Here is a 121,896-nt window from a genome sequence, read left to right as displayed (position 1 = left end):
ATCCAAAAGAAGATAAGAAGAAGAAAGGAGCAAAGGTGGAACAAACAGAAAACAAATAGCAAGACTTACATTTTACCACACCTATAGGCATATTAAATGTGAATGAGCTAAACACTCCAATCAAGAAATAGAGATTGTGGAGTTCCCATCGTGGCTCAGTGGTTAACGAATCCGACTAGGAACCACGAGGTTGTGGGTTTAGTCCCTGGCCTTGCTCAGTGGGTTAGGGATCAGGCGTTGCCTTAAGCTGTGGTATAGGTCACAGACACAGCTTGGATCCTGTGTTTTTGTGGCTCTGGCGTAGGCCTGAGGCTACAGCTCCAATTAGACCCCTAGCTTGGGAACCTCCATTTGCCATAGGCCGCAGGTGCAGCCCTAGAAAAGACAAAAAAAAAAAAAAAAAGAGAGAGAGAGAGAGAGAATTTGTTAAACTAGTAAAATGAAAAAGCAAGATTCAGTTATATACTATCTCTTTAAGTTGACATAGATGATTCTAGAAGTAGATATGCCAATATAGATGCTATTCATAAGAAAGGTAAAATAGCTATATAAAATCAAAAGCTTCAGAAACCAAAACTTTACTATCCATTAAGGAGGACATGCAATAATAATTAAAAGTTCAATTCATCAAGAAGACAATAATCTTAAATGCTTATGCCACTAAACAGAGCTTCAAAAAATATGGGGGAAAAAAAAACCACACAACAACCCTGATAGGTCAGGAAAAATAGTCAAATATACACTTTTTGTTGTAAATTTCCACAATTTTCTCTGTATAATTAGACAAAATTGATATGGTTATTTCAACCAATTTGACCTAGTTGACATTTGTAAAACACCAGCAACAGTGAAATATTTTTCACTGTTTTTTCAAGTGCACATGGAATAATCATGAAGATACACGACATGCTAGGCCAAAAGTAAGGCAAGCTGATCGTTCTGGAACTCGAGGAATTCAAAACTCTATTGACACATGACCAGTGTTTTCACAAAAAAAGTTACCTCTGCAAAGGCTTTAGTGTACCTGTGCACCCAGCAGGTGAGAGCAGGTAAGAGCAGATTTACTTCTAAGCACAAGGGGCGAGGGGCGGAGACAGGATGGCGGCGGGCAGCCTGAAAAAGGTAAGAGGAAGAGCTGCTGGCCGGAAAACTGAACTAGGATGTTGTGAAGCGTGCTGGACACTTTACTGGACTGGTCTTTCAATTGTCTCCATTGGAATCTCCAATGGAGATCCTCGCCACGTTAACTCTTGGCTGCGGTGCGCCCACTTTGGGAGGCCCGGCCTGGAAGCCTGAGTGCGGACTCGAGGCAGGCGCGAAACCAGGGGACCAGCTGCTGGGCTGCCTTCCTTCTCCGGGAATACAGCTCCAAAGTCCCGGGGTGCAGGCCTGCCGAGACTGTGACCATGAAAGATGCCCTAAGGCACTCCGCCTTAGGGTGCACAGGGCTACAGAGAACGCGGGCGGCGGGCACGGAGAGAACCCCAGGTAGCCCGCGAGTCCGCACCTTCCACAATCTGGGTCCCTCCGCCAGCAGAGGAAGCACAACACCGCGCCGCTTGCTAAGGTCCCACCTGGATGCCTCCGCGCGGCCGGAGGGGGGCGCAGGGCAGGAGGGCAGGTGGGCGGGGTCAGGTGCCCGGACGGGGCGGGGCCGGACGGCAGCTGGGCGGGCCGACCCCGAGGCCCAGGGCTGCTGCACCGCCCCGGCCGCAGAGGCCGCAGAGCGGGCTGCCCAGCCCGCCCCTCCGCGCCATGGCCTTGCGCGCCTGGCGGCGCCGCCAGCTGCCCGCGCTGCTTGCGCTCTGCGCGCTGCTCTGCCGGCTGCAGGTAAGGAGGCCACCCGCTCCCCTTGCCGCCCCGCGGGCGCCTTCCCCGCCGGTTGCAGAGCTCCGCGGAGGGCCGTCCGGGCTCCCGCTTCCCGCGCACCCTGTCCTGTGCCCGATGCTTTCGCAGGAGCTGAGGAAGGACGGGGCGCGGCGGCGGCCAAGAGGTCCTGAGACCTGGACCGAGCAGCAAGAACTGAGGATTTGGGGGCGGAGAGGGTGGAAAGCTGCGCTACTGCGGATTGAACGGTGGAAGGAGGCAACGGGCGAGTGGAAGGGTATTGAGGTGCAGAATGGGGAGTTACGGGACCCTGGCACCCAGACAGTGGCGCTTCCAAAAGTCCCACTTAGTGGTAGGCGATGGTGATGTTGTTTATTCCCCAAGCATTTCTAGAGCGCCTTCTAGGTGCCCGCGCAGAGTAGGTGCTGTGGAGACCGCGACGTTGACACAGACACTAACCCCGCAAACAAAATAAGCGAGGGAAAAATTCAGAGCCGCAGACAGTTCCCACATAAGTAACCATCCTAAATATGATTTCAACTTTCTTGCCATTTTGAGCCCCCCCTGGAAGCTCCATCCCTCTAACTGGGCTTCGCACCCTCTCCCCTCCTAAGATTCGAGCGGTCCTCTAGAGCTCCTAGTGAAACAGAATACTGCAGTTTCTTCAGAAAAAACTGACCTCAGATTTCTTTTTTATGCTCCCCTCGTTAAGACTCCCTTCCCTTCCCACTCCCCCCTACAGTTCAAGGTCCACCGGCATAGGCTCTGGCCCTTTGAGTAACATAGAATCACTTGTCTTCAGAAACCCTGTGATGATGTTCGAACAAAATGGTGTTTGCAACTGGAGAAACCAAGGTACCTGGGATGCTTCAAGCCCGTAGGGGAGCAGAAACAGGCTTGTCCTTCAAGAGTTCATCCCGGGCTGGGCCAGGCTCCGTGAGTCTGGCGTGGCCAGGCCCTTCTGGGGCTCCCCAGCCTGGGATGCACCCGGGGCCCCCCCCCTGTGGCTTTCCCTCCCCCCACAGGGCTGATAAACAGCTTCAGCTTGAAGGGGGGTAGGGGTGCCTGAAAGTGAGCATCTTCCCAGATCCTTGTTGCCCTTACGGCATCCACAAGTCCTCTGGAAGAAATTGCTTTACTAGATGGACAATACAGTTACCAAGTAAATGAAACCAATTACAGGTTTTCTGTCCTGGAGAAGCGCTCTAGTATGGGAAACCCAGCATGGCAAACACTGTAAAAGTTGACTTGGAAGTACCTCCGAGGGAAGGGTAAATGGTGGTGGGTTTTTGGGGTTTCAGCAGTTTCAGATTTCCCTTCTCTCAAAATTGGCTTAGGCTGTTGTTCACATCCTTGGGCAGAACAGCACAGACCCCCGAGGAAACTGGGCAGGAGCACTTGTAGAACCGTGTTGGGGGTGAGGAGAGAGAGGGAAGACAGCCTGGGACTGCAGCCTTGACAAAAATAACAGGAATGTGCTGTCGGCTGGGGCAGAAAATTCTCAGGAAGAGTCCATCTATTTTGTTTTTATTTGTAGGAGTCTCTAGGAATGGTTGAGGGTAAAGAAGGCGGAAAGGCCTGATGGAATTTTTCATTTTAAGCACTTCAGGTGTTGCTTAATTAAGTGTTCAACAGGTTGGACAGGGTGCTACCTTAATTGAACTAAAGGACAGAGTTCCAGTGAACTCCTAGCTACCTGAGAAAAACCTGCTCACTCCACAGGTTAAAAAAAGGCATCTCACATTGTTATTGCAAAAACTACATGTGTGCATATACATATATAAGGCAGTAGGTTCTAATACTAACAGCAAATGCTTTCAAAACATTTATTTTTCAGAACTACCTTTCAGCTAGTGTCATCTCCCCTCCCTTTCCTTTTTGGCTATTTGAATTATGGGGTTTTGTTTGTTTGTTTGTTTGCTTTTAAGGGCTGAACACGTGGCATATGGAAGTTCCCAGGCTAGGGGTCTAATCAGAGCCACAGCTACTGGCCTATGCCACAGCCACAGCAACTCGGATCCAAGCCGTGTCTGAGACCCATACCACAGCTCACGGCAATCCTGGAACCTCAACCCACTGAGCAAGGACAGGGATCGAACCCAAATCCTCCTGGATACTAGTCAGGCTGAGCCACAACAGGATCTCCGAATTATGTGGATTTTTAAACAGGAAACAATCAAATGAAATTAGGATAGCTCTAATCAAATGATTGAAGTTTGTGCCCAGTCCCCCCCAGTGGAATTCCATTAATTCTGAAAGGTGGAGGTAGGTGTTGCAGTATTGTGGTTACAAGGTACTGTGGTTACAAGCACTCATGTACAGTTACTGCTCTTTTGGCCAACCTGTTCTATTAGTTCAAAAAAAGGAATTGCATTAGCCATCCATGGCTGTGGATGCATTAGCCATGCATTACACACTGGAATTGCATTAGCCATCCATTACACACTGGGCAAGGCCTAAGGCTGTTTAATGTGGGGGTAGGGGAGGTACTGGTTTTGCAGTATTGATTCTAGAAAGTGCTTTATCTGTATTTAGTTTCATTTACATTATATTACATTGCCTTAAATTTACCTGGAGGGCTGTAAGTTTTGCATTTTAAAACATCTCTAATTATATCTCTGTACCTGTATAAGTGAGGGAATCTGCATTGAGACATACATAGAGTGCTTACCAAAAAAAATAAAATAAAATTTTATGTTTGTAGTCCTGTTGTTTATTCCAAGTAAGAAACAATTTATAGGAGTAGGCTGTTTTCATTAAGGTATTTGATCACACAGTCACGTTTATTTCCAGTTATCCAAGACCTAAGGGCAGATTCACTCATACCTAAGCCAGCAAACATATTTGTTTGTGGTTTGTTTGTGTTTTTTTTTTTCTTCTTCTTTTACGACCGCACCTACGGATCCTTAACCTACTGAGCACAGCCAAGGAGTGAACCTGCATCCTCACAGAGACTGTGTCAGGTTATTAACCCGCTGAGCTGTGAAGGGAACTCCCAGCAAACATATTGGGGATGTAAAACCTTGTGCGGGTGAGAAATGAGGCAAAGACACAGCTGGGTCTTCACAGGTCACAGTCTCATGAAAAGGATGAGACAAGTGAAGCTGTGATAATAATAATAATAATGAGAAGCGCAGAGAGAGAGCGCGCGGGTGTAGCCAGGGCAATCACGGAGGACTTTCGCAGTAGGGGCTTCAGAAGTGATCTTTGGAGGATAGGTAGGGAATCAAGAGTCAGAAAGAATGATTCCAAGAGATGGCTGGGGAAGAAAGTGTTCTATTGGAGAGGGTGCCGTGAGTGGTTTAAGCCTAAAGGAATTTTGCCTCCCAAAAAAGAAGAAAAAAAAAACATTTTTTTTTATCACTTCGCAGATAGCACAAACCTAGCTATATCTGTAAAACTAGCTTAATTCAAGAAACCCCGCTATAAACAGGGCATTAAACATTTATAGTTTTTGAGATAACACTTTTATGGCTCATGTTGAGGTGGTAAGGTAGACTAATCAGAAACAGGCTGCCCAGCCCTGGAAAGGCCGGTGGGGAGACCCGAAGAGGAAATCCCCTGGGTGGGGCTCAGGGTGTTAGATAGGCGGGTGCCCGCACCTGCCCAGGCTGTCTTCCTCCCCACCAGCCCATCCTAGGGGGAAGGCTTGGCCGAACGTTACTACTATGGACAATCTACAGAGTCGGGGGTCCGTGTCCTTTTCGTTCATTTTGTTGATAACCAATATTTCAAAGGCCTCTCCTGTTATTTCCTTCCCACCACTTCCCCCGAAAATAGCCCATCTGTACCACGAACATGTTCTCTGTGTTGATAAGGAAATATGAGCTTGCTTTTTCAGTTATCTACCAGAAATTCTTACACCAGGAAAACTGAAACAATAAAGGTGTATCTCTTAAGGTCAGTAAATCAGTGTTTTATGAGGCCATGAAAAGGGGAGTTCCAAACCAGGGCGTCCTTTGCAGAGAGTGTTGTTTGAAGAAGGTGCTGTGTGAACTTTCTCTGCCAGATCAGTAGTAAAATTCCCCCCATGCTGTTTTCCCATTTTGGAAGCTCATGGAAAAAGATCTTAGCATTTCTCCCTGCCCTGTGGTGTGTCCAGAGGATGAGAGATGCTGTCCAGGCTGGTTGTGCAGTGGATGTGGGTCTGCAAGTGAGTCCCTCCCCAGCACATCTGCCATCTCGCTGCCAGGACAACCCCTGGCCTGCCTGCTGTCTCCCTGCTGCATCTGACTCCAGCCCTGGAGGGAAACACACTGACCCCACCTCCAGGCACCTTCCCCGAGTAGCTGGGATTCTACCCAGCAGGTGATTTTCCCACCAAGGACCTGGATGGTCTCCACCTGGTTTGGAGACAGGCAGGCCCCTGCACCGTGTGTGTGTCCCACCGGCTTCCACCTGTGGGCTTTCTGTAGGACCCACTGCTAGAACAGTGAGTTTAAGCTCAACTCGCCGTTTCTACGCCAAATAAAGCCCTGAGCCTGAAGAAGCCAAGAGTGAGACAGGGCACTTCTGCAAAATACAAGACCGAGTCGGTCTGAAGTTCTCGGTGAGCTTTGAGGTTTGACACTGAGTGGGCGGCGGGCAGATCCGCGAAGCCTGGTATCTCTGTCCTCATTCCGGAGGCGCTGTCAGGCTGTCTGTCAGTCTGTTTCCTGCAGGCACCCCCCCACCCTCGCCTTGTCTGGGAGGAGGTGGGGGGGGGGAGCGGTCAGCTCTCTTCTCCATCTGCATAGACCTGTGCTAACTTTCTGTCTTTGTTTTGTGGACCACCTGTGACTTCCAGCCTCAGATTCTGTGGGCTGCCACATTCAGGGCAGAGCTGTTGCCAGCATTTGAGTTGACCGTGTTCATTTAGTTTCAACAAAGCGAGAGCGCCTCCTCCAGGTCGGACACCCTGCAGTAGACTAAGGAGACAGCAGGGGCAGCGCAGTGGTCTTCAGGAAGCGCCCAGTCTAGACACGTGCAGGCAGTAGGGCACTTGTGTCACTGGTGAGCTTTCCAGGTGTAGTGGGCACCCAGGACAAGAGTGTCTTAACCAGCCTGAAAGTGTTGGGGAGAACATCCCCTTCTTCCTTACCCAGCAATTGTCTAAAGCACAGAAAAGGGGTGAGGGGCAGCATTTGGGCTCAGGGTTCAAGGCTGGCTCATGCTGGCTGGTGGTAGGCATGGCGGGAGGCCTGACAGTGCAGTGTTTGCTGGCCCCTCTAAAGACAGCGTTCTGGACTCCAAGGGCAGGTAGAGAGAGGGAGGCAGAGCCAGCACTCAGGGCCTTGTGGGCAAGCAAAGTAGTTTAGATTTTTATCTCCATGTATTGTGGGCTGGGGAGGGACATGATCTGGTGTGTGTGTGTGTGCGCATGTGTTATGGGAAAGAGTGCCCAGGGGTGGGTCCATGGGGCAGTAAGGAGGCCACAGTCTCTGCTTTGGGGAAGAGATGGTAAAGTCCTGAATTGGGTCAGGGCAGTGGTGAGAAAAAGAAGCCAAGTGCAGGAGTGATTTCAGAAACAGCTGTGCTAGATGCCAAAGACACGGGGCAAAGGCTGTGGTTGGACCTATGATTTTTTAAAAAACTGTAGTTGATGTCAGAACAAAACAGCTGATCATTTGGACTGCATTTTTTCATAGTTTATTAAGGAAATTTCTGTCTTAGTCCAAATCAAAATCAATTGATTCAGGTTCAGGTTCAAATAAAGAAGGATCTCCCCACCTCCAAAAAAACACAAACAGTAAAGAAGGATGCAGTTTAGGATATGGAATCCCATTTGCTTTGGATTATCTTATTGGAGGTAAAAGTTCCTTAGACCACCCCCCACCCCACCCCACCCCACCCCGAGGCAAAAACAAGCTAAGAGTCCCAAGGCTTTGGGATCTGCAGGAAATTTCTATGCTCTGGAATTCAGAGCCATTTCCTGACCTAAAGGTGTCTTTGAATCAGAAGTTCAGGATGTAGGCAGAGTTTTAAAACTCAGGACTAAAGAGATAAGCAGCCAATGATTCCCAGAGGGTCCAGCGTTGGCCCTGACCCTCAGTCTTCCCACACTGGCCTCAGATTGGTCGCCTGCCCACAGCAGAAGCGATGTTTACCTTGGACCCATAGCTCAGCAAAAGCTCTTCACTCGCACGAAACACCTTTTCCTGGTGGATTTTAGCACCTCAGATGAGTGTTTCTCTTCCTCTCTACCCAACCCCTGTGCCTCCCCCATCCGAAAAAGTCCTGGCCTAGCAGGTGACATGACACAAGCAAAGTCAGAGAGCTGCCAGGTTTCCAAGTGGCAGGAAAAACCGACTGCAAAAGCTACCCTTTGGGTTCATCAGAATAATAATAACTCATGACATTTCCTGTTCAGTGTTGAGAGTACAAGAGTCATTTCCTCCAGCCACCAGAAATTTGAAGACTTTCCTTTAAAAACGAGGAAGAAAAACTCTTAACTTTGGGGGAATGTGATGGTTAGACCTGGCAAGCGAGTTTTGTGTGATGTCACATGAACACCACAGCAGCATTTGCTGGCCTGGGTTTGCATCACCTCCCCCCCTCAATGGGAAGTGAGCCACTTTTCGAAAGTTCTGATTTTTGAAAAATATTTGTTCCTCTTTGGAATGTAGTTAGCAACTCACTTAAAAGCATATCCTTAAGTAGCACAAACGGCTGTCCACTGTATACCCAGTTGAAGAAAACCTGTCAAGGGCTCTCAATTTTGTACCCAAGGTAGAAAAACAGGATAATGTCCAAAACGCTCATGGTAATGGGGAATCCGTTCCATTTTTCAAGCCTGATAAAATTATTCACACCCACCCTTGCTAATCCAGTGCATTGTTTAACAAGTTCCCAGAGGCAACTTCCCTAGAGCAGACCTAAATCTAATACTGTGTCACAATTCGTCCCCATTTCCTCAAACTTGTTCTTTCACGGGGGTAGAGATCAGTTGGTCAATGTCTCTTTTATTTCACATTTCTTCTGTTGGAGATTGGCAGGCCACTACTTCCCCTTGCTCAGGTTATTCATTCTACTTCCTTAAACCTCCCTGTCAGCCTTTTTCCTTTCAGTTCTCTGCACCCTGCTTTTGCACTTCCTTAAGACACCCTGGAATACAGCAGACTTACCCTGAGCCCTGAAAAGCTCCCCATCTAGTAGCACAGACAAGACTGCACAGTCCTCATTCCTTGCAGTTAAGTGGGTCTAAACCTGCCAAGAGGAACAAGCAAGGTTCCGTGGGGGCGCAGAGTGGGACAGGATTGCAATGGAGAGCTGGGCTGGTGGTGCTGGGCTGGGCCTGGAAGAATGGACACAATTCTGAGGGCAGAGAGAGCAGGGGAAGGGGCAGAGGTGGGGACAAACAGAGCTAGCCCTGAGCTGGTCAGAAACCAGGAAAGGCCACGGCCAAGTGGGGACAGGAGAGGGTGCTGGTTAGTCATGAAGGGCCATGTGATTCTGCACTGTGGAGAGAGTGGCCCCTGGACCAGGCCCAGTGTCTGCAGTACCTGGGAACTTGTTAGAAATGCATGTTCGCAGGCCCCACACTCTCTGGGAATGAGGCCCAGCAATCTGATTTAACCACCTCCGCGGGGAATTCTCATGTATGTTCAAGTTTGAGAACTGCTGCTGTAGACATAGGATTCCATAAAAAGATTCTTGAGCTCAGATCTAATAGTACATGATTAGTGTATTAAAATCATCTGCCACTTGTCAAATCCCTCCGGTGTCCCAGGCATGTGCTAAGGGCTTTACATAGATTTTCTGTAATCTTCACCTTGTCAGGAAGATGAGAAAACCAAGGCACAGAGAGGTCCAGTTTGCCAAGCTCCTAAGTGGCAGAGCTGGAACCCCCAGTGGCCTGACCTTAGTCCCTCAGGGAGACTGCTTGTACCAATGTCTATATGATGGGGTAGGGAGCAGAGAAAGAGACCTCTAGGGCTAGGGGGACATTTGGGGAAATAGCATAACCAGTCTGCATTTTGCAGGAATCTGCTCACGGATGTACACTTCATTGAGGGCTTTCTATTATCAACTATCAGTAAGCAGAAAAAACTGCTGTAACTGAGTTTAAACAAGCACCCTGAGCATTCTCAGCACAGGGTCCATGTGCCAGTTGATCCCTGACTCAGGAGGAAAAGAAATGTGACATATTGAATCATCTCTGCCACTTCCTGAAGGAAAGGCATCTCTGACTCCTCTGCGCAACCCCCTCCCCCTCAGAAATAAATTGTACAACCCCTGCCACTTGCTCTGGCCCTGCTGCTGCTCCTGTCAAGACAGTTCAGGGCTGTGTTTATCCCATCTCTGTACTAGAATTGGGGATGTGGGGAGGGGGTGGAGCAAGGCTTCCACCCCTAGGGCAGTGAGAGGTTAAATGTAGTTCTATTATATTTTTAAAGGTTCTGTCGTAGTATTACTATAACTACAGTGAATTTGGGACACCTCTCTTGGTCTAAGTGACCTGTGCTGTCTCTATCATGGCACAAATTTAAATCATTTCTATTACTGACATTTTTTTCAGTTCCCTGAAAGGCACTCACTCCCCCATATCATAGGAGAAAAGCTGGGCTAAGAAAAAGAGTCAGAACGTATCCAGCTTCTGGATCACTGTCAGGTCTGGGGATTTTCTTGAGTGAATTTTAGAGCCATCAGCAGGGTTTGGGTGGACGGTACATTGGGTCACTAGCACACGGCAGCATGAAATCTAGAAACAGGCCCCCAGACCTATGACACTGGGGTGTATGGTACAAGGACAGTTAAATTCAGTGGGAACACAACTGGAGTTAGGGTCTTAAAACTTTAAATAACTCACTAATTTTTAATGGCAACAAAGGAAAAAATGAACAAATGAAACCATGAAAAAGTGCCTCCTTCTGATAGGCTTAGGTTTTCCTTGCCGCAGTTGGGGTCCCTGTGACCAGGCCATTGAGGTCCTGCTTATGTGTAAAATTACAGGTGACCAAGGCACTAGAATGTGCAACCAGTCATCAGAACTGTGCCGAGCAGTCTTCACAGGCGAGGGGCTGCAGGAGTGACGGGCACCTGGCAACTCTGTGCCTAGACAGCAAGTCCAGGGTGGCCCCATGAAAGGGGCCTTATTCGGGGAAGAGGTGCTCCTTTCCTCACATGAGTGACAGCATAAGAGCCTGGAGCAGCTGCATTGTGTGTTAAGCCGGCAGGCCTGTGTTCTCTCCTTAGTAGAAAAGAGAATTTGAGCCCAGGAAGAGATTTCTGATCTTGATTTTGCAACCCCTTTGCCCCAGGGTGTCTCTAATTTTACCCCTAGTGGGTGGAAGCCTTTCCAAGCTTGGAAGTTTGAATTGATTCAGAACTAGTAGGAAACTATTATAGTCTTCCGTAAAGGGAAGTTATAAGATCACCGTGGTCCTTCAGGAAAAATTATCCATTAATTTACTGAGAATTTGAGTGTCTGGCACAGTGCCAGTCAGTTTACCACTAACTGAGCAGGAAGATAAGGAAGGCAAACCTCAGGCATAGTGCCTGGCTCACAGCTGGTGTTCTGTAAGTGCCCATTCTTCCTTGTCTCCCGCTCAGGATAAATGGTGTCTGTATCCAGTGATGGGAGAGATGGTTCTCAATGCCCGTGACAGAGATGGAGATAACTCTACAGAGTTTAGGGGCATGAGAGAGTTCTGGCTTTCGGTCTTTAACAGAATCTCTGACCTTACTACTCAAAGACCAGGAGCATCAGCATCACCTGGGAACTTGTTAGAAAATCTGCATTTTAATAAGATTTCCAGGTGATGCTTTTGCACAGGAAGGATTGAGAAGCACTGGTCTGTGAACATAGCAGTGGAGAAGAGTCACATTCCCTTACATAACACAGCGCTCAAAGGCACTGAATGATATTGGGTGGTTGAGTCTATTTTTTTAAAAAGTGTAGGTCAGGGAGTTCCTGCTGTGGCACAATGGGATTGGCAGCATCTTGGGAGCACTGGGTCACAGGTTTGATCCCCTGCCCCGCACAGTGGGTTAAGGATCCGGTGTTGCTGCAGCTGTGGCTTAGGTGCAGCTCCGATCTGATCCCTGGCCCAGGAGCTGTATGTGCCACAGGGTAGCCATTAAAAAAAAAAAAAAAAAAGTGTAGGTCAGTTATGGCTGAGACTAGAGAATTTGAAGCTTAACTGTGTTCATAAAATTAAAATGAAAGAAGAGGGACAAGTTCAAACAACTCCAGGGCTAGTACTGGATGTGGGGCCTAAGGTCTTGAAAAGCAAGATGGGAAAGGATGCTGAGCATGGTAATTATTCCAGAGGCCAGAGCAGTGCTATCTGGTGCCCCCACCCCAAGGGGAGGTCTCCCCACTGCATTTTCCACCCAGGTCCAGTGTCCTGTGTGCTCTTGTTCAGTAGCCAGCACTGGCTCAGTCCTTTGGGGAACTTCAAATCTAGGTGAAGTCCTTGGGTGTGGTCACATGAGGGCATTGAAGGATGTGAGATGCGGAATACATGAAAAGCTTGCGGGTGACAGGAAGTGTGGAGGGTGTCTTGGGCATAGTCCCCAGACAGGGCTCCTCAGGAAAGGCTAGCCATGCACCAAGCCAGGAGGGTGGGCTGGCACTTGGATTGGTGATAAAGGCAGGAGGACTGAGCAAAGCACAAGGTCAGGATTAAGCAGGTGTGGCTAATAGACTGATGTATGAGCAAAGGGTGATCAGCAGGCACGGGTGACACAGAACCAGGTTGGGGGCTTGGAATGGCAGTGGCTATAGAGTTAACTGAGGATACTGGGCAGGGGGATGGCCCTAAAAAGAAATGTAGGGACATCTGTCAACAAATGTTGGGGATGGGTGAGCAGGGGATGGGGATGGGTGAGCAGGGGAAGGTGAGTGGTGTGCTGAGGGCCTAGTTGCAAGCTCACAGTCTACCAGGAAGACCAAACACAGAGAAAAGCAACCGTAGAACATCAAAGGGATGGAGACAGAAGAAGGTCTGGGTGGACTGCAGACTATCTAGCACTAGGGTCTGACACGTTAGGCCTGAGGTCTTAGGTTAAACCAGAATGGCCAGTATCAGCAAGTTCATGTGTCAGCCTAGTTGACCTGGCTCAAGGGTCGGGTAGGGCCATACCAGAGTTGGCTGGAAGGAATGGAGGCGGGGCACAGGAGGAGTGGGTGGAGATGAGACTGAGCAGATGTGCAGCCTGGGGGAGCCTTGTTGAGGAGCCAGACTTCATCTTGGTCTCAAATGAATCTTTGACCTTGCCACCCAGTGACCAGCAGTATCAGCACCACCTGAGAGCTTGTTAGACATGCAGATTCTCAGCATCCTTCCCTACCTATCAGTGAGACTCTGTCTTTTAATTAGATTTCCAGGTGGTTCTGTGCACATTTAAGAAGCACTGGACTTTGTTCACTCTGAGGGCCGGGGCAGTCTAGTTCCTTCCCTGGCTGTTTTGGAGGCTAATGGGCCTTATTAGCTTGGTGCCCCCCGCCATGGAAGCATAGGAGGAAGTTAACATTTACTGCAGGAAAGAAGAGAAAGCTGTTCACATCTCAGATGAATAAAAAAGTTCAAAAAAGAATCAAGAATGGCAAAAAAAAAAAAAAACCCTTCATGCTGGGAGAATAAAGGGGCATTCACTGGAGCCTGTGGGGGTGACTATGTGAGGACAAGTCAAATCCATCCTAACTACTATGTTTAGGAAACAAACCTTCCTTGCGCCCCATTTCAGGTAGCCCACAGCTGCAGACATTTTTTCATCCTTTATCTCTAAGGAAGACAAAGAAACTTGCAATTAAAGTTTTGAAATGCAAGGCTATTTCTTCATTTTCCCTTGCGCCATATGTTTTCTTTTCCAGGAGCAGAGATAATAAATGCATTGTGAGGAAAGGAAGAGAGTTGAGCAAAAATCAATAGACCTTTGATATGCTCCTGTCTGAATAAGTGCAGACTCTTTTTTTCTTAAAGGCACTTATCTAGAATCTAGGTGGTCAGGGAAAAAATGTTGATGACAGCTTATGAAGTCAATTGTAATGTTTGCTAAATCAAAATGATGAATATGCCAAGACTTCCAATAAGACACAATTACTCTACATTTCTAAGGTTTGTTGTTGTTTTTTTTAAAATCAAACCTGACCCGAGTCAGATTTTTTTCCCTGTGTATAATATCTATTTTTTTTAATCCTGTGGCAAAATGGTTAAGCTAGTACATTTTGAGTATTTTATCACAAATTAAAAATTAAAAAAAGAATCTAATGGCAAATGTATTTCCTGCCTGGTGATAAAAATAGAATGAAATGTTGATTATGTAAAATGTTACGGGGTAATGGTAATATCCAACATGAACCTAAACTCAGTAGCTGGAGTCCTGGAACTCCAGGTGCATATTAACTCACAATCTGGATAAATTATGTCATCAGTTGTGTGAGTTTATAAACCAGCCTCTCCTCACTTGCTACTCACACAGCCCTTACTGCTGTTCCTGGCCAAGCCAGGCACATTCCCTCTGGAATTTGCAAACACTATTTTGTCCACCTGGAAGACTCCACCTCCTAACACGCACTGTTAATTTTGCTTGTTCCCTCACTTAAGGCAGGTCTCCACTCAAAAGCTGTCTGATCAGGAGGCGCCCCGATAATCCCACCAACCTGACTTATCCTGTTTTATTTCATCACAGTCATTACCATCAGATTCCATTGTATGTTTGCTTATTGTCATTCTTCTCCCCTGGATTAGAAGCAAGGACTCTCTGTCTAGCATCCTCTACCACAGAACCTAAAATTGTCTCTGGCACATAGGATGTGTTCAGTTAACATCTGAGAAGTAAATCAATGCATGGTTAATTTGCCCCACTTTCAGGCTGCAAACTCACTGGGCATGACTTACTTCAATACTAAACCTCCTAGATTATTTTCTAGAGAACCACAAAGTGATGCTGCTTAGATTGGGAGAGTTTTTTCTTAAAAAGGAAAATCAAAGATTTCTTTCAATGGGAGTTCCCTTGGTGGCTCAGCAGTTAAGGAACCTGACTAGGATCCATGAGGATGTAGGTTCAATCCCTGGTCTCGCTTGGTGGGTTAGGGATCTGGCATTGCCACAAGCTGTGGTATAGGTCACAGACTCAGATCCCGTGTTGCTGTGGCTGTGGTGTAGGTTGGCAGCTGTAGCTCTGATTCGACCCCTAGCCTGGGAACTTCCATATGCCGTGGGTGCAGCCCTAGAAAAAAAAGGAAAAAAAAAAGATTTATTTCAAGATGGTGAAAATGAACCCAGGGGTCCTACAGCCCTCTGATACCATTCCTGTCCTGTGTAATCAGGCAGTGCTGTTGACAGCTAAATCAAGTCCTGTGAACAGGTCCAGGCAAAATTAACTTACTCCATAAAGATGGGCAAAGGATTTGAACAGACATTTCTTCAAAGAAGATATACAGGTGGCCAATAGGAACATAAAAAGATGTTTGGTGTCATTAGTCATTACAGAAATGCAAGTCAAAACTGCCCTGAGAGATCACTTCACACCCCTCCCACAAAGAAAAGGAAAATAACAAGTGTTGGCGAGGATGTGGAAAAATGGAACCCTCACGCATTGCTGTTGGCAATGTATTAAAACAGTACAGCAACTGTGGAAAACAGTTTGGTGGGTCCTCAAAAGCTCAAAGTAGAATCAAAAACAAGGAGTCAAGCAAATATTTGTGTGCCAGTGTTCACTGCAGCACTATTCATAAGAGGGAAATGTGGAAACAACCATCGACAACAGATGAATGGATAAACAGTGTGATATATTTGTACAGTAGAACATTATTCTGCCATAAAAAGGAATGAAATTTTGATACATGCTACAGTAGGGATGGATCTTAAAGACCATGCCAAATGAAATAAGCCAGACACAAAAAGACAAATACTATATGAATCCATTTATATGGGGTACCTAGAATAGTCAGATTCACAGAGACAGTACCAGAGGCTGGAGAAAATGGGAGTTATTCTTTAACTCCAGGATTCCCAGGTGGAGGGGAAAATGGGGACTTACTGTGTCATAGTTAAGAGTTTCTGTTTGGGGTGATGGAAATGTTCTGAAAACAGATGGTGGTGATGGTTACACACACTGTGAATCTAATTAATGCCACTAAATTGTATACTGAAAAATGGTTTAAATGGTGAATTTTGTTACATATATATATTGTTTTTACCCCAATAAAAACATTTTTAATTAAAGTACCCCAAGGTTTCAAAAATGGGCATTCAAAGGACTGACATAAAAAGAGCCAAAGTCAACATTCACAATGGAGACAGCGCTTTCTCCTTTCCTTGAAACAAGCCACTTCCTTGGCTCCTCCTGCAAGATCCAGACTCCCTGCTTTGTTCACTCCAGCTCTTTACATGGTTGTCCCTTCCCTAAGACACTAGTCATTCTCTCCAGAAGACACTATTCATTGTCAAAAGGAGTTTGTACCTCTTAATGGCTCTTCTTCTACCCCTTTGCCGTATGTTCCATGACACTGCTAAAAGAACCCCCCCCCTTCTACCGCTGCCTCACTCCTCTTCCTCAGGGTCCCACCCCCAGGCCTCTCCACCCACCCCAAGGCAGCACCTCCCCAGGTCTTCCACTGCTCTTCCTACTTCTCTCCACCTGCCCAAGCCCCATCCTTCCCTCCTCTGCCCTCCTGGCTTTGTGCATCTCCCTCTGTGATTTCTTCCTATGCATCCTAGGCGGAGTTCTTCTCCTTCCCTATATGCGGCCAATGAGAGTTCAATCCAGGGACTTAGTGGAACTTGAGCTTTCAAGTGCTCCACATCTTGCATTGCTGCGCGGGTCTCTATCTGTTAGTTTTCCTTCCTCTCTGTCTGCCTGTGCTGTCAGGTGCTAGACTCTTTGAGAGGGGAGGGATGGGCTCATTTCTTCATCCCTGCCAATCCCTGCAGTGTCTGAGAGCTCAGTAAAAATGATTTTGAAGGTATGATGATGACAGAGCATTTTGAGAGGTTGATGCTTTCTATTATTAAGCCATAGACTAGGCTAAAATGTGTTCTCTGGTTGTAATCATGTGAAAAGTCATTTTACAAGATAAGGCAAATGACTCAGGCAAAGAAATGACTGGCTTAGGTACTCTGCTGTCTGCACAGTAAGAAAATCAGCTCACAACCCCTTTATGGGGGGTGGTCTGTGTGTGAGGAGGGGGTCAGTTCATATTAGTGGTTTTCAACAAGACCAGTCAACACTGACCAGCTGTGATGAATGCCTTTCAATTGAAGTTTTGAATACTCATCGCTGGAAACGAGTTCATAAAATGCATTTTAGAATGACCAGGTCCCTTAGTACCTGTGACAGTCAGCATTTTCTTCCCTTTCTTCTCAAACAGACTAGACACATCTTTTCATATTATACCAATCCAAGGATAGTTGAGCCTCACTTTAACAGCAGGACTTCTTTTTCAAGAACTCTGTGTAAAATATATTTCTGTAAAATGAATTGTATTTTACACGTTCAGGGAGTTTTCTGTTTAAACCCTCTGATTCTTAGTGTCCACTTCTGTTATGACTTAGAACCCATGCCTGGCTGGTATAACTTGGGGTCTTCACATTTTTAACATGTCACTGTTCAGTGGTCTCCCAAGAAGTGTGCAGGGTGATCTGTAGGGGTGCACGGGAGCCCTCCGGAGCTGCTTCTTAATGCTCTGTCTCTAACTGATAACATACTATCTGCCTGTGTAATGTTGTTCTGAAGTGTGAGATGTGAAGCTTTGGTTTGATGTTTTCTCTGTAAATCTATAAGCCTGAAATTATATCCATCAAGTTTTTTTTTTAAACGAAAATCTCTAGAAGGGCAGTTGATCATAACTGGATTCTGCTGAAATCACTCACAGAATCTATCAGTCATTTTATCAGCAGAAGCTTTGAGTAAGTTCTCTCCCCTCCCCAAGCCCAGCTTCCATCACTGACTGAAGCCCCAAACAGAAAACCACTGCCATGACTCAGGCCACCTACCACGATTTCAGTTCCATGAGAAAGCACTTTTTTATGTGAAGTCAAACATGATTTTAAAACAATAAGCCTCTTGGATTAAAAGCATATTTTTCCAACCACCCAGCTGAAACTCTGTCCTCAGCTTTTGTCACCATAGCCAGGTTAAAACTAAACAGGGATGATGGGCTCAGGAAAATTGCCAGGCTCTTTTCTACCCTCTTTCCTCTTTCTGGCGACACTCTTTGCCCTCCACCCCTCAGAGAATGAGCTGATAAAAAAGGTAAGTCACGCTCACCAATCCTGCTCAGGTGTGCACAGTAGCTATCCCCACAAATGACTGCCAGTCCCACAAATGTGCGCCTGGTGCTGAGTGAATGACACTATTACCACCCTACATCATCTCCAGCAGCCTGCTAGGAGGGTGCTTCACTTCGAAGGAAGCAGAGCCTTCATTTTTTCTGAGCACTGCCATTCGTCATTGCTGCATAATTTCCACAAATTACCCCATCCCATCCTCAGTGCGGTGGGATGGGCATAATTGTTAGCTCCAATTTCACAGGTGAGGAGACTAAGGCTTAGAATTGACTTCTCTGCCCCTTGCCCTCAAGTTATAGAAATGCAAACAGCTTTATTAAAGAAATGTCAGGCAGGAGTTCCTGTCATGGTGCAGTGGTTAATGAATCCGACTAGCAACCATGAGGTTATGGGTTCGATCCCTGGCCTTGCTCAGTGGGTTAAGGATCCAGCGTTGCTGTGTCTGTGGTGTAGGCCGGCAGCTACAGCTCCAATTGGACCCCTAGCCTGGGAACCTCCATATGCCGTGAGAGTGTCCCAAGAAATGGCAAAAAAAAGAAAGAAAAAAAGAAAGAAAGAAAGAAATGTCAGGCATTCTTCTATCCAGGCCAGTCTGGAAGCTCAATTCTGAGAGCTGCCCTGAGTAGAAGACTCCTACCCAAACTAACCAGTGGAGCCACCTGGCCAGGTAGCCTCCTCCCTCTTCACCAGCGCTGGTGCCACTGGGCTCCCTTCTTCCCATGTTCTCCTGGCCCTGGCCTGGCCTCTGCTCTGCTCCATCCCTGAATTCTGGCTTGTCAGACTCTATGTCGGGTAGTGCCTATTTTTCTGTGTCCTGTAGAAACCTGTCTTATCTGATTGGCAAGCTACAAATGACTCCTCTCTGATGTTCACTTCCAGTTCGAAACTTTTAACTGAGAAGTGTGACAGTGGACTGCCCTCTTTCCAGTAACAGACATAGGACGGTGCCATGTTAGGGACTGGCCTCTGGAAGCTTCTGGAGAGGTGGAGATGAGAAAAGGGGCCCAGCTGAACAGGTTCACCCGGAACATCTCAGTTTAAAGGGTCTGTGTGTGGACTAATTGAAATGTTTTGAAGGGAAAAACTTAGGCCAGTGGAGAAAAAAGACATTCAAAGAAATGGGCAAGAATGGGCAGCATTTGTTTAGCGGTTCCTCTGATCTAGGACTGCAAACTTTTGTTTGTTGTTTATTTTTTTTTCTTTTGTCTTTTTAGGGCCACACCTGCAGCATATGGAGGTTCCCAGGCTAGGAGCTGAATTGGAGCCGTAGCTGCCTGCCTACTCCACAGCCCCAGCAACTCGGGATCCAAGCCTCGTCTTCCACCTACACCACAGCTCACAACACCACCGGATCCTTAACCCACTGAGCAAAGCCAGAGATCGAACCTGCATCCTCGTTGATGCTAGTCAGATTCATTTCCACTGAGCCATGATGGGAACTCCCTATTGTTTATTCTAAAAACAAAAGGCTTCAGAAAGAAACAATTTCCTGGTGTGAGACTGTCATAGTAAAGCCACTTTCTTGATGCTCTGGGGAACACAGGTCACTAGTCACTGATTTCTGTTCTATTCTGAGTTAGAGCACTTTCATCTATGACTTTCTTTAAGGATGTTTTTTTCAAGGGCAGCAGGACCATTAGGTGATGTTTTCACATTCAATAGTTTCTCTCTTAAGAAAAACCACATCTTTCAGTTTGACTATAGAATTCAGAAATTTGATACCATCTTTACTTAATTTATGGATAATTTCTCTACCAGAGTCACGGATGATATTTTATAAAATAAAATCTATGGAAAATCCCTCATTTGTTCTGGGTTGGGTTCTTTTCCCCTTGATTTGACAGAGGCAACTAAGCTTCTTTCTGTTTTGTTATATGTAAGCATGAATTTTCAGCAGAGCAGGAAGCTAATTTTAGTATTTATAATGATTTTCACTACAATTGGGTTGATTAGCAGCACAAAAAATAAATATTTAAGTCAGCCTTCCCTCCAGGATTCCACATACAGATTCTTTAGTCTCTGTGGCTCCTCCAGCAGAAACATTTTGTTTCTTCAGCTTGGGGTTTTGCAGGATTAGACTCATCATAGCATTGCATCAGAAAATAAATCCACGGAGTTTTATAAAGACAATTTTGACTTACAATTTATTATCTCCTTCCTGCCTCTCAAAGCCTTGCAGAGACTGTGGGCCTGCTTCTTCCAGAAGAGTTTGTCAGCTGTTAAAATTAAATACCAACCTCTGTGCCCTGAAACAAATATACACATGACACAAAACACACAAGAAAGTAGGCAATGGATGGCCAATAAACTAGATATGTTGTCTTGCCACTTTAACTGCTTTTTTAGACTTTCTAAGAAATTCATATGGGGGCAGGAGCAGGGAGATGTAAAGGATATTTGCTTTAAACAGAACTTAGTATTTCTTATAATTTCAGGGGAAGTCTGTTAAGAAAACAGAAGTTAGTCGATATCAACTATGTGAGTCACCTTTTTTTTGTAGTTTGTTGATTAGGAATTGTAGTAGGATGCTGTCAGTACATGGCCGTTTTTTCTACAAGTCTTCTAAGTACCATAAGTTAAATTGTATTTCCTAAAACACAAGTGCTGTAACAGACTTGATCCCTGCTGTCCTCCGAGGCAGCGGTTCTGTAGAATAGTCTCTGGAAAGGATCACAGATCAGTTCTTTACACCTCCGAGAGGATGCACAAGAAAATAGTCACTTTGGTCACCTGTGGAGCAGTGGCTGGGAGAGGGTGAGAAGAAGCTTCCCCCCATAGCCTGCTGCACCCTTTGAATTATGTATTCTTTATTCAGCAGACATTTTAGAAGCGGTTCTGCTTATTTGCTTAATGAAAACAATGATGGCTCAAAAGCTCTATTGTTTTAAAGGGAAACAAGTCAATCTTGAAGGCAAACTAGAAAAAAAGTGTAGATACCTAAAGTTTGTACATCTCTACTCAGTTACCAAAGGCCTCCTGTTGCTACATCTGGGGCAAAGACAGACAAAATCACCCCATTTACTGAAAATCTGCAGCTTTATGCTAAATTCCCTCATTCTCTAGGAGGTTACTCGCAAAACCCCTAAGCAGGAACACTTTTTTTTTTTTTTTTATCAGAACACTGTCTTATTAGGGCTACTACCAATAATAAGAGCTACCACCTCACAGCCATTGGGAGCTTGGTCTGGGGACATGGCATCAGACCCAGATTTGGAGCAGTCGGGCGGGAAGGGCCAGAGGACCAGGAGGGGATTGGGGGCCTGGGGGCTCTCCCAGCTACTGGTGAGATGGGAGACCTCAGAACTAGAATCTGTAGGAAAAAGGAGGGGTCAGGCTGGGAGGCGCTGAAAGGCATCCGTTCATCCACACCCAAAAACGCCATTCTGAGGTTGAACTTGGCACACCATCCAAGTGTCAAGGAGGTCTGGCACAGGCTAACTGGAAACCAAGCCCAGAACAGTGGGACTGAAGGATGTGGGATCTGGGAGGCAGGCAGGCAGAGCCAGTCTGGCCTGCACGCTCTAGGGACAAGTCCCCAGGGGATCAGCAAAAGGTGGCATGCCAGGGTGTCCAAGATCTAGATTTCCTAATAGTTATCAACTTGGGGACTGCAGTGCAGAGAGAAAACTGTGGGGTTCCTGGACGTGGTGCTCAGGATCAGAGTGAGAGCAGCACAGAATGAGCTTTATAATTGTGTGAAGTCCAGGGAGCTGTCAATCCTTGAATAAGAGGATTCATCCTGGAGCTGCAACTCTGCATGTGGAGGAAATGAAGCAGAGAGCTTCTTGGAAGCAGAGAGCCAGGAGAAGAGAAAAAAAAACAAAAACAAAAACAAGGCACATCTTGCCTTCTCCTGAAGGTGCAGGCATCCTAAAGAGAGTTTTCCAGATTCTTTTTATTTACCCCCAAACCACATTTCCTTAACCATATCTATGTGTGTATATTGCCTTTTAAGTTGTATATTTATTGCCATTTTGAGGGTTTGAAGGTGTCCTGCAAAGTGTATGAACTCAAGCACAAAGTAGGGTTTAGCTTCAGCTGTACCTTAGATTAATACCATAATTTTCTGCCTTGCCACAGCAAATATTCCCAGTAGCAGAATTGCTGACGCAGCTTAAAAGATCTAGAATCCTACATGTCTGTCAAGCAGACATGTCAGTTTGGGGGTGATAAAAATGTCTGAGAGTAGACAGCAATGGTAGTTGCAATACAAAAAAACCACTGAATTGTGCCCTTTGAAAGGGTGAATTTAATGGTAGCTGAATTAGATCTCAATTTTTTAAAAAAGAAGGCACATCCAGGTGTAAAGTCACAGCTTAGGAAACAGATTCTAAGGAATAATCTGGGACTTCCAATTGTGGCTCAGTGGGTTAGGAAAACCAACTAGTATCCATGAGGATGTGGGTTCGATCCCTGGCCTTGCTCAGTGGGTTAAGGATCTGGCATTACAGTGAGCTGTGGTATAGGTCGCAGGCGGTTTGGATCCTGGTTGCTGTGGCTGTGGCGTAGACCGGCAGCTGTATGATTCAACCCCTAGCCTGGGAACTTCCATATGCCACAGGTGTGGCCCTAAAAAAGGAATAATCTGGAGTTCCTGTCATGGCTCAGTGGTTAACGAATCCGACTAGAAACCATGAGGTTTGGGGTTCGATCCCTGGCCTAGCTCAGTGGGTTAAGGATCCGGTGTTGCCGTGAGCTGTGGTGTAGGTCGCAGACGCAGCTTGGATCCCGCGTTGCTGTGGCTCTGGCGTAGGCTGGCAGCTACAGCTCCGATTAGACCCCTAGCCTGGGAACCTCCATATGCCGTGAGAGTGGCCCAAGAAATGGCAAAAAGACAAAAAGACAAAAAAAAAAAAAGGAATAATCTGTGAAAATCTATTTAAGAGCCAGGACATTCAGTCACCCCTGGAATTAATGACTTCCTTGTTTTTGCCAGGAGATGTTAAGCTTCTGGGTTAGAGCTGGAGGGTTTGAATGGTCATAGCCACACTCCTAAGTGCATAAACACATTGTCCAGTTTTCTGGTAGATGATGCTGGCCAGGTGCCAGGGATGGAGCCCAGGGCACAGCCAGTAGCCCTGACAGAGCTCCTAAATCGCTGCTTTAAAAGGAGCCCTTTTACCAAATTCCCCTAAAAAGAACCTGTGTATGTAATGCAAAGTGTGGGCTTATCTTACAGAGACTTGTGGCTTTCTTATGGGTAAGAAGTGATCAATAACCTTTATCATCTGAAATACGGCCCAACCACACATTTCTCTGGTTTGCCTTTGTCATCGGCATGTCAGCGCTCACATGTCATCAGGCTCAGACAGATCCTCTTTGTGAGTCAAAATGTGCTTCGACCACATTCAGGTTCACTGTCTTTCCTCTGTGCAGCTTTCTTCGAGTGCACACGTTACTCTGCCAGACACAGAGAAACAGATTCCCATAAGAGCAAAAAGAAAAAGAGACCAGGAAGGAGAAGTGGAGTGATTTCTGTTACATCATTCTTCCTCCTGCCCACGGGCTCACTGCCCTGCCCTTAAGACCCTGTCTTGAGCTCAGTGCACAGGGAACATCAATCCATTTTATCCAAGGTCCACAGAGAGTGTTAAACGGGTCTGGGAAGCAAGTTCAAATACAACTGACCCAGCACCCTTGGCTCCATAAACACATCTGACATTTTCATTGGCCTCAGAGTCACTGTCCTTGCCTCCATCCTGGAAGCCCTTTGCCTGGCTAGGGTGAGGTCAGGAGATCCACACTGGCTGCATCCCCCACACCCTATTAGCTAGCCCGGGATTTTCTGGGTGTGGTGCTCTCTCTATAAAACTTCTATAACATAGAGGTATTCAGATGATGCATGGCTTCTGCCAAGCCATGTTCTTTCTATACCTTCCATCCAAGCTCTTTATTTTTCTTTTTTCTTTTTGGGGCCTCATCTATGGCATATGGAAGTTCCCAGGCTAGGGGCTGAATCAGAGCTGCAGCTGCCAGCCTATGCCACAGCCACAGCAATGCCGGATCCGAGCCACTGTCTTTGGCAACACAGTTTCCTTAACCCACTGAGCGAGGCCAGGAATCGAACCCACATCCTTATGCATACTAGTTAGGTTCTTAACCCACTGAGCCACCACGGGAACCGCCAGGCTCTTTAATATGCAGGTGAAGCCCACTGATTGCTCTGACCACCCTTGGTCTTGTCTCCCAGGACCTCCTGATGGTCTCCATTGCCACCGCCACCCCATCTTACCCCATGTGTCACTTCAGACCTTAGTGTCACCGAACATTTCACTCCGCTGAAGAAGTCTCCTCGGACTTCTTCCACCTGCCAGCAACCCGATCTGGCCTCATCCAGCCAATTTCTTTTTATCCTGTATGATTGTGCTACTTGTCACCTATCTTTGGACACCTCCCCTGGCCCTCAGCTGAGGGAGGGGCTCACCACTTCCTTCAGTACACACCCTGGCGTGTGGTAGCCCCTTGAGGGCAGAGTTCGTAACTCTGGGTCCTGGGACCCAACAGGACCTTGACGCTTGGTATGTGCACAATGTGAAGTCTGTTCAGCTGAACCCAGCTCTTCCTTTTCGCTTTTCGGTTTCTAACACCACTGTCTGTCAAGAGGAGTGTGTGGTGTTGTTTTCTGACACTGAGAAAGCTGAAAAGGAAAAGAGCTTTTCTGCGGCAAACTGATAAGAATCTGAGTGATTATAGAGGACTTCGCTTTTTGTTCTGTTTTGCTTAGATGAGCAGATTTGGAAATTAATATTGGTATTAGAATCATACAGAAAGGAGGCAGAGGTTCAACAGTGCAGCAGCTTATCGGGGATCCCTCAGCAGGTGGGTGGTCAGGACTCCTGACTCCAAGCCCACACGCTTTCTATAACCCCTTGCTGTCCCACTTTTTAAAACTCTCTGCATGTTTAAAAAATTTAAAGGTAAGCAGTATTAAGCATTTTTAAAATTAGAGATAGCTTGTAAGACCACATTTGGCCTCCCCTAGTATAATACACATATTAAGGGGCCTTACTCAGTCTTATGACCAAAGGTACAGTTTTATGACCAAAGGTACTGAACATACTGTCTGCTATGGGACTGATTTTGTATGTGGCTTGGGTAAAGCGGTCCTTAATGTTCTGTGTACCATGTGTAAATTTCCCTTTAATCCATTCTATCCCCGTGAGCATAACTGAAATATTTTTAAATGCTTAAGTGAACTTCGATGCTAGTGTCATTGGTTTTGCACATTGTGGGGGAAAATGGGATAGAATAGGAAAGTGACTTTTTTGGGGGGGTGATATTATGCAGAGTAGTTTGGGGACTGTTTATGGTGGTTTCTTATACTTTTCAGTGAGTCAGTAATTCACTTTTTCTTTTCTCCAGAAAGCGCTTATGCCCAATCTCTGCCTGACATGCATTTTCTCTTTAGGACACTCTTCAGATCACCCCTCTGTGTGCCAGTGAGAGGCATTACAAGCATCTTGGACGGTGCTGTAACAAATGTGAACCGGGTTTGTACTTCTAAACCTCCTTTCATTGTCTTTCAAAAGTGGGTGGGGCTTTTTTTTTTTTTTTTTTATTCTGAGAATGATTTCCATCCTGCCAGATGAATAAAGAACTTTGATAGGCTTTTTTTTTTTTTAATTTTTTGGTCACCCCATGGCACATGGAGTTCCTGGGCCAGGGATCAAATCCATGCCACAGTTACAACAAGGCCGGATCCATTAACTCACTGAGCTGGGGCAGGGATCGAACCTGTGTCCTGGTACTGCAGAGATGCTGCCAGTCCCCTTGCGCCACAGTGGGAACTCCTGGATCCGCTTTTTGTGGCAATGACAGGTAGTAATGTCTGTCACTCTGAAGACAAAAACCTTTCTCTAATAGATAAATCACTTAAAAATCAAAAGCAATTTCAGAAACTAGTACTTGAATTAAGTACATGCTGGGACATGAATTAAGTACCAGTTTTCCAAAACACTGTTTCTTGAGAAAGCAAGATTTTTTTTTTTTTTGGCCGCACCCATGGCTTGTGGAAGTTCCCAGGCTAGGGATTGAACCTGTGCCACCATAGTGACAATGCCAGACCCTTAACTTGCTGAGCCACCAGGGAACTATGGCAAGATGGTTTTTAAAACTCTGTTTTAGAAGTTTATGATTCAGTCTCTCAAGATACGAAATGTAACTCCTACTTAAGAGTATTATTCTCAGGAGTTCCATCTGTGGCACAATAGGATCAGTGTTATCTCTGCAGCACCAGGATGCCAGGTCAATCCCTGACTGGCACAGAGGGTTAAAGCATCTGGCATTACTGTGGCTCAGATGTGATCCTTGGCCCAGGAACTCCATATGCCACTGAGCAGTCAAAAAAGAAAAAAAAAAGTTTAAAAAATTAAATAAAAGTATTATTTTCATAGAAATTTAGAGGGGGATGACTAATCGGGAATTGCTGCTGCTAAAAATTGCCTGAGCCCATTATAAATTCTCCCCACAATACCTGTTGAAGGGTTGAGGTGGACGGGTCACCGCTTTCCCAAAGTTCTTCTGCCAGAAGGTGGCCAAGTATTTCTGTGGCCTCAGTGAATAAAACCCCAAATCCAGCGGGTCCTCCCTCACCCACTGTTCTGGGGAAGGGGACTTTGAGGAGTAGGTGCTTACAAAGATCCTTTAGATATTTCAGCTACAAATATTCCTTAGATGTGAAGAACGAAGATCTAGTGATTTTCATGCCTGCATGTGTGTGTGTGTGTGTGTGTGTGTACACACTGATCAAACTAAGTTAACTGTTAGCCCACAGTGTGCGAAGGGCAAGAGAAGTGAACTAATCAGATTGACAGTTGAGGGGAGTTGAAGATGGGGGGAAGGGTGTGAAATGAAGTTCCTCTTGCTTAGCCTCCAGGGAACCCCTCAAGTTCTGCAGGCACCAGTTTGAAAAATTATAGTTCTTTGCTTTAGAGGTTTGTGGTGGAAAGGCTGATATTTTACTTAGAAGAACTGAAAGACTGATGTGACCACAGGCACAGCAAACCCAGATGGGAAGCCTGAGAAGCTGTGAGACATGCCTCATCTCATGCATCATTTTATTTTAGGGGATATCATGGGATCATGGTCATGTAAGGGATCCAGTAAATTGGTGCATTTTTATTGATTTCTTGGTTTGGGGGGAAGAGGGAATATTTTTGATTGGTGCATTTTTTTCCCTTTCTAACTTAAGGAAAATACATGTTTTCTAAATGCACCGCTACCTCGGAAAGCATCTGTCTGCCCTGCGGCCCAGACGAATACCTGGACACCTGGAATGAAGAAGAGAAATGTTTGCTACATAAAGTTTGCGATACAGGTGAGTCGGTCATGTCAGGGTGGGGGAGTGTGGATAAATGATATTTTTAGATATAGCAATGCTGTCTCTTTTGGGGGGCATGGGAAGAAGTTTTGACTATAGATCCCCAGAAGGATGTGCTTTAGATCCCAGAAGCATTGGGTCAAAATTCTCCATGTAGAACTTCTGTTCTGGAATATTTCTGCGTTTAGTCCTGGAACATAACTTACAGTGGACAAAAGGTTTCCACAATGTTTCCATGTTATGTTGTGTTAACTTAATCCTCACCAAAACCTGCAAGGGAGCCATGATTATCTCATTGGAAAGATGGAGAACTGAGACTAGGAGAGAGTGAATGACTGTCCAAGGTTGCAAGGGAGAAGCAGGACTCAAAACCAGACCTTCATGCTCAGGTCTTTTTCCTCAATCATCCATGACCCTTCGCAGTCTGCTATAGGGCTTTTGGCCTCAAATGTTTTTTTTAATTATAGCTTGTTTGTAAGAAAAGGATCAACATGGAGTTCCCGTCGTGGCTCAGTGGTTAACAAATCCGACTAGGAACCATGAGGTTGCAGGTTCCATCCCTGGTCTTGCTCAGTGGGTTAAGGATCCGGCGTTTCAGTGAGCTGTGGTGTAGGTCGCAGACGCGGCTCGGATCCCACATTGCTGTGGCTCTGGCCTAGGCCGGTGGCTATGGCTCCGAATGGACCCCTGGCCTGGGACCCTCCATATGCCGCAAGAGTGGCCCAAGAAATGGCAAAAAGACCAAAAAAAAAAAAAAAAGGAAAAAGAAAAGGATCAACATATGTGTCTAAAGTCTCACCAGGGATGCTCCTTTTCCTCTCTTTTTTCCTCTTTTCATTCAGTTTATCTGTCGAGGAGGCCATGTCATTAATCCTGTGGGGTTCCCACAGTCTGAGCTTTTCTGGTTCCACTCCCTTGGTCTCATTGAACATACTCTTCTGTCTCCTTTATTTCCTGTAAAGAGGTTATGAGATCTAGAAGGCTGATCAGAATCTCGTTTGGGTTTTTCTACTTTGCATTTGGCAAAGCTCCTTCATGAGGGTGGTTATGTCAGGGCCCACAAAGTAGCTGCTTTCTCTTGTCCGGTGACATCAGCAGCTGTTGGTGATGATGGCCTAGCTCCCGTTTCACGTGGGGTGGCAGAAAGGTGATGTTCTAATGCCATCACCCTTTCTTCAGTTATTGGCTGGAATGCTTTATAAAGAGAAACTTCCCTCATCAACTGGTTGTTATCCTGAAGTACAGTATACACGGGAACAACAGAATGACTGCCTGTAGCTTTATTTATCACTTTTCAAAATAATGAAACTCCATCATCCAGTTTTCTCTGAGGAATCTGTATGAATATGAACTCATGTGTTCACATAAGAGGTGTTTTAACCTATTGCAGTTACTTGTTTTACTGGTGTTTGGATTGTCTCCTCTCTTCCAGGTGGCCCCCACGTCTGTTTTTTCTTTTTTTGTGTTTTTAGGGCCACATCCGTAGCATATAGAGGTTCCCAGGCTAGGGGTCCAGTCAGAGCTACAGCTGCTGGCCTCCACCACAGCCACAGCAACACGGGATCTGAGCTGCGTCTGTGACCTACACCACAGCTCGTGACAACGCCAGATCCTTAACCCACTGAGTGAGGCCAGGAATCGAACCGCAACCTCATTGTTCCTAGTCAGGATTTGTTTCTGCTGTGCCACAACGGGAACTCCCCCCCCCCCCACCACCAAGCCTTTTCATGTGGCTCTGGGTGTTTTTAAGAGCTGTCTTCCTTCCAGGCTTATCTTGGACATTTCCTGCCCTGAGACTGGAATGGGACATTTCTCCAAGGATTGCCCATTGCTTTCAGCAGCACATCTTATTTAGTGACTTCAGTCTGGGTGCTAGGGAGGCTCATTGCTGCTGGATTGATCTTTGTATATAAGGGTTTTTTTCCTTTCTTTAGTAGACAGAACTAGGAAATAGGCATTTTTAAAAACATTATAATTTTTCTAAAGTGTTAGAGACAGCTGGCAGATTTTGGCCGGAGACGGTAACATGGAAACTCCACTGAGCAGAAGCATCTGATCAAGTCTTCTTTCTTTCCCACTGCTTAGTAATGAGCTTGACTCATCGCTGTCTCTTGGAAAGAAAGATTCACTCTGTCTACTGCCAAAATTGATTAAAGCCCCAAAACTGGTGCAATAAGATATTTAAAAACATGTCAAAATCATTCATCACCACACAGGCTTACATGCACTTACATTTGAGTGGGCAACTGGAATTAGAAGTTTCCAAGGACATGACACTTGTCCATGTGTGTTCCAGACATTATGTCCAGGCTCATGCATATTGGCCTTGGTGTTTCAGTGCTGACCTGGGCCTCGCAGAGTGGACACAGAAGGGAGTGGAGATTTCTCAGGCTCACCAAGCTATGGTGTGAAAAGAATGGGAGTAAGAAACATCCCCTCCCTGCTGGTTATAACTTGAGATGGTGAAGGAGGGAATGGTTTCTGGTTTGTTCTCTTTTGGAATCCCGTCCTAGACAGTTCAGGCTGCTCTAACAGAATACCACAAACTGAGTAGCCTAAACAATAAATATATATTCCTCACAGTTCTGGAGGCTAGAAGTCTGAGATTGGGGCGCCAGCATGATTGGGGCGCCAGCATGGGTTCTTGGTGAGGGCCCTAGTCTTGGTTTCCCGGTTTCAAGACAGCCGATTTCTTGTTGTATCCTCACATGGTGGAAAACAGAGAGAGAGGAAGCAAGTTTTCTGCTATTTCTTATTTTAAGGGCACTAATCCCATTCATGAGGGCTCCACTCTCATGGCCTAATCACCTCCCAGTACCAAAGCCCCCACCATCATCACTTTGGGGGTTAAGATTTCAACATATGAATTTTGAGGGGACACAAACATCAGTCCATAACAAATGCTGATAAATATTCAGGAATATAAAGTACAAAGGCCATTTAGACAATTCAGATGAGATGGGGTCGTATGGGGGAGGAAGTCTGTTTTACATAAATGTGTTGTTTCCTATGTGTGTGAATGTGTGTATGTGCAGTTGATTCTTATTATTGATGGTAGCTATGTTCTATAAAGTCGTCACAAACTCTAAGCTAGTAAATCCTGACCCACTGCCCCTAGAGGAGATACAGGCTTAGGTTCCTGGGATTGTCTGGTCATAATGTTTTCATCAACCAGTTAACACATAACCTTGTTTTGTATGTGTTTCTGTTTTAAGACACGTTGTTTAAGAAATATTTTGAGGAGTTCCTGTCGTGGCGCAGTGGTTAACGAATCCGACTAGGAACCATGAGGTTGCGGGTTCGGTCCCTGCCCTTGCTCAGTGGGTTAACGATCCGGCGTTGCCGTGAGCTGTGGTGTAGGTTGCAGACGCGGCTCGGATCCCGCGTTACTGTGGCTCTGGCACAGGCCGGTGGCTACAGCTCCGATTCAACCCCTAGCCTGGGAACCTCCATATGCCGCGGGAGCGGCCCAAGAAATAGCAACATACAACAACAACAATAACAACAACAACAACAACAAAAGAAATATTTTGACTTATTAACAATGAACTCACAATAAAAAGCATTGTAACTCATATCTGAACAGAGTGGATCTAAACCATGGATTTTCTCCAGAAGACACATCATCACACAGCCTTCTTGGGCTTAGAAACACTTGACAGCACTTCAGCCCTGTGTCTGGGGACCATTTTAAATAGGGAAATTTAAACAACAAAAATGCCCCAAATCAGACACTAAAAATACCCCCAAAAGGATACTGGTTTCCAATGTGAGAGCTGAAACTAGAAGGCAGAGTGTCACCTCATTTGCCCTTGGCTGGGAACATGCATATCCAGCCAGTGGCTCAAAAATTTTGCTGTTCCAAGTGTGTCTGAGAATGAGAGCAAAAGTGCCAGGAGTCTCTATGTGGGGGTTATGATTAAATTTTAATGAGTAGGTGAAACTGCAAATATGAACCAGAGAATACTGAGTATCAACTGTGTGTGTGAGCATTTACCTCTATTCCACAAAAGCCGGAAAGGGCCAGAAGCTTTGGTATGAGGAGAGAGCGCTTTGCTGTGTGTTGTGAGATAAGAGACAACAAACATGTTATCCTAAGTTTGGAGGAGAGATGAATTTCCAAGTGTGTTGCCAGGCCCAGCTCATTTCACACGAGGTTGCCCACTTACCTCATTTCACAGCACCTCCTGTTTTCAGAACTGAATAATCCTGAGGCCCTGCAGGATCCCAAAGTGACTCCCCAGTCTCCAGAAACGCTATTCTCTCAGGTCCCGATTTAGCATTGGTCTTAAGAATGCTTATCACCTTTGGATTTAAAAATCAAATTGTGAAGTCAACTATTTCACATTCGTCAAAAGAGTCAATGATGATAAGGATCCCTAGTCCGTAGTCTTCCTACTAACATGAAAATTGACTTTAAAAAACCACAGAACTCCTAATTATTGAGAAATAACTAAGACCCCAGATAAAACTCTGGGATGTTTCAGTGCCAGCACAGGAAGTGTGAGGGGGAACTTGGATGTTCCTGAATCCCCGTGTCCTAAGTGATTCATCTGTCTGCGTGGAGCCAGCGGGGCGGGCGCTGTGTCGGGTGGTTTGGGGCTGGTGATGTTGGAGCATTCGCGGCACGAGGTGGAAGATGTGCATCCAGCTTACCCACTGCCTAGCTGCCCTTCTTTCTCTCCCGCAGGCAAGGCCCTGGTAGCCGTGGAGCCGGGCAACCGGACGGCCCCGCGGCGCTGCGCCTGCACAGCCGGGTACCACTGGAGCGAGGACTGTCACTGCTGCCGCCGCAATGCCGAGTGCGCGCCGGGCTTTGGCGCCCAGCACCCGGGTATGGGCGCATTCCCGCATCTGCTGGCTCTCCGAAGCCTTGCGTGTACCCCCAGGCCCAAGCGGCCTCTCTGAAGCCTCCTTGCGTGTCTCGCCCACCGCCGCCCCGCCTCCCTGGGCTGGGTGCTGGAGGGGCCTCAGGGTCTCCGGGGAAGGTGCTCCCAGAGGAATGTGAGGGCTTGCTCGGTCCGCGTGCCCTTCTCTAGGCTCCTCCTTCTGTGAAGCCTTCACAACCCCCACCTGGGGGGGGGAACCCAGTCATTCAGGGGTCCCCCGTTTTTTTTTTTTTTGAACTTATGTACTCCCTTAGATGAATTTTGGAAAACGGTGCACATCCTGTCATATTTTTAAGTTGACATCTAAAGCTTTTTTTATTGCAAATTGAAAGAGTTGCTAAGGACTTAGTTTCCAGGGAATCTGAACACTTGCTAAAATATTCAGTGGAATCTATACCATAGCAATTTGATACCCATCATCATCCATTTAAAAATGCACTTACCTTCTTTTACTATTGGAAACTTTCATAGAGTTCTTTTCTCTCTTTTGATTTGTATCCATTTCAACTTCCCTACAGAGTTTTACCCTAATGCATTTCAAGCCTAAATAAATGCATTAGGGTAATCACATTTTCATACTTTAACACAAAAAAAGTACCTTTTTGAGACTTTAACTCTTTTAAAAATTTCCTATGACTCAAGATTCTAAAGGTTAAAACCATTTATTCTGAATAAAATTTGTTAACTATAGTTATTATTCATTAGTTGAAAATGAATGTTATATTTTGCTATATTATAAAAGCCAAACACAGGGTTGGGAAAATTAAAATATTGTTCATTTAATTTCATATTGAGAAAAATGTCCATCGCAGAGTCTAACTGACACAGTCAGCCCTTATCATCAACTTATCAACTAAATAGATGTTCTTTCTCTTGGAAAAAGTCTGACTTGATTTAATTACTAAAATAAATCTCCCTGTGACAGCCTACTCTCTTCTGGATTCTGATTCTAAGATACAGGCACGATCCAGAAAGATATAGGAAAGACCGATCTACAGGCAAGACCTTTTGGAAAGTTTGTTAACTGCATGAAAAAAGGTGCTGGCCCCTTTCTGCTTTTTTTTTTTTTTTTTTTTCCTGGTCAGGTCCTCTCTCCTTTGCCCCTTTGGGGTTGGTATGTCCTTCAGCAATAGGTGGAGGGTAGAGGAGGTGATGTGTAGATGAATGAAAATTTCACCCCTGCCTGACCTTGCAGTGCATTTGAACTCAGAACAACTCTACCTGATTCCAAATACCCCATCTGTGATGTCACACCCTTGTCCTTCATAGATAGATAGGGAAAGACAGAAGCTGTACTGAGGTGCTCTGAACACAGAGCTTTCCATCACCAATATTTTAACTTGTTGCTCTGTTTGGCATCTCAGAAATTTGGCACCATGGTAGGGTTTGGAGCGGTCAGAAGTATGCCTTCTTTTCTAAAGTGGGAGTAGTGTGATTGTGAAAGGGGAAAAGAGAAAGGACACCATGCTGGATGTCCCCAGAAGGTCAGTGTTACAAAGAGCAGATGTGAAAGTCAGGCATGTGTGTATGGAAATTGATGCCCTTTAAGCTCATGGCACTTTGAAAGCCCCTTAGGAAATCTCTGTTTTTAAGGGCTACTCTTCCAGAGTGTGTTTATCTTTCTAAAAGCTGTTTGAATTAACATAAGTGGCTAGGTGTTAACTGCACCTTTGTTAATATCATTGCAAGGCAAATCAAATTACTAGAATTGGGGGGGGGAGGGCAACCTATGTACTAAGCCAATTGCAGAAATCAAGAATGTACTTCCCACTTGATTTTGGACAAAGAAATGTAATTCCTTGTTTTGGTGTTTTATTTATGAAAATAAACTACAGAAGTGCTATTAATTTCAAGAGTAATTTGTGGTTTTGGCACAAGCCAGTTGCCTGATTATGATATCACATGGTAGCCAATGTCCTTCTTTATTGGAATTACCAAAGGATCATCATGTGTCAGTTGCAGTAGAGGTAATAGACATAGGAAATCTGAGACATTTCCTATTTTGATAATGTAGCTTATGCGGAATATGAGAGAGTTGATGTCTTACTAAACTAGGATCAATTGCTGCTTTCAGTGCTATGGCTTAAGGCAGGAGTGCAAAATCCATCCTACTACTTATGTTCATATAAATAGAGTTTTATTGGAACACACCCACATTTTTTTTTACACATTGTGTGAGACTGCCTTCATGCTCAGACAATTTGCAGAGACCAGAAGGCCTGCAAAACCTAAGATATTTACTGTATGGCCCTTAATAGAAAACTTTTAATACCAGCCTTTGGTTTGAGAGAAAGAGACCTATAGTGTAAGATGATTTTTTTTTTAAGGGAACTTTGTTGAACTCTAATACTTCAGCTGGTGAGATTATTGATCAGAGAGGTCAGGACAAGCCGTTTCCTTTAAAAGCAGTAAATAGGCTTCCATTCTCTTACCTGAAGGCTGGTGCAAGCCCCAAAGGGGAAACAGGGGAGAAGAGACAGGTGCTTGGCTAAAGCAAATCAGACCGCAGGCTCCCTGGCCAGGAAACAGTATCAGCAGCTAGGATGGTGGCTCTGACCAGCAGAGGGTCCAGACCGGAGAGCTGGACCTAGCTCAGATCTGTTGATTATGCCCTGAAATTGGGCTAGTTACCCTTCTGGACACAGTGCTGTCACCTGCTGTGGGATCTTGGACCCTCTGAAGCCATCAGCCACAGATGGCAGGGTTGAGACTGGGGAGGTCAGGACTGGGGGACAGCTCCTGATCTCTAGTCCTCTGGGCCATCATCCTGGCTGATCTCTAAGTGTTGTTTGTTTTGTGTTCTTTTGTCCATTGGTCTTTTTGACAGTGCAGCTCAATAAGGACACGGTGTGCAAGCCCTGTCTGGCAGGCTACTTCTCCAATACCTCTTCCTCCACAGAAAAATGCAAACCCTGGACCAAGTAAGTGACATTAAAAGAACGAGATAATTTGTTGAGTTTAAACAATTCAACCCCTGCTGTCTCCTCTGCGTTCAAAACAGACTGATTCAGCTTGGTGAGGCTTCCTCTGGTAGCCACGTTCATGACAGAAAAAGCCTGTCAATTGAGCCTGAGGAAAATAAACCAGTCCAACCGGTCTTCAACCTGATGTGTGACAGGAGCTGTATATTACTTGTTAGATTCACTTTGACCAAAGCTTTGACTTATAGTTGCAACTGCTTTTCCCCTTTTTCTCACCTTATTTAGTTGCAGGTTATTTATGATGTTTATAAATATGATGTTATTTATGATGTCACTCACTGTTTCCACTCCTCCCAGCATCACTGGCTGATTTGTCCAAAGATATGTGTTGTGTATGTGCATATAGACACCCTCTGTTTAAATAAATATTTACATACTTGGCTTTTTTCATATAATATATCCTGAAGGAAGCACATTTCACATTATTCCACTTAGATCTTTATGGCGTTGTATAGCAACCTGGTATGCCTTCAAAAGATGTACCGTAATTTATTTAATAAGTACCTAATTGATAGTCATTTAAGTTTTTTCCAGTCTTGCAGTAATGAATCATTTTGCAATGAATCATCTCATCTATTTACTCTCTCACACATATGTGAGTATATCCATAGTGAATTTCCTGGGTCCTTTTATAGCATGTTCAGTGTTGAATACTCATAATCAATGTCATGATTCCTTCAGTTCCCAATAAACTAATTCTCACTCAATGTTTATTTTCTTATCCATTTATTTAAGTTTTATTTTGAAAAGATTTTCTGTGGTTTCAGCTTCAAACAAGTGTTCATCCAGAGTTTATCACTTAGCCATGATGATTGAATTTGGAATCTTCACTAAATCTTCTTCACCAAATCTTCTTCACCAATCTACTCTCTTCTGGACCATGTCCTCACAGTTATTCTTGGAGAACATGGACAGTAGTTACCTCTCTTTGTTTGTTCATCTTCATGGCGTGTGGATAGGCACTGGGGATTCAAACATCCAGGAAGACCTGGGTTCTTCTCCTGAAGAAGCTACCAGTCTAATGGGGTAGAGCCTTTCATTGCTTTTTAAAAAAATATAAGAATATAAAACCAAAGCATTCACCTCCCTTTCCCCTCACAGCTGTACCATTCTTGGAGAGACGGAAGCACGTCATGGGACTGATAAATCAGATGTGGTTTGTAGCTCTTCTCTGCCATCTACAAAACCACCAAATGGTATGTTTAATGCAGCAGGTTGGTTGGGTAGATGTACCCCAGTCTAGTCAGCTCTTCTAGATTTCTCCCAAATCACATTGCTGTATCTGGAGGGGTCCATCTCTCCCTTTCATTTCATCCTCTCCCTGGTCAGCTCAGTGTTTCATTTTTAGCAGTATTTCAATTCCAGATGTGTTGTTTACATGATAATTTTCTACTCTGGAATGGATAACTAATAATTTATTAATATATACCAAAAAAAAGAAAATTGAGGTGCAAACATAAATTAAAATGCCCAAATGTGGTAGGATGGCGGTAGTCACAACAGGGTATCTATGGGAGATTTTGGTCACCAGCTGGAGTCAGCAACTTGTTAGAATATAGTTATCATTATTTATGGAGCATTTTGTAGATCAGATTAATTTAAGTACAGTTGCAAGACTGACAGAAAGTTGACAGTTAACAGTGGATACCGGTTCTCTAGGTGAGTGAGATGCACTGGAGTTAGGTCCAGATATCACAGTGCAGGAGGAGGAATCAGTGGCCGTAAGACCTTTATAATGAGGCATGAGAACCTGGGCCATGGAATAATGGGGTTCATGAACTTGGGCTTGAAAAATCAAAGGTTTAGCTTTGACATTTTAGCAAAGTGGGGGAACATCCAAGAGTTCTGGATAATGAATCACACAGTCAGAGCATCATTTTTGAAAGACCATTCTGTAGAGAACATTAAAAATGACTGAGGGATTAAAAAATTGTTTAAAAAAAGATGGAAGGAGAGGAAAGGAAAGTCTGGAAACCAATTCACATAAACCAAGAGTTTACAATATAAAGGTACTAGCATTTAAGTGATCAAGAAGGATGAAAAACATGGTTGAGCCCACATTGTGTTGTGGATGAAATACCTGAAATACTTTGCAGCATGGCTGTGGTTCTGTTCTCCTAACCAGCAAAACCCTGGTGCTATGTTATTTGGAAAGAGGTATGATAAGGCCCTCTTTTTGTCTCAGAGCCCATCCACCTTGAGAAGTTGAAGTGTTCCATAGGTAAGCAAAGATGGACCTGGATGGTGGTCAACTCCATTAGAGCTGTTTTAAAATAGAAGTGTTTAAAGATGGTCCTGGACTTGCCCCCCTCAGAGTGGTGCCAGCTGGCAGGACTGGGCTGGGTTGCTGACTTCACCCATCCGAACGGAAGTGCTCTCTGACAAACCTGCAGCCAGGGTCGGGGACCTTCATACTTCTCTCTCTCTACACCAACATCCTTGGTTCTGGAGTTTGATTGAAAGGGTTTTGATTTTAAATTTATAGACAAAAAAGTGAACAACGTTTAATGCTGTTTTTCTCATTTTCTTCCAACACAGAACCCCAGACTTACTTGCCCAGTTTAATTATTCTGTTTCTCTTCATATCTGTGGCATTGGTTGCTGCCGTCATCTTTGGTGTTTACTATAGGAAAAAAGGGAAAGCACTAACAGGTATTGTGTCTATGGTTGTTTTTGAAAATGAATCTCAAAGAAAGTGTATGCTTTGAAGATACCTATATTGCCCTCTGACTGCCCCCTGGTGATCTGTTTAAACTAAGATGAAGTTTTATGCCCGCTTTATGCCTAATTCATTGTTCTCTGGCAAAACAAACAAAAATCCATTGTGGGAGTTCTGGTTGTGGCTCAGCAGAAATGAATCTGACTTGCATCCATGAGGACACAGGTTCTATCACTGGCCTTGCTCAGTGGGTTAAGGATCCAGCATTGCCGTGAGCTGTGGTGTAGGTTGCAGATGCAGCTCCAATCCTGATCCCACGTTGCTGTGGCTATGGCGTAGGCTGGCAGCTACAGTTCTGATTTGACATCTAGTCTGGGAACCTCCCTATGCTGCAGGTGCAGCCCTAAAAAGACAAAAAAGAAAATCCGTTGTGCCTGTTTATGTATGATTGGAAATATTTTAGGTGCAGGCATCCAATGGCTGTTGTATAGATTATGTGGTGTCAGATATACGGAGTCGCATTTATCCTAGAATACAAACATTCATTAATTACTTACTACTTAAATTAATTGCTTAGACAAAATGCTCAGGGAAATGGCAGATGGAAAGTTTTTACTGGGGTGTTGCCTTAATATGTGACTTCTAAATTCTGAAAATAAGTTGTCTTATATTCAGTAACATTTAGGTGCTCCTTCTTAGCATGAATAGTCAAGTGTCCTCTTGTTTGTTGGGAATGGTTTTTCCACACACACAAAAATTGTTTGATAGTGTCTTTTAACATCATATCCTGTTTGACTTTTATACTACAAAGCTAAAAAGGTGTAATTTTAAAGAAAGGGTTCAAGACTTCATGAGGTTCCCTAAAGTTGTTTCTTAGTACACATCATTCTCTTTTGAAGCATGTGTGGTCTTCCCCATCCATTCCCACTTTCAGTTGCTCACTTGTTTATCTTGTCCACCTCTGCTTTGCTGTGATTCCATCAGTTCTCCAGCCATGGCATCCATGAACTTCACAAATCCCTGCAGACTTTCTATTTCCATTAACATTTCATTACCTAGGAGTTCCCGTAGTGGCTCAATGGCTAACAAATCTGACTAGGAGCCGTGAGGTTGCGGGTTCGATCCCTGGCCTTGCTCAGTGGGTTAAGGACCCGGTGTTGCCGTGAGCTGTGGTGTAGATTGCAGACGTGGCTCGGATCTGGCGTTGCTGTGTCTGTGGTGTAGGCCGCAGCTACAGCTCTGATGGGACCCCCTGGCCTGGGAACCTCCATATGCTGTGGGTGTGGCCCTAGAAAAGACAAAAAGACAAAAACAAACAAACAAACAAAAAACATTCCATTATCTAATGTAGCACTGGACAGTCAAAAGAAGGAAGATTGTTAAGCAGAGAGTATTTGAAGAGGAAAAGTTGGAATTAACTTTATTTAAAAGTCTATTCATTATTGAATATTATTATTTAATGCAGCTTCTCTTTCCCGACAATACCTGGGGATTGGAGTAAGGTATGTTCAGAGATGTGGATGGATTGCTTGCATAGTCATGTTTACATGAGAAAACAGACTTCGGATGTTTTGTTCTTCAGCTTTTGTCTGTGTAATTATCTCTTAGGCCACATTTTACCAATGTCAAAGGCAATGGGCCTGCCAGTCACTGAGTTGGGATGTAAGACTATTGGCTTTCTCTTTATCCCTTCCTTCAACATGTGTTTCTTGGCCACCAGGGACCGGACAGGCCCTAGGACACTACGCACAAACCAGAGCCATTGCCCCCCTGGAGGAAGTGTCTCTGTGAGCAGGGCAGGTGCTGGGCCCGCAGAGTGAAGCTGAGTGTGGAAAGGGAGGAGCAGAGCTCCAGGTGACCGAGTTGTCCGCCCAGCCTGGGGTCAGCGAGGGCCTCCCCGGGTAGAGGCAGGAGGGATGAAATCTGAAGGACAAGTTGGAATCAACTAGCCCAAGCGGAGCCAAGGAGAACCAAAAGCACTCCTTGTGGGGAGAACCGAGTGATTGGTGGGGGCAGGGCAAGCAGGGGGATTGAAAGGTCAAGTGCAGCTGGAGCAGAAAGTCAGAACCAGTGTAGGATGGAACTGGAAAGAGGGGCACGGCCAGGCAGCGCAGTCCTGCCGGCTTTGCTAAGGAAGGTGCTCCCAACCTTAGCAGAAGGAAGCACAAATGGCCCTCTGGTTTTAGTATTTGGGTATTTTAGTAATTAAAATAAATTTGGGCAGTAAGAGTGGACGCAAACCCACTGGTAAGGAAGGTTTTTGCCATCAAACAGGAGAGACATTATCATAGTAGGTATGACCTCTGTATACAAATGTCATTTTTAGTACCATGTGTAATTGTTTAGTCCTGATCCCTACAAGGAAAGAGCTGCAACTTTCCCTCTAATTTGAAGTATCTTCGTTTTTATATAATTTTAAAATTATAGAATATAAGCATGACTAATAATGATGATAGTAACCGACATATATTAAATATTTATGATGTGCCAACACTGCTATAATATGCCTTTTACACGTACTAAGTCTCCACAACAGCACTATGACTGAGGCAGTATTAATTACCCCACTTTATGATGCAGAAACTGAGGCTCAGAGAAGTTAAACAGACCAAAGTCATGTAATAGGTATCATTACTTTTATTATGACCTGATTATCTTCCAATGGAGAATGCACAACCTCTTGGCTTTAGTTTTTATAGTAAATTCAACATCAAATATTCAACAGAGGTGGGATACAGTTTTGTCTCTTTGTATTATAGACTTTCATAGATTTTTTAAAATTCATGCATTTGACCTTTTAAGTTTCAACACTTCTGTTTTAAAAAGTTAATGAAGATACCCTTTGCATATGCCACCAAACATATTCTTCTGAGAAGCACCAGGTAGAATGGAAAAGGATTTGGAGCCTGCTGGAACTCAGTGGAGTCTAACATAGCTTTTCCTTTTATTGCACATGTATATGTCCTAGTTTACTTCCAGAAAGGTGGTCTCCTAGACCTATGTCACTTTTGTTCCCCCACAACACCCAGCCAAGTCCCTCATGATCAGAGAAAAATTGCTAAGGGAATGAGAATGTCTGTGGTCAAAACAGCAGCTCTGACAGCTTCCAATGGGTCTCAAGATATTCGATGGAACACTAGGGGATCTTACATGGCTTTACATAGATCTGAAAGTTCTGGTTTTGATTGGAGGAGGAAGATGATTTCATCCTCTTTAAATTGGTTGATTTTCTTTTTTCTTTTTTTTTTAACCAGCTGCAATTGTTTATATTTTCACATTGCTTTATGGAAGTTCCCAGGCTAGGGGGTGAATTGGAGCTGCAACTGCTGGCTTATGCCACAGCCACAGCAACACCAGATCCGAGCTGCATCTACAACTTATGCCTCACCTCCTGGCAATGCCAGATCCTTAAACCACTGAGCAAGATGAGGGATGGAACCTAAGTCCTCATGGGTACTAGTCGGGTTCTTAACGTGCTGAGCCACAGTGGGAACTCCTAGTTGATTTTCTTTTAAATGTTTTCCCCTCAGGAACTTTCACTCAGGGGTTTGCAGATGATTGTGGTTAAAGATAATCTCAAACTGACATAGTGGTCAATAATACTGAATCCGAAATAGGAAATAATAATGTGAAGCCCTTATCCTTTGTTTTTCTAGCTAACTTGTGGCACTGGGTCAATGAAGCTTGCGGCCGCCTAAGTGGAAATAAGGTAAATTTTAAAGTCTTATGTGCCTCCTTTAAGTACTGTTAACAATTCGGCTGATGTAGCTAGTATTAGTCAAATATTGAGCTCCATTGTGAATGGGTCCTTCCTTGGCGGGGTGGAACCTCAAATTCCAGGGTCGATCTCTCCAGAGTACCTCAAAGCCCAAGTCAGTGCTGTTTTCTTTGTATTTCATTCCATCTCTGTGATCCTTGTGTCCATGTATTATTTATATTATTGTTTTAGTGCCAATCTCAATTGCCTAGGACAGATTGCTAGGAGGAAAGAGTTGCCACAGTTCTCTGTAGTTATGTTGCTGGCTTTTAATTTTGGTATAATCTCAAAATTGTAGGAAAGCAGTGGGAATAGTACCAGAAACTCCCACATGCCCTATACCCAGATCCACCAATTGTTTATATTTTCACATTGCTTTATTATTTGCTCTCTGTGTATGTGTATAATATGCATGTCTGTATTTGATAATAAAATTTCATTAATTATCCTGTTATATCCTTTAGATCTATTTTGTCAGGCATAAAGATATATACATTTTAAACCCTGAACTCGTAATGATTTCTCCAGATGCAGTCCCAAAACTACAAGATTCCTTCTAGTTTTTCCTTATCTGTATGTGAATCTTCCCTACTCCCACAGCAAGAAAGCTGGCTCCTGCTATTCTCAATACATTTACTCATTTACTCAATTCCAGAATATGCAGAAAGTGGTTTCAGAATCACTAAGCCATCCCATAGCAGAAAACAAAGCTACTAACTAGAGTTCAACATTTGTTCATGGATTGTTGGTTTTTTCATTATTATTATTAATTTGGGTTGAGTATGGAGTCAGAATCCTGTGTCCTGAAGTTATTTGGGCTGGCACTCCCCTTTGCTTTGGCATCAACACACTATTCATTTGAAATGCAGTTAGAGTCATCTGTTTCTGGTTGTACTCTATTTGAGGGTTCTACCCCCTCAATCTTAAATAACCCAAATAAAGTGCCAGAGTGGATATTCCATCTGTACTTGATATGGTGGAAATAATTACTTTACATACCATTTTCAGGCATGTCTAGCAGAACCATGTTCTAGCAACGCTGGTGCTAATGCTGTGCCTTCTGGATTTAAATCAGCAGGAGTCCTCAGGCAATAATTTTAGCTGCACTCGGATGGAAGCGTCTAGTCAGCGTGAAGTTGGTGAGGGTGTCTTACTGCTGACTCTGGAAGAGAAGGTGTTTTCTGAAGATATGTGCTGTCCAGACGGTGGTGGTGCCTGTGGGGGTGCATGTGCTGGTGGTGGTCTCAGCGCCCAGGGACAAGACGCCAGGGTGCTCACCTTGGTCAGCGAGATCACGGGGGATCCCTTCAGGCAGATCCCCACAGAAGACGAATATGTGGACAGGGCCCCCCAGACCCCAGACTCTATACTATTCCTCACTCAGCCTGGCAGCACATCTACACCCCCTTTCCCTGAACCCCTGGAGGTGGGGGAGAATGACAGTTTAAGCCAGTGCTTCACTGGGACAGAGAGCTTGGTGGACTCCGAAAGCTGCCACTTCGCGGAGCCCGCGTTCAGGACTGATTGGGTTCCCACGTCCTCTGAAAAGTACTTGCTAGAAGAAGTGGAGGGTGGCAACGGCCCCCACTTGGCAGCCAGCCCTAGCTCCACAGATGGCTGTGCAGGCTGCAGAAGCCCTGCTGGGGAGGACTGGGAACCCCCAGTGGGTTCCCCTCAAAGCGGACCCTTGCCCCAGTGCGCCTATGGCATGGGCCTTCCACCTGAAGCAGCTGACAGGGCCGAGGCAGGAGGCCAGCCTTTGGATGGGGCTGAGGTAAAGCTGCCCAGCTCCATGAGGGGAGGCCCTGGGTCCGGAGGCCCCTCCAATGACCAGCCACCTGCATCAGGTAAGTGGTCTCTCCCTTCTGAACAAAGAGGCCTGGTCTTTATGCAATGTCTGGGGCAGGTGTCACATGCCATTCAGGGAAAGGGAAGCTGACATGGGAAAAATTCAGCTTGAGCATTTTCTCCTCATAACCCTCTTTATGGGATGGAGTTTTTTTTGTTTGTTTGTTTCTTTTTAGGGTTGCATCTGTGCGGCATGTAAGTTCCCAGGTTAGGGGTTGAATCAGAGTTGAATCTATGACCTACACCACAGCTTGTGGCAATGCCAGATCCTTAACCCACTGAGTGAGGCCAGGGATCCAACCCACATCCTCATGGATACTAGTTGGGTTCTTAACCCACTGAGCCACAGTAGGAACTCCTATGGATGGTTTTTGATTCAGTCCACATGTTGGGTTTATGGATTATACCCCTGGGGCTCTCTCTTCATTGATACATGTCCCAGGCCCTTTTGCATTTGGGCTTCTCACAATAGGGTTAGACCTTACCAGCACTGACCCCTAATATTGACAGCATCAACACAGACCACTGGACTGGCTGGTGTCAAAGTGTTCCCTCAGATTTCTGGGTTTTGTTTTTTGTTTGGAAGCAATCTAGGCCTCAAATCTCTCCCCACCCCAGAATCTCTTATAAATTTCAGAAGAACAGAGTTGTTCAGTTAATCCTTGATTAATGACTAGTTATTGAGAGGAGCTTGTTGAATCTAAATTAATGATACAGTAGCTATCCTTTGATGCTTTCTCTGAGAAGCCCCTTTTATAACCACTGCATATGATATATTTATGGAACCAGGAGGATAATTTTACAATTTAAAATCATTATAGAGATTTATCGCTGTACCACTGCTTGAGCATGAATAACCCCCCGGTTGTAATATTATAACTTTTTTCTGTGAAGGTAAAACACACTCTGTTTTACTATGTGGTTACAAGGAGCGTTGCTGCTGACTGAGGGCTTCTTCTGGCTCTGGGGATTATTTGTTTGCTATATTGTGAGAAGCCTGAGGGTCGGGGATCTTTTCGAGAATTTTCTGAAAGGTATAAACATTCTCTCCAGAAAAATGAATATATGCATATATAGTATTTAAGGGGCTTCAAAGAATCCTGCCTGCTCTCCAAAAACACAAAGCCTATTCATGGACCACCTTTATCCTGTGATGCTGCTTCTTTTTCTCTCCTGCCTCTTTACTTAGACTGCAGGTGGGTCTAGCAGCTGGCTTTGAACTAGTTTATAATCTGAGGTAGCTGGATCGAGCCCTAAATGGAGACCGTTTTGTCCTCTGTTGCTGATGGCTTCTGGCTTATTTGGTAGAACAATGAATTTGAATTTGTTTTCCAAGCTTTGTGGTTTTGCTGCAACTCCACAGATTCACTGATGTGTAAATTCTCTATTAATTCTCAGTCATACTGAAAGGAGGAGAGAGGCTTGGGGATATTTTTTGAAGAAACATTTGTGTTTTTCCTTCAGAAGACCTCATTTTTTTTTTTAAGATTTTAAGGAATTTCTATATCTGAAAGTTTGGCTCTGTTGTTTGTTTGTATTGCTCTATTTCTTTTCTAGAGGTCCTTTTCTTCCCATCGATCACAGACACGCACAGAACACTAGTGTTTGGGGCTGTGGGGAGTGGAGATGAGGAAGCTCAGTGTGGCAGTTGCCACACCTTGTGATACTGCCAGGGGACAGACTGGTTCAGTTGCTGACATCAGGAAGGTGACACTTACCACTGTGTAAAAATCAGCAGTAGTTCTTGGAAGAACAGCTTTGGCCAAATTGAAAGAGATAATTTTTGTTCTTAGTGTCATGAAGCCAAAGAGGCCAATCTGAGCTCGCCTCGGAGGAGTTAAAACAGTGCCCATCTCTGCTTTTCTTTATCTTTCATTTCTCCAGCATTAAACATGTAGGCATGGAGAAAAGAAAAAAAAAGCATATCATCAACTAAATGGTGTTAATTTGCAAAAAGTTTACACTGCTTTTTCTGTCTTCATCTGGAGCTCAGCCACAGAAAACATCCGTCGAGAGTCGGGCCTGTGGACGGATGCCAGCAAGTGGGCCAAATTCCTTTTTGCCTGGGGAGAAGCAGCAACCGGATTGATTTGTGAGGCTATGCTGTTCTCTCCATAATTACTGCTACACGAACAGGCCTTCTGGTTCCTGATCAAAATAGCACTTTCTCATTATTGCTTTCTTTTTTAAATTGCCATAATTTATGTTCTACAAAATGTGTGAAAGAGGACGGAGCCTGGGTGAAAGTTAAGGGTGAGGCTAATCCTCTGTGATCTCCTAAAAGCCACTGCGCTCTCAGGACTTGAGGGAGGTGGCCTTTTTATCGGCTTTGGGATTTTTACGTGGGAGTATTTAAAAAGGAAAATGCTTCCAAGCAAATCAGCGGTTTCTGCAGAAATGACAGGGTTGGGCACTTCCTCGGTGTGGGGAAAAGTATCTCCTTTGCCCTTGACTTCCTTTTGAAGAGAATGCTAGTTCTTCAAACAGCACCACAAGTGTATCTTTCAAAAATAAAAGCTGATGGTAAGTCTATTTTAGCAGTGTTACAGCTCTCAAAGAACAGGGAGGATTCTTAGCAAAAACCAACAGCAGGGGAAGACATACTTGTGGTTTTGTCTTGCGTAACCATGTCTTCTTAATTTAAGTTTTAAGTTATCCTGGTGACATGCTGCTGCTTACTGCGGTTACGAGCGCTTTCACCTGGAGTTTGGAGAATTCTATGTCTAGAAAGTTATTTCATGGGAAAGAAAGAACAACTTATGATGATGAATATGTCACTGGCTGGCCACTATCTTGCTTCTGCTCCCGAGATCACTTAATTGATTCAGACACGTCTGAGCTGGAGAGAGTCGTTTATTTACAGGGCCTATGACAGTTTTTTGGTGTTTTTTTTTTTTTTTTGTCTTTTTGCCATTTGTTGGGCTGCTCCCATAGCATATGGAGGTTCCCAGGCTAGGAGTCTAATCAGAGCTGTAGCCACCGGCCTACGCCAGAGCCGCAGCAACTCGGGATCCTAGCCGTGACTGTGACCTACACCACAGCTCACGGCAACACCGGATCCTTAACCCACTGAGCGAGGCCGGAGATCGAACTCGCAACCTCATGGTTCCTAGTCGGATTCGTTAACCACTGCGCCATGACGGGAACTCCCCATGACAGTTCTTAACAAGCATCAGCTACATATGTTTCTATCAAATCTTTGAGAGTCCGCTGAGACATGGAGACTTGGAAGAGCCTGGGAAACAAGCAGGGATTGGTACCAAGGAATGGACAACACAAAAAGAATCAATAATTTGAGAAAGGAAGGCCTTCCATGGCCCCACCTGCCCCCTCTAACCTGCACCCTGTTGGTCCCCTTCACCTGCTCACCCACTTAAGTTTGGCCAACACCAGCCCCAGCTCTCACTTTCCTGCTTCTGCACTGTAATGGGCTTCCCTTAGTGTGGGCCACCCTGTCCCCACACTGTCCCCTTTTCCAGAGTGCCCAGTCCCTCCTGACCTTCCAGTCCCAGTCAAATGCTACTTCCCAAACCAGGGATGCAGGTCGGCTGCCTATGTGGCCACTGTCCCCTTCCATACCCTTAGCAGCCCCTGGGATTTGTCTTGGCCTCTTTCTCATCAAGCCCAGCACACTCACACCTTTAGCAACAACTGTCTCTAGGCAGCCATGGCCAGTTGGTAGGAATTCCTATGAACTTCGCCACATCTGATGTTTCTGAAACCAAGGCAGCAGTTATAAGCTCATTCATTCATCCAGTTGTAAATAACTAGAGGCATAAGAACCACAGCTTCCTGTTTGTCCCCCAACTCACTCTCGTCCTCCCATCTCTCCCGTCTCTCCTGGGAGCAGGAGGCCAAGCAGCAGAAGGAAGCACCCCCCCTAGCTGTCCAACAGACACAGGGGTCCAGAGTAGAGGAGGCAGAGATGGCAGAAGTCAGGATGAGCTGTCACATCCAAGTGGCACAGACACACCCTGGCCAGTGACTGGGAGCCGAGGGTACCTGAAGAGGAGGTCATGGGCTTGACTCCCTCGTTGTCCCATCCTCAGACTCCCAGCCCTGGGTGCCACCCATCCTGAGCTGATTCTTCTTGACCATCCATTTCCATCCTGAAAGACAGATAAAGGTTTTCTTACCCCAGTCTTCTTCCCATGCCCTCAAGCCATGGACACTCCTCTGTTCTAACTTTCTTCTCTCTCCTGTTGAAATAACATCCATTCACTTGTGTTTGACTTTCAGTTAAGTCTTGTAAGGGCAGGCATTAATTAGCTCACTGATTCTCTAGGTTAAAAATTATTTTATAATTCAGTTCTTTGGTAAAAACATTCAGCATTTGTTGCTACTAAAAGGCAATGCATTATTTCAGAATGTATGAAAAATGTGTTCACTATATGCTTTAATTTAACCCTACTTGCCTTCTTGCTGTTCTCACGGGGCTCATTTTTGAAGGGTTTCATTCGTAAGCCATTCTAAGTACTTTTCAAGCGTGAATCAGAATGGAACTATTAAATACTGCTTCCCTTCCCATATCATCATAGACCCAATTTCTTCCAAATGCCTAAAACGGAGCTTGCATTTCCATAAAAAGGAAAATCACATGAGGAGCATATGGGTTAAATATAAAATAAATTTTTAAAAAATTCCAAAAGAACCCAATATAGCCTGGATAATTTGAGTGTATTTGTGTATATTTTTAGTTCTTTTCCTTGGAAGAAAATCTACATGACAATTGGATGATATTATTTGCTATAGCTCTTGTGATTTAATATTCATACATTATGCATTTTAAACAACATAATAAGCCTTTGAGAAGAGAAGTGTGCATTACCTTGCTTAAAAATGTAAATTCTGTCAGGGATTGAGTTCTTAAAAGGAAGCTTGTTCTCTCTGACTGAGAAATTGCGATTCCACAGAGCCTGCTATGCAAAGCAGGGACTTAGCAAAGTATAAACATCTTTCCTGTCATGAAGGGGCATTTCATTTGTTCATTGTTTCTGTTGACCTAAAATGCTATTTTTAACTCTCTCAAGTGACCTGAAAATTTTTCTAGCTAAGCCACGTTAAATATTAATGTTAAGCCAACAAACCCATTTTAAATGTGAGAAACTCTGCAGATTTTCTCATTTAATAAAAATACTCATGTCATGCTGGTCCTCAAATCATACTTTGGAGTAAGCTTTCAAAGAGAAGTCTGTCAATAGCCTTGTGTTGAGAGATGCATTAAAACTGTTCTGGGAGTTCCCGTCGTGGCTCAACAGAAATGCATCCGACTAGGAACCATGAGGTTGAGGGTTTGATCCCTGGCCTCACTCAGTGGGTTAAGGATCTGGCGTTGTCGTGAGCTGTGGTGTAGGTCACAGACACGGCTCGGATCCCACATTGCTGTGGCTGTGGCTAGGCCAGCAGCTACAGCTCCGATTAGACCCCTAGCCTGGGAACCTCCATATGCCGCTGGTGCAGCCCTAAAAGGACAAAAGATAAAAACAAAAAAAACTGTTCTGCTATCCTAAAGGGTGCATTTCTATCAGCAACATCATAGGTATTAGTTATCAGGTGCTGGCTAAGTGCTTCATGTATGAATTATCTTCCTGCTTCTGCATGGAAATCCTGTGGGCAGGTTCCTTGCCCAAGACCACAGAGCTTGTCAGCTACTCAATATCTGATGCAAGTATCAAATATCTGACTCAAATATCTGATTATGAAGGCTGGGCCTTAAAGCATGGCACTGTCTCCTCACCAGTAGGTACCAATGATACTGATTTCATTCGTTTACCATACACTGGAGACTCCTCAGTACAGCATAAAATAAGGGCAAACTCAGGCTGTAAACATTGGCTACTCTGGCTGAGTGCAGGGCAGTGGCCAGGCCAGGCCCAGAAGGTTCCATGGGAAGGGATGCTAGCATCTGTGCAGGAGGTGATGGTTACCTTGGCCTCTGAGTTTCCTCTCTGCTACCAGTTGTCTCAGGACGGTACTGTTTTCATCATCCCTTATTCTTTTGTGAGGAAAGCTCCTTCTTCTGCATACTTCCAACTCCATCTCTTTTTTTCTAAGTAAAATAAAGTTAAAATAAATGCCGGGGCGGGGGGAGTTCTCGTTGTGGCTCTGTGGAAACGAATCCAACTAGTATCCATGAGGATACAGGTTCAATCCCTGGCCTCGCTCAGTGGGTTCAGGATCCAGTGTTGCCGTGAGCTGTGGCATAGGTCATAGACATGGCTCAGATCCCATGTTGCTGTGCTGTGGTGTGGGCTGGCAGCTGTAGCTCTGATTTGCAGGTGTGGCCATAAAAAGAAAAAAAAAAAAATGCCAGGAGCAGCTTTGCTGGAGAAAGCTGGTAGAAAGACAGGTTGGGAGAGAAAGGAAGAGAGTGATGGGCCAGAAGTCTGTGGACTAATGAGACCTGTAAAAGCCTCAAGTCTTCTTAAGGCATCTTGGACAATCCTCCTGCACCCCATCCCTCCCTGTTTCACATTCCGCTTTTACCAGCCACCAGCAAGGGAGAGGTCTCCCTGACATCAGAGCATCCTGAGGCTCCCTTGGCTCTCAGAGGAAAGAGCTACTCTTTCAGGGGTAGAAATCACAGCAACGATGCAGATAAGGGGGACCTGAAGTACCAAGCTTACTGACATGGTGTCTTACTGACTCGCCAGCCTAGGGCCTTGCCCCCTCAGGTCTGTTCACACAACCATGTCAAGCCCTCTGAAGGGTAGGAAGCAAATTGTAAGGAATGGTTGTTTGTAAGCCAGGACAATGCAGGGCTGAGGTGTATAATAGGATAAGGATAGTACCAGCTCATTCAAAACCTGGACCTACCCTAGTGCTGCCTTCAACTCACAGGAGACTTGCATGATGAGAAATGAGACAGTGGCTGTTTTGTGTAGAATTACATAGGTGAGAGTTCCAACCAGAGACAGGAAGAGTGATGGGTTATTCCAGCAAAGACAACAAAAGTTGGTTAGATTTCTAGAGATAAGTGCCCCTTCAGTCTTCGAGATACTTTGAAATCCTTCAACCAGACAGGGATGGAAAGAGAACTTTACTGCTCCCAGTCTTTCCCAAATCTCTGGTTTCCTTGGGAATTCTCAGAGCGCAGATACTACATTCTGGAAGTAGTAATGCCATCATTGCACCTTGTGAGAAATTCTTTGCTGTTTTCCAAGTGTTTTCAAATCCATCATCTCATTTGACCTCTATATGGGGCCATCCTGCTAGGTATTCACGAATCCCTTTTTTCAATCATTTAACATTTGTCACAGCTGCAAATGTTCAGGGCAGCTGCACCCTGCCAGGCTGGCAGGACTGGAAAATGGATGCTCGTTTCATAAATGAGCAGCCTGAGTTGTTAGATGGTTTGTCCAACTTCCAGAGCTAGTAGGGCCCAAGCCAGGCCAGGAGCAGAGCTTCCAGTGCTGAGTTCAGTGTGAGTTCTGGAATGGGGCTAACACTATTACTATTGTAATGGATGTTCTCTTAATCTCCCTTTACTGAACCACAGATTAGCCTGCTCTGGGCTCTGTAGAGGGAGCTGACGGAAGTCTATGGCACACTGATTACTCACAACTAAGGGGTCACCCAAGAACACCTAGGACCTTCTGCTCCCGCCCTGTGAATGGCCACACTTACTAAAATCCGCAGGGGTTTCTGGTCCCCTGAGTATGAGCTGATCCCACTGTAACTTAAAACTTTAACTGTTACATTAACTGGGGGAGGGGGGAAGAAGTTGATGAGCATGAGAATTATTTGTATAAAAATTATTAAGTGCTTCAGGGCAATTCAGAGAATGATCTGCTAAAAATTTTTTTGCCATTGAAGTTGGGATGGGCGAGACTATGAAAGATTGAGGGAATAAAACTCTAGAAGGATTCTGCACCTAGATTGCCTGGCAGCTGACTTAATTCTCATTTCACTTTAAAGAAACCAAAACGAGATTGGAGGCAAAGCTTTACAGGTGTAATTGATCAGCAGACCTTTTCTCGAAGGGATAAGCCTCCATTTTCTATCAGAAAGTGGGTATTCAAAGTTTTCCAGCAAGTGACAATTGGCTTGAATACCAGGGAAGCATAGAGTCCATCCATATTTAAGGAGCACCAGTGGGTAACCTCTGCAACTCAGGGTTTTCCCCAACATTGAGGTTTGTTTTTTTTTTTAATCAATAGAGAAAATTAGATCGGTAAACTCATCTGCAATATTGAAACATGTCTAACTTTTACCTTCCCTTCTAAAAAAGCGACACTAAATTATAGCATCAGTAAGGAAGGAAACACAGAGCAGCACTCCTAAGAGCTGCCTGCTACTGGCTACAGAGCTTCCAGAGCCCAGTGTAAAGTGAAATTATGAAGACCCCCTGTGTAAAAATTAATAAAAATTTCAAGATGATGACACGGAACATTAAAAAAGCTTGGGGCCTTCTGAGCATAGGTCACACGAACGTGAAGACAGCTCTGCTGCTGCTTACTGTTATTGGCAAGTTAGGTAGAGCTTCCTAAAGAAGAAGAACTGGTCTGTACCAGTTTTCTACTCATAAAAGTCAGTGTGAATGAAAGAGACTTGGATTGATCGAAGATGGTTCTTGTCATTAATTGCACTTTTGATGAAGAAACGTGATGAATAAAACTGAAAATCTCATACCCTTTATAGGTAACTTTTCTTTACATCCTAATCATCAGAAAATTAAAGCCCTTCTTTTTCTCCTCTCCCCCCCAAATAATATTCTTGATTCAGTCTATTGATCAAAGAATTCTGAAATGTTTAAATATATCTCTTTAGGCAAAAGTGTTTGAGTTCCATTTCACACACACACACAAAAAATAGGGAATAAGAATATAGATCCTATAGGATATTTCAAAGATATATTGTTGGCTATGAGGCAAAGGCATGGAATAAAATTCTTAAGACAAATTTAACACAGAATCTTGATGTGTGAGACAGTGGTTAAAAAAAAAACTATGGGTTTTTACCCAAGTTCAAACAAATTGAAGATTCTGACAAGGAAGAAGCTAAACAATGGATACATGATGATAATTTGATGGAAAATAAAATTTTAAATGATGGAGAAATTATATGCATTATGACATAAACAGGTAAATTAGTATGAAGAGGATGGGAGTTCTCTAGTGGTGCAGCAGGTTAAAGCGATCCAGTGTTGTCACTGCTGTGGCTTGGGTTTGATCCCTGGCCCAGGAGCTTCCACATACTGTGTGTATGGCCAAAAAAAAAAAAAAAAGAATGTGAAGAGGAGGAAGAAGATATTAAATTCAATACCATAAGTCAATCACTCGCATGACACTGAAAAACAAAAAGAACTAGCAGTTGATGTTATGTTAAAAAGGAAGAGGAATTATACCAAGAAAAAAATCATACTTTAAAGCAAATTACAATTTCTGCTTTTATTAAACATGGCATATTTTAAATTGGAATAGAATTGCAATATACATGTATTATTTTGATTTCACACTGATTTATTTTGTTAACTAGTGATCCCTCAACTAGGAGGACTCCTGCTGTATTACTAGGCTCACTCTTTCTGCTGCTGCTATGATAGAAGCCCTTGTATCAGTTCTTGGTTAGTAGTTGTTGAGTTACTTGAAAAAGTCATTTACAAGTTCATAGCTTAAACATATTTTTAAGCTTAAAACATAACTTCACACATTGATTATTTTTTTAGCATAGGGACATATGTGATGGCCAATTATAGGTTCCTGAGCCTTTTTCACATTAACCACACTATCTTAATTTCCAGTTTCTGTTTCTTTAGTGTGGAATGAGAAGTTATAGACCTTTGCAGAACAAATGTGAGTGCAAACTCCTACAATTTTAAAGTCTCTTTTTCTTTTCTTTTTTCTTTCAACAGTGGCTTTGCCCATACCACCACAAACCATTTCAGCAGCTTGTTGATATCTTTTGTCTTGCCTTCAGTGGCTCACATATATTTGGGTGTCCTTGAAAGCATTCACTTTAGTTTTCTTGGAAATAGTTTCCTTTTTCCCCCACTTACATTTCACAACTTTACATAAAGATACTGAAAGATCTTGGAGATACTGCAGGTTCGGTTGCAGACCACTGCAATAAATTGAACATCACAATAAAGTGAGTCACATGAATTTTTTGTTTTTCCAGTGCTTATAAAGTTATATTTACACTATACTGTAGTCTATTAGGTGTGCAAATCATGTCTAAAAATAATGTACATACTTTCATTTTAAAATATTTTATTGCTAAAAAATGCTAACCATAATGGGACAATGCAGGATTGCCACAAACCTGCAACTTGTAAAAAAAAAAAAAAAAAAAAAAAAGGCAGTATTTTCAAAGTGCAGTAAACCCAAGCACAAGTATGCCTGTATCTAGAGTTCCTAATGAGTACAGTTAGTTAAAAGCAGACTGGAGGAGTTGGCCTAGCATGTTAAGGATCCCTGGTCAGGGAACTTCTGCATGCCGTGTGTGCATGGCTAACAAACAAACAAACAAACCAGACTCGAGAACTAAGCGGATAACTGGTGGGAACAGAAAGACATAGGCATACGAAAGAATAGACCCCTAGCTTAAAATACAGTAGATGTTATGAGCACCTGTCTATTTTATTTTTTGCTTTTTAGGGCCGCACCTGGGGCACGTGGAGGTTCCCAGGTTAGGGGTCAAATCAGAGCTACAGCTGCCAGCCCACACCACAGTCACATCAGATCCAAGCCTCGTCTACAACCTACACCACAGCTCATGGCAACACCAGATCCTTAACCCACTGAGCAAGGCCAGGGCTTGAATGCGAAACCTCACGGTTCCTAGTCGGATTTGTTTCCACTGCGCCACGACAGGAACTCCAAGCACCTGTATATTTTAGAGGGAATGGAGAACATGGGTCAGTCTGGATAGTTGGTGAATGGAATACTACCTGGTCTTGCCCAAGTTGCTTGGGGAGTTAATAGATTAATCCCCACCAATACCAATCTAGGAATACTACTGTCTGCGGGAGAAACAGTGCGATTCACAAATCTTCCCTTGTGACTTCCAGTTTGTTGCTTGTATTTGAAATCTATTTTCTTTGACATCCTTGTATTTTCGAGGGCCACTGTGCCTGTCTTAGCATCTCCACAGGTATGTTGAGGATGGAGGCAAGTCATCTGGAATTTCCTGGATGCTGTTGGTATTTTAGAAGACCCAAAATATGCCTTCTACATTTGGGAGAAATCTCTTCATGGAGAGTGGTGACAGAAACAATTTTGTGTAAATATTACTAAGCTTTGTCACAAGAGAGAACAAGAAAGATGAGAAAGTTAATAGTGAGGAACTCTTTTGATATTCACCTTCCCTTGTCAGATTGAAAGATTCTGTTTGGGATGCTGAGTGTTGGGCTTTTCTGCATCTTCTTGGTTTGTGGCACTCATTTTTGCCTGGGTCATTTCTAGAGCATGTCTTTAAAACAGAAGAATAAGAGGGAATAGGTTTCCTAACGTTTGTTCAACTTTGTTTTTCAAAAGGACCACTAATTAAAGACACTAAACCTAGTCACCCACAAAATGTAATGACAGAACTCCCTAGATGCAAAATACCCTTCAGGGTTCAGCAGGAAAGAGTGATCTGTAAGATTGCTTTTGTTTGGTTGGGTTTTTTTGTTTGTTTGTTTGCTTAACCTATTTTAGTCTTCTTAATCTTTTTCTGGGAGTTTTTTGTTTGTTTTTAAATATTAAGTTAATTGATTGAGTTTTGCTAAATACTGAGCCCAGGGGGCATCATGGCCCCCCAGGGCTGAGCTTAGGGACCTCTCCAGGGAGGGTGAAAAGATATGCAAGAGTCAAGTCAGAGAGGAGGCTGGACTGAGGTGGGCTCCAGAGTCCTATCAAGCAACAGCTTTCCCTCCAGCCTTCACTTCCCTTCCTGACACGTTTGATCATTGCTGCGCCATTAGCTGTTTACTGTGTATTCATCGCTGCCGGCACAGCCTTTTGCACATCTGCATCTCATCTGTGATTCTGCAATCCGATGTGCTCTTCTGGTCCATGTGGCCAACAACAAAACTTGAGAATGGCGCACTGTCTTGCTTCTCTTCCTTGGTGTTCTTTCTCGGGGAGATGACAAGGGAAGGAACTACTGAGGCCTTTAGGACACTGTGGGTGAGGAAGGGGCGCCTGTTGAGAGGACTGGGGCGCCAGCGCCCCTCCATTCACTGGGAAACTTTCCTCTCACAAGACCAAGTTCTCGCCCAGAATTGATGACTCACCCTCTGCGTGTTCTCTCTTCCTCTCCCTTGTAGGAAATGTGACTGGAAACAGTAACTCCACGTTTATTTCCAGCGGGCAGGTGATGAATTTCAAGGGTGACATCATCGTGGTCTACGTCAGTCAGAACTCGCAGGAGGGCCCGGCGGGGACAGGCGGTGGCGCCGGGGAGCCAGTGGGCCGCCCGGTACAGGAAGAGAGCCCGCCGTGCTGCGACTCGTTCGCCGGCCTCGGGCCGCGCTTCCCGGACACGTGCGCCGGCCTCGAAGTGGGGCCGGCGCTGCAGAAGCGCGGCACCCCGGGACACGACAAGGCCTCGCGGCCGGTGCAGGAGCAGGGGGAGGCCAAGGCCCGCGCTTCCGAGACGCGGCGCTGAGCGGCCAGGGACCCGCTGCGATTCACTGCGCCCTTCGCAACGGCGATGCTGCGGGGCGGGCGCCGACCTGGGGGCCTTCTGCGCCGCACACGTTGGAAGCCGCATCCCTACCTGGCTGCACTGTCCGCGCACCTGCTCCTGGGTGTGGCTGAGGGCGGAGCCTGGCTGGGGGCGGGGCGGCGGTCAATCTGCGCCTTTAGGCCCCTCCATTCGGTACACCTGAGTCAAATGACCTGCAGTCTCAATCCACTTTGCTCTAAATAGAATCGAGGACTTTTAAAAAGCGTACATGTGTTACTACTACTTACATCCACAGTCACGTATCAACTAATTGCACAGGTACACGTTTCTCTGGTTGCTCCACTTTCTAACCTCTTTTAATAGTTTTTCTCCTTCGCCTTTCACCTATTACTGTTTCATCAGCAGTGTGTTTCTATGACATCTGTTTTATGCCTGTCGGTTCTGTTAGTCTGTATTTCCAGCCCCCATATTTGATATTTGTTTTTCACTGTCTCTCATAATGTTTTATTGATACTGCCCCCCTTTTCTTTTTACCATTTAATGCCTTTCTTGAAAATTCTTTTAAGGGTGACGGTCTTCTCATATTTTCTTTTGCACCCCTTCTCACAAGTAGTGAGAAGCCTATGTTTTGGTGATGGCTTGGAGTGGGGGAAGCAAGGAGTCTTACTAAGCACTTTTGGAAAAAGGCTAGAAATGCACGTCTGGAGGGAGGCTCTGGGAACAAGAGGAGGGACTTTTAGCTTTCAAACATTTTCTGAGTTCTCATTTTTCTAAAGGGAGAAAAAGGGAAAACCCCTTCCCCCTCCCCCCCAAATGTTTTTAAGTTTGTGTCAATCTCTAGGCAGCACTAAGTGGAGATTTATGTCGTCCTCCTTAATGCCTCTCAGAATAGCTCACCCCCCGCCCAGGTGAATGTATGTAGTACCCATTCCAGCAGAGGCAGTCAGGTACCTGAGTCACTAAATCTCTAAAAATCCACGTTGCTGCACCCGACATTCTTTATTCTTGATGTCTTCCTGGAAAAGATGTGGAAAATGAATAGGACATGGGGATAGCCTGCACATGCAGTGAAAAGAAGATGCCAGGGAAGTTCAAAAAAGAAAGAACAAAGCTGAAATGTTAAGATACATGTGTATCTTTCTGGGTAGGAATAGCATTAATGTGTTTAAGCAGTAGGCCCCATTTTCCTTCTAAATAATTGTGCATCTGTAATTTAACCTTGCAGAAGTGGAACGCATTCCTGTTTTCCATGTATTTAAATTAAAAACCAAATCCTTATATTGTGAACTTAGCATTTGTCCTAGAGGTGCTTTTCTCTTAGCATCAGTGTTCTTATGAGGAAACATACAATGTGAGTCAGGTTGAAAGGAATTACCTGGGATGTTCTATCTATTGTGGTCAGTGAGCACTTGTTCTCAAATACTAGAGAAAAGTTACCATGCCTAAGCATATTGAAATTAATGTTGCCGACCCGGTAGGTTTTTAGAGTGCTGAAAGTGGTCACTCTCCAGACTTTAATGGCCACAAATCAGCTGAAGGGAATGATTGTTGATCACTGGTTTCTCTCTTTTGGTTGCCGGTCTCTTAGAAATGCTAAAATAGTAGCAGTCAATTATGAGTTTTAATGGAGAAGCAGAAGTGCCTGTATAATTTATAGAGCCTTGGTTGACATGAAAAACTGCAGGAAATAACCGCATTGTGAGGACTATTCGTTGGTAGGAATTTACTGTCTGTGCTGCCCTTTTAGTTCACATCCATCCAAAGAGAGATGTTATAAAAATGGAAGAAACCATTATACCTTTTAATATGGAATATATTAAAGTATAGTTCCTAAAGGGGAAGGCTGAGCTAAAGACCCACATTTCTACTGTGACTGTCATCATCTCACTGATATTACTGTACCTTTCTATGCTTTCTTTTTTCTATAAAAAAGCACTAATGACCATTTTTGACACTTTCCCTACCTAGAGATAAAAAAGATACTACAGTGATTGTTAAAATACCTTCAGCTCCTTAAATAAAAGGTGCTAAATTGAATACATAAGAATCTCCTTTTTGAAAAAGGTAGTGTTTCTTTCCCACACTGATCCCTACTAATTCCATATTGATCCACAGACAATCAAATGATAGGAAATATATAGCAAATACAGGTCCGTGTGTGTATTATTAAGATGTATATGACAAATGTAAACAGAATGAAATGAAGACAATAGTGGAAAACTGGGGTATGTGATGAAGAGATTATTAAACATATTTGATGGTAAAAAATGTTTTCATGGCCTGCTTAAACTAAGCTTTTTTGAAGCAATAATCTGACTTCTTTTTGATCTCTGGGGTGTGCTGTGGTATCAAATGTCAATTATATTGTGACATTGGTGAAACCCCAACAAGAGTTGGGACAGCAAGTGTCTTGTTTGAATGATATATCTGTTGATCTCATAAGAAAATTCTTTGAAATACAGTTTGGCTAGGCAATGAAAGAGTTGAAAGGGAGTGTTTTCTACTCATATTTAATTCAACTATCAGGAGAAGGAAGAGTAATTTCCTACCTATAAGCACAAAGAGCAGTTTGTGAGGTATTGGAAGCTTCATCTGTGTAACAAGCTACCCCAAAACTTTGTGGTTTAAAACGACCGCCATTTATTTAGCTCCCAGCCTTGAGGGTTGGCTCAGCTTGGTTGGTTCTTTAGGCTGGACAAGCCCAGCTGGGCATGCTTGACCCACCTGCAGCCTGCAGGCTGGGGCTTGGCTGTCTAGGCTGAGCAGTCTCCACGCGGTCCCTCATCCCCCCAGCAGACTGGCCTGATCTCCTTCTCATGGTAGTGGCTGGATTCCCAGAAAGCAAGCAAAACCTGTACCATGCTTTTTGAGACTAGGCTTAATCTGGCGTGCTGTCACTCTGCCACATTCTATTGGCCAAGGCAAGACACGGGACAGCCCAGATTCAGGGTGGGGACACAGAGTGGCAGGGTGACACTGGAGAGAGTGGGATATATGAGGAGGGGAGAATGGGGCCCTTTGCCATCCCTTTAGCACAGGGACACTGTTGATAATAAATGGTGCAGGGCAGATTGTGTCTGGGAGCAGGAGAGGAGGGTTTCCTAGCCTCGTGCTTAGACAGCATCTCTCTCCTCCATTCCTTTTAATAAAACAGGCATGCATGAATACTTTCCAAAGAATCTTCATTTAAAATGAAACTGACCAATAGAATAAATGTTAAAATGCCACATTCCAGGTCTGTTCCAGAAACTTCATTTTACTACAAGGGGCTGGTGAAGTTACCCTCCCCCCACCCTCAGCCCCACCCCAACGTGATGGAACAAACAAGGTTTGCAGTCAGACCTGGAGTCAAAACTCCACCCCACCAAATACTGACCTACCTCGTGCAGCTGCTTCATTGCCCGGCTTTATCTTCAGGTTCCACGTGGGTAACCTGAAGATGATGTTAGTTTGTAGGACTGGTGTAAAGATGAAGAGGGATGAGGTGCAGCCAAGCACTGGCAGAGTTCCTGGAAGGTCCCAGTAGCAGAGACCCCACTGTTGTTTGTCACTCTCCTCCTCTGTCTCTGACACCCATCCCTTCCTGGACACGGAAGCAGTCTCAGATCTCATGTTCTCTCCCTGAGTCAGATCACATAGCTATAAGCTAACTGCCACCCACCCTGGAAACCTTCCCACTCTTTGAAACTAGGTCTGAAGGGTGTGACTTTTTCAGTCAGTTGACAAGCCCATGGTTGATCCAAAGTTGTCGCCATCTGCATCACACACTGGGAGAAGTAGGCTTATGCCTTCAAAATACACTGACTGCCACAATGGGACAGTATAAGTAGAATGTGTAAGGCTTTCACCCGTAGCCCCTGACATTTGGGATGTGTAGGTTGAAATGCTGTGTTTCCTTTTCACCTAGTGTCCTGGATGTCTCTCCTAGTTTGGAGAGGATAATAAATTGGCCACCAACTCAGAAGAGGTGGTGGTATTGGCCTAAACCCCTTTGGGAAGGGGCTGGAGCCCAGGAAAATCTTTCACTGTGACCCAGGTTCTTGATTTCTCATGAACAGCTGTAGCCCTGGAAACAAGACCACATAGACTGTAACATCATGAGGAAAAATGACATTCTTATAAGACTCTTATGAGTTGCCTTAATTTAGCAGAGGCAGTAAAACATCCTACACTAAAAGAGAAAAGAAAATTCATTTTTTATTGGCTTTTATGGCCTCTCTATTTCAATGGCAAAGGAACCATGAAAAGAGACGCATATTTAAAGCTCTTAGGAAAAATTTTTTAAAATACCTACTGTATTAGTGAAAAAGTGAAAAAGTCTTTTGACATCAGTTTTATTGAGTTTGTGATTTATGCACACTACAATTCATTCTTTAGATATACAGTTGTATGAGTTTTGACAAAAATATATAGTTGTATAACCACCACCGCAATCAAGATCTATACTATATTTAGTACCCCCCAGTTTCCCATTTCCCTTTGTAGCCAGTTCCTTCCTCACTACCCCCATACCCTGGAGGAAACTGGCTACAAAGGGAAATGGTAAACATATCTGTTCTATGTTTCTAGAGTTTTGTCTTTTCCAGAATGTCATATAAATGGAATCATACAATAGGGAGCCATTTGAGTCTTCTTTCAGCATCATACCCTTGAGATCCATCTAAGTTATTGGGTACACCAGCAGTTAGTTCCTTTTTTATTGCTGAGTAGTATTCTGTTATAGGGATGTAGCACCGTTTACTCACCCACACTTGGATTCTTTCCAACTAGGGGCAATTACAAATAAAGCTACTATAATAATCTCTGTGTACATGTGTTTTCATTTATCTTGTGTAAATACCAGGTGTAGGATTGTGGGATCATATGGTAAATGTATATTTAACTCTATAAGAAACTGAAATTGTTTTCCAAAGTACCCGTACAATTTTGCATTTTCATCAGCATGGAGGAGAGTTCCAGTTGCTCCACATACTTACCAGCATTTGACAGTGTCAGTTTGTTTGTTTGTTTTAATTTCAGCCATTCTACTAGATATCACTGTGGCTTTCATTTCATTTACATTTGCAGTCCCTGACTGAGCATCTTTTCATATGCTTATTTGACCACATTTGTCTCTTATTTGGTGAAATGTGTATTCAAATCTTTTGCCTATTTTTTAACTGAGTTATTTATTTATTTACTGTGTTTTCAAAGTTCTTTGTGTTTCCTGGATGTGAGAATATAGATTTTTAGGGCCTTTTATTTCAACAATGAAGAAACCATGGAAAAATACATATGTAAAGTTTTAGAGCATTCTTATTTAATTCTACTAGTAAAAAAATAAAGCTGTCAAAATTTTCATTTTTTAAAAAAATTAAGTTTCAGGATCTGTATACCAGTAACATGTATTCAGAGTAAATGTTTCCACAATAAAACCTCTTTTCACAGTGGGACTCCCAATGTCAGGGCCGCTTGCCCAGGGGGATGCTCTGTCTATAAGGCTTCATGGAACACAGCAGTCATGCTTGTAGGGAGCATGCTCATCCATGGAAACTGTGAGTTTTGTGTTTTACATGCTGGTATGAATGTCTTTATTTGGTTAGAGACATGGAATGCTTTTCCGTTGATATTTTCTGGTGTCATTATTATTATTTCTCTTTTTAGGGTCATACCCACACATATGGAGTTTCCCAGGCTAGGGGTCGAATTGGAGCTGTAGCCGCTGGCCAACACCACAGCCACAGCAATGTCAGATCTGAACTGAGTCTGTGACCTATATCACAGCTCATGGCATGGCAATGCCAGATTCTTAACCCACTGAGCGAGGCCAGCAATTGAACCTGCATCTGCATGTATACTAGTCAGATTCATTTCCACTGAGCCACAACGGTAACTCCATTATTTTATATATTACTAATAATGTAATGAGGAGATGCCGGGAGAGGGAAAAATGTAAAAACAGACTCCAAATGCCAGCATCTTCTCTGTGTGGAAATGAGGGAATTGGTGGCCTTGGGATAGAGTTTGTTACCCTGGGCAAGGTTGTTTGCTCTCATGGATATGAGACCAGGGGATGTCTGTCACGCCCTGACGCAAGTGCTGCACGGTTGCTCTTGGTCTGCAGAGCTAGTGCTAGGGGACAAGGAGGGCAGGACTGCGCAGAGGGCCGGCAGCCTCCTGAAACAGTCCACACTCAGCAGCCTCGTAAAGAATCAGGGGCATCCAAGTGAGGTCCTCTGGGGGAACAGGCACCAAGGGTTCCAACAGGCACTGGGCTGGTGGTGAAGAGTTGGGGCTGGACAGGTGGAGGCTCCTGCCCCTCAGCCAATTCCAAGTCATTGCACGCAAACATCTGTATGTGTGGGACAGTGCTTCACAGTGACCAAGAGGCTGTGACAGGCCATGACTGAGCTCGCTAGCCTTTCTCATCCTCTCTGGGGTATTTGGAAGGAAAACATTTCCTCTTTGGACCCAATAAGACCTTGGGGTTCCAGGATGCCTGAGGGGGAGGCTTTCCAGGTGAGCTTTTTGACATATAAGAGCTCCAGCAATTAATAGGGAAAAGAAAAGAGGTACAGCTGTATTTATACTTGTAGTTGGTGAAACAGACCTGGCCAGAGATGGACAGATGATGGAAAGAAGGATTCAGGGCATTATGAATTTGACCACAACTATCCTCCCCAAAAGACTAAAGTCTCTCACATAGATTCCAGTGCCCCCAGCCCTCTAGGCTCATCTCATACCACCTACCCTCCATTCCAGCTGCACTGGTCTCCCCAGTGCATGCACTGCAGTATGCTGCAGTCAGAAGAAGCAGCATATGCAAAGGCCCTGAGGTTGGATGTGTGTTTCCTCTGGTCCTGGCTTCTTCCCTCTGAGATAGATTGGGGTGGTATTGGTAGCTCTTCTTCTATTTTTTTTTTTGTCTTTTTGCCATTTCTTGGGCCACTCCCGCAGCATATGGAGGTTCCCAGGCTAGGGGCCTAATCGGAGCTGTACGCGCCAGCCTATGCCAGAGCCACAGCAACTCCAGATCCAAGCCACGTCTGCAACCTACACCACAGCTCACGGCAACACTGGATCCTCAACCCACTGAGTAAGGCCAGGGATCAAACCCGCAACCTCATGGTTCCTAGTCGGATTTGTTAACCACTGCGCCATGACAGCTAACTCCTGGTAGCTCTTCTTTTAACCAGTCAGAAAACAAGGACAGTCTAGATGTGGAGCGGCCATGACACGTAGCAGGAGTCACTGATGAGGAGGACATGTCAGAACCAAGAAGTCTTGTCTCTCTGTATGTCTGCCCCCCACACCCCATCCTCCTCCACTCTTTCTCTCTGGCTTCCTTGACCTCTTCTCTGTTCCCTAATTCTGGGTCCCTTTCTCTCTCTTTTCCTGTTGCTCAAGCCGTCCTCCGCCACCCTGCTTCTTCTGTCAGGCATTTGGTCTACTTCCCCTTCCCACGCTTCCATGTGGGTCCTACATTCTTTATTGTTCCCTCAGCACCTCCTCTGTCCCTTCCAGGCCCTCAGAGCCTCCCTGCCCAGTCTCCTCATGTCCTGTGTCCAGTCCCAGCTCTGGTCCCCTCTGCCAGGTCGTCCATTTCCCTACCCCTCCCAAGGGCCCGGGCTGCAGAGGGTGCTATGGTGAGGTCTTCTTGCTGGAGCTTGGCTTTTTCTTGGAAATTACCATTAATTCCTCCTGCTCCAGTAGGCCTATTGCTTTCCTGTCACAGCAAAGTTTAGAGCCCATCTTCTTAGGAAGGACCCTTCAGATACAAAGCTGGTGTTTGGACTCAAATCTCACCATTTCAGCCTCTGGCGTGTGTATGCATCTGTAGCATTGTGATTCAGAAGGCTTTTTAACCCCCTCAACCCTGCTAAGTTATAAGAGGAATAAATTCTAGATATCTAATGTACAGTGTGCTCTCCACAGTTAACAATATTGTATTAAATACTTGAAAGTTGCTAGGTCATTAAAACCAACAGCTCTTTCTGACTGCTGCCTCAAAGTCAAGCCTGCACCAAGGAACCCACTCTGGTGAAACTAGGTTAGTTCAGGGAGAAATCTCAGAAAAACAGAGGAAAGTGAACCTCAGATGTAGGACGGGCAGAACGTGGCAGCTCCGGAGGCTGCCCTCTGATCTTGCTCCCTCGTGACCCTCCTCAGGCTCAGTTTCTCCATCTCCCCTCGACCTTTGCTGTGCATGTTACATATGAGGGCTGCTCTCTTCCCAAATCTTCAGCTCTCAAATCCTTTCATTTCCACTACCTACTGGCCATATGCCCTGGCGCATATATGTATAGGTGTACAGCTATAGATAAACTTTATGGATATGAACCCTACCCAGTTTATGTATGACAATTCCAAATCCCAAGAGATAGACTGGTTATCTCAACATAACTTTCCAACTAGAATACCATTCATAGGGCCACTGACATAAGACATAAAACAAGGCCACTTGGGACAGTGAGACCTGTGGGCAGAAATGTGTCCAGAGGAGGATGGAGGAGGCCAGACCTCTGAGCCATGAGTGGCCCCAGACTGCTGAACTCTGATACCAAGTGAGAACACAGTGAGGACAAGATCATTACAGGACTTTTGTTTCCACTTCCAATTTCTGTTCTATGGGTAATGACTCAAGAAAAGATACATCTTTCTAGATGGAAGACGCAATTTAAGGTTTTGCTCTTTAAGGTGATGGAAAAGTGGAACTATTTAGATAAGAGTTCTTGTGTGCCTTCTTTTTTAAAATAGGCATTTTTATTAAGCCAGAGCTGGCTATGGTTCAGAAGGTAAAGGAAGGATAGAGCAGCAATTCCTGACAGCCATAAAAAAGAGGGAAATTCTGCCATTTGCAACAACATGGATGGACCTTGAGGGCACTGGGCTAAGTGAACTAAGTCAGACACAGGAAGACAAATACTGTGTGATCTTACTGGCATGCAGAATCTAAAAAAGCCCAATTTATCGATACAGAGAGCATAATGGCGATTGCCAGGGGCTGGAGATGGGAAGATGGGGAGATGCTGGTCAAAGGTACAAACTCTTAGTTACAAGAGAAATAAATTCTATAGACCTAATGAACAGCGTAGTGTCAATAGTTAACAATACCGTATTAAATACTTGAAAGTTGCTAGGAAAGTAAATCTGAAATGGTCTCACCACAAAAAAAAAGTAATGTGAGGTGATGGAGGTTTATCTAAGCTTATTGTAGTGATCAGTTCACAAGATATACATGTATCAAATTTGATACATGAATCACATTAGCGCTTTATATACCTTAAACTCACACAATGTTGTGTATCACTTCTACCTCAATAAATCTGGGAAAAAAATAATACCTGAAGATAAAAGAAACAAACCTTAGGCCCAACAAAAGTTCACTTGTCAAGACTAAGGTGTGATGTGGCAGCAGAGCCAGGGGCCCGAAACTCTGACCAGGGTCCTTGCCCAATGCTGAGTTGTCATTTGTCCCTGGGCCCAGACCTCTCCCACTGACAGCAGCCTCTGCTCTTGACCTTCAATTCCTGCTGTAAATAAATCCACTTGTGGCTGCCTCTGGGGCAGGAGCAACAGCAGTGATCACTACCAGTCCTGTCATAGGAGACAAGAATGTGAGTTTGACTCAGGATAAAGAGGGAGCTTCACTCACATGGGTTACAGGTAACACTGGGGCAAATGACAGCTGTTTGTTGATGCAGCCTGAAGAGTTCTTCAGATATATATTATCCCCTTTAATCATCACAGCAAATCCATGAAACGACCATTGTCATCTGTACAGAAGAGGGAATAGAGTCAGTGAGGTTAATGGACTTCCACAAGGTTACAAAGCTGGTGTGTGGGTTTGGCACCCAAGCCCCAGGGCTTACATTCCTGCCCACTGTTACATGACTTTGTGGATTGTGGTCATGTTTATATACACTCTGTTTTGCTTCCTCTAAAGTGTTGTGTTTTCAGCTATGGCAAATGATGTACACTACAGTTGAACGGATGTGAGTGGAAGAAGTCAGTGATGGGACTATTTTTTTAAAAAAATCTAAACCCAGAGTTCCCATTGTGGCTCAGTAGGTTAAGAACCCAACTAGTATTCATGAGGATGTGGGTTCAATCCCTGGCCTTACTCAGTGGGTAAAGGATCTGGAGCTGTGGTGTAGATCACAGATGCAGCTTGGATCCCAAGTGGCAGTGGCTGTGGTGTAGGCTGGCAGCTGCAACTCTAATTTGACCTCTAGCCTGGGAATTTCTGTATGCTCTGGGTGTGGCCCCAAATTCAATAGTGAGGCCTAAAACTTTGCATTAGACACTTTATATGCTAACCATACAGTCTCTTGGCTCTATGCCCGCAAAGAGATTCTAGCTCTGTGAATAAGATGATACTAGCTATCCTATTTTAGCACCTAGAGCAAATATATATTCGCAGGCAACATCAGAAGGATAAACAGCTCCACTCTCCATAGCTCATGGCCACTTGTCTCTTATTACATGCACTGGGTACATGCTGCAGGGCCCTATAGATCTGTGTTAATGACTATGTGTTCACTACAAATTTATGATAAATAATGAAACTGCCCCCTCTTCCCCCATGCCCCCCACTCCTCTGCATGGTTGAGAGATCTTTAAAACCATGCAAATAGATACAGTTACTTGACACTTCATGTCTGGTTATCCATGGGTGGTGTGGATGCTGAGCAGATGTCCATGGGATGGAAGACATCTTCTAGGAGGGACAGATGGTGGCCACTGTTCTCTAAGAGCACTACAGTCAGTCATGGGCCATGTCAACCTGTGTTTCTGCTTAGGTGGAACAACGAAACTGTAGCAGAACATCTGACCTAGTTATTTGAAGAGCAAAGGACCCGCCTACCTTCCCCATAGTCATTTGAATCAGGTGTTAATGAAATCTTATTGAACATCAGCATGATACTTAGGAAGTCACCAAATGACTGGTTTTTACTTATTTATTTATTTTTTTTTTGTCTTTTTGCCTTTTCTTGGGCCGCTCCCGCGGCATATGGAGGTTCCCAGGCTAGGGGTCTAATTGGAGCTGTAGCCGCCGGCCTACGCCAGAGGCACAGCAACGCAGGATCCGAGCCGCGTCTGCAACCTTCACCACAGCTCACGGCAACGCCGGATCGTTAACCCACTGAGCAAGGGCAGGGATCGAACCTGCAACCTCATGGTTCCTAGTCGGATTCGTTAACCACTGCGCCACGACAGGAACTCCTAAATGACTGGTTTTTAAATCACTTTTATTGAGTCAATATAATTTAGTACATGCAGTAAAATTCACCTATTCAAGGACTGCAGTTCTATGAATTCTACAAGTGCGGGTAGTCGTGTAACCACCACCATAATCAAGACAGAACACTTCCATCTTTGCAAAAATTCCCTCCTGCTCCTTTGTGGCAAACCACCCCGCCACCCCATCCCACCCCCAGCCCCTGGCACCCACAAATCTGTTCTCTGTCCCTAGGGCTCTGCCTTTTCCACAGCAAATAGAGTCACACGGCGTGCAGTTGAGTCTGGCCTCCTTCACTGAGCACAATGCTCGTTTTTGCATGTGTCAATAGTCTGTTCCTTTTTATTGCTGAGTAGTATTCTTGAGCCTGGATATACTTTGTTTATTCAGTCACCAGTTGAGGGACATTTGGGTTATTTCCAGTTTGAGGTAATTATGAATAAAGCTGCTGTAAATCTTCACATACGAGTTTTTATGTGGACATCATTTTCATTTTTCTTGAGTAAATACCTAGGGATGGGATTGCTGGACAGTCTAAGTGTAGGTTTGCAATATGGCAGTGGATGAGATCCAGTTGCCTCCTCGTCAGCACTTGGTATTGTCCACAAACTGACTTGAAACCAGTTTAAAATAGTTTCTAATGATGAGCACTTTCTTTTATTTCCTAAAAGCAAGGCTTCTGTGGGCTTTCGATCTATCTGAAGAAGTTAATAATGAGATAAAGTATTCTTCCGGGTAACTGCACTCTTAAATTATGGCTTTTTCCCTCTTATTATGTAATTAAAACTTTTACAACCAACATCCTTGATACACAGGCAGTAAGTCGTGTAGCAATTGATCCTGTGCTCAAGGGGTATTTTTAAACCCATTCAAATGAGGTTATATTTTCATTAAAGGGAAGCTTTCAACTTCCTTAATGCTGTTTTGAAAAGAATGTGAAGATTCCTGTGCTCTGGGGAAAACCGAAACCATAATTAGAACAATGGTAACCTTGGACTGTTCTCATTTCTCTTGCAGGAAATGGCTTTTTTTGTTGTTGTTGTTAGCTGTCTACATGGTATATATGAATTATTTACTTCTAGAATTCGGCACAACCGGGTTAGAGTATATACTGTGTTGGCCCCAATTTGCCTCTAATTCCTTCCGTCAATCCAGGCATGCTACAAACAGATTTTAAATAATTAGCATTAGTCCAAAGGGAACATAATTAGAGAATCAACACTCTAATCAAAATAATTAAATTAACCTAGTATCAAGACAAAGACACAGCTTGAACGAATCATCATCTTTGGTGCACGGATTGGGCAGGTCTTCATTAAGCAGGGAAATTGAGAGTAACGTGAAGATGGATCAGCCACGGGGTGGCAGGGAAACACGTGGGGAGCTACCTGGCAGGACTCTCCTGCCCTCCCTGGCAGCAGTTCACAAGCCAAGGGAACTTGATTTGTAAAATCAGCCCCTTCTGTGAATAGCTGCACTAATGGTCTCTGGTAGAATTGTTGAATGTTTGAGTTACTAGGTAGACGAGGGGCTCCTGGTTTAGTGTCGCTGGAATGGCCCCAGACGGGCCCCTTGTCTCAGGGATGAAGGGCTGTCGCACAAATTGTCAATCAGGCTCTGACTCGGAACTACTGAAGCCCCATAAAAGCTGGAAGGTGAAAGTTTCACAAGTGGCTGGAGGGCTCACTGTATCCCTCAGAGTCCCAGCACAATTCTTCTTCAGCGACCGACCCCAAATAAGGGCAGTGTGAGGAGAGAGGGGAACGAACAATGATGAAGCAATGACCGTGTGCTGATAATTTGTGCTAGAGTGTTTCATGAATTTTCAATTCTAATTCTATCAACCACCTCATGAGGGAAGTATTATCGCCTCATAAGTACTTACAGCTGGGAAATGGAGGCTCAGGTGAATTAACTTGCTCATGTTCCTAATCAAGTGATCAAACCCAGTCCCACCAGATCTGACTCCAAAGCTTGTTCTTTTCCCACCACCCCACGGCTGCCTCCTTGAAAGACCTAAGAGTATCCCTTAAAAACCCTGCCCTCACTTGGGGTCCCAGGAATATGCAGGATTCCCAGTTAAATTTTCAGATAAACAACAAATATGTATGTTTTCAGTATTTGTATGTCCCAAATATTGCATGGGACACAAAGATCCTAAAAATTATTCCTTGTTTGTCTGAAATACAAATTTATCTAGGCAGCCTACATTTCTATTTGCTAAATGTAGCAACTGTGGCCCTCATTGATGTGTTGGCCATAATGGAGATGCCAGTATTCTGCAGGTCACTCTTCTGTATTAAATCATTGCAAAAAGATGTTTTCCCTTTGTCTATTTTGGGTGGTGGTGTGAAGAAGAAGGGCTCTAAAGGAGAGGTCCATCTGAGCACAGTCATTTGTGAATTCACCTCTACCGCAAAGGCTTATCACTAGCTACAGACAGCCCTCTTCCCCTCCTCCCATGCCTCCCAAATAAATCACTTCCCAGACAGAGCCTCAGAGGTCCAGAAGTCTCAGGATTTGAAACAGTTTACCCTGGAAATTTTTTAACTGTTGATTTTTGTCTCACAGCCGATGTTATATAAATATTTGATTATTGAAGATATTCTCAATTTGCATAAATGTTTATACCATGTTAAAGGAAATGAGAAGAGAAATGACATAATTGCTGCAGGCTAATTTTACTAATTACTCAGCATGGAATAACCAGTGGTTTCAAAGAGTGGAGAGAGGCCCTGAGCACTGAACGTGAAGGATCCAGGGAGCATAGGGGACCAAGCATGGGGTGCATGATGCGGGGGACCAGCCAGGATTCTTCAATGACAAATTCAGAAGCAGTGGCATGGCTGAGAACTTCCTGGCCCCAGCTCCCAGGACCGTCCCTGCATCTCTGCTTCTGATCCCTTCATCCTCAGCTTCCTTGTTTACACAGTCGCCCCCCTACCCCCAAGCCAGGTGGCCAAGCCCACTACCCTAGAATTCTAGGAGGAGATGGGACTCCTAAGCTGGCCTAAGCTCAGAGGAGATAGTTGTCAGAAGCCACGTGACAACTCCCACCCCTGGCCACCCGTACCTGTCACCAGTGTGGAAGGCGGCCCAGGTGTTTGCCACACTCAGCTCCTTTGTAGGGATTTGCCTGGCCAGTTCTTTTTTACTGCCTCCCAAATTCCTAAACCCAAGCTCTAGTTACCTAGAAACCACTAATAGAAGAATTCTTCCAGAATTCTGGTCCTAAGTGGCTAAATCTGGGTCATTGTGCCCGTGGTAGGTGGTTACATGATACATGGCCTCTAATGAACCCTCTGCATAGCATGTAGGGCTGGACCACTGATGCTGGGCTGGACTACGTGACTTGTCTTGGCCAATGTGCACCAACTCATGTGACCCAACCAGAGGCTTGACAACATAGTTATATGGGGGCCTGCCCTAGGGGAAGCTGCCATCACCAAGGGAAAACCAGGGCTCTCCTGCTGGAAAGCCCACATGGAAAAGACATGAGACTCTCTGGCTGGTAGCCTGGATGTGCAAGTGAGGCCTCCTTCGACCTATGAGTGACCCCACAGGAGACTGACCAGCTGAGCCCAGAGTGGTAGGCAGATCATGGTGGCCATTTTATTTTTTTATTTTTTTTAAATTTTAGGCCCACACCCATGACACATGGAGGTTCCCAGGCTAGGGGTCCTATCGGAGCTGTAGCTGCTGGCCTATGCCCTAGCCACAGGAATGCCAGATCTAAGATTCGTCTGCAGCCTACACCACAGCTCAGGGCAATGCCAGATCCTCAACCCACTGAGCAAGGCCAGGGATCAAACCTTTGTCCTCATGGATACTAGTCAGATTCGTTTCTGCTGAGCCATGACGGGAACTCCCATGGTGGTCATTTTAAACTGGTAAGATTTCAGATGTTTTGTTGATTTTTTTTTTTAATTTCCAATACATTATTTTTTTTTCCTACTGTAAAGCATGGTGACCCAGTTACACATACATGTATACCTTCTTTTTTCTCACATTATCATGCTCCATCATAAGTGACTAGATATAGTTCCCAGTGGATTTTTTTTATCTTTTAAAAATTTTTTTAATTTTTAATTTTTAATTTTTTTAAGATTTCCTATGTTTTGTTACTCAGTAAGAGATGATTAAACTCTGCCCTTTATTTATAGAGCCTCTTTCCTTTCCTTCATTCAAGACCTAGCTTCCTGAGCACCTACTGTGTGCCACAATCAGCAACAGACACTAGGGATAAACAGATGAACATAGATGGACCCATCCCTCAAGTAGCTCAAGGTTCCGGGACAGAATATATGTTATCCTGGTTGGGACACCAACAAGAGGTTCATGATGAAGGTGGAATTTCCTTTCTTTCTCCTCCCTCCCTCTCTTCTCTCTTTCTTACGTTAAGTGAATACTTAGCACGCTTTTCCCGAAAGCTAGGTTCTGTGCCAGGCACAGCAGTCAACTCCACAGACAGATTCATGGAACTACTGGCATTCAGAGTAGACACATCTGTTCCTACGCTTGTCTTAGTCCCTGCCTGAATTGCCCCAACACATGTGATAATGATATAATATTATAATAACATTAATAACTCAATAAGAATTGCTTTTAAGCAAGGCAATTATTTAGTATTCTTTGTATCCAAGTAGTTTAAGCAGAGAAGTTGGAAATGGAGGTATTGGCAACAGTGGCATCTGTGGACCTTTCTGTGGGATGGGTGGGTTGTCTGTGGGCAGTGGGTCTCCCTGACATGCACCTTCATCCTCTCAATCCCCTGAGGAGGCAGGTTGATGCGGGAATTAGGCTCGGCTCTACCCGTCATCTCTTTCAGCTGCAGACGGCAGGACAGCTCATTTGAGGGCATCTAGCTTACTCTCTGGGGAGGGGTCCAGGCTGGGCTCTGTGGGAAGCACACACTGAGATGGAGATGAGCCGCAGGAAGGCTGTTGGGGAGTGTCCACAGGATCAACACGTGTAGAAGAGAAAGGAAAGAAGCAGGACTAGGCAGAGGAAGAAGTTGGGCTATGATACAGCCTCACCAAAGGCTTCAACTAATCCTGCAGGGAGCTCAGGAGCCAGCGTGGACCTTCAGAGCCGTCTCAAGTCTCACTGAACGGAGAGCCTCTGTACCCCCCGGGTCAACCATGCATCAGCTGCCCATGAAGTGGGGTGACCTGGGGCACAGTGGCTGCCTCCAGCCAAAGTGATTCCTGAAGAGAGATGACAGTTGAGAGCCACCTGCTGGCAACACTGCCTGCAGCTGAATAACTAGATCTTTTATTCCCAGAGGGGAGCTGGGTGGTGCCTCCCAACATCCGCCACCAAGAATGAACAGGATGTGACCTCAAGAAAACAGGAACATTATGTGTTGTTGCTAAACTGCCTACCATTCCTTTTGGGGAGGGGTGGGTGTCCAATTCGCCCAAGTATAATAGGTCACTGGCTTTATGTCTTGGAGCACTCTTCCATTTGACCCTCTCAGGTTAGACATGATGGTGACAGTGATGGTGGAGGTGATGATGAAGGTAGAGGAGATCTGACTTAAGAGATAAAGTTCAGCCATACATTTCAAAAGAACTACCTTTTTATTTTTTGCTTTTTTTTAAATTTGTTTTCATTTTGTTTTTTTTCAGGCCATATCTGTAGCATATGGAGGTTCCCAGGCTGGGGGTCAAATCAGAGCTTCAGCTGCCAGCCGCAGCCACAGCCATGCAGATCTGGTGCGACCTACACCACAGTTTGCAGCAATGCCGGATCCTCAACCCACGAGGCCAGGGATACAACCCGAATCCTCATGGACGCTAGCTGGGTTCTTAACTTGCTGAGGCACGGCAAGAACACCAAGACCTACATTCTTAAGCTGCACATGATCAATGCTCAAGTATACTTGCTGGCCAAGCATCAGAACAGGTGAACACAATTTTTTTCAATATGATCAGTACATAAGCAGGTGTACTGCAGCAGACCCAATTTCAGCTCAGGGTACCCACACTGGCAACCTGAGGCTGGTTACCATGCCAGGTCCTGGCCTTGTGGCTTAGCTGTGACCTGGATAACCCGGGAATAAGAAGCCAGTCTCTGGTGGCCCATGGAAGGGACTGTTACTTCCAGGGATCTATGCAAGAAAAGCCAGAATATGATTTAGTGCAAGGAAATTTTCTTTGTGAGAGTCAGGAAAGATTTTTCCTACCTCTGGTCTCCATAAACCACAACTACAGAGCAGTGTCATTTCAAACTTGGTAAAATAACACATTTAGTTTCTCAAGAATCTACTGGACCTAGTCTATGTCAAATTCACACACTGTGCACTAAAAAATCCCTTTATCTCATCAAATACAAAAACAAATAGAAACTTTTCAAACTAGTCATGGTAAAGAATGCATTAAAATAAGTATCTCAGAGTTCCAGTCGTGACTCAGTGTTTAACGAACCAGACTAGTATCTATGAGGACGTGGGTTCGATCCTGTCCTTGCTCAGTGGGTTAAGAATCCAGTGTTGCCATGAGCAGTGGTATAGATTGCAGACGCATGCTTAGATCTGGCATTGCTATGGCTGTGGTATAGGCTGGCAGCTGCACCTCCAATTAGACCCTAGCCTAGGAATCTCCATATGCCGTGGGTGCAGCCCTAAAAAGACAAAAGACAAAATAATAAATAAATATATAAATATCTCTTTATGACAAGTTTTCAAACATGTGCAAAATCAGAAGAAATAATACAGTGAAACCCAGCTTGTACCCATCATCTATCTATCTTCAGTAGTTATAATTATTTTGCAAGTCTTCACCTATTCCCTTAATTTTTTTTCTAGAGGTATTTTAAAGCAAATTCTCAACACCATGTTATTTCCCTAGTAAAAATTTCAGTATGCCTCTCTACCTGATGAGGACACTTTTTTTTTTTCACGTAACCAACATGACATTATCCTATTTGAACAATTGCAGTGATTCCTTGATATCTTCTAGTAACCATCCCATATTCAAATTTCTTTGTCTTTAAAATGTCTTTTTTGGAGTTCCCATCATGGCTCAGCAGGTTAAGAATCTGGCTAGCATCCTTGAGTATGTGGGTTTGATCCTTGGCCTCACTCAGTGGGTTAGGGATCCGGCGTTGCTGTGAGCTTCAGCAAAGATTGCAGATGTGGATTGGATCTGGCATGGCTGTTGCTGTGGCTGTGGTGTAGGCCACAGCCGAAGCTCTTTTTTTTTTTTTTTTTTTTTAATTACTCAAATGAATTTATCACATCTGTAGTTGTATAATGATCATAACAATCTGATTTCACAGGATTTCCATCCCATAGCCCAGGCACATCTCCCCACCCCCCAAACTGTCTCCTCTGGAGACCATAAGTTTTTCAATGTCTGTGAGTCAGCATCTGTTCTGCAAAGAAGTTCAGTCTGTCCTTTTTTCAGATTCCACATGTCAGTGAAAGCATTTGATGTTGGTGTCTCATTGTATGGCTGACTTCACTTAGCATGCTAATTTCTAGGTCCATCCATGTTGCTAAAAATGCTGGTATTTCGTTCTTTTTAATGGCTGAGTAATATTCCATTGTGTATACGTACCACATCTTCTGGATCCACTCCTCTGTCAATGGACATTTAGGTTGTTTCCATGTCTTGGCTACTGTAAATAGTGCTGCAATGAACACTGGAGTACATGCGTCTTTGCAAGTCATGGTTTTCTCTGGATAGATGCCCAGGAGTGGGATTGCTGGATCAAATGGTAGTTCTATGTTTAGTTTTCTGAGGAATCTCCATACTGCTTTCCACAGTGGTTGCAGCAATTTAAAATCCCACCAACAGTGTACTAGTATTCCTTTTTCTCCACACCTTCTCCAGCACTTATTGTTTGTAGACATTTGGATGATGGCCATTCTGGCTGGTAGAAGGTGGTACCTCATTGTGGTTTTGATTTGCATCTCTCTAATAATGAGTGATGTTGAACATCTTTTCATGTGTTTCTTGGCCATCTGTATGTTTTCTTTGGAGAATTGTCTGTTTAGATCTTCTGCCCATTTTTTGATGGGGTTGTTTGTTTTTTTGGTATGGAGCTGCAGAAGTTGTTTATAAATTTTTGGAGATTAAGCAGCTCTGATTCAACCCCTAGCCTGGGAACTTCCATATGCTACAGGTATGGCCCTAGAAATAAAAAAATAATAGTAAAATAAAATGACTTTTTTTAAGGTTAATTTATTCAAATCAGGACCCAAATATGATCCACATATTACATTTGATTATTATGTATGAACTCCTTTTTATTTTACTCTCTTATAGACTTAAAAAATAAAAATAATGCCACTGATTTGTTTGAAAATGGGCCACTTATCATGTAGAATGTTGCACATTCTGGGTTTGACTCCTTCCTCAGGGTGTCATGTCACTAGTTCTTCCTGCTGTTTCTCTCATAAAATAATATTTACATCTATGAGTTCCCTGGTGGTTCAGCAGGTTTGGGGTCCACTGTTGTTGCTGCTGTGGCGTAGGTTTGATCCCTGGTGCTGGAACTTTTGTATGCTGCGGGCACAGCCAAAAAAAAAATTACATATAAAGTCATGATTAGACTCAGGTTTAATTATTTTAGACAAGAAGACTTCCAAGGTGGTGGCATGTCCTATTTATCAGTCTCATCATGAGGTATATTGTGTCTCACAATCTCACTTTTTCCAATGCCTGTGTCCTAGATAGATCAGAAGATTCAGCTGGTCTGATCCATTAGAAAGGCTTTATTTTATTTTTTATGGGAATTGTTTTATTATTTCTTCATTCTTGTCAGTAACAAATATTCCAAAGGAGATAAATACCTCAAAGAAAGAGAAATCTGCATGAGGCAACTCTAAGTATTCTGTGAATTTTTTGCTTGTATTTACTATTTTTCTACTGAAGTATAGTTACTGTACAATATAAGTTCCAGGTGGACAGTATAGTGATTCACCATTTTTAAAGGTTATAGGACATTTGCTGTTATTATAAAATGTTGGCTATAATTCCCATGTTGTACAATATATCCTTATTGCTTGGTTTTTGGTTTTTGTTTTTTGTTTTGTTTGTTTGTTTTTTGTCTTTTTTGCCTTTTCTAGGGCTGCTCCTGTGGCATATCGAGGTTCCCAGCCTAGGGGTCCAATTGGAGCTGTAGCCACCGGCCTACACCTCAGCCACAGCAACGCAGGAGCAGAGCTGTGTCTGCAACCCACACCACAGCTCACGGCAATGCGAGATCCTTAAACCACTGATCAAGGCCAGGGATCGAACCTGCAACCTCATGGTTCCTAGTCGGATTCGTTAACTACTGCATCACTATGGGAACTCCCTTGTTGCTTGTTTTATACCTAAGAGTTTGTATCTCTTAATTCCCTGCCTCTGTATTTCCCCTTCCACCTCTCTTCTCCCCACTGGTAACTGCTAGTTTCTTCTCTATGTCTGAGTCTACTTTTTTGTTATATTCACTAGTTTGTTTCATTTTTTGGATTCCACAAATAAGCGATATCATACAGTACTTGTCTTTCTTTGTCTGACTTATTTCCCTTGGCATACTGCCCTCCAGGTCCATCCATGTTGCTGTAAATAGCAAAATCTTGCTCTCTTTTATGGCTGAGTAGTATTCCATTGTGTAGACATATACCATATCTTCTTTACCCACTCATCTATTGACGGGCACTTGGGTTGCTTCCATACCTTGGCAATTGTAAATAATGCTGCTCTGAGCATTGGGATGCATGTATTTTTTTGAATTAGTGTTTTTGTTTCTTTTAGAAAGCCTTTATGATGTTCTTTGGAAGGACTGTCATCCCTTCCTGCCCTCAAAGGCTCACCTGATGGTTGCAGCATTTACCACTGAGTGCTGTTTTGTTCTATTATGTCAAAAAGGCAAAATGGAAAGCATTAAATTCTATTATACCCTCTGAAGTTACTGGCTTGAAGTCTTCTGTTGAAACAAAACAGCTCCGTTCATCAACTCCTGGGCAGGAATCTATTTTAGTGCTGTGGTTCAGTGTGTGACATTATTTGATTAATGTTTACCCAGGTACCCCTAAAGAAAAGCATGATTTAAGCAGCCATAGTAGCAGAGTTTGGGGAAGAGCCTGGCCTATGTGCCTGTATGTTGATGTTATTCTCTTCTTCATTGTTCTTTCCAAGGTTAACCCTCAGTTAGTCCTTTTAATTGCATTTCATGCCACATCACCTCGGCCCTTGATGTAGCAATTGCATCATTTGATTTTGTCTTTAAATTCTCTGTCTTGATAGTTTTTAGAAAGCCTTTGCCTAAACAGAGAAAACAAATCCTTCCCTTATGCTACTAGTGCTAAATACGGCAGCCTGGCACGTGGGTTCCTTCTGACCTGGGCCTACCTGTCCCTCCAGCTTGGCTTCCCTTTGTCTCATCTTACACCTCAAACCTTGGCCAAAAATAATCCTATTAGTCCCCCCAAATGGCCTGTGCATTCTTTGCATCACTCTTTTATTTAAACCTTCTTCCACCAGTAACATTCTCCCCAGTGTTTGTCAACCCTACCTGTCCCCAAAGTCTCGGTTCAAATGCCATGTGTTCATGTAACTATTCCTGGTGATCCTGCCAGCAGAAAAAGATCCTGACCCAAGTGCCCCAAGAAGTATGTACCTCTTTGGGACAGAGTCTATTAAGCTTTTGAAGAGGATCAACTAAGTTTAAAAAAAAAAGATTCAAAGAGGCAATAACAGACATACATAAAACTTAATGAGATAGAAACTAAAGATGAAGAAATAAAGAAGATACAAGCATACCAACTATTCTGGTGAAGAGAATGACATGACTGGGCTGTGAATCTATTTCTGAGCTTCCCAATAGCTTGAGAAAAAGAAAACGATTAAATTATGTGATTTTCATTATTGGAAGAAATCGCTTCAATTCTATGGTGTTAAAGGAAAGTTTTCTTGGCCCTAATTTCTGAAACAGACTTTTCAGGTGGCTTTGTATGGGTGGTGTAGTGAACATTTTATAGCAGCTGCGGAAGCAAATTTCATATGGCCACTTCTTTAAGGCAACGTTAAATAAAGGCTAAGGCAATTTAAGATCCTTCTATGATGGGCTAATCTAATATAACTCAAATATCGAGGCTTCTGATGTTCCAATCTGATCAAAGGTTAGAACTCAGAATACTTAAAGAAATATGTGTAATGCACAAGCTATGTAGGCAATCAGCTCTGATTATCACCTCTCCCATCCAGTGATAAGAGCTGAGTAAATGCTAATTTAAATTGAACCTATTGGTGAGAGTTTGGAATGCTTGTCTCCTACAGGAGGGTAGGTGCGTATAATTTGGAAAGCAAGTAAGTAGATGGTAGGGTTGATAACCTGCTATGGGAATTGAGAAGTTAATTCTGTTTCAAATGGTGGGTCATTCTGCCTGTAAGTAGCTGTCCAGAAAACAAGTTCACTACAAAGGCAGTTCTTGATTGACTCCTAATATCGAACACAAGGATCTCTAGGAAAAAAGCATTTTAGGGCCTAGAAATTTTCAGAAATTAAAAAAAAAATTCCTGCAAGAATACTAAGACCTCAGTAGTGCTCTTCTAGAAAGACTGTTTCTCTGCAATCTGGCTCTTACCTGCCTCCGTGGAAATGTCCCCATGTGGCTGGATGAGGAGGCTTTCTTTAAGGACTTATTTCAGGTCATCCAGCTTTCACCACTGGATTTTAGACAGTATCTGACAAAGACAATGATTTACTTTATTTAAAAAATTTTTATTCAAAAATATTTCAAAATACACAAAAGTAGAGATAATGTAACAGCCCCCCAGCTTCAACAGTTATTTACATTTTAATTTTCTTTTTTTAAATTATAGCAGTACTAAGCACATATAATTTAAAAAAACAAACAAAGGGGAATTCCCATTGTGGCTCAGTGGAAATGAATCCAACTAGTATCCTTGAGGATGTGGGTTCAATCCCTGGCCTTGCTCAGTGGGTTAAGGACCTGGCATTGCCATGAGCTGTGACGCAGGTCGCAGACGTGGCTTTGATCCCACATTGCTGTGGCTGTGCTGTAGGGTGGCAGTTGCAGCTCTGACTTGACCCCTAGCCTGGAATTTCCATATGCCACAGGTGCCCCCCCCAAAAAAAAGAAAAAAAAAGAAAAAAAAATCAAAGAATATACAAAGACATTAAACTTAAAGTCACTTCTACCTTTTACCCTGATAATACTTTTCCAATTCCTTGAGTATCCTTTCAGAAATGTTCAGAGCATATATGTATGCATATTTCTACTTTTAAAGGTGCCTATACTGTTTTATATGCATTTTTCTTTTATACATTTTTTTACCTTTTTAAAATGAGTAATATACCTTAGAGAGAGTGACATATCTTCATGTGTAAACCCACTTCATTCTTTTATTAATAGTCATCACTCTTACGTACTCCTGACTATGAACCTGCAATTGTTCATCTTTCTTTACATATAGTAATTCTTTTAATCCTCACAACAGCTCTTCAAGGTAGGTACTATTATCCCATTTTACAGATGGGTAAACTGGGGGATAGAGAGGTAAAGTAACTCACCTGAAGTTACACAACTGGTGTCAGAGTCTGTGTTCTCAGCCACCACACTAGCCTGCCTCTGTGTAACACAATGCTGTACAGCTGTGTGGTATTCTGTTGTGTGGACCTACTGTGCTTTAATTCTATGGGTGGATGTTTACTTTCTTTCCAGTCTTGCTATTATAAGCAGTGCTGCTGTGATTTCCATGTAAACATGGAGATTTGAACTTGAATGCACTGCCTCTCCCCCTGAAACCCACCATTGTGACAATAAAAGTGTATGTGCATGTATGCACACAAGTGTGCACACCACAGACAGAGGAAACAGGAAAAGTAGATGAAAACACCATCACTTAGAATCTGAAAAGCAGATGATGGAGTGAAGGTGGCAGGTGCCTGGTAGCAGATTAGAAAAAGTTGAAACCTTCGTTGATAGCAGATGAAACAAAGAAGCAGATATTTTGGTATTTCAAAGTCTCAGAAAAACTCAGGTACCTGGAGCCTCTGAAAGAAAGGATGCAGGTGAGGCTGGGTTTAAAATATTTGAGGCAATAAAACTGTTAAATTATAATAAAGCAGAATATAGTCAGCACTCTGTATCTGTGGGTTCTGCACCTGTGGATTCAAATATTCAGGGGAGAAATATACCAGAAAGTTCCCAAAAGCAAAACTTGAATTCGCTGTGCACCAGCAACTATTTACATAGCATTTGACATTGTATTAGGTTTTGTAAGTAATATTGAGATGATTTAAAGTATACAGGAAGATATGTGTCAGTGGTATGCAAATATTATGGGTTTTTTTTATATAAGGGACTTGAGCATACAAGGATTTTGGTATCTCTGGGGGCCCTGAAACCCTAAGGATTTGAGGGAAGACTATATTGTCATAATTTTAGAATAGGGAACGATTTCATAAAGTAGACACAAAAGGCACTAACCATTAAAAAAAAAAAAACTGGTAAATTCAACCACGCTGAAAGAACTTATCAAAAAAATCATAGAGTACAAATAAAAACCAGAGTGGCAAAAAAATTGAAATGCATATAACTAACAAAAGGACTATTATTCAAAATACATAAAGGATTCCTGGTGAGAGGAAAAAAAACAAATTTTAAAAATAAGACAAGAAGTCCCTGGTGGCTCAGTGGGTTAAAGATCTGGCATTGTCACTGTTGTGGTTACTGTGGTTACTGCTCTGGCACAGGTTCCATTCCTGGCCAGGGAACTTCCACGTGCTTCAGCCATTTTTAAAACATTTAAATAAGTGCTCCTGGGAGTTCCTGCTGTGGCTCAGTGGTAATGAATCTAACTAGTATCATGAGGACACAGGTTCAATCCCTGGCCTCACTCAGTGGGTTAAAGATCCAGTGTTGCCACGAGCTGTGGTGTAGGTCCCAGTTGTGGCTTGGATCCCACATTGCTGTGGCTGTGGTGTAGGCTGGCAGCTGCAGCTCCAATTTGACCCCTAGCGTGGGTGTCATACGTGCGTCCCTAAAAAGACAACAATAAAAAATAAACTATGCTTCACAAAAGAGAAAATCCAAACAGCTGATAAACACGTGAAAAGCTACCTAATGTTATTTTTCATCAAGAAAATGCATCATAAAGACTTGAGATCATCACGCACCTAACACTTTGGCAAATTTTCAAGTTCTAAGAGTACTCATTGTCGTTGAGGAAATAAAGGCACAGGCACTTCTTACACTGCTGGTGAGAGTGAGAGTCAGGGACAGCCACCAAGGAGGATAGTTTGATGTTATGACAAAGCTCAAGGTATGCATCCCCTGTGACTCAGAATTTACAACCAGGCGTACATCCTAGAGAAGACTTTGCAGACATGCACTGGGATACAGGCACAGAGAGGCTCTGATCATCATTCCTGAGAAAAGCCCTGAAGTGTGAACAACTCCAAAGTCCATTAACAATAGAAAAGACATGTTCTGGCATAGTCCTTCAGCAGGGTATTTTGTGACAGTGAAAATTAATATATGCTTCATACAATAATATGGATGAACAGCAGAAAAAGGTTGAACAAAGGAACCAAGACACACAAAAGTACAATATGATGCCATTTATAGAATCCCTTAAAACATCCTGTAAGAGTTGAAAAGTATTCTGATTTTATTTGGCTGAGCAAAACACACAATCCAGAAGTCCTTCAAGGAAATATCTGGAGCCTAAGCTGCAAGTTATGTCCCATGGACCGACCTGTCCCAGGGTCTCTGTGAATCCTTGATCTCAAGAGATGCCCTGGCCCTCTGCCTCCCAGCTGCCTCTCAGAGCTCTTTTCATTTCTCAGCTATACCACCTGAGGCGGGAGACCAGGGGGGCTTTTGCTGCCCAACCCCCCAAATAAAAACCTCTCCAAAAGCACGTGTGGGTACATGTACACAGGTACAGCAGGCCTGAGCCATGTTGCTGAGCGGGCAGGGCCCTGGGCTCCAACTTGGGGTCCTGGCACCATCAACTAAAAGATTTGTGATCTTGAGCCAGTCACTTAACCCTTTGCACTTCCATTGTCACCCCCAAAACAAGCATATTAACAGAACCCACTTCATACTGGCCATTGTGAAAAAGAAATAAGGTAAAGCACCTAGGGTGCCAGGCACAGCCTGTGAGCCTAATAAATATACAATATTATCAGCACCTGCAGGAGTACAAAGACCATACATGAATGTTATCCAGGCCTCCCATGCTGGGGATTTCTGACGGAGTGGACTTCTCCACAGCCTCTAATAATACCTTTTGTGTCACATGGGTGGCTGCTCCTACCCACAGCTGATTCTTGGCTGAGGCTGTGCTTTTCTATTTCTGGACTTGCTTTGCCGCTAGCCTCTGCCTCAGTTGTCATTTCTCAGAGCAGCGTAGCCCCCTACTCAGCTCCCAGCCTGCCTCTGCACAGCCAGCGGTACCTATACACACAAGGCCATCCATCCACTCTGAGCAACAACAAACAGCTAAGGCTGAGACACTTCAGTCTCCCTGGCTCTCCATCCCCCACTTCCCATCCCTCTAAGGGGACCGAGGAACAGGGAATTTATTTTCCCACGGAAATGAATGATGCCACTGCCCTTCAAATGGAGAAGTCACTGCAGTCACTTCAGGTTTTAAATAACAAAATTTTCACACTTGCTTATAAATAAACCAGTTCAGGTCTCTGTTTGATTTGCATCCACTCTTTGCTCAGCTAAACAACTCCCCACAGAGGTGAGCAGACTCCAGTCTGTGAGGCCCAAAACTGTTCAGGCTGGAAAGCGAGCTGCCCTGAACTCGTCTCAGAAGGGAAATTAAAATTAGGGGAAAAGCAAAGGATTCTTATTACAGGAGCCTGGGAGCTCCGATCTGGCCCACTTGATACGGAGATGAAAATGGCCAAACCACAAGGCATGTCTCTGCCGGTTGTTTTTTGTATTTTTTTCCCCACCCTCTAAACCAGAAAAGAAAGGGACCTCAAGCCTTGGAGATAAGAAAACTCATTTTGTAAAAAGTAGGCTCTTGGAGCAGATAATCATGACGTGATAGGAAAGTTGACACATCAGATTTGCTTTAGAAGTGGCCCTGCCCCATCTCCAAGCAGGTCTGAATTTGTTCCACATTCAGGAGCAAAACATGTCCTGTTACTACATTTTTCCCTAAATCAAATTAAACATGTCCCTGAGCCACCACTTGGCAAAGGTCATGAGAAATTCACTGCCAGCCAGGTTGTGGGGGCGGGGGGGGGGGGGGCTCTGCTTCCTTGGGAGTGGGGCTATGAGTCTGTCCAGAAAATGTGGGGAAAGGCCTTTGGTTTTCAGTCTCTCCTTGATGCTCTGGATCCTCACACGCTTACTCCTGTGGCCTTTGAAGGAGGACCGCCATGTTCTTCCCAGGCAGATCTTGTCCACGTCTTGCCTTCCACTGGTCCCCTTGGGATATCCAACTGGGTACAACCATGGGAAGTGGGTAGGGGAGAAATCCACCCCACTCAGGCTTGGGAAATCCAACCCCTCTCTCGGGGGTCACACCACTCCTCACCTCCTCAGCCCCCTCAGCCCCTTGGGAGGTGAGTAGTGGTCCCTAAGATGCCCACATTCTTTTTTTTTTTATTTTTAGGGCTGCACCCACGACACATGGAGGTTCCCAGGCTGGGGGTCTAACTGGAGCTACAGCCGCCAATCTATGCCATAGCCATAGCAACGCCAGATCCTTAACCCACTGAGCAAGGCCAGAGAGCAAACCCGAAATCTCATAGTTCCTGGTCAGATTCATTTCCACTGCACCACAATGGGAACTTCAGATGCCCACATTCTATTCCCAGAGCCTGGGACGTGACCCAGATTAAGTCAAGGATTGTGAAATGGGGAGGACGTCCAGGCACAGTCTGAGTGTAATCACAGGGGTCTTTGTATGATGAGGCAGAGGGAGATGTGACTACAGAAGAGGAGAAGCCCACCTGCTGATGGAAGCTGCCCCTGCAGTGATGTGCTTAGAAAGAAGCCACAGCCAGGGAGCCTGGCAGCCCCTAAAGCAGGAAGAGGCGAGGACACATTCTCCAGGAGGCTCCAGAAGGAATGCAGCTCTGCCGACACCTTGATCTCAGCCCACTGAGATCCACTTCAGACCTGGGACCTGCAGAACTGTAAAATAACACATTTATGTGTGTTAAGCCTTCAAGTTCATGGTGATTTGTTACAGCGGCAGCCAGAAACTAATACAGCTCCTGTCTCCCATGGACAATTGAGCTCATTGGCCTAGACTTTTGAAAATCAAAGTTTGAATAAGGTAAGACAGACCCTCTCTTGAGGATGGAAAGACTGGGCTGCTTTCTTAGGAGAAGAGGAAGTATCTTTCTCTCCTTCATGATGAGGTCACAGAGGAAGTAAGACACGGTTGATTTCTCATTCATGTTACCCCATCACTCAGGATTGTTTGGAGTCTTCATCATGGGGTGGGGAACCTCCAAGAAGCTGCTGAAACTGGAAGGATGCATCACTGGCCCCATAAAGCTTGGGGCCACCTGGGTCTGTACCAACACTTGCATAACCCTCTGTGGCTGGGGGAGCCTCAGTCACTTGGGCTCCTGTTCTTCCTGAAGAGATCTGTTGACCATCTAAGGGTTGTGAATCAACTATCATTTTTTAAAAAATAACTTTTAAAAGTAGCTGCTTCTGCTGCAGCTGATCCCACTGTTCAGTTTCTAAGGCTCTTCATGAATGGCCTCTAAGAGCCTAAGGATGGGCCAGTGATGGGCTAGCCTCCACCCTATCTCACCCAGGGCCTGGGGGCCAGCCAATTTGACAATACCAGAAAGAAGACTTTCTTCTCTCTAGCTGGTCAGAAATATGCACCAATTCCAGAAGACAGGGCCAGACGCTTCTTGGCTTTTCCACTGGCATCCACTATGGCATGTTCCTCACTGGGCTCCCCAGAGGGTCCCTGCTCTCTCTGCTTCCTTTTCTCCTTCCTTCCCCACCTCTTCCCCAGGATCCTGGCTCGATCCTATAGCAACCCACAGGGGCATGGGAACCATTCATCCTCCACTCTCCTGAAAGGAAGAGGCCACCCCTTCCTGCTGCCCAGCTTAGCATAAACTGGTTCCTTATTCTAAGACTTTCTGGTTCCTCAGAGCAACACAAACAAGACAAGACTTTCTCACAAAAACTGACCACTGCATATATATTATCATATTTGACATGTCTGCCTACTTTGACTATCTTTCCAAAACACTCTCTTCACTGGGATTGGAACAAAAGAAAGACAGGCTGTAAGGGGCGGCGGGCGGGGGGGGGGGGGAATTCCATTCTCCCTCCAAACAGAAAATCAATTAAGTAAATAAAATAATTGAATGAATGCACAAATAAATGATCAATCCAATGTCTTTAACCTCCTACGATCTCAGACCTCATAAAAGACTGGAAACTTTGGACCAAAGAATTTGCCTTTACTGTAGAGATCAACCAGCACCCACATCTGCTCACTTCTTTCTCCCCTATCCACTATGTACCACCTTTTTGCCTTAACTTTGGCTTCTCAATATACTGAATATGCTGAGAGGTACGTTTGACTGCTAGAGCAGTCTGTCTTCCTTTTTGGAATGCTGGAAAAATGAAATTCCAAAAAAGTCAAGTTGGAAGGTTATTTCATAATTGATGTTCCAGCCATGTCAGTATATTTTCTCAACTGTAATTGTCAAGGGCTCACATCGCTTCTGCCAAAATCTTTTCATTACCACACCGGCCATATTTCTGAATTTCAATTTAGGTTCATACAGCATGCTAGCACCTTCCTGCATAATATGATGGGTAATAGCTATTAGTTAGCCAGCTTAGCACATGCTGTAAGATCAGACCCTTGCCAGGAATATTCTACTGTGATCTTTCAGGGAAATTCTAGGTATCTGAACAAAACATTTAAAGAGTTACCTCTTCAAGGGAAAAAAAGCCCCAGAAATATCTTCAGTGGGGATCCTCTGGGAGTTGCCTAGGCAGTTAGGATGCCTCTGTTTGATGAGGCAAACTATATTTCAAGGAGGATTTAATTGAATAGTCAAAAGTAGTTTTTTGCTTTTTGGGTTTTTTCAGCCACATCCATGGCATGTGAAAGTTCCTGGGCCAGGGATCAAACCCGTGCCACACCAGTGACATGAACCACAGCAGCAACAATGCCAGATCCTTAACCCACTGTGCCCCAAGGGAACTCCTCAAAAGCAGTATTTTAGGAGAACAGGGTTCACTCCCCTGAAGATCACTTGGAGAAGGCAATTTTTATAGTCTGAGATGCTTTGATTGGAGTCCTCCAGCATACATAGCAATGGGGAGAAAATCACTGTGATCACATTTTACTAGGACTATGGATTTTTCACTGCAGATTGAAATCTTCATCAACTACCAATTAATTTGACTATCAAGCTAGGAAGACACTGAAGTCAATTATGTTGGCTGTAGCATTTAAAGTGTGTCAAGTCAAAAGCTGGCATATAATGACTACTTGTAATACTTGCTATCACAACCCCCTTATTATAAATGATAGCCTCATTAATAACCAAACTCATATCCACATCTGCCTAATGGCCAGAAGACACCCAGTCAGCACCCATGCCTCGAGCTAATGCGCCTCTCTTGGAACTCTCCTTAGATTTTGTACATTTTCTTCCAAATGTTGACAGTTTTCATTCATCACTGTGACTGAGAAAGGAAAATATGCATAAAACCTAGAATCAGCAAAAAGTCAGAAAAGCTAGCATGTAAGAATTGAAGCATGACATTCTACATTGTGATGACAAATGTTAACATTGTCTCTTAGACTTCTGACAAGAGCAGATACAGAGACGGTTTGTATGATGTCACCAGGATTCATCTTCAAAGGATCAAGGAGGTCAGCTTAGCTAGGATACCTGTGGAAAATCAGAAATGCTATCAAAGACAGAGGTGAAACCATCTAAATCAGAGCTGTCCTGCAAAACTTTCTGAGATGATGGAAATGTGAATCTGTGCTGTCAAATAGGTAGCCACCAGCCACACTATGGAGCACTTCATGTGTGGCTAGTGCTATGAAGCAAATGAATTTTAAATTTTATTTAAGTTTTAATCATTTAGATTTAAATAGCCACAGCCCAAATCTAGATCATTAAGTCCTCACGGGGACATCTGCTCTGAGTGAATGAGGATCAGATGAGATCTTCTGAAAACCTAATCACTGATACATGGGCTTGCATGTAGCCTAATTTGCATATATATCAGAGACTGTCTTACCTGTGCCTGGTTTACCTGCTCCATCTCAGTTATACAGGATACAGAAATAGTTCTCTCAGATGTGAACAGAATTTTCACTCAGCATCCTCAGATTCACAGACTTTTCCAGAGATATTTCTAAACTCAATGCTGAGGACTTGAACAAATGTCAGCCTCAGACATCTCTGGGCATCACGGTAGGCAGCAAAAGGGCTTATCCTTGGAGTTCCTGTGGTGGCTCAGCAGTAATGAACCCAACTAGTATACATGAGGATGCCCGTTCAATACCTGGCCCCGATCAGTGGGTTAAGGATCTGGCGTTGCTATGAGCTGTGGTGTAGGCCAGCAGCTGCAGCTCTGATTTGACCCCTAGCCCAGGAACTTCCACATGCTGAGGTGGGTGTGGCCCTAAAAAGCAAAAAAAAAGGGGGGTGGTGCTTATCCTCACCTGGATATGGGAGTCAGAAATGGACCCACAGGGAGAAGTTCCCAGATGGAATTTTTCCATTAAGTTGTGAGCACAGTTTTCAACCACAAAGAAACTAACAGATGGAAACCCATGGCAAGCCACAAACTATTCTGCCTCTGAGTTGGTAATCATTTTAACAAAGACATGATTTCCTTTCAAGCGTGTAAAACAGTTTAGAGGAAACAGCACAGAAAGCTGGTTTGATCATTGGCTCATTTAATTTAGTTCAAGGGACATGCATCGGTCCAGAAGTATTAAATAATGTTCTAGGAAAATTGCTAGAAATCAAGAAAGAGGAAAACTAGGGGTCATGACAAGTATTAATTTATTTAGAAACTTTTCAAACATAGAGGAGTAAAAATAACATAATGAAGGTCTGTGTAGCTATTCAACAAATTCAGTAATGATCAACACATGGCCAGTCCTGTTCATACTTTAATCCACTTTCTCCCCATCCTCAATGCATTACTTTAAAGAAAATCCCAGGCAATAAAATTATTTCATCTAAAAAATGAAACAAGCTCATTTAGGGAAGGGATGCATCTTCAGGCGCCATGGTAGAAAGGTAGTAAATTTTCAACTCCTTGCTCAAAATCCCATTGATTTTCCTGTGTTTTGGAGTTTGGAGGGACCATGCTCTGGGTCAGGTGATCATCCATGGTCATAATCCATGATCACCCACGGGTATGACGTGATATCATCCAGTTCACGTGTCTCCATCTTGTTAACATGGTACCATGAGAGCCTTTGGCAAAATCCACATTTCTGAGCTCTAAGCCTGCCCTTGATTTGCTAATCTGCTAGTCATCCTATAAAATGGGAACTGTGATTAGTTTGGTACCACCTGTTCTTAGAACCCATGACTGGGGCCAAAAACTGCTTAATGATAGACTCTAGCCAGGAATTAACACTTCCTTGTCTATCCAAGCCAGATTCCACCTTTCCTCTTTTTCTTAAATGATGATGTCACACTTGTCATGGAGATTTGTCATTTCCCTCTCATTGAGCTGGTTCTTCAGACACCCACCCCCGAATTAGCTCCCAGCCCCCTCCCTGAATGTGGTCCATCTGAGCTCGAAGGCCAGTCTGCTCTCACTGTCTCATGACTCAGGATGTTCAAGCCAGAGGGACCCTCCCTCTCTGGGTTTCAATCTTGAAGGTTATTTTTATTTTCTACTTCCCAATAGAAAGATCCTTTTCCCCTGGATACAGAAACAAAAGCATTATTGAGTAGTTGAGTTAAATTTCAGAGTAATTTGGTATTCCTTCAGGTGGGAAATGACACTGCCCCTCAGGCCAGGGAGTGACCTTCCTTGTTCCCTGGCTCTGATAGGTCAACAAAGCCCTTGGGACTGGTCACAAGCTGTTTCAAGTCCTGATCCCTGGAGTCCTTAGAACTTCCTGAATTGGTTCTTAAAGGTCCAGACTCCTATTGGATGGCTGGCCATTAGGAAGTCACCAGGGACTATCTGCCTGTGGGTACTGTCTTAGAACAATGTCTGCGTGGTGGGAATGCTCCCTTGTTTCTCTTCTCAGTGGGTCCTAACACTACTCTCCTTAGCTGTCACCATCTGCTTTTCCCAGGCTTCCTTCTCCCACTTGAGCACTGTAAGAAGGGGCCTGGGAGTTCTCTGGGGACCTAGTGGTTAAAGATCCGGCATTGTCACTGCTGTGGCTCAGGGTCAATCTCTGGTCCGGGAATTTTTCACACTTCGGGTGCGGCTGAAAAAAAAAAAGGAGCCCAGCTATATGTCTCTCTGGCTCCCCTCCAACTCTAAATAAGCTTAGGAAACATTTTTGAAGCCATGCAAGGCAATTTAGTGCTGGTAAGAGCAGGAAAACAGCCAGAGGATGGGGATTAAAAATAACAGGCAAATTATAGGAAAGCTTTAACATCTCTAATAGTCATCCTTGGAACCCACTGTGTTGTGATTAAATCTAGATCTGCTCTTTCTCAGCCCCTCACAGGATCAACAAGTCAGGTCTTCCCAGCCCTCTATCCCTGTGTCACTGGTAGGGATCCCTGTGAGTTTTCCTGTTTTCCCTCTCCTTCCTCTTCTCTATACCTTCCTGCCTTAAATGAAAGATGCAGATGTTAGGCTCTTTGGTCTACAAATCAGAAGTCCTCTCCAAATCAAATAGCTTTTTTCCCACCTGGTATAGTTATCTTAACACGTTCCCCTCCCATCTGTGTGCACATGATGCACCTGAGTGCTGGTTGAGCAACTGTATAGATTTTTGTAGATGCCACCCCTCATCATGTGGAATTCTATCAATACTCCATAGAAAATTGTGTGTGTGTGTGTGTGTGGTGATGTATATCTATATATAATTCTTCTTACAGTACTTATGGTAGCTAAGTCACTACATATGCTAACTTGGTAAAACCTCTCTAGAGAAAATACAAGGTGAGTTTCCTTCAAGCTTTTGGCCCCAACATTTTTTTTTCATCAGTGGGTCAATACATAACCTTGCTTTATGTGCATTTCTGTTTGAAGACACCTTCCTTAATATACATTGCTAATTAATCCCCTTACTATGACAGCAACACTGACACTCATGCCTAAAGGAAGTTTATCCAGCACGCATATTTTCTCCATGAGGCAAGTCACAGTTTCCTTGCACTTAGGACCCCAGACAGCATTCCAGCACTACATTTGGGGGCATTTTAAATCATGAAGTCAACAAAAAGCAGATATACAGTTTCATCCACAGATGCAGAACCTGTAGACACGAAGAGCCAAATGTCCTAAGACATTTTATGTAAAGGACTTGAGCATCCATGGATTTTGATAAATCCCCAGGGTCCTGGAACCAATCCCCTGGCAGATACTGAGGGATGACTGTACAGAATCCATTAATAATGAGGTTCAATTCTACACACACATGCACATACACATATGTACATACTCCTACACATTCATATACACACACTCATACACACACATCTATAACTCTGAGGGCAGATACCATCTGTCTGTGTTGCACGAGCCATGATCTGAGCCAGGAGTTCTAACATCAGGTCACCAGTATATACACCATACCTTGCTTGGGGCCTGGCACGTTGTCCAGTAAAGTCAATCACACACCCATACAGAGACTACCCTCCATCTACCATCTACTTGAGGTCCATAAAGTTTAGACGTAATTTTGTAAAAGCTACCAATGTGATTTTAAAGTTACTCATCACATCCTCAGCTTCATCAGATACACAATTTTTACTGTTATAGTTTTTACACTGATGTAGCTCTTCTTGGATCAAGAAAACACATTCATGTAGTTTCCAAGCCTATGGTGTCTATTTATATGTAAATGGATTGTCTATTCAACCATCTCGTGGCAATGCTGTGGGGTTTTTTTCACTTTTAAAGTCCAGAGAGGAGTTCCCGTCATGGCGCAGTGGTTAACGAATCTGACTAGGAACCATGAGGTTACAGGTTTGATCCCTGGCCTCAGTCAGTGGGTTAAGGATCCAGCGTTGCCGTGAGCTGTGGTGTAGGTTGCAGACATGGCTTGGATCCTGTGTTGCTGTGGCTCTGGCGAAGGCCAGCAGCTACAGCTCCAATTAGACCCCTAGCCTGGGAACCTCAAGACAGAAAGAAAGAAAGAAAGAGAGAAAGAAAGAAAGAGAGAAAGAAAGAAAGAAAGAAAGAAAGAAAGAAAGAAAGAAAGAAAGAAAGAAAGAAAGAAAGAAAGAAAGAAAGAAAGAGAGAAAGAAAGAAAGAAAGAAAGAAAGAAAGAAAGAAAGAAAGAAAGAAAGAAAGAAAGAAAGAATCCAGAGAAACCTTGTAGTGAACAAGGTTGTCCAGAGGCCCAGTGTCATGTGTCTTGACCCCTTAGTAATCTGGTTCTGGTACTACAGCCATTTGGGTTTCTGGGCCCTAAAGGGGGCGGGGGTGCTCATAAGGAAGTGCAAGATCTTTTGTAGGAGAGAAAATAGGCACATCTCCACCTAGTGGTCAAAAGCAAAATGTGGGAACCTTGAGATGGGTTCATCCATTAGGTGTCGGTCTGGGCACCTAAACCTGGGCTGCTTTTCTTGTGAATCAAAGGCTGGGGAGAGGGGAAAAAACCAAACGCGTTAAGGAAAATCCACCAGAATTACTGTAAAAAATACGAAGGTAGTCCATTATGAGCTTTGGAATCGTAAATTCGAATCTAAATTCCAGCTCCACCGCTAAAGAACTATGTAATTTGGGGCAAGATCAAGTCTCAGCTTCTCCATCTGTAAAATGGGAATGACAACACGTACAGCATGTTTACTTTAAGAATTAAATAAAATAATGCATATAAACCAATTAGCACTGTGTCTGGAACACAGAAGAGAGTCAGTAAAGACAGATAACACTGTTACATCTGTTTGAAAGGAGAAAGTATTTCCTACAAAGACAGCACCTACATGTAGCATACATGCATGCGTTACCAATAATAAGACAATATGGACTATAAAAAATATGAAGAATAAGAATGCTGTATAGTTTAGTGCAGTAGGATCTATTGAATTATCTATCAAATAGCTAATGCATTAAATAAAAAGAATCCTACATTAAAAGACTGAAAGTTTCTACATATTTCAGGTTGACTCTCCATTTCAGTGGAAATGCACAGATGGTGTTAAATGAGTCATATTTGTTTCCTTTACACCCACTAAAAATAAAGGGCGGTAAATTAGAGACAGCTATTTGGAAGGATGTTCCAAATAGATAATGGACAATTATTTTCTTTCTAAGGAAATGGCATGTCTTTAAAATATATTTCTCATCCTACTGATATAATAGTATTTAATATCATGATCTTGTCTTAGCCTCATATTACAGAGGTTTGGATGGATGAGAATGTGGGAATTCAGGGGAAAAAAACAACCAGCAGCACTGGGGCATCTCCATGCCCTTCTCTCCCTCACCCTTATAACTGGTGTTGGTCTTGTGGTTTTCTGCCTGCTGTTGACCCTTCCTATTTCTTATGGGTTGAATATGTCCTTAAAAAGATATGTTGAGGTCCTAACCCTTGGAAGCTGTGAATGTGACCTTATCTGGAAGTAGGATTTTTGCAAAAGTGATCAAGATGTAGGTGAAGATGAGGTCACACTGGGGGAGGGTGAGCACCCAAGCTAATAGGACTTGTGTTCTCATTAGGAGAGTGGAAGAGATGCAGAGCCAAATGTCATGTGAAGACAGTGGCATGCACAGAGGGAAGATGGTGTGAGGACACAGAGTGAGCACCGTGTGATGCTGAGAGAGAGACTGGGGTGATGTGTCTACAAGCTAAGGAATGCCAGGGATGGTCGGCAACACCAGAAGCTGGGAGAAAGGCACATATCTTCCCTTAGCGCCTTCAGAGAGAGCATGGCTCTGCTGACACCTTGATCTTGGACTTGGAGCCTCCAGAATTGGGAGAGAATAAATTTCTGTTGTTTCAAACCATGTTTGCGGTACTTAATTAAGGCAGCCCTAGGACTCAAACACACTACTTCTATCAAAGAGAAGCCCCAGAGTGGCTGGGTGGTGGGTGTTTATCGGAGCAGTTTTTAATCACCTGAAATTCTAACCTTTTAAAATCATAGCGAGCTACCTCTAAACAAGAGGGATGAGGGGATTGAAATCATTTGTGTTCTGACCACATTGAGCAACAGGTGATGTGGAAAGAATCTAAACATTTAGGGTCTTTGCACAGATCTCTTCCTGCCTGGGTGAGGAAGAGATGGGGATTTTCCTCCCCTGGCGGCTGAGAGCCAGCTTCAGAAGCCTGGGATGCCAGGCCACCTAGCTGCCTCTGTTTTCATGAGGATGATGTTCATTTAATCTGCCCATGCCTGACCTTTTATGGAGATTTTCAGGACATTGGCTTGTTTTTTCCTTCCTTGCTACTTGCCCTGCTGTCAGGGACTCCACCCCAGTGTAACAGGTCCATTCTGCTTCTCTAGTCAAGGGTAAAGGGAACTCGGGCTATTAAGCGGCGAAATAGCCTCAGTCAATTAACTGCCACACTATTTAAATCTGTAAATTGTTAACTAGGCTTATTTGGACTTAGGAAATGCCCCATCATCCTGTTGACACAGCGCCTGAAAGAAAAAAGCAAATGCCAAGAGCCTTACGCAAAAGGACTTCCTTGGCAGCATAATGTTTGTATTTGAAAACAATTCCGCTAGGTGGCGCTCCATTGAAGGTTGGGGCCAGGGTCCAGGCGCTTCCCTCTCAGTCACAGCAGGTAATGGGAGCAATCCCGGAATGAATGAGGTTGTCTAGAAGGCAGTCCTAAATTTCTCTGACAGATTTAGGAGATGATATATCCTTGATTTTCAGATTAGACCGAACCTCCGACTGCTTCCCTCATTAACAGCCTCCTTTGTGATCAAGGTTCTCCTACCTCCGTCCCTTGGGCTCGGTTGGGATCAACCCACAACCAAACCACAAAATCAAACGGACACAAGTGAAAGCAGTCCTTCAGGGCTGGACGTAGAAGGCCGCTCTCCATTACCGTTAGCATCCTGCCTGGCATAGAGGTGCTTGGCTGGCAGAAAAGGCATTGTCAGCGTCTCATCATGGTACCGGCAAAATGGAGAGGACACTTTGCTCCCACTAACACCCTCTGGATCACTCCGAGAGTGACCTGCTAAGAAGGATGGGATGGTTTGAGATGACAGGATTAAGTGCATTTCCAATTGGAACTGAGCCAACTTCTTGCATCAAGATCACTTATAAATATATTTAACCATGGGCATCAGAGGTAGTCAGGCTAAAAGGGGGGGGGGGGCTAAAGAGTGAAGAAAAAATCCTCTAAGAATAGCTGTCTGGCTGCCACTACTCTACACTTTGAAAGAGGCATGCCCTTTGTACTGGCTGTGGAAGAGTTTGCTTTTCCTAAATGACAAAGGTTCTGTTGGACACCAGCCTTTTGACATCCTCCTGATCCTCAATTTCCTCTGCTGTAAGGTGGAAAAAGTAGTTCTTTCCTGGTGGTGCTGCGATGAGGCTTACAAGTAAAATATGAACGTCCCTAGCAGGTCCTCAGGAAATAACTCGTTCCTTCTTTTCCTACAGCTCTTCTAAGAAGTTTGGAGGAGGGCTTTATAAACACAAGAGGTTGACAGAATTATTACAGACCAATCACCAAAGCTAAGCTGCTGAAACTTTGGTACAGATTTTTTTTTTTGGGTCTTTTTTTGTAGGGCCATACCTGTGGCATATGGAGGTTCCCAGGCTAGGGGTCGAACAGATCTGAGCCTCATCTGTGACCTACACCACAGCTCACTTCATGGCAACACTAGATCCTTAACCTGAGGTCAGGGATTGAAACTGCATCCTCATGGATACTGGTCAGATTCATTTCCGCTGAGCCATGAGGGGCACTCCTGGTACAGATTTTTTTTCCTGTACGTATAGCTAGAGCAAATCCCCTCATCCCCACCTTCAGTTTGGAGGTTGGTTATTGCCTTATGAACAGTGGGGAAGGACACATGAGGCTCCCTGCTGCCTTCCAATTTGCTGGCCGAATGACTCTAGGAAAGGAACCAAAAACAGAGCCAGGTGTGCTGACTTCCCTAGAATAATCTGGGCACTAGAGCCTCCTGACAGATGCACATTCTGCATTATCCCAGGGATACTGTGAAATAGACAAATCTGATAAGAATGCCTTCAATTTCTTCTTCTGTCTCCCTTTCTTTCTTCCCTCCTCTGTCAGTGAAGTTGCAGGCCCCCATCTTTCTTCCCTTTTCTCCTTTAGTAACACTTGATCACAGGAAAAAAAAAAACTGATTATCAGTACCTTTAAGTCAATGGACATTTGTACACTGCTCTTCTCTAGATGGGATTTCCCTCATTTATTCACCACCAAGAAGGTGGTGGAGGTGTTTTGGAAGGCAGGGACTTTCTGACGTCCCTGAGATCACCCCCAAAGGACGCATCTGCCCTTCACTCTGTATAAGCTGTTGGAAGCATGTCGATCTTAGAAGCCACGCCCATGTAGCAGGTGGAGGTTTGAAACAGTTGGATACTTGCTACTAGAATTCCTGAAAAATAGCAGCAAAGATCCATAAATAAACATTAGAGATGAAATACAGACTGTTTGGCATTTAACATATTTTTAAAATATTGTTTACCAATTTCTTTCCTCTTTGCCAGTCGTTAGAGTCGCCAAGTGGCTCTTTAAGATTTGGCCCGGCCCCCACCTCTCTGATGATGAGCCCAGCTTAGGGAAAACATGATCTGAATGCAAACAAGCCAAATGTAAATTTGTGCCTGCTCAAATCTCTAGATTTTATTCCACCCCCACGTTAAGCCCGGAAGGAAAAGGTAGCCTTAGGATGAAGGGCACATACTTGGCTTTGACAGTTGAGAAGCCAGGACAGGAACAGCAGGTATGAAGCTCTGCTTGTCAGCCTTTTCTGCTCCCTCTTCCAAAGCAGGGATTGCTAATCCTTTGCTCTCATGGAGCAAGGACGCAATCCTCAGTGCAACTGTTTGAGAGTGGGTGTTGGGACATACTCCCTTAGAGCTTCAAGTGGGTCCCCAGTGGGAGGGCCAAGGCCAAATTTCAATAGTTCAGTTCTCTAAGACAGTGCAGAGCAGGTCTTTCAAAAGAAACTACTGGTTGCCCCTAAAATTACTGCCAACTCCATGTTGTCTGATGCCTAAAATCCTATCATTAGAACATCCCTCCCTGGAGTCCGTAGCTTTGGAGCCTACAAGACAGACAGAATACTAAGTCTTCTGCATATGCTTACTCATTTGATTTTCACAATCCACTATTATTACTATTTTACAGATGAAAAAGATCGAGGCTCAGAGATTGAATTACCCGAGATCCTACAGCCAGAAAGGGGCAGGCAGAGTTATCAAAACTAGGTCTATTTTATTCCTCAAGACCCTTATTTCCTCCACTGTTACATCACACAGCCTTCAGTGGGTGAGGATTTGAGGAGACAGGTGAAGAGGGCAAGGGAGGCAGAGGAATTAAATTGCGGAGAGAGAAGAGAACAGGAAGCAGGCTGCAGGGCCAGAGATAAATCTCCAGATCTCAGTCCTACCTTGGGCTGGGCCTGATTTGAAGTAAGGGCACCTCAGAGTGGAAGCTGCCATATCTCCCCGAATCAAGTTGCCTTCATCCAACAGGATTCAGCAGTTTGGGCAGCCAAGAGGAGAAGCAAATGACAAATATCCATTGTGTGATAAAGGTTAACCATCGAAATATAAGAATCAGGGTTGGTGCTGTTGTTATTATAAAATTATATACTGTCATTATTCTCCTGATATGAGTGAGGGTCACATTTTTTGGGCAGAAACTCTGGGAATATTATACCTGCTCCAGGGAGTGGACCTCATGTATTGCTTACCTGGAATGGATTCTTTTTAAAACTCCCCTACTATGGAGTTCCAACTGTGGCTCAACATGTTAAGGACCCAACATTGTCTCCGTGAGGATGTGGGTTCAATCTCTGGCCTTAATCAGTGGATTAAGGATCTGGTGTAGGTCACAGATGCAGCTCAAATCTGGTGTTGCCATGACTGCAGCTCCAATTTGACCCCCTAGCCTGGGATCTTCCATATGCCACAGATGCAGCCAAAAAAGAGAAAATCAAAAAAGAAAACTATCGGCCAATATATTTGATGAAAGCAGACGCAAAAATTCTCAACAAAATTTTAGCCAACCGTATCCAACAACGTATCAAAAAGATCATACACCATGACCAGATAGGGTTCGTCCCAGGTTCACAAGGATGGTTCAACATATGCAAATCAATCAACGTCACACACCACATTAACAAAAGAAAAGTCAAAAACCATATGATCATCTCAATAGATACAGAAAAAGCATTTGACAAAGTCCAACATCCATTCATGATCAAGACCCTCGCCAAAGTGGGTATAGAGGAAACATTCCTGAACATATCCAAAGCCATTTATGAGAAACCCACAGCAAATATAATCCTCAATGGGGAAAAACTGAAAGCCTTCTCCCTCAAATCGGGAACAAGACAGGGATGCCCACTCTCACCACTGCTCTTCAACATAGTTTTGCAAGTCCTAGCCACAGCAATTAGACAAACAAAAGAAATAAAGGCATCCAAATAGGAAGAGAAGAGATAAAGCTGTCACTGTATGCAGACAACATGATACTATACATAGAAAACCCTAAGGATTCAACCCAAAAACTACTTGAACTAATTAATAAATTCAGCAAAGTAGCAGGATATAAGATTAACATTCAGAAATCAGTCGCATTTCTATATACCAACAATGAAATATTAGAAAAGGAATACAGAAATACAATACCTTTTAAAATTGCACCTCACAAAATCAAATACCTCGGAATACGCCTGACCAAGGAGGTAAAGGACTTTTATGCGGAGAACTATAAAACATTAATCAAAGAAGTTAAAGAAGATGTGAAGAAATGGAAAGATACTCCATGTTCATGGATTGGAAAAATCAACATTGTAAAAATGGCCATGCTACCCAAAGCAATCTACGGAGTCAATGCAATCCCTATCCAATGACCCAGGACATTTTCCACAGAACTAGAACAAACAATCCAAAAATTTATATGGAACCACAAAAGACCCAGAATCGCCAAAGCAATCCTGAGAAACAAAAACCAAGCAGGAGGCATAACTCTCCCAGACTTCAGGAAATACTACAAAGCCACAGTCATCAAAACAGTGTGGTACTGGTATCAAAACAGACAGAAAGACCAATGGAACAGAACAGAGAACCCAGAAATAAACCCTGACACCTATGGTCAATTAAACTTTGACAAAGGAGGCAAGAGCATAAAATGGGAAAAAGAAAGTCTGTCAGCAAGCATTGCTGGGAAACCTGGACAGCTGCATGCAAAGCAATGAAACTAGAACACACCTTCACGCCACGCACAAAAATAAACTCCAAATGGCTGAAAGACTTAAATATAACACAAGACACCATCAAACTCCTCAAAGAGAACATAGGCAAAACACTCTCGGACATCAACTTCATGAATATTTCCTCAGGTCAGGCTCCCAAGGCAACAGAAATAAGAGCAAAAATAAACCAATGGGACCTCATCAAACTGAAAAGCTTTTGCACAGCAAAGGAAACCCAAAAGAAAACAGACAACTTACAGAATGGGAGAAAATAGTTTCAAATGATGCAATGGACAAGGGCTTAATCTCTAGGATATACAAGCAACTTATACAACTCAACAGCAAAAAAGCCAACCACCCAATAGAAAAATGGGCAAAAGACCTGAATAGACTGTTCTCCAACGAAGATACACAGATGGCCAGCAAACACATGAAAAAATGCTCAACATCCCTGATTATAAGAGAAATGCAAATCAAAACTACCATGAGATACCACCTCACACCAGTCAGAATGGCCATCATTCATAAGTCCACAAATAACAAGTGCTGGAGGGGCTGTGGAGAAAAGGGAACCCTCCTCCACTGTTGGTGGGAATGTAAGCTGGTACAGCCACTATGGAGAACAGTTTGGAGATACCTTAGAAATCCATATATAGAACTTCCATATGACCCCACAGTCCCACTCTTGGGCATCTATCCGGACAAAACTCTCCTTAAAAGAGACACGTGCACCTGCATGTTCACTGCAGCACTATTCACAATAGCCAAGACATGGAAACAACCCAAATGTCCATCGACAGATGATTGGATTAGGAAGACATGGTATATATACACAATGGAATACTACTCAGCCATTAAAAAGAACAACATAATGCCATTTGCAGCAACATGGATGGAACTAGAGACTCTCATACTGAGTGAAATAAGTCAGAAAGACAAAGACAAATACCATATGATATCACTTGTAACTGGAATCCAACATAGAGCACAAATGAACCTTTCCACAGAAAAGAAAATCATGGACTTGGAGAATAGACTTGTGGCCACCTGGGAGGAGAGGGAGGGAGTGGGAGGGATCAGGAGCTTGGGGTTAAAAAAAAAAAAAGAAAAAAAATTCCCCTGCCATACAAAATAGTTTTAGTAATAATCATGAAATTAAAGAAGTATCTATAGGAGTTCCCCTTGTGGCACAGTGGTTAACGAATCTGACTAGGAACCATGAGGTTGTGGATTCGATCCCTGGCCTTGCTCAGTGGGTTAAGGATCCCGCATTGCTGTGAGCTGTGGTGTAGGTCGCAGACGCGGCTCAGATCCCAGCTTTGCTGTGGCTCTGGTGTAGGCCGGCAGCTGCAGCTCCAACTCAACCCCTAGCCTGGGAATCTCCATATGCCGTGGGAGCAGCCCTAGAAAAGGCAAAAAGACCAAAAAAAAAAAAAAAAAGATCTATAATGGCAGAGAAAGAAATGAAGACAATGCTATTTTTCTTTTGTTAAACTTAACATATATAGACATGACAGTTAAATAAATAAGTAAATAAATAGTACATTATCCAAAAAAAGGAAAAAAGAAAATGCTTTAAATTAGTAGGTTTTTTTAAAAGAAAAAGTGGGAGTTCCCGTCGTGGCTCAGCAGTAACAAACCTGATTAGTATCCATGAGGATGTGGGTTCGATCCCTAACCTCGCTCAGGATCCAGTGTTGCTGTGAGCTGTGGTGTAGGTCCTGGACGTGGCTTGGATCCTGCATTGCTGTGGCTGTGGCATAGGCTAGCAGCTGCAGCTCTGATTTGACCCGTAGCCTGGAACTTCCATATGTCACGGGGTGTGTCCCTAAAAAGCAAAAAAAAAAAAAAAAAAGAAAAAGAAAAGGCGAAACCTTTTTCTCCATGCTGGCAACAAATAAAACATTGCAGGGTTTTTTTTTTGTTTTTTTTTTTGTTTGTTTGTTTTTTTGTCGCAGCATCTTTCAAACGTTTCCACAGTTGAAAATTGTTCCCTGAAACCTGTCACCAGGAAATTTATCACAAATTTCTACTGTATTTGGCTTTTAAGATATTCTTCTGCAAAAGTCAGAGAAAGTGGTGGAATGATGTCTCGAGTGACTGAGTAGTACTTGTCCAGCAGGGGGTCAAAGTGCCTCTTGAGTCAAACACTGCCCTTTTCATTTCCTCTGGCAAATGTAAGATTGATCTCTTCGGTCATTTCTCCAAACATTTCTCCTTTGAATTTGATTCTCTTTTCTATGCAATTGTCCACTTCCTCACTTTTTTGGGGGGGTGTGGGGAGGGTGGGTAGTGGTGCTCCTCTCATTTTCTTGCCACTGATTTTCAAGAAACAATTTTAAAGCATTGTGTGCCTTATTCAAAGTAGAGTCTAACAGTTTGCAAATATTTTTGTGTGGTTCATAGAATAGCAGAAAATAGAAGTCCCTCAGGTTCATGCCTGTCTACAGTCTCCCCCATTGGTAACTTCTCATGCCCTATTTGGAAACAAACGCCTGTGGTGAGTACTCTCCAGCTGACAGCCAAATTAACTTCCAAATGCAATATTTATTAAAGTATAAACAATATGAATGTGCTAATTTTGGCCCAAGTATATAATATTAAACTTCACAGTAACCACGATTGTTTAGAACTCAGACCAACAAAAGATTATGAATGTCTTATTAACATTTAGACTTGTCAGTGTGTGGTGATAATGAAAGACAGACCAACTTTGAGCTGGTTTTACTGGCGTTTACGGTTCTCCGAAAGCAGTGCTTCCTCCTCTCCTCCTGGTACCAGGCAGACTGCTCCTACCTGCCTGCCTTTTAACTCACAACCTTGAACCAGAAAATTCACTGGGCTCAACCCTGGGGTGTAGATCTCAGGAACAGCCCCTTTTGCTCCCACAACCCCGTGACTTCTTACTGCCAAGCTAGCCTCATTACACAGGATTAAAGAGATTTAAAAAGGAAGTCCCACAGGTGGGTTTTCTCCTGCTCAAGTTACTGCCCCTTTACCTGGGAAAGGACCCACAGGTGCCAGAGTCCAGCTGCTTCCTTCAGCCTCAAGGTCTGGCTCCCGAAGCCAGCACTTCACAGGGAACATGGCCTTCCCTCCAGTCCGCTGGACATTCTCTTTTTCCTGGCATCTGGAAAGTGGGTTCTTGTCCCCTTTTAGCCACTAATTTGGGATCCTGACAAAAACAGCTTTTCCTCATGCTTCCTCACAAGCAAACATTTAATTAATTCATTTTCTGTTTTTATTATATATTTTTAAAATGGAAGTATAATTAATTTACGATACTTTAGTTTCAGGTTAGTTTGTAATCACAGCAAAGTGATTCAGTTATACCTATATATATACACACACATGTATATTTTTACATATCATATATTTTTAGATTCTTTTCTGTTATAGGTTATTATAAGATATTAAATATGTGTACATTTATTTATTTGTTTATTTATTTATTTTTTTTGCTTTTTAGGGCCGCACCCCAGCATATGGACATTCTCAGGCTAGGGGTTGAATCAGAGCTACAACTGCAGGCCTATGCCACAGCCACAGCAATGCAGGATCTGAGCCACACCTGCGAACTACACCACAGCTCACGGCAATGCCAGATCCTTTAACCCACTGAGGAAGGCCAGGGATTGAACACACATCCTCAAGGATACTAGTCGGATTAATTTCCCCTGTGCCACAATGGGAACTCCCTGTGTATGTGTTTAAATGTCACTTTGTTGTATGGCAGAAATTATCACAACATTGTAAATCAACTGTCAATAAACTATCAATGAAAACTTTAATAAACTATCAATAAAACTTTTAAAAATGGAAAAAAACAAATCTAAAAAATGATATTAAATATAAGCCCCTGTGCTATACAGTAGGTCCTTGCTGTTTATCTGTTTTAAATGTAGTAGTATATATCCATTAATCCCAAACTCCTAATTTATCTGCCCCCCCTCATTTGTGTAATTTTTTTAGATTTCACATATAAGTGAGATTTGTCTTTCTCACTCTGCTTTACTTAGTATGATAATCTCTAGGTCCATCCATGTTTCTACAAGTAGTGACTGAGTAATTTCTAAGGTCCCTTTTAGTGTCCTCTGGGTGGGCCATGAGGTCAGATGGCCACCCATCCTGGGTGCTGCAGACGATTCTGATGCGGGGAAAGGTCAGCTCCTGGCCCCACCTCGATCAGAGTGTTCCTTGTACCCTGTCTTGGAGGCACTGCTGACTTTTAAAACTATCATCTTTCTTTGTTTGGCATCTTCAGAGCGGTTGGGCCCTGGAGACTTCCAGGTGTCTTTCTTTAACAATCCAAGACAGATTTCCTTGGCAGTGCCCTTCTCCTGCAAACGTTTTTATTTGTCATGGCACTACCCTCACATTGTGTAGGAATGATCTCTAAACAATAGCTCCGGCTCTGTTCCCGGCCTACACATCTGCTCCATGTATGCCTCACACCAACCCGTGCCACGAGATTGAGGTGGAGTCTTTATTCCCATTTTAGAGATGGGCAAACTGAGATGCCGAGGGTTGAAATTACCTTTGATGGTGCATGCAACTGCCCTCAGGGGCAGAACTGGGATGACAACACTCCCACCCTCAATTTCCTATTCACCCTTCTACCCACCCCTCAAACAACCTTAGCCCAGGCCTGGCCTAAGGCCAGTAATCCACTTTACACAATGGATACCTGGCCTGCACTCAAAGCTGGAGTATAAACAGATGCAGGACCTGGCCTCTGAGAATTTTTTTTTTGTGTGTGTCTTTTTTGCCATTTCTTGGGCCGCCCCGCGGCATATGGAGGTTCCCAGGCTAGGGGTCTAATTGGAGCTGTAGCTGCCAGCCTACGCCAGAGCCACAGCAACCTACACCACAGCTCACGGCAACGCTGGATTGTTAACCCACTGAGCAAGGCCAGGGATCGAACCCGCAACCCCATGGTTCCCAGTCGGAGTCATTAACCACTGCGCCATGACAGGAACTCCTGGCCTCTGAGAATTTAGGTTCAAAAATCACAAGTCTTATGTGTTGATTATCAAGATGTCTTTAGAAATATGAAAAAGTAGTGCTAGCACAGAAATAGCTTGTTTCCATAACTTTGTATATTTTTATATCAGGACATAAAAATCTGTTACCTATGTCTGGCAACAGCATATTTAGGAAATGCTCCGAATGAAGCTATATACCAGGGATGACAGATTCTCTGCACGTGGCCTGAGAGTCCCTGGGGATGTTTGTGGCAGGCGATGACTTTATCACGGCTCTCTTCCCACTGAGCACGCAGATGCAACCTCAGAATCTTTCCTAACACAGCACTCTACTCAGTCACACCTTTTCTCACAAAATTGCAACTGTATCTGTCATCCCTGGCTTCAGATTTTAGGCTCATTATTCTAGACAATATGAAGTGAGTGAAATGTGGGTGGTTGCCCTTTCAGGCAGCTGCTCCCTGTCTACCTCCCTCCTCTCTCTTCTGCACCCACCCCTCCTCCCAGGCCCCAAACAAGTGCCAAGGTCAACGAATTGCCAGGAAGTGGGTAGTCACAGCTTGAAACAGAAGTTACACACTTGAGATGGAGAAAACATTTGCGGGAGCTCTAGTGTGGTACTAGGAAATGATTCATATTCAGGGTACTCCTTCCCTCAACTGCACACCCTGGGCAGGATTCTTGGGCCAGGTGTTCTTCGTAAGATTCCCTGTTAGATGATTCTAATGTGCTGCTCAATCCGCTAGAGAATAGCAGCTTGAGAAATTAATTCTCAGAGTATTTGTCATTTCTCAGAGGACTGAGTCTTGAAGATTGAGTCAGATTGATTAGAAATTGTTCATGGGAAATTCTCAGCCGTAGGTGTAAGTAGCGAGGTGCTCTGAGCACCAGCTATGCTCTTTATCCCTGTCCACATGGTCCATTCTCCCTACCCCTTCAACTTAGCGTCCCTGTCAACATGAGGAAATTCCAGAATTAAGGATCCCTGAGCCCTGTGCTAGGTTGAAATTTCATGTACCCCCAGAACCTCAGATGCAATTAAGGTAAGCTGGAGAGGATTAAATTCAGGTGGGCCCCAAAGCCAATGAGCGTATCCTGATAAGAGAACTGCACAGAAGGTGATCACATGATGCAGTCACAAGTCAGGGACGCCAAGGATTGTGCGCAGCTGCCAGGAGCCAGGAAGAGGCAAGGAAGGGTTTTCCCCTAGAACCTTCGGAGGGAGCATGGCTCTGCTAAGACCTTGAGTTTGGACATGTGACCTCTAAAACTGTGAGAACGTACATTTCAGTTATTTTAAGCCACTCAGTTTGTAGTAATTTGTTGCAGCAACCTTAGGAATGATTCCACTTGCCAAATGATATATCCGTTCCCAGTTCTTTACTCAGGCTCTGCTCTTGGGAGAGAGGAAATCCAAACCAAGACAGTGGTATAAATATCCTGAGATTACAGACTGGGGCACAGTTTTGCTCATGAAGCAGCTGTGGATGCCAGCACCTATCCATGTTGCAGGCTGCCCTAGGTGTAGCCCAGCCCTAAGCAGCCTGCTCCAGAGACTCGGGGATGCGGGATATAAGCTGAAAGCCCACAGCAGCTTTAGAAGCTCAGCAAATGACTTGAAAAAGATGGTAGGTACAGGGTGCTGGAAATAGAATCATCGAAACATAAAAATGGGGAATTCCCACTGTGGTGTAGTGGGTTAAAAGATCCAGTATTGCTGCAGTAGCAGCAACTTCAGCTCAGATTCAGTCCCTAGCTCTGGAGCTTTTTTTTTTTTTTTTCTCGCGAGCTCCTGGCTGCAACCCATATTTTGTCTTTAGGGAGAAAAATCCTCAAATCTCCATGCCTTATCCTTAATTTACAATTATCACGGAGAATAACAGAAAAGAATCAGCAACCTATGCTGTATGTTTCCCTAAACTTAAATAACCAGCCAGCCAATACTCCTTTATCCCCTTTGAAAAGAAAAACACCTTTTCCAATAAAGCAGTGTCCCCATTGATGATATTTTCAATATCCATGGCACTGTTTCTATCCCTCTGGTGGATGGTCGATTCTAGAGGAGACAATCACCTAGCCTCCTTGTGCTCCCACCTGTCGGGGCTGGTGTCTGAAGGCATTGGAAAGCGCAGCATCAATAGAAACACATGAAAAGCAGGAGCTTCCCCAGGAAACTGCAATTGTGCAGGGGTGGGGAGAGCGGTAGGGAGCCCCACGAGGGAGTAACCATGACCTGGTCTGGATCTAGACAGCTCTTCCACTAACTGGCTATGAACTGCTAACTAGCTCTCAGCTTCAGAAACACCCCTCCCTTGGGCTCTAGTTAGCTTACCTGCTGGATGGGCAAGCTGTGTGCTGCAATTCCGCAGAAGCCAGGGTCCGCCTACTATTTCCTGACCTCAAAACCCATGATGCATCCAGGTCACCCCCAGACCACTGGACAGATGCCCAGTGGTTCTCTTGGATGGTTCAGAACCTTCCTAGCCCCGAAAAGCTCACAAGTGAAAAAGAAAGAGGATTTTATAGCTGGCTGGTCGCCCCTTCCCAAATAGTGAGCTTGAAGAACAGCCCCCTTCCCGAGGAGTGGAAAAAACAAATCGGTTAGAAATAAGGGATGATAGTTCTAGTGGGGAAAGCATTTGTAAAGGACAACTTCAGAGAGCTGTTAAAGGAGATGAGGCCCGTGGATTTCCTCTGCATAAATTGTCACAAAACTATAGGAGCAAACTCATAATCATGTTGTCTAGGGCTTGACTCTTGTCAGCTACAGCTGGGAAGGGGTGGGGAGAGAAAAATACTCCCCTCGGCTTCCAATTATGCAGTGATAACTGCTTAAATTTTATTGAGTAAATAATTATCTCTGTGGGTTTAAAAAAAAAAAACACAACCCAGACTAACACTCATTAGTCATCTGTCTGAGGTAAGACTTAAATATGTATTTAACACATCCTTTTTTTTTTTTTTTTTTTTAAATTCAGTGCCCTGATTCAGAGCAAGACTGAGCTTTTCACACCTCCAGGGGGTAAATGACTAGTTCTTTTGATAAACTCTTTTCATCTCTTATTAGAATTTCTGTTTGGGGTTTTTCATTTATTTTGAACCAAAGTCAGGAATGGAGTTTCTCACTGTGACCTAGGTGAGGACTGGGATGAGGTGTAGAAGAGATGCAAGCCCAGTGGGGTTTCCCGGATCCAGGTCACAAGGAACCAGGGAGGTACATGAATGTGCTTTGGAACAAGAAGGGAGGCAGATGGTAGAGCTGTGGACACACTGATGGGTCTTTAAAAGAGTAGTTATAAGCCCTCTTAGAATGTCTGTGCTGGGCTGAAAACGAAGGCTTCGTGGACAGTAAGGGCAGATGCAATGTGCAGAGTAAGTGGCGGGGTGAGCAATATTTTTCCCTTTTGATTGTAAGTCAAATCAAAGCCTCTGTGTATGTGTGTGTTTCTGATATGGATTCAGCTGTTGAGTCGAAGGACAGCGCTCCCTGCTTAAACAACGAAGTACTGGGTCATGTTCTGGGGGTGCTGGGGTGATATAAGCTTTCCTACTCTGGTGTCACTCTTGGTCACGGCTCTATCTGTGTCCTCTTGCTCACCTGGTACAGGTTAGGGAATTTAAATCACCATGGCTGGAAATGGGGGTGATTATGGGGACTTGGGGCTAACCTTTTCCTAACCCTTTTCCTAACGCCATGGGGGGCTGTGGAGACTCTTCAGAGAGATGCTTGGGAAGGCAGAGTCAGGGTCCCCTGATGAAGATGGAAAAGTATGCATTGTCATGCTTTGGATGAGTTCAGATAAAGCTGAGCCATCTGACTGGGAAGAACTTTCATGGAAATCCCGGACTCCATGTAGATTTCCTTGGCATAGGTAGGACATCACTCCTTAAAGAATCCTTTGTCTTGGTTTTTACTAAGCCTAGTTCCCATAGGAAAAGGGGGTGGGGGGGGCGGATAGACTTTTATGCTTTCTTACCTTTATTGGCTAAGCCATCTTCCAGTTTGAATCTCCTGGAAGTGTGAATTGGTGACTGTGGGTGACCCCCCTCACCAGCCAACACACCTGTCCCCCAAGTGCTTAGAGCACCAGGGAGCTGCCCAACATCAGGGGTTACCCCCCATCTCCTGAACTGGCAGCAGTGTGACTAACTACCAGGGTACAATGATAGGTACAAAAGGCCAGTCCTCTTAGGTCAAGATGGGACTGCTCTGCCCCGCAGTTTGTGTGCCAGAGCTTTCGTGAGTCGAATGACCTTAGGTCCCCATAATTCCCTAGAGAGCTTTGTGTAGCAGGTCATGGTGGCCTGAACAAAACACCCCAGCCTTCTGGCAAGAATCTTACATTCAGGAGTGGAAGCCTAATTCTCCCACTGGTGACAGAGCTGCTTAAAGATTTTCTCTAGCTGTGCTGGGAAAGCAGTATCTGCCTTGCGTAACCAGCCACCCCAACATGCAGCTTCGTAGAAGGGTCCTGGGAGCCGACCAAGGCAGCTGACACCAGGAGAACAGACTTGCTACCAAAGCCAGAGCTTAAGGCAGTAATAACAACTTTGATTTATAACAAGAACTATTTGTACGTAATTACTAAAATATTGATTGCACATTCAGCAGTGCACTTAAATTAAAGGCAAGCCAAATCTGGTAACAGGGCCAAAAGAATCTTATTGCAAACAGTCACCATTTAGCCCTTTCCTGCAATAATCTTGGATTTTATAGAGGGCACTTCAATATATTGCACTTTGCATTTGATGATTGTGGCTCATCCTTGTCCTTAAGGCATGTCCTGGTTGAAGGCATGAAACAGTAACTGTGATACAATGGCAGTTCTGTAAGCACAGACTGAGATAGGAACAAGGATAGGTGTACAAATAAATCAGACAGAAAAGGTCAGGGAAAACATCAAAGACAAAGAACTAGGGGGAGGAGAGGATTCCAGATACAAGAGAGAGAATGCCAGACAAACTGGGGTGGAAGGAGTTTCAGGGTTACTTGTGAGCTGCATTTTACAGTTAAATTCAAATTTAAATTCATAACCATGGACTTCATGCGGGCCTTTAAGGTGTCACTGCCACCTAGCATGATGCTTTACTGTCCTGCAAAGCCCCAGGCCCTGCCCTTCTTAGACCCCCACCTCACTTTCCACCCACACTGACCTCTTTTCCAGAAGGTCAAATATACCAATATATTCAGCTTTGCATTTGATGATTGTGGCTCATACTTGTCCTTTATGCCTGGTTGAAGGCATGAAACAGTAACTGTGATACAATGGCAGTTCTATAAGTACAGACTACCTCTGGGCCATCATACTGTTCCCTTTGCCTGAAAAGCTTTTCCCCCAGTATTTTCATAGGTTGTTCCTTCATCTCTTTCAAATCTTTACCCAAATCCTTACTTTTCTGTCCTTCCTATTTAAAATACAGTTCTAGGAGTTCGCCGCGTGGCTCAGTGGAAACGAATCTGACTAGTATCCATGAAGACGCAGGTTTGATCCCTGGCCTCACTCAGTGGGTTAAGGATCCAGTGTTGCTGTGAGCTGTGGTGTAGGCCAACAGCTGCAGCTCCTATTTGACCCCTAGCCTGGGAACCTCCATATGCCATGGGTGTGGCCCTTAAAAAAAAAGGCATAAAATAAAAACTCCTCTACAACTGGCATTCTCTATCCTTTTTCCCTGATTTATGGTTTTCAAAAGATTATGCTATGTTATCTTTTTTTTTTTTTTTTCCTTTTTAGGGCAACCCCCCCCCCCCCAGCATATGGAGTTTCAGAGGCTAGGGTTCGAATTGGAGCTGCAGTTGCTGGCCTACACCACAGCCACAGCAACGCGGGATCTGAGCCACGTCTGCTACCTACATCACAGCTCATGGCAATGCTGGAACCCTGACCCACTGAGCAAGGCCAGAGATTGAACCCGCATCCTCATGATACTAGTTGGATTCATTTCCACTGTACCACAATGAGAACTCCTTATATCTATTTTGTAACCTGTGGGTGTGCAAGGACTTTTGTCTATTTTGTTCACTGCTATACCTCCCTGGCCTAGAACAGTAATTGACTTGTGGTAAATATTCAATAAATATTCAAGGATTAAATAAAAGTGATCTCTTAAGCTATGCTAATTTTCTGTTTTACCTATTCATCAAGGTGTGTTTTATTAACTTTTATAATTCATAATTTTTCAAATTCTTTTTTCTAAAATCTTCCTGGTCATTTTATAGTCTCTTATTGCTTATTTTGTGATTCCTTTTTTCAGTCTTGATACATTATCATTTTATATATTTTGTGTCTGATTAATTTCATTACCTAAAGGAATAGGCAATTTAATTCTGTGATCCATAGTTTCTGCTGATTTTCACTCATGGTGGCCTGTTTGCTTGTATTTTTCATGTTGTTTGATTCTGAACTCATTGGTTGATCTTAATTTGGGGAACTCCTGAGAGCCTGTGATGGGGATGCTTTTATGAAAAGAGAAGTCAGGTTTGTTTCTGCCGAGGGCCAAAGGCACTATCCAGACTAACTTGAGAATCTCCATTTCCCCTCCTCTTCCCCTCTTACTGTGGCTTTAGCTTAGATTGACCATTATAGTACTGACCCTGGCAGCCAAGCTCCAGGCAGCTCTGCCTTCCTTATTGGTTTGTTCCCCAGTGTTCCCACTCTGGGTTCATCTAACCTTTTTTCTTACTTAACGTGAGCCCATCAATTCAATAGAAAGTCTTGTTAGAGTTCCTTGGTGGCCTAGCAGGTTAAGGATCCAGCATTGTCACTGCTGTGGTGCAGGTTTCTATGTCTGGCCTAGAAACTTCCACATGCCATGGGCACAGCCAAAAATAAAAAGTCTATTGTATAAAGGAGTTAGTTGTTGGGTAGTATATAATACTGCTAGACTACATCCTATTTCTCCTTTTTCCATGCATTTCCATTTAATTGTAAGCTCTAGTTGTCAGGAGGTGGCACTGAGATTGTCTCTTGTCACATTGTTACCTCTCAATCCAGGGCTTCCTAAATAGAAAGTGTCCAATTTACAACTCCCGATGTGTCGGTTAATATTTGAATATCGTATCAGGGGAACTAGCAGGCTTCAGATGGGCTCCTTGACGTCAATGCTCCAGTTCCATGTGGTACAGCCTTTCCTAATTATCTGAGCTTGACTTACTCCAGAGAGCTGCCTCTCTCCACTCAGGAGGATTAATGCCATGTGGTTGGTGCGATTTCGCCCACCACCACCTCTGAGCCTGTTGCCAAGCGTGGTTTGGAGTGGTTGGGCCAGCATCCCGGAGGCCTGTTTGTTTGTCCTAGTATTCATTACTACTTGGCTGTCTTCCCATTCGCTGCCAGTGCAGAGTTATTTATATCAAATCAGGGAAGCCTTGGTGAGCTCTGCCGTGATAACTCACATCCTCAGAATGCCTTGCCTTCCCAAGGATTTCACACGTGGTCTCCTCACAGGAAACCCTGCCCCGCTGACCCAGGGGGATCGCCTGGCTTCCCTGGGAAGTGACAGCTGCCCTCTCCATTTGCCTGGCCAATGGGGCCTGTGCATTTAGATTAAGAGCGCTGGTCCACAGTGGAACTTGCCCAAGGAGGTCTTGACCGCTGAGTCATGGAAAATAGCATTTAAGCCTCTCTCCTGGGCAAAAGAAAGTGTGTCCCAGGGTTGGAGCCAGAGCGCTGAGTCACACCTCTCAGCCGGACCTTACCTGCTGTGTGTCAAAGCTTCCAGGAGGCACCGCTGGGAGGCCACCCATCTCCCCCCTCCCAGATCCACTCTGTGAGCACTGCGGATCTGAGATCCACGTGCATCTCCGCTGGGAATGATTACCTCTCATCAGTGTCACGTTCTGGCTGTAATTCATCAGCTCTCATTTGTTCCCCAACCAGTACAGCTTCATTACAGTCAGTGTTTCCCCATTAGACCCAGGGTAGAGCCAAGGAAGGTCTACTGCTGCTCTGGCAGTGCTCTAACTCAATTAACAAATTAACACGATTCCTCTGCAGGCACAAATCGCTAAAGAAATTAGATCAGCTCTGAAAGAAGTCGGGCTGAACAGACCATTGACAGTCAAATCCATATTCCTATTGGTGCTCTCAGCCAGCAGCATCAGAGGCATGACATTGGGAGAAAGGGCCAATATAGAGAGCTTGTTTGGCCTGGCAAAATCCTGTGCTGAAAATAAATTTTCAAATCAAATTAATTTGCAAGTCTGCCCCACACCAGCAAATCACTATGCAGGGGAGCTGCTACAAGGAGGGCGGCCTTCATGCTCTAGCCTCTGGGAAGGAGTTTCTGCCAGGGGAATATCAACATTGCTTCACTAGACCAGTGTTGAAATGCAGTGGGTACAGGGAGGTGGCAAGTGTGGGTGGCAAGTTTCAAAACATCAGGTTTGCAACACCCACAGTGCCTAGCATCACAGGTTCCGTGGCAGGCAGGATCATGGGTGCTGTTTACACATCCATGGAAGGTTGCTTTGCTTCTCCCAGTTTGAGAAGACCAATTCCAGTTCTAGAAGAGCCGATCTGGCTCCTTGTTTTCTTTTCAATGCAGCACTTGTCACAGTGCATGGCCATTGGTCAAAATTTTCCCTTTGCTCTAAAAACATGCCCTTCTCATTCTCAGAAGGTTAGTCAGAATAAATAGTACAAACTGGACTTTAACCTTAGAACAAGCAGATTTTCACTTACCTTTCTGGAAAAAGGGAAATAGATTATGATTTGTAGAACTTCTCCAGAATTTGATGTATCCTTTGATAGAAAAACTGTTCTTGTGGACCAGCAATTCAGTTCATTCCTAAGATAAAACAAGATACATCATTTCTGCCCATTGGTGAACCATTTGAAGGGATTGTTTTAATCATAGAATATGAAAAAATCAGGACTAAAACCCCAAAACCTTTAAAATGGGATTAACATTATATCTATTTTTCTCCTGTTCTCAAACCTGCAACACTCTGCTTCCCCTCTTAATTACTGGCTGATCTTATTCGTACCTCACCTAGGAAATAGAGTTCTTTTCTGATTCCTCCTGTGTCCGCCTCCCCTAGTCAGTCAGTTTGTCTGCATCTGTTCCTTTTATTTCAGTTTCTTTCCATTACTCTAGTGACCTGTACTTCCTCCCCATACAAGATATCCCACCCTCTCCTACCTACTCAAAAACTTAGCTTCTCTGACTCTGCTTTCTTTTCAGCACTGGATCCTTCCCATGAACAGACAAACATGCTGTCATATTTCCTGTTTAAAAACACCCTCCTGAGTGAGTTCCCATTGTGGTGCAGCAGAAACAAATCCAGCTAGTATCCGTGAGGACTTGGGTTTGATCCCTGGCCTTGCTCCCTGGATTAAGGATCTGGCATTGCCACGAGCTGTGGTGTAGGTCACAGATGTGGCTAGAAACCCCTGTTGCTGTGGCTGTGGCATAGGTGGCAGCTGCAGCTCCAATTTGACCCCTAACCGGGGAACTTCCATATATTGCAGGTACAGCCATAAAAGGGAAAATTAATTATTAATTAATTAATTCCATTTTATGTTAAATTATCAAGAGCTGGTTTCTGATCCTTGTAGTAAAGAGCCCTGAACTGATTAATTGGGGGAGCTAGTGGACTGACTTGTTTTTGTGGAGTTGTTCCTAGAATATAATGATTTGGGAGATTAACTTGGGTTCCACACCACTGGGAGGGGTGGAATATGTTGTGATTACAGCTTCTGATAGCTGGAGAATGGCCTTTTACCACCATCCAGACAAGTTGGCCTCTCTTCCCCATTTCAGGATTTACCATGATGCCTATTCTGTTAGATTTGGCCACTCAAAAAATGAGGCAAACCACCTAAAAATTAAAAAATTAAAACACACAGGAAGGTGTTCATAGAAGCCAGCACCAATAGCCAATAAACAAACACATATGAAGATACTAAAATTAGTAACTAGGGACATGCATGTTAAAACCCATCAGATTAACAAAACTAAGTCTGGTACTGCTGAGCTGGTGAGGCTGTGGGGCAGTGGGAACTAGAAGACAGAGCTCTCTTGAAGTGCAAATGGGCAATTTCTAGAAAAGTTATTGCCATGCAGATGTTTTGACCATAGCTATATAGAAACCCAAAGGAGCTTGCACAAGATTATGAACAAGAATATACGTAGTGTCATTGTTTTTAATGATGAAAAACTAGAAACCACCTAAACACTCACCCCTAGAGAATGGAGAAATGGTATGTACATACCAAGGAGTATTAAACATCAGTGAAAATGAATGTCCAGCTACTTGTTCAGCATGAATAAGTTTCATGGACATCACGTGGAACATACAAGTTGCAGAAAGAAGCATTCAGGATCCTTATAAAAGTTTAGAAACCATGGGAAGAAGTGTTATGTTTTTGTTTAGGGATACAAACATACTAGCAAAGTATAAAGAAATGCATGGGAATTAATGGACACTAAATTATGAATAATTATTTCTGGGTACAAGGGTATGAAGGTGTGAAGAGGAGGGTATGTGACAAAAGGCTCTACTGTGTTTAACAAGCTGGGTTGTGGGTACAACTCTTCACATATCTAAAATATTTCACAGTAAAAACTTAGTGAAACAAAGGGACTAGGAAGGAGGGGTCAGCCAGAAAGGGTTTCCCAGGTCACTTGGGAGCAGATAGAGATTCTGCAAAGAGAGATTTTTCTAGAAGTGGCCTTGGGACCAATCTGGCACTGATTTGGCCAACATTTCCACCAACATCACCCCGTTTCCTGGTTCATGAACTAATGACTCTGTTACTAAATCTGCTTCTGGCAGCTTATATTACATGATTTGTTGAGAGGAAATCGCTTTGGTTCATTTAAATCTCCTCCTTTCCCATCTCCTTCCTGTTATGAATTGGACTTGGGTTTTTTTTCTTTTCTTTTTTTTTTTTTCAGGAGGGAAAGGTGACTGATTTTTGGCAATGCTTTCTTCTGAGTACTTGGTCTTATGCTCACTAGCCTTCTCCAGCAGCAGTGGAAAAAATAAAGCATTTGAATAAAAGGGTGAGGGGTGGTGAGCTGTTACTGTGGATTTATCGACATCATTATACCATAACAAAAATGATGGGAAAGTTCCTCAAATTAATGTCAGATACAAACCACAGATTCAGGAAGCTCAAATCAGAAAACACCAAACAGGATAAATGCTACCCTAAAACTACACCTAGGCATATCATTTTCAAAATAGAGAAAGTCCCCCCCTCCCCCAAAAAAAATGCTTATAGAAAGCAGAGGGAAAAAATACCTTACCTATAGAGGAACAAAAATAAGGATTACAGGAGTTCCTGTCATGGCTCAGTTGTTAACAAACCCGACTAGTATCCATGAGGATGCGGGTTTGATCCCTGGACTTGCTCAGTGGGTTAAGGATCCAGTATTGCCATGAGCTGTGGTGTAGGTTGCAGATGTGGCTTGTATACCATGTTGCTGTGGCTATGGCTGTGGTCAGCAGCTACAGCTCCGATTTAACCCCTAGCCTGGGAACCTTCATATGCCACTGGTATGGCCCTAAAAAGACAAAACAAACAAACAAACAAACAAAACAACCATTTAACTTTTTGGGAATCCTTCAAGCAAGAAGGAAGTGAAGTGAAATATTTCAAGAATTGAGAGAAGAAAACCACCAACCTAGAATTCTGTAACCTGCCAAATTATCTACCAAAAGTGAAGGAGAAACAAAGACTTTCTCAGACAAACAAAAATTGAGATTTGTTTCTAGTGAACCTACCATGCAAGAAGTGTTAAAAGAAGTTCTTCAGAGAGAAGGAAAATAATCCAGGTCAGAAACTTGAATCTACATAAAGAAAGGAAGAACACTGAAAGAAGAATAAGTGAAGATAACAAACTTTTATTTTTCTTGATTTAATTGCTCTAACAGTTAACATTTTGTTAAATAATAAGCCACAGGAAGTTCCCATTGTGTCTCAGTGGTAATGAGCCAGACTAGTATCCATGAGGGAGTGGGTTCCATCCCTGGCTTCGCTCAGTTGGTTAAGGATCTGGTGTTGCCATGAGCTGTGGTGTAGGTCACAGATGTGGCTCAGATTCTGAGTTGCTGTGGCTGTGGTGTAAGCTGGCAGCTGTAGCTCTGATTCGACTCCTAGCCTGGGAACTTCCACATGCTGTATGTGTGGCCCTAAAAAGCAAAATAATAATAATAATAACCATAATGTATTTAATTACATATGCATCTGTATACATTCCTAAACATATATTGTCATATATAAGTGAAATGAATAACACAGAAAATACAAGAGACAGGGAAGGAATTTGGATTATTTTGTTATTGTAAGTTATGATACGTGTGAGGTGGTATATTGCTATTTGAAAGTGAACGTGGATTTGTTGTAAAAGTTTATTTCAAGTTCTAGGGCAATCACTAAATAAAGTTAAAAGAGAAATATAATTGATATGCTAAGAAAGCAGAGAGAATGAAATCATATAAAATGATCAATTAAAACCACACAAAAGGAAAAGAGTAGATGACAAAAATAAATGGAAAACAGTAACAAATAGGGTATATGTGAATCCCTCCACATCAGGGGTCACTTTGGATTTTCCTTCCTGATCAAGGTGGAGGAGGAGCTAAATGTCCCCAGCATTCTGCACTCCCTGAGTGGGATTTCAGTGCATGTCCCCTTCCAGCACAGCTGAGAATCCCATACACTCATTCGCCTCAAAACAGGGAGTATTAACATTACTGCGTGTGGTGGTGAGGGCACAGACAGGTCAACCTTCCAGATGATTCTAGGGTTCTCCCATTCAAGGGGAGCATCCCCACCTACCCACCCTCCTTTAGAATCTCAGCCTCCAAGGATGATGCCATTTGAATCCAAGGCATGGAAAATCCACATATACTAACCAAGGCAGGATGAGTTGGTCTCATGGATGTGATTTCAGAATTCTCAGAATCAGCCCTCCTCCTCTGTCCCGCCAAAACAAACAAACCCAGAAAATTGTCCTTCTTGATCACCAGGGCCCAGAACTCTACAATGGACATTTATTCACTGGGCCTGAGGCTTTGGTGTCTGACATGTCAAGGTTGTTTGTGGAGGGTTTTTAGACTAGGGGAGATGTGAGATCCAACACAAAGATTCTGGGAGCCTATGCTTCGTTCCCTTCATGTGAATACATACAGATCAGTTCTTGGAAATTTTTGAGAAAAGGAGGCACTTGTATTACATCTGAGGAAGGAGGAATGAAAAGAAGGAGGACACAAACCATATATGGGGTTCCTCACCACTGCCCAGGCTTCCCCACAAGCTGGCTTTTCTCTCCAAGGGGTATGAGGACAGGTGAGGAGGTTCAGTCTCATGATCTGAACTGAAAAGCCCGACAGTGGTATAGGTTGCAGATGTGACTCAGATCTGGCGTTGCTGTGGCTATGGTATAGGCTCTAATTCGACCCCTACCCTGAGAACTTCCATATGCCACGGGTGCAGCCCTTAAAAGAAAAAAACAAAAAAGAAAACCCAACAGACATGGCAACTTACCTGCAGCTTCAGGAAGGACAGTCTGAAGCTACAAGACAAGTGTCAGGGAAAAGCCCACCTGGATGAGCATTATGGGTTGAATTTTGTCTCCCCAAATTCCATATGTTGAAGTCCTAACCCCCTGGAACCTCAGAATGTGACCCGATTTGGAAATAGGGTCGTTAAGGATGTAATGAGTTAAGATGGGGTTCTGCATTAGGGTGGGCCCCTAACCTAATATAATTAGTGTCTTTATAAACAGAGGACATTTGGAGACAGGCACAGAGGAAGCATGCCACGAGGAGATTAAAGTTATGTCACCCCAAGCCGTGGAACTATCAGAATCTAGAAGAGTGAGAGCAGATGCTTCTCTGGACGCTTCAGAGAGAACGCAGCCCTGCCAGCCTCTTTTTTTCAGACTCTGGCTCTAGAACAGTGAGAGAATACAGTTCTGTTGTTTTCAGCCACCTGCTTGGCAGTAATTTAGGGCAGCTCAAGGAAACCAATGCAGTGAGCCTATAGGAGATCTGTCTTGGTCATCAAGCCCCACGCCCAAGGAAAGGTACAGAACAGGATCCCTGGCTGCCTGAATACCCATGGGCACTGACCTCTGATTCCATCATAGTGCTAGTGGCCACCAGTTCAGAAGGGAACCCACACCCCCTCACCCCCAGTGGACAAGAAGAGTTAACAGAAACACACCGTACTCTCAGCCTTTTGCTGGGGCATAGTTCATTTAAATATCTGGTCCATTTTTATTAGTCATGACACACCATCACACAAGTGACTTATAAAAACGGGATATAAAAGGAGGGTGGTATCATTTTTAATCTCTTTAATGTAATGTAATGTGGAAATTAATCATTTATTACAGCAGACAATTGAAAACCACTCAGAAAGAATGTTCTCTTCTTCCTGAAACTTGGCAAGCAGAAGGTTCGTTTCCCACAATTTTCTGAAATCTTTGCATCTTTTAAATCTTTGGCAAAGGAAACATTGGATAATTTAAATAACAAAGTTTTTTTGTTTTTTTGGTCTGTTTTTTGTTTTTTTGTTTTAATGCTTCCTCATCAAAGATCCTAAGAAACAAACTGAAAATAATGCAGGTGAGGTGGTCATTCTGCAAAGTATAATTTACCCTCTTTTCATACTTGCAATAGGGACCTCATTGCAGTGTGAAAAGAGAGTAAATTACTGGCTCCCTGGAAGAGAAGGCCCAAGTCTAATTCATTACCCACATTTAACAAACTGTCTCTCCTCTCTTCTGAGGACCTCAAAATATTTTGCAGAGGGAATTGAAACTTCACAATGACCCAAGTGATAGACATATTTCAGTTCTATTTGCAATGAAGTAGGGCAAAAAACATATGGACACAGGGCCAGTGCAGCCAGTTGGACCAACCAGATTGGCTGGGCTCTGGATCCAGGGCCTTCCCACGCCAGCTCAGCCTGAGCCATCACTCCGTAGTTACTCAATGCAAGTATATCAAGTATCAACACCCCAAGAATATGCTAATTGTCTCTTTAAGGGTCGTCCCAGCCCCTGACAAACCCATGCCCGTCTTTGCACTGCTAAGGCTCAGCCCAGAGAAATAGCCCAACAGATGCCAATGTCAACAGCCACCACATTTTCTGCAGGAGCACAGCCAGGGTGACATTTTGGCAAGCGGCCACTGGCTGCCAAGATTGATGCCACTGGTATTATTTGGAAGGCCCCTTCTGCTACAAAGTGTGAGTCACCAGCACACCAAGTGAGGAAATTGGATCTGCTCCAAGTAAACCTAGAACACCCAAAACTAACACACAAACAATAAAGGGAGCTGTGAAATCTACTGAAAGAAAAAGTCTCTGGCCTTGTTGGTATATGACGGATTCAAATGGCAAAGCACAGGAATGTTTCCAAAGGGCTTTTAACTCAAGGATAAACAGTGGTTCCAAAGTCTGTCCTTTCAGCATCCGGGCTCAAGAGAGTTTCCAATAAAGAGTGTAACATGCTAACATGAATTACATGTATCCAGAGCACTTTGGTGTCTTTCATCGGCCAACTCCTTCCCCTTGCAGTCAAGAGGGTGTGAAAATTGACAGGTAGGCCCCAGAGCATGATGTTTCACCTCCATTAATGCTGGGGCCGCTCTTGCTCACTGGCGCCTCCTAAAGATTTCTGTGGAGATGGCATGTGACCAGCTGTTCTCTCCAAGGGGCTCATGTGCCTCATCATTGTCCTTCCTGCCTCCCACTTTGGGATGCCTGCTGCTCTGGAGGACACAGCCTCTCCCCACTTCATTCAGGTTTTGGGTGCAGAAAGACTTTCTTCTCCTTTGTATTCTGTCAGCAATTTGTTGAGTGTCTACTGTGTGTCCAGTCCAAAGCAGAATAAAAGACTTGGGCATACTCAGTTCTGGAAAATGTCTAATGTTATGTTGGCCCATGCATTTTGTCTAGAAGCATCTCTTAGTATGCAAATCATACACTTTCTGAGTTTTTGAAAGTTATCAAAAGAAATCAGATAGCAAGAGGTATTCAGATAGCAAGAGGTGTTCTTTATCCAAACTACTCTGTTTCAAAAAGACTTTATCCAGGAGTTCCTTTGTGGCACAGTGGGTTAAGGATCTGGCATTGTCACTGCAGCAGCTTGGGGTGCTGCTGTGGCACAGGTTGGATCCCTGACCCGGGGACTTCTGCATGCCACAGATGCAGCCAAAAAAAAAAAGGAAAAAAAATTTATCTGAATGTTTCAATTCCTGAGTAATGAGCAATAAAGGCATATCAGACAAAGGAGGAATTGACAAGATGCTCCCAGAGGAGCTAGGAAACCAGCATCCCAGCGCAATGTTAGTTATCTATTCCAATTTCTAAAATATTAATTTCATACAAAGTTCCTCCCAGGAATGGATTTCATGTATTTTTAAATGTTTTATTCAAATAAAAATAACAAAAATATTAAATCTTTAAAAATAATACAAAATTCCCCCAATTTTCCTTAACCAACAATTTCATTTGCCATATTTCCTAGTAGTCTTTTTTAATGTATTCATATTTTATACATAATTGCACAACATAGCTGAAATTTTATTGTGTTTCCCCATTTTTAGCTTAAATCATAAGCATAAATCACAAATTTCCCATTTTTAGCTTAAATCATAAACATCTATATAAGTTTTATACTTATAAGTGTTTACTGTTTCATGATGTTTGATCTGGTAAATATGCCATAATTAACCTACCATTATTTGCTGTTACAATGTATAAGAAAGATCTTCATGTGTATATTACTTTGTCTTTGGGTGGAGTATTTCCTTAGGAAAATTTCTAGGATTAGGATTATTAGTCTGAAGGGCATTTTTATTTTATCTTATTTTTGGTAAATCTAAATTTGCTTTGTTCAGAAAATTTCACAACAGCTTTTGAGGTCATGGGAGCATGAGGGTGTTGCAAAACCAAGGCTGATAATCCTAGTGTTTGGCATTGCATCCACTCTTGTGGCATAGGGACATACCAGGCTGACCTTTACACATTTTGGAGGATTTTTAAGAGGCAGACAGAAAAAGAGACTTACATCTAAAACAATACAGACATGGCATACAAATGACTAGACCAGAAAAATGATCTTTTGCCTTCATTGATTTTTGCTTTCTGCTGTTGTGCAGCATGTTATGAAAATAGAGTTCTCAGCTTTCATTTACCTGTGACTCATCAGAAAATCTTTTCAACTACATTCAGGGCAAGCAGTGGGCCTTTTAATAACAGGCACTCAACAAATATTTGGTGAATTGAATTGAAGAAAACCATATTTATAGAATTTTTTTTAAATTCCCATTTTGTTAGTGGCCAAACAGCACAAATGAGAAACCCCTATTGTTGTAAGTACAGAGGTCTGGGGGATTTTTGTTACTTCAGCATAACCTAGACTCTCTGGACTAATATACAATCTGTCAAGTACTTTCTTCAAAAAATGGCTAAAAGCACAAAGTTTTTTTTGTTATATATTGCAGCATTATTTATAATTGCAAAAGAAATGAAACTGGGAATTATTAAGTAAAAGATGCAATTCCAGTCAATTTACTATACAATCATTAAAACAAATGCTTACAAAGATCTTGAAATTACGTGGAAAATTCTTATAGTGTAAGTTTAATTTTAAAAGGAAGACAATTGTATGTATACATGGTTACCTTACATTAAACATTATGCACATGGAAAAAAAAAACCGAACGCAATGCAACGAAATCATGATAGGTTTAAATTGGAGCAAACAAAGTTGATTTTTCTACTTAATTTTCTAAATGTTTGTGAGAGTGTGCATTGTTCTTTTTTTTTTTTTCATTTTTTAAATTTTTTTACTTTGTAAGGCCGCACCTGTGGCACATGGAGGTTCCCAGGCTACGGGTCCAGTTGGAGCTATAGCTGCTGGCCTACAGTACAGCCACAGCAATGCAGGATCCAAGTCACGTCTTCCACCTACACCACAGATCACGGCAACACCGGATCCTTAACCCACTGAGCGAGGCCAGGGATCAAACCTGCAACTTCATGGTTCCTAGGTGGATTAGTTTCTGCTGTGCCACAGTGGGAACTCCCC

General features: G+C 43.8%; 1 protein-coding gene across 2 annotated transcripts; it reads left to right on the top strand.

Annotated features, from left to right (window-relative positions):
- Nucleotides 1–1,704: 1,704 nt before the first annotated feature.
- Nucleotides 1,705–58,377, top strand: TNFRSF11A (TNF receptor superfamily member 11a). Of its 2 annotated transcripts, none has more exons than XM_047767011.1 (10): nucleotides 1,705–1,830; nucleotides 25,453–25,534; nucleotides 27,235–27,360; nucleotides 32,054–32,197; nucleotides 35,080–35,173; nucleotides 36,335–36,429; nucleotides 37,772–37,885; nucleotides 41,549–41,601; nucleotides 42,728–43,496; nucleotides 55,748–58,377. In XM_047767011.1, exons 1-10 carry the CDS (start codon nucleotides 1,756–1,758, stop codon nucleotides 56,086–56,088), a joined length of 1,893 nt encoding a protein of 630 aa, XP_047622967.1. In that variant the 5' UTR covers nucleotides 1,705–1,755; the 3' UTR covers nucleotides 56,089–58,377. The 2 variants fall into 2 exon arrangements, with proteins under 2 accessions (XP_047622967.1, XP_047622966.1); XM_047767010.1 differs by having other exon boundaries at nucleotides 42,725–43,496.
- Nucleotides 58,378–121,896: the final 63,519 nt, after the last annotated feature.

Source organism: Phacochoerus africanus, chromosome 2 (assembly GCF_016906955.1).
Source record: "Phacochoerus africanus isolate WHEZ1 chromosome 2, ROS_Pafr_v1, whole genome shotgun sequence".
In the NCBI taxonomy this organism is placed as follows: domain Eukaryota; kingdom Metazoa; phylum Chordata; class Mammalia; order Artiodactyla; family Suidae; genus Phacochoerus; species Phacochoerus africanus.
Note: the sequence above shows the minus strand (reverse complement) of the source record. Positions and strands in the feature narration are given on the sequence as shown.

What these genes read in the sequence shown, in the direction of transcription:
- TNFRSF11A (XM_047767010.1), top strand. Translation starts at nt 1,756, where the DNA reads ATGGCCTTGCGCGCCTGGCGGCGCCGCCAGCTGCCCGCGCTGCTTGCG. An exon ending in CGCTGCTCTGCCGGCTGCAG is followed by an intron (nt 1,831 to 25,452) that starts GTAAGGAGGCCA and finishes TTTTCTCTTTAG; the next exon opens with GACACTCTTCAGATCACCCC. An exon ending in CTGTAACAAATGTGAACCGG is followed by an intron (nt 25,535 to 27,234) that starts GTTTGTACTTCT and finishes TTCTAACTTAAG; the next exon opens with GAAAATACATGTTTTCTAAA.